Source organism: Bidens hawaiensis, unplaced genomic scaffold (assembly GCF_021521415.1).
Source record: "Bidens hawaiensis isolate Kalapana, Puna unplaced genomic scaffold, B.hawaiensis_p1.1 tig00419471_1, whole genome shotgun sequence".
Classification (NCBI taxonomy): Eukaryota; Viridiplantae; Streptophyta; class Magnoliopsida; order Asterales; family Asteraceae; genus Bidens; species Bidens hawaiensis.
In genome coordinates this window covers 2,280-146,458 of record NW_027504875.1, presented here as the reverse complement: position 1 = coordinate 146,458, position 144,179 = coordinate 2,280, and the positions used below count along the sequence as shown (strand labels likewise).

The following is a 144,179-nucleotide window of genomic DNA, read 5'->3' as shown; positions in this document are numbered from 1 at the left end:
TTATATGAATAATCAAGGTGCTACAATCAAAGGAAGGTCTCGATCTGAGCCGATGAAATGGGTCTCACCTAAAACATCAATGGAAGGGAATTCCCGAATTAAACCTTTTGATGGTGATTGAAACATAGCAAAGAAAAATCAGAGAATGAAGGTATGCTTCGCATGTGGGAATGGTGGGCATCTGGCGAAAGAGTGTCTATACCGTACAATGAAAAGGAAGACTTTTCAGGTGGAGAGCACTCAAGGTTTCAAGGTTAACACGACCAGTTTGCACTTAAATGATTTTAAACATGGTAAAAGGCAACTCAACTTTGCAAAATCAAACAGTGCTAAGAGTGTTAAGAGTTCTATTTCAACAAGTTCAACTCCAAAGTCTTTTCTTTCATGTATTACTAAACCAAAACAGATTTGGAAAGTTAAGACTCAACAAACCGAACCTGTAAAACCAGATATGTTCTTAGATGATGGTAAAGACATGAGTTGGCAAGAGGTCACATGTGTTGATGCTCAAGGGAATCCCTACACATTCATGACATGGGTCCATATGTCCAACTGATTAATATGCGTGCAAGAACAACCACAAAATCAATGTTTATTAAATGGGTTGTTCCAGACACGTGAAGTTGTTGATCATGTCTGAGTAAAGATTCTGAAGTTTTGAAAGCATCAGTCTAGGGGGAGATTGTTGGGTCACGATTTGGTTAGAGTGACGCATATCAAAAGGCCATGACATGATCAAGACTAAAGTGATATAAACGAGGACGAGTTGATGAATTGCGTTATGGTTATGATGGTGTAATACCGAAATCCCTATGGATTTCGGTTAGGCTTGTTTCGGCTTGGCCTTTGAGCCTTTTATGGTAACCCTATATATAGTTAATGTGTAACCATTTTAGGGTTAGCAGTTGTTAATCAGTGGTAGCCACCATCAAACTATCAGAGTGTCTAGAAGAGTATAGGTTTATGTATCTGACGATTTATTGATAATAAAATCGTATGCATTGAAACCATATTATATCGTGTTCATCTTTTATTATATTGCTCTATCTCGTTCTTGAATTACCACGGTGTTAGGATTCCACACCAACATCGTGTTTGGATTGATATCATATTGTAGTGATCCAGATTCGGGACTTACACCGTATCATACCGGTCATGCAAAAGCCTAATTTTACCTATAGAAAGGGTAAGTCAGGCATCGAATCCAGAGGAGCATGTGGTAAATATCATACATTTGTTTGTTTATTTAATTATATTTATAAAAAAATTATAAAGAAACACTTATGAAGTTTTGCCGAGCGCTGATCACACTAGCAGGTTTTGTTTGGAAGCTACAAACACATAAACGAGTTTAACAATTAACAAAAACTGAATCACACATAAGGTTCAAGCATGCAACTAAAACAAAAATCTCATGTTAACTTAATAGATTAATTGTCAAATATCAAATCAGATTGACTAACTAGGCAAACCTTAGGCATCAACAATCGCTAAACACACGAAACCGATTATCAAACAGTCCCTGCCAGTGTGACTCAACTAAGGGCAATTGTTTGCTTCATCATATTCAAACTAGTCAAAACAACCCAATAAGCAATTATCATGGCAACTGACAAACTAATCGTTCTGATCGAAATAAACCTAAATCGACTGAGTGCACAGTAATACCAAACATCAATACTCATAGATTAATCAAAATAATTACAATTAGGGGTTCTTTAACACATGAGAAAATACTGAAAAAATCATAATACTCTACATCCCGGAAATCACTCGTGACGAATCAGCCACTCATGATCTTCTATTAGCCTTCGGCTATTGATTCAGGATGATAAACTATGAACCCCGAAATGATTGGAGGTGATCCGGGGCTCCTGGAATCGCCCCTTGTTGTCCCGCTACGGTTGGAAGTCATGATAACTAATTAAGGTTCGTAAAATAGAAGATATAGGTCAAAACCCGATTTTTCCTGTTTTTTATGTCTATTGCAATACGCGATGGTCATAACCTCATGCCTTCGCGTATCGAGACCTAAAAAACCTCACATTTAGATTCCTCTCATAGAGAAACCCAAAATTCATATATTATGGGTCCCTTAACTCATTTTCTAGCCTAGGATATGTTCATTTTCCTTCTTGGTAGCGTTTTGTCAACCCATCTTGTTCAGTTTTAGCATCGGCTTATGATTTCTCATCCATACTCTTCCCAAATCCTTGTAACACTTCCCAAGACATCAAATCATGCTCTAGTCTTCCCAAGATATCATTCCATGCTTGTACAAGTCTCAAATTTAGCATCTTTAATGATCAATGACCTGAAATATAAAAGCACGTATGAAGTACCAAAATTCTAACAATATACTTAACAAAACTACATATTTAATACATTAATATATATAAAAAAAATACCCAACAATCATATAGAAGATCTAGAACTTGATGTCCACGGGATGATAAGCATGAAATAATGGCCTTCTTATTTTGTTGAGTTTGTTATGAAAAATATAAGTTCATCGCCACCATCTTGTTTCCCTTTTCTTTTCTTTTCTTTTTACACACGTGACATCTATTGATTTTTCAACACGTGACCATCTAACCAAATCTAAAAACTCTAATTCAGAATATTGATTTTCCATTTAAACTGCATCGTGTAACGCTTGTTTTCTTGAAACCAATCACAACGATTTGGCTCATCAAATCTTGAACTCTCTCAATTCTTTCTAAGACCCCTTGTTATCACTCCTAACCTCTCCACACCTACAAAAAACAATAAAGCGATCCAAAGTAGATTCTGCTTCACCAAACAAATGTTTCACATATTAACGTGACATATGTATGATAAATGCATTATATATAGCGAAAATTGAGTGTTTAAAGTGTTATAAAACATGATAATAAATGCAACTAACATGTCCCTTGTTTTTATTAACAATATGAAACCACGCCAACAATAGCTTAATGCAACTTTAATTATAAAACTATAAAGAATCCATTTCAGCTCTAAATCTTAAACCAATTAAGTAAAACCTTCAATATATGTATGTCATATATATGTCCATTTAAAATAGGGGTGAGAAATAAACAAACCGTTAACCAAGACCAAACCAAAACCGAAGAAACCCTATATGTCGGGAAATGACCACCCCGCATGAGCTCACAAGAATTTACCTTTCAGATCCACTCTATGCCACATGTGCGCGTAAGTAATTTTTTCCTTCTAGTAATATTACAAGTGTTTCTATGACCATTAATCATATAAGAAATAAGTCTAACCAATATTTGAAATCATGTGTATGTGTTGGAAAATGGCGAGTGAATCAAGAGTGTTTGTTGTTATCTTAAAGGAAGATCATGTATGGCCGCCATTATATGATCTTCCTTTAAACAACAACAAACACTCAGTGATCACCTGCTATCTATCAATACGCAAACAAGATTTTATGTCACACCCTCATCTTAGGTCTAGGCGTGTGACTCGATAGTTGGTACCATATTTGCAAATAAATCAGAGTTACGATTGTTAGCGGAAGACTTTATAAAATATAAGGATTAAAGTTGTAAAATATTTACATTACAAAAGTCGAGACAAAAAGTCTCGATTGGGTTTACTTGTTTATATGTTTTACAAAACCACCATATTTTAATATTTACACAAAATCATCCGAGCCATCGGATTCTTGAGCCTTCGTCCTTTAGTTCTAATCTTGGTTACCTGCAAAATGTTATAAAAATACGTCAGCAACGAATGCTGGTGAATATGCTGACGCGAAAACATTTTCCTTTACTTTGTTACCCCTCGAGGGTTACGCATGCCTCGGCCCATCTTGGCTTAGGAATAACAAAGTTAAAACATTATCATTATAAACTCGAGCCTCTACCTAGGTCACCCCAGCAAGACACCGCAGCGTCCCGACGTACTTTGGTACCATAAATATACACAAGGTCATTCTCACTCGAACATACTTTTGTTCGGCCCATCGTGGCTGGAGGTCGTGACCAGGCGTGGTGCGATGTGCCCACCATATTTTACCACATGTGTAAGGATCCAGACAAACGTATACTACAGCCTGAGGGCTAGGCTTTTACTCTTATTCATAACGTTTTTAGAGACACTTAGTCTCATGTAAAGTTTTACACATAACATGTTTATTTTATTTGAAAACAAGTTTGTAAAAGTGGGGCGTATTCACCTTTGATTGGGATCGGTTTCCAACACCGTCCTTGCGTACTCTTTCTTGCTGTCTCGCACCCATAGTACGAGTATAACTTTTATTAATCGGATATACAATCTGGCTTAAGACCTTTAGTCTTATTACCTCGATGAACCTTTAGTTCAATAATCTTTTACTTTAAAACCTTTAGTTCTAAAATCAATATTTATAAACCCTTAGTTTATTAAAAAAACCCGACGTTTCTTATTTTCTAAGAAACGTATTCTTTTTCTTTTATCATATAAGAATATCCTTATTACTTATATAATAATCATAACAATGAATTATATATAATTCACACATATATATACAATTTCATATTTCTTTATTTTCTTTTCTTTGTTATATAATTTCTTTCCATAAATATCGAGCATAATTCCGACTTAGGGCATTAAGCTTTTATAACATTTTATTATTATTTTAGTCGGGTAGTAAGCCTTACCTTTCCTCGGCTTAATATTTTCTAGGTACTCGAGCAGCACTTCTACGCCGCTTAGCCCTTTTCAACCCTCATCTTGATTACCACTTCACTTTGGCACGCAAATCGAGACACCCAATCTTCTCGGCACGCACTTCGAGACGATCGTCGGGTTGTAAAAACAACACCACCTTCTTGTTCGGAACGTCGTCGGGGAGTGGTATTAATATCGAGGTATGGCACGTTTATCGAGGAATAGGGCACGGTTTTCGAGGTGTATCGATGGTACGAACTTCGAGGTGTAGTGAGAGAGTAGAGAGATGGATATAAACTGAATTTTGGTGTGATGAAATGAAATCCCAGAGGCTGCTATTTATAGGCAAAAATTTGGGTCCCATCGCGGTACGCGCTCGGCTCCTTGGCACCCGTCACGTACCGTGACGTAGCCTTGATGAGTCGCAACATAGGTCTGCCACGTTTCACCACGTGGCAGACGGTGTGCCACGTGTTAACACGTGGCAGACGACATGCCATGTGTGGCCACGTGTCGGGACACGTGGTGACCGGTGTGCCACGTGTGGACACGTGGTGAAAAGGTGTCAGGCGTGTCAGGCCACGTCATCGCGGTACGCGATGACGTCGGCTCAACGGCGATCGCGTATCGTCGTTGACGTCTTCTAGAATCTTTGACCAAGCCCCATCACGGTACGCGATGGGATTGTCCTTTGTCCCGTCGCGTAGCGTGATAGGACAAGAAATCAGATTTTTCATTTTTAACTTTAGAGTTTGGATTTTTGGCAGAATTAGTCCCTTAACTTTGGAAAGTTGACATTTTTGGCCCAAAATTCCTGTGGTGTTACATCCTCCCCACCTTGAAATAAATCTCGTCCTCGAGATTGCTTTATGAAAACAAGTGGGGGTATTTCTTTCGCATTTCGGACTCGAAGTCCCAAGTATACTCGGGTCCTCGTCGAGAATCTCATTTCACTTTCACAATTTTCAATGTTCGTCTTTTGAGTTTCTTTAATTTTGAATTTTCGATTTGAATTGGGCGCTCAACAAATTTTAAGTTCTCATTAATTTCAACATCTTTTAACGGCATCGAAAGAGATTCATCGGCTAGACATTTACGCAGATTCGAGATATGGAATACATCGTGTATCCCTTGCATTTCCTCGGGCAGTCGCAATCGGTATGCGACGGTACCAATTCGTTCAAGTACCTCAAAGGGTCCAACGAATCGAGGACTTAACTTTCCTTTCTTGCCGAAGTGAACTACGCCTTTCCATGGCGAGACTTTCAAAAGAACTTTATCACCGACACTAAACTCTAATGGCTTACGACGGACATCGGCGTAACTCTTTTGGCGATCACGTACCATCTTAAGTCGTTCGCGGATTTGAATAACTTTGTCGGTGGTTTCTTGGACTATCTCGGGTCCGGATAATTGATTATCTATAGTTTCAGACCAACACACGGGCGTTCTAGATTTTCGACCATACAACGCCTCGAACGGTGCGGTTTGAATACTTTCATGATAACTATTGTTATATGAAAATTCCATTAGGGGTAAGTGGTCATCCCAACTTCCACCTAAGTCTATTACGCAAGCTCGGAGCATGTCTTCCAACGTTTGAATTGTCCTTTCACTTTGCCCATCAGTTTGTGGATGATAGGCGGTTCTAAGGTTTAACTTCGTACCTAGCGCTTGTTGGAAGCTTTTCCAGAAGTGAGACGTGAAACGACTGTCTCGATCAGAAATAATGGACAGTGGCACTCCATGCAACGCCACAATGTTGTTAACATAGATATGAGCTAATTTGTCTATTGAATTCGACTCATTGATGGGTATGAAGTGTGCGGACTTTGTTAATCGGTCCACAATTACCCAGATTGTAATATGTTGTCGAGTCGTCTTAGGGAGTTTGGTAATGAAATCCATAGTGATTAACTCCCACTTCCAAATGGGAAGTTCGGGTTGCTGAAGCAATCCCGAAGGCTTTTAGTGCTCATCCTTGACTTTCAAACATGTCAAACATTTCGTCACATGCGAAGAGACATCTCTCTTCATTCCATTCCACCAATAGTTAGTTTTGAGGTTGTGGTACATTTTGTCGCTTCCGGGGTGCATCGTATATTTAGACTTATGGGCTTCGTTTAAGATCTTCTCACGCAATCCTCCAACAATTGGTACCCAAATTCAGTTACCCATTCTAAGAATACCATCATCACCTTTAACTAACGAGTCAATAGTGCCATTACGTTTTTCATCAGAGATCTGGTTCTCGTTGATCGCTTGAGTTTGAGCGGATTTGATTTGGTCAACAAGATCGATTTGAAGTTCTAGCCTTAACGCTCAGACTCTTTTTGACTTTTCGTGCTCTTTACGACTTAAGGCTTCAGCCCCAACGTTGGCTTTACCTTCGTGATAAACAATTTCGCAGTCATAGTCGTTGAGAGTCTCCATCTAGCGTTGTTGGCGCATGTTGAGCTCTTTTTGATCAAAGATATGCTTTAAGCTCTTATGATCAGTGTACACTGTAAATCTTAATCCATAGAGATAGTGCCTCCATATTTTAAGTGCGAAGATTATGGCGCCTAACTCTAAATCGTGAGTCGTGTAGTTCTTTTCGTGTACTTTCAATTGACGAGAGGCGTAAGCTATTACTTTCTTTCGTTGCATCAATACACATCCCAAGCCGGAATGAGATGCATCGCAAAAGACAACGAAATCTTCAATACCTTCTGACAAGGCCAGTATAGGAGCTTGGGTAAGCTTTTGTTTAAGTATATCGAATGCCTCTTGTTGCTTTGTTCCCCATTCGTATTTGATGTTCTTTCGAGTCAAAGAGGTTAAGGGAACAGCGATTCGTGAAAAGTTCTCGATGAACCTTCGATAATAGCCGGCCAATCCCAAGAAGCTTCGAATCTCGGTTTGCGACTTTGGGATCTCCCACTTAGATATAGCTTCAATATTAGCGGGGTCTACTTGAATTCCGTTAACATTGATGATGTGACCAAGAAATTGCACCTCGTGCAACCAGAACTCGCATTTCGAGAACTTGGCGTACAATTTCTTGGTTATAAGAGTTTCAAGTAATGTTCGAAGGTGATTCTCATGATCGGCCTTAGACTTAGAGTAAATTAATATATCGTCGATGAGTACGATCACAAATTTATCTAAATAAGGCTTACAAATACGGTTCATCATATCCATGAATGCAGCCGGCGCATTAGTTAGTCCAAATGGCATAACGGTGAACTCATAATGGCCATACCTTGTTCGAAACGCGGTCTTTGGAATGTCTTCGGATTGAACCTTAAGTTGGTGATAGCCGGAGCGGAGATCGATCTTGGAAAAGAAGCTATCACCTTGGAGTTGGTCAAAGAGATTGTCAATTCGAGGAAGCGGATATCGGGGTTCGATGGTAACCTTGTTGAGAGCTCGGTAATCGATGCACATTCGCATGGATCCATCCTTTTTCTTAACAAAAAGTATCGGCGCTCCCTATGGCGATGAACTTGGTCGTATAAATCCTTTCTCGAGAAGCTCGTCAAGTTGTTTCTTCAGTTCTTTCATCTCGGTTGGTGTGAGGCGATATGGAGCCTTGGCGATCTGAGCGGTGCCGGGAATGAGATCGATTCTAAATTCTACCTCGCGGTCGGGAGGAATGCTGGGGAGTTCGTCAGGAAAGACATCGACAAAATCGGAAACTATAGGAACGTCTTTGATTTCTTTGGGTTTAGATTCTTCGGTGACGTAGGCCATGAATGCTAAGCATCCTTGATTCAAACATTTGTTAGCCTTTATCATTGAGATTAGACTAACTTGGTCAGCGTCTTTATCCCCTTCGATTCGTATGGTACGTTTGTCCGGGGATTGGAGTTCAATGGCCTTGCTTTTGCAAAGGATACGTGCATGGTTGTCGGATAACCAATCCATACCCAATACAACATCAAAACCAGCAAGAGTCATGGGCAACAATTGAATTGGTAAAACGTAACCGGCTAATAAGATTTTTTCGTTTTCTAAAGCTTCGGAGATTTTAACAATTTCACCACTAGCGGTCTCGACGTTTAGAGTTTTATTAAGTTTTATTAAGGGTTCGTTTAATAGACTACAAAACTTATAATCTATAAAACTTAAATTGGCTCCTGAATCAAACAAGACTCTAGTATAGACATTGTTAACAAGAAACGTACCGGTGATGGTTTCTGGTGTGTCGGTCGCTTTCTTCGTATCAAGGACGAACACTTTTGCATTGCCCTTCTTGGGCTCACTCTTCTGACCACTACCACCCGCACCACCAGCCGTGGGTTTATTCTTGGTGCATTCAAAGCTAAGATGTCCCATCTCCTTTCAATTGTAGGAAGTCATCTTCTTCTTCCAACAATCGGCCGTGGCGTGACCGAATTTGTGACATGACTCACAAGGACGGGGAGTTAGATGGCATCGACCCCTATGATATTTCTTGCAAGTTTTGCATTGTGGGATGCCGGAGTTGAAACCTTCGTTGGTCGACTCATTTACCCTTGAAACGGGTATTTCCCTCCTTCTTCGTATCTTGCGTCGACACGACCTTCTTATCTTCTTCTTTGTTGCGGATCATTCCGCTCATTAAGTATCCGGCCAACTCCATCGCGAAGTCGGCGGTCTGAGGCGTGTGCGACCTCACCATATCACGAATCTCTCGTGGCAATCCCCATATGTAGCGTGTGACTTTGCTGTTTTCCGGGGTAACCAGCTGGGGCACCAAGCGACAGTATTCGTGGAATTTGGTATTATACTCACGAAGGTTTGTTCCGACGACCTTGTGAGATAGGAACTTGGTTTGGATTTGGTCCGTTTCATGGATCGAACAAAATTTCGACATTAATAGTTCCTTAAACTCGCTCCATGACAACCCATACATTACTTCCCTTCCTTTACTCATGATTAGTGTGTTCCACCACTCTAGCACTTCGCCTTTGAACATCAGGGCGGAGTGATGAATCTTCTCCTCTTCCGAACACTTGCTCGTAATTACAATCGTCTCCATCTCTTCAAGCCACCTTACAGTCGCGATGGCTCTCTTATCCCCGTGAAATTCTTTCGGCCCATAGTACTTGAAGTATTTGAACGTACACCCACCAATCTTAAGCCTTTTAAATTCTTGACGAACACCTCCATCAGCGTTTGATTCATGTACACTCTCATCTACGTGCGAGGATCTAGAACGGGGTTTAGAAACAGATTTTCGGGAAGGATTTACAGAGTGGGAATGTTTTGTTTGTCGAGATTGGGACCTAGCCATTGATTCTTCCCTAACGGCATCTTTTATCATCTTTTGAATTCGATCCATAAACTTTTCGGGAATTGGATCTTCTTGTTATTTTTCGGGTCCCTTTCCTTTTTCTTTTTGTTTTTCGGATTCCTTTCGGGAAGCCTCAAAGTTATTACTTTGTTGAGACATATTATCTTTTATTTTATTTTTTTATATCTGAAATTTAACGAATGTTCTTTATTAAACACACATTTTATTTCATCATTCGTATATACCATACAAGGTATAAATAAGGATTATTACAACACCACACATATATATACATTCATACTCGATGTATATATATTCTTATCCATACATTACTTATCACATTACACATAAACTAGATTACACACAAACACTTCGTCTCTTGAAACACGTCATCACCACCATCATCTCAGTCCTTCAAAAACTTCTTAACAACCCTCGTCAGTTTGTTGCATTTGTGAAGAAGCTTCTCTCCTATCTTCTTCTTTTTTTTCCCTTCTTCAGCCACCTTCTTCCGCCAGTCATCAGTCTCGTGCAACGCGCGATCCAGGTGTTCTTCATATGACTGCGGAATAACGTCGGGGTATCCATATTGTGGCAGTGGGTCACGGTAACCCAGCGTCACCGTCTCGAAATGGTTTCTCGGTTCAGGATACGAGATGTAAGTTTGATCAGATGCAAGGTAGAGGTATGACTTGGTGGCTTGATTTTGCTCGCGAATCTCATCAGCTTGTTCTTGAATTGATGGAATCTTTCCTTGAATGGCAGGAAGCTTGGTTCCTTAGCTGCTCAAGATACCGAACATACGGATCGACAAAACCCTAGCTTGGGTTGTTGGAAGTGAGTGATCCATCAATGGATGTTAATATCTCGTTAGGGTTTTTGGGATGCTCTTCTTCCGGTTCGGTTTCTTCCATAGGATCCTCCTCTTCTTCCTCCATAGGCTCTTCCTCCTCTTCCATATACTGAGTGGCTTCGTTGATCATCGCGGGCATCTTGAAACTCTCTTAAGGCATTGTCACCCTCATTCTTGGTTTGCGGGATGATCCTTCGCCATTGTTGGGTTGTAAGTTGACTTCATGAGCGGTAGAGCTTCCAGTATGCCACCTTCGTTGGTCGGAGTGGCACTGCATCCAATCGGAGGATGGGGATCTTGGTTCTTCCTTTATGGGTCGGTTTGAAAGGAAGGTATAAGAAGGGTGTGCATTTGGAAAATATCCGGTTGGGTAGTACTGTGGTACTTGTGGTGGTTGGTAGGTGGGAATTTCCGAGGGGCGGTATGCTGGTATTTCCGTGGGTTGATACATAGTCATTGTCGGTGGATGATAGATAGCTCGAGTGTCTTGATGGTTCGATTCTTGGTGGTGGTGGACTATCGGGTAATTTAATTGGGCATTGCTCAGTCCCGAGGAAGTATATTGGTTTAGGACGTTCAATATATTGGTCTCGGCTAAAGAAGGCCTCAAAGTAATCTTCATCCATGACGTCTTTTGGGAACTTGTAGTATTTCCTTGCTCTTCTTGCTTCATTATCATAATACTCCATTAATTTCTCATAAGACATCTTTTTGTGGTTTAGAATGTAGAGAGGGAAAGAAAAGGTTACCAACCAATCTTATCCCTATTCAAATAAACAAGTAAGATAATTTTCCTATGCTTGGATCGAAGCTTGGGTATTGTTTTATGATACCCAATTCGCTAAGATCGATGGCTCTGATACCAACTTATCACACCCCCATATTAGGCCTAGGCGTGTGACTTGATAGTTGGTACCATATTTGCAAATAAATCAGAGTTACGATTGTTAGCGGAAGACTTTATAAAATATAAGGATTAAAGTTGTAAAATATTTACATTACAAAAGTCGAGACAAAAAGTCTCGATTGGGTTTACTTGTTTATATGTTTTACAAAACCACCATATTTTAATATTTACACAAAATCATCCAAGCCATCGGATTCTTGAGCCTTCGTCCTTTAGTTCTAATCTTGGTTACCTGCAAAATGTTATAAAAATACGTCAGCAACGAATGCTGGTGAATATGCTGACGCGAAAACATTTTCCTTTACTTTGTTACCCCTCGAGGGTTACGCATGCCTCGGCCCATCTTGGCTTAGGAATAACAAAGTTAAAACATTATCATTATAAACTCGAGCCTCTACCTAGGTCACCCCAGCAAGACACCGCAGCGTCCCGACGTACTTTGGTACCATAAATATACACAAGGTCATTCTCACTCGAACATACTTTTGTTCGGCCCATCGTGGCTGGAGGTCGTGACCAGGCGTGGTGCGATGTGCCCACCACATTTTACCACATGTGTAAGGATCCAGACAAACGTATACTACAGCCTGAGGGCTAGTCTTTTACTCTTATCCATAATGTTTTTAGAGACACTTAGTCTCATGTAAAGTTTTACACATAACATGTTTATTTTATTTGAAAACAAGTTTGTAAAAGTGGGGGGTATTCACCTTTGATCGGGATCGGTTTCCAACACCGTCCTTGCGTACTCTTTCTTGCTATCTCGCACTTATAGTACGAGTATAACTTTTATTAGTCGGATATACAATCCGGCTTAAGACCTTTAGTCTTATTACCTCGATGAACCTTTAGTTCAATAATCTTTTACTTTAAAATCTTTAGTTTTATAAGCAATATTTATAAACCTTTAGTTTATTCTAAAAACCCGACGTTTCTTCTTTTATAAGAAACGTATTATTTTTCTTTTATCATATAAGAATATCCTTATTATTTATATAATAATCATAACAATGAATTATATATAATTCACACATATATATACACTTCCATATTTCTTTATTTTCTTTTCTTTGTTATATAATTTCTTTCGATAAACATCGAGCATAATTCCGACTTAGGGCATTAAGCCTTTATAATATTTTTTTATTATTTTAGTCGGGTAGTATGCCTTACCTTTCCTCGGCTTAATATTTCCTAGGTACTCGAGCAGCACTTCTACGCCGCTTAGCCCTTTTCAACCCTCGTCTTGATTACCACTTCACTTTGGCACGCAAATCGAGACACCCAATCTTCTCGGCACGCACTTCGAGACTATCGTCGGGTTGTAAAAACAACACCACCTTCTTGTTCGGAACATCGTCGGGGAGTGGTACTAATATCGAGGTATGGCACGTTTATCGGGGAATAGGGCACGGTTTTCGAGGTGTATCGATGGTACGAACTTCGAGGTGTAGTGAGAGAGTAGAGAGATGGATATAAACTGAAGTTTGGTGTGATGAAATGAAATCCCGGAGACTGCTATTTATAGGCAAAAATTTGGGTCCTATCGCGGTACGCGCCCAGCTCCTTGGCACCCGTCGCGTACCGCGACGTAGCCTTGATGAGTCGCAACGTAGGTCTACCACGTGTCACCACGTGGCAAACGGTGTGCCACGTGTTAACACGTGGCGGACTACATGCCACGTTTGGCCACGTGTTGGGACACGTAGCGACCGGTGTGCCACGTGTGGACACGTGGTGAAAAGGTGTCAGGCGTGTCAGGCCACGTCATCGCGGTACGCAATGACGTAGGCTCAACGGCGATCGCGTATCGTCGTTGACGTCTTCTAGAATCTTTGACCAAGCCCCATCGCGGTACGCGATGGGCTTGTCCTTTGTCCCGTCGCGTAGCGCGAAAGGACAAGAAATCAAAATTTTCATTTTTAACTCTGGAGTTTGGATTTTTGACAGAATTAGTCCCTTAACTTTGGAAAGTTAACAATTTTTGCCCAAAATTCCCGTGTTGTTACATTTTACATATTGGTTTGATTACTTTCTCATATAATGAAAGGTCACCACAAATACACATTTAATATAACTAGAAAAGAAAAAATTACTTATACGCACATGTGACTGAGAGTGGATCTGGAAGGTAAATCCTTTCGAGTCTTTGATGGGTGATTAATTCCCGACATATAGGGAACTTGCCCTGAGCTGACATAACTCTTTTGATGCAACACATTTTTCAGTCATTTCTTCCACGTAAGGAACCAAGAAAATTGGGCAGGCGTAGGTAGGTTAAAGTTGTGGAGGCGGTGCTACTTGCTTTGAAGAGAAAGTTAAAATACAAAACAACCAAAAGTTTAAGCATACATATGTATCTATGTACATTAACATTTATTTTAAAAAACAATACCCTAACCATGTGTCCAAAAGATTTGGTGGAAAACTAGCCGTTAGGAATACTTTTTATTAGGGGTGTGCACAGTTCGTTTCAGTTCGGTCATTAGCATTAACCGAACCAAACCAATCGGTTATCGGTTCGGTTCGGTTAATAACCAGTATCAAACTTGGGTTAAAACTTTGCTTAAAAATACATAAAATGAATGCATAACTACATGAAATTAAGGTATAAATATATGAAATTGAGATATTAGTATATGAAATGGAGATATAAATACATGAAAATGATAGTATTAAACTATTAACACATATAATACATGAAATAGAGGAAACAAGGCTTGAAAATATTAATTTCGGTTGGGTTCTGTTAATTTCGGTTATATCGGTTCGGTTTCGTCGGTTTTCGGTTCGATTTCGGTTAACGATTCGGTTATTGTTCACCCCTAATTTTTATATAAATAAATATAAGATACAATAATAACCAAATTAAAGTAGCCACCAATTTAATATTTAGTTATTTTTGGTATTCTAAGATTGTTTATATTTTTACTTTTAATCAAATATTATTTTACACTTTTTTATGATTAATAATAATGTATTTTTATTATGTGTAACCCCCTTGAGAATGGACATGGCTTACTCATCTTCATACCGTTATAATCAATGGTCATATGACCGTTTGATTTAGAAAATTTAATTAATTAATATGCCATAATACGCATTTAACATGAAATGAAAATTACACCACCTGCTTATAAGGAAAATCAATATGTTATAATTCTTATTTATTTTTATTTTAATTTTTAGATTGTTTATGTCAATTTTTTTTAATTATTGCATGTTTTTTATATTTAATAATAATGTATTTTATTTATGTGTTGCCTTGTAAGGTTAAAAATAATTATTAAGGTTAAAAATAATTATTGCATGTATTTTATTTATGTATAACCCCCTTGAGGATGGACAGGGCATACTCATTTTCATACTGTTATAATCAATGGTCATATGACCGTTTGATTTAGAAAAGTTAATTAATTAATATGCCATGCCACCTAAGGAAAATCAATACGTTATAGTACTTGTTTATTTTTATTTTAATTTTTAGATTGTTTATGTCAATTTATTATAATTATTGCACGTTTTTTATATTTAATAATAATGTATTTTATTTATGTGTTGCCTTGTAAGGTTAAAAATAATTATTGCATGTATTTTATTACATTCAATAATTCATGTAATAAAATACATGCAATAATTACTTTTAATCTTACAAGGCAACACATAAATAAAATACATTAATAATAATTATTGCATGTATTTTATTACTACTCATTTTATACCTGTCAACGATCATATGTTCTTTTAATTTAAAAAAGAAAATTTAGTTAATTAATACTCGTTTAACTTGAAAGGAAAATTAAACCATCCACTATCTTCCCCTCTAATTTAAAAAACAAAGTCCTAATCGTAGCTAGGTTCAAATAACTCGGTGGAAAACTAGCCGCTAGGAAGATTTTTATATTAATAGATCAAACATATAATAATATAACCAATTAAAAGTAGCCACGTATTTAACTTTTATTATTTTTAATTTTTTAATCTAAACTGTTTATGTTTATTTTAATTATTGTACGTCATTTATAATTGATAATAACACGTTTTTATTTATGTGTGCTAGGGGTGGGGACATTCTAATCATTTTTTTTACTATTATCAGCCGTTCTTTTGATTTAAAAAGGAAAATTCAATTATTTAATTAATTAACTAATATTCTGTAATACTCATTTAACTTAAAAGGAAAATTACACCATCGACTATTTTTCTCTTTATTTTGAAAAACAATATTCCAACTATGAGTCCAAATAACCCGGTTGAAAACTAGTCGATAGAAATATTTTTTATATAAATAAACAAAAGTATAATAATATAACCAATCAAAATTAGCCGCTTATTTAATATTAGATATTTTTATTTTTTAATTCTAAGATTGTTTATGTTTTTATGTTTTTTATAAATAATTATAATGACGTGTTTTGTTTATTTTTAGCCTTGGGCGGGGCACTCTACTCATTTTTCGACTGTTTGATTTAAAAATGTAAATTTAATTAATAAATACCATATTAACTCAATTTACTAATAAGGTAAATTACACCACCTACCATCTTGCGTTTTTTTTAAAAAATAATCTCCAAACCATAGGATCAAATAACCCGAAGAAAATTTAGTCGTTAGAAATATTTTTTTATAAAAAAAACATATAATAATATGTAATTCTTCGTTTCCGGTGCCCTACATTGACGTTGGATTTACTCATAAACACAATTCTAAATATCAGAGTTAAATTAAGCTTTCGCGGAATAAATAAAACTTCAATCATTCGTTACAAAACATTCAAACTTGTCTTTAGATGTCAGCTTCCTTAGTTCCTGCTATGTGTATCTTAAGCCAGCTGCTTCAGTCTATTTACCTGCGTGCATACTAAAAGTCAGCTACGCTGAGTGAGTTCCAGTTAATCAAATAACATACTGACATACACATACACGTGCCCAAAGGTACATATTACATACTTAACCTGTTTATCATTCTTCCATATATATACACACTCATTTTTTCATGCTTTCTTTCTTTAACATAAAAAGTACGCCCCTAACTATTCTTTCATTATAAAGAATCTTGTGGTATGGAAGAGTGAGCCGTGAGTTAGAGGGTGAGAGAGTTTTGTTAGTATGAACAATAGATTTTGCAAAGGGATACTTGGTGTCTTTGATACACACACCTTATATATGTGTGTGTATACTCATACACATTTTCATAGATAAAAGCCCAATGGGCACCAATTACACAAGGCCTCGGGCCCAATACATATAAACGTAACAAACTAGAAACGTAAACTAACACAATACAAATACGAAAGACTAATCAACAAAACGGGCCTTACAAAGAGCATTTCGCCCTACATACCTCGGATATTATTAGGGTCTGGTACCCTCCATCCTCGAATATTATTAGGGTCCGGTACCCCCTTTTCCATGAAACCAGACTTTAATTTTATACATACCCTGCTTTATCATTCTTACATACTTTATACACAATTACATATTCTAACACTTACCTTTCTTCGCGATAGGTGCAATATCCGAAGATCGTTCACGTACCGACAAGCATTCATTCATAACCTCGATAACTATCACACATATCATATATGGCATACACTTAACATTTAAGGTAAGTGTATTAACTATTCACATAGAGTATGCACACAGCCCCGAAAACATAACAAGGAAATGAGGCTAGAAACTCACCTATAAGCGATTCCTTTCAGAGTTAATGGTAACTCCTTTCCTTAATTGGGCGCGGCTATCTGTATAACAATTACATGTATCAATTAACTAGCCTTATCCATATCATATTTCTAGGTTATAATAACCCCTAGCTACGGGGTCCGGGGGCAGAGCCCCTGGCAGCGGGGTTCTAGGGGCGGTAGCTCCTAGTGGGGTTCAAGGGGCAGAGCCCCTGGCTGGGGTTAAGCTGAAGTTCAATTATTTAATCAAATCAAATCTTCATTCTAAACGTCTTTCATTATTAATTATTTACTTATCTTTAGCTTATATATCGTATACGTCCATGTATATCGTTTATGTACGTATACGTTGTTTATCGTTCGTATATTTGAAAATCACTTCTAACATATAAGTTAGGTTAGGCGTATAAGTTCCTTGGGCGTATAAGTAGTTCTAGCGTGTATGTCTTACATATACGTTTATATACATATGTGGACGTACACACTTATACGTTTATTCATCTTATACGCTTCCCATACTTATATGTTGACCATTTATACACGCCGAACATACATACACGCTACATATACGTATACGTCGTATATACTTATACTGCGTATATGCTTATACACCACGCATACATATACGACGTATATACTTATACGCCGTATGTTCAGTTCAGCTTTCAATTTCCGCGTTTTTGAGGTTTTTCTTCGATTCTGGCGCTGTCAGCCGCCGTTAACCACCATGGTTGATCGAGGTTTGATTGTTTATGGCCTAGGGAGCTTTGGGGTGTCCATATCTGAGCTAAGTGGTCCTTAAGCTCGTTTTTGGTTGATTAAACACCCAAATAAAGCTAGATCTAGATCCAAGCGGCCCATACGGCATCACGGGGTTGCGGTGTCGGGTTCAAATATGTTGGGTCAGCTGAGATAAATCATTTCTTACCTCGGTTGGTCTCGGATCATTGAATATAGTAGAGTAGAGAGTGTTTGGATTAAGTGCGTGTTTTTGAAGGTGTGGGCCATGATGTAGAGATGGATGAAAATGGAAAGGATTAGACTAGAAGGGGTATATTCTTAAGCCCATGGACCTTATGCCCATATTTCCTTTTTAGTCCATATTTAATTTCATTTTTAAAGCCTACTAATCCTTCCATCTTTATTATTTCATTATTTCTCTACCAACTCAAATAAACTTTTCCATCATAAATAAAGAATATATTAAATATTATTTTTAGAAATTCCGGGATGTTACATAATATAACCATTTAAAAGAGCCTCTATTTAATTTAATATTAGTTATTTTCTTTTTTCTTATTCTTTGAGCATTTGTTTTTTTTTTCATTTTAGTTTATATATTATTGTACGCTTTTTACAATTAATAATAACGTGTTTTTATATATTAATTATTTAGTTTTTTTTTTAAATTTGGGAGCTCTCTCTCTCTCTTTCTCTGTAAGGCCCCGTTACCGGTGCCCTACTTTGGACGTTGGATTTACTCATTAACATAGTTCTAAATATCAGAGTTAATAAAAACGTTCGCGGAATATTAAAAACATTCAAACATTACATTACATAACCATTAATTCTTGTCTCAACGAGCATTCAAATCATTTAAACATAAAACTTTGTCTTTTAAGATAACATAACATTTCCTTGAGATGCCAGCTTCATCAAGTCCATGCCATGTGCTTCCCCTTATGCGAGCTGCCTCAGTCTACTCACCCGCGTACATACTAAAAGTCAGCTACGCTGAGTGAGTTCAAGTTAATCATTCAACATACAATCTGTTCACAAACTTGCACACATGCCCGAAGGTGTGTACATTATTCATACTTTACGTTACATGCATAACTATCCATACTATTTAAAGATCCTTCCGCCCTATAACCTCACAGATATTATTAGGGTCTGGTCCCTATTCTCACATATATTATTAGGGTCTGGTCCCTATCCTCACATATATTATTAGGGTCTGGTCCCTTTGTTTTGTTCAACTGTAACATACCTATCTTTACATACCTTCCTTAATAATACGTGCAATATTCGAAGATCGTTCATGTATTATCAACATAACATACATAAATCATTCATACATCATATATATATATATATATATATATATATATATATATATATATATCAATCATATCTTTAACTACCACCTGAGGTTTCATGCAATATCCGATGATCGTTCACGCACCGTCAAGCAATCATCATACATAAATCATACCAAGCATACACTTAACACTTAGGGTAAGTGTATTAACTATCACATCGAGTATGCACACAGCCCCGAAAACATAACAAGGAACTGAGGCTAGAAACTCACCTGAACTCTGTTACGTTCACCGTTTATGGTTATTCATTTCTTGAGCTGTGCACGACTAACTGTATAACAATTACATGAATCAATTAACTATTACTACCCATATCGCGTTTCTAGTCTAATTATAACCCTCAACGAACGGGGTCCGGGGGTAGCGTTGTAACACCCTTGGCAAACACAACATCGTCCCACTCTTAGGCAATCCCACATCGGCCGTGGACAAGAGAGATCCTTGGTTCATAAGTAAATGTCATGCCTCTTCAATCACCAACGCGTTTTGGGCTTAGTTGGCTGTGGAGCACATGAAAACTCCACAGTTAAACTCTTGTGCCGTTTGGGATGATGGGACATGCCTCATCGAGGACGATGAGTCCAAAGGGGGTTGTTTGTAACACCCTTGGCAAACACTGTGACATCTGCCCCGATCCGACCCGACCCAGGTACCCGTTTCTCTGATCCGATCTCTTTCTTTTATGATTTAATATTTATTTATACTTATATTTTACTTTTAATAATAATAACATATTTTCCTTCCCGCCTCTTTCTCTCTCTTTCTTTCCGCCGTCCCGTCCGTTTTCTTCTCTCTTTCCGCCTTCTTTTCCCTCTTGTCGCCGTCCCACCCTTAAGCCTTGAACCCCTAGCTGTCCTTTGTTCCTTCCCGCCTAAGGTTGTCTGCGCAGCTCCACGCGCCAGACTCCTTACAAGGAAGCCGGCGTGAAGACCACCTGTTACTGCGATACGTGAGACGAACTGTCCCCGCAGCGCGCTAAGGATTTTCCCGCGGCGCGCTATGGATACCGTTCTTCCCGCGACGCGCTAAGGAATATAGTTCTTCTCGCGACGCGCTTAGAATTGAAGTTCTTCCCGCGGCGCGCTTAGAAATGTAGTTCTTCCCGCGACGCGTTAAGGTTGGTTCTGCCTGCCTTCGCGCTCGCGCACTCTTGACCTTCTGTGTCTGCCTTCGCGCTCAAGCTTTCTCGCGCTATGTCTTGAGTCTTTTCTTCTGTTTAATCCAGCCGTTTACTTTTGTGTTGTCTTATCTTCTGTGCTGTTGACCTGACCTATCTTATGTCGAAAAGCCACTTTTGGCGCAGCATGCGCACCAACCCCATTGGTTGACAGAAAAAGTGACTGACTTTATCTTTTGAGATCTGCTTTTCCATGCTTGACCAGTACCTTTATCTGACCCTCCCATGCCTGTTTACTGTTCCCTGTCAGCTTTTCCTTTGTCCCCTGCAGCTGCCATATCTTTTGATATCTTTTGCTTTTGGAATCTTTTACTTTTTGGAGATCTTTTCCCCTTTTCTAGGGATTGTGTTCCCTAGGGTTTCCCTATAAATAATAATGTTAATTTCCTAACACTACACACACAAAGCACTTAAACTCTCCTGTTCTCTCTTGCTCCTTGCCGTTGTTCTTCCTCCGCCGTCTCCTCTCTCTTTGCCTTCGTCTTCTATCCTGTTCTGCCCTGCTTTTCCGGTAATATATATTATATATAATAATTTACTTATTAATTATGCTAACTTATAATCAAGACTTAAAACAAATCATTAAAACAATAATCTTATTTATAGGTTAACTTGTGCTTGTTTAAAGTTGGTTCTTGCTTTATCTTACACCACATCGTTTATCATGTGAGTAATCTCTTACCTAATCCCTTTTTATTTTAATGTTTTGGGATGTTCATGTGTTCATACAAACTTAGAGTCTTAAACTGTTTATGAACTTTAGTCGCGCAGTATCCCATGTGTTGAGGACGTAGACTTGGCTGTTTATTTGTATGTGTGGATCATTAACCGTCTTGTCGGTCTATTCCGCAGTTCTCATGGTACCATTAGATGAACACGGGAGAACTATCGTTTATGATTTTCTCTTTTGTTTACACTTGCACAGTCTTTCTTGTTTGTGAGCTCAATTGTGAGCACTGGCAGTCTATGAATCTTAGAGTTGGTCCCGACCGAATTACACCCTTGTTGAAAACCAGACATACACATGTTGCGCGCAGATTTATTGTTATCTATGTATTGTATTAAACTTGATTTCTCACCAACACGCAAGTGTTTGACGTTTATTTTAACACATGTTCAGGTTTGCAGTAGCTGTTTTGGAGCTCGAGGACACGTAGGAAGTTTTCTTTATTTTGGACCTAGATTAAAATGTATCAAGACAAGTTATTGCTGTTCGAATATTATGATTTATAATATATTGATTTATGATGATTTATGTTATCTTATGTTTACTTTGCGCGTGCGCGAATGAATGTATTTATTAAATATTGACACCCAATAGTGTCACGAGTAATGAAACAATATGTGGTGCCCCGATGTATAATCCGCCTTTGGTCGGGGTGTTACAGATTGGTATCAGAGCTCGTTGACTTTAGGATAGGTGGTTAGACGTAACGGCCTAGAATACCTAAGAGTCCCTTCTCGCGCATGAGAGAAATCTCATGTTTGCGCGCTTATTGTTAATTACTCGTTATTTATGAATATGCTCGCGCCTGCGCAGTATATGATTTTATGTTTTATTCCGCGATATTTCGATTTTTGTTGAATTTCGATTTTTATTGATTTTACTTACATATTCGTTTGTTGGATTTGAAAATCCGAAAAGTCATGGTGATACATGAATAGTTGATTTTCAATTTCCATTTACGATTATGTTCTGAGGTTAGAGACTTGAAAAGTCATGGTGATACATGAATTGTCAACCTCCAATACTCATTTTCTTGTACATTTTATATTGAAGATTGAAAAGTCATGGTGATACATGAATCGTCAATCTCCAATACTCGTTTACTCGTTATTTTAAATTGGGAATTCGGAAAGTCATGGTGATACATGAATTGTCGATTCTTGATTCGAATTTGTAACCTTTATTAAGTCTGCATTTAGGGTCATTTATTTTACTTTAACTTTTGACAGTAACTGACTCCGTGAAACCAAGCTTTTCGAGGTTATACTTTGCGCTAAAACCAAGATATTAACTAAAAAAAAATTAAAACTTTTATAGAATGCCTCCGCTATCTCGCCGCCATCAGAGGAGAGAAGCCTCGCGCAGACGATCGCAGCAACGTTCCCGGGAAATGGCCGCCGCAATAGCCCAAGCTTTGAGCCAAAACAATACCAACACCTCCGGTTACAATATTAAATCCTTCAATGCAGGTAACCCTTCAAAGTTCACAGGTCTTGAAGGAGCCACCGTGATGCTCCAGTGGCTTGAGAAAATAGAAAACACTTTCCTCCATACCCAATGCCCTCCTGACAGACGAACCCTATATGCTTCCAGTGTCCTGGAATCTAGAGCGCTTACATGGTGGAATGGAGTAGCTCATGCGCGTGGCGCAGAAGCTGCTTCTAGCATGACATGGGAGGAATTCAAGGAAATTCTGACGCGAGAATTCTGCCCTCCCAACGAAGTTAAGCGCCCGGAGGAGGAATTTTGGAATCTTAAGCAATACAGCGGTGAAGCGCGCGAGTACGCGACGCGCTTCCATGAACTAAGCCTGCTTGTCCCTCACCTTGTTACCCCTTCCCGCCGAGCCATAGAGAAATTCCTTGGGGGTCTCCCCATGGAAATTCAAGATTCTGTATGGGCCAGGAACCCACTAACCCTCTCTGACGCCATCGAATTGGCCGCTGTGCTCAGCGACAACCATGTCAGAGCAGGAACCCTGTTCCTGCGGGGAACTGAGAAGACCAAACCCACCAAAACTGTCCCTGAACCCGCAGAAACCAAACCAGAACCCTCAAACCATAACCAGAAACGTAGGCGCAGACAAGTTTACGCGCTTACCAGCCCGCCCATAGTCCAGCAACCCGCCTACCAACCTCCAGTATACGCCCCTAACCCACTGTCAACCTACCCAACCCCTCCTGTAGTCCACAGCTATGCCTTAACCAATCTAGCATTTCCTGCCCCGCCAACCAAGAAACCCTACACAGGAAACCACCCCTTTTGCCCAACCTGTAGACTCCACCACCCACCTCAAGTCCCATGTTGACTTTGTAACCGATGTGGCCGCGCTGGTCACCTTGCAAAAAACTGTAGAGTCCTTCCCGCCAATCCAATTGCGCCAACACCACCAGTCTACCCGCAGAACCCACAACCAACCTACCAAAACCCACGACCCAGATCGTGCTTCAACTGCGGTGATCCCAGTCATTTCCGGAACGCATGCCCGAGACTACAAGTTCAGATTACGCAAGCGAATCCGGTGAACCAGATTTCGAACCAAGTGACACGCGGACGAGCTTTTAACATAACCGCGCACCAAGCGCAAGCGAATAATGACGTAGTTAATGGTACATTTTTGCTTAACGGATTTTATGCTTCTGTACTTTTTGATACTGGCGCCGATCGAAGTTTTATTTCTCGCGCGTTTGAGCAGAAGCTTGCGCGACCGCGCAACGATTTAAAAGAAAATTTTTCAGTTGAATTGGCGAATGGCGAAACTGTTTTAATTAACTCAGTGATTAAAGATTGCACGCTTAACCTTAACGAAAATGATTTTCTGATCGACCTCATCCCCATGCCTCTTGGAAGCTTTGATGTTATTATTGGTATGGACTGGCTTACGCATAATCGCGCCGAAGTTATTTGCGCCAAGAAGATGATTCGCATACCTCTAGAAAATGGTGATCTTCATATCTACGGCGAGAAACCCTCCCGCGGTCTTAAGCTTATGTCTTGCGCCGAAGCCCGAAGGCTCATGCGGAAAAGGTGTATTGCATTCTTAGCCCATGTGGTTAAACCTGCTGAAGAGAAGAAGCTTCGCGATATCCCTGTTGCGCGTGATTTCTCTGAAGTTTTTCCTGATGATCTTCCTGGTATCCCTCCCGCTCGTGAAGTCGAGTTTCGTGTTGATCTTGTCCCTGGTGCTTCCCCCGTAGCTAAATCTCCTTACCGTCTTGCGCCCGCTGAGATGCAAGAATTGGCAAGCCAACTTCAAGAGTTGACTGCTAAAGGATTCATCCGCCCTAGCTCTTCGCCCTGGGGTGCTCCGGTGTTGTTCGTTAAAAAGAAAGATGGATCGTTTCGCATGTGTATTGATTACCGCGAGTTGAACAAACTCACCATTAAGAACCGGTATCCCTTACCGCGCATTGACGATCTCTTTGATCAACTCCAAGGTGCCTCTTATTTTTCCAAGATTGATCTCCGCTCTGGCTATCACCAGTTGCGCATCCGCGATGAAGATGTTCCGAAGACTGCTTTTTGAACTCGTTATGGCCATTTTGAATTCTTGGTCATGTCCTTCGGTCTAACCAACGCACCCGCCGTTTTCATGGATCTAATGAATCGGGTGTGTAGGCCTTTCTTGGATAAATTCGTGATTGTGTTTATCGATGATGTTCTGGTGTATTCTAAGACCAAGGCCGAGCATGAGCAACATCTTCGGTTGGTGTTGCAAAAGATTCGAACCGAGCAGCTCTATGCTAAGCTCTCCAAGTGTGAATTCTGGTCTGATGAAGTACAGTTTCTTGGCCATGTTGTGAACAAGATGGGTATTCATGTCGACCCATCCAAAATTGAAGCAATCAAGAACTGGATTACGCCATCTACTCCTACCGAGGTCCGTTCCTTTCTGGGCTTAGCTGGTTATTACCGGCGCTTCATTTCGAACTTCTCGAAGATCGCTTTGCCTTTAACAGCTCTAACGCACAAAGGTAAACCGTATATTTGGGGCTCGAAGCAAGAAGAAGCATTTCTAACGCTCAAGCGTTTGTTGTGTGAAGCTCCTGTTCTTGCGCTACCTGAGGGTAATGATGATTTTGTCGTGTACTGCGATGCCTCCAACCAAGGTCTCGGTTGTGTTCTTATGCAACGAGGCAAGGTTATCGCTTACGCATCGAGGCAACTCAAGGTTCACGAGAAGAATTATACAACTCACGACCTCGAACTAGGCGCAGTTGTTTTTGCCTTGAAGATCTGGAGACACTACCTTTATGGTACTAAGTGTATCCTCTACACTGACCATGAAAGCCTTCAGCATATCTTTGATCAGAAGGAACTTAACATGAGGCAACGCCGATGGAACGAACTCATCAGCGATTACGATTGTGAGATCCGGTATCATCCTGGTAAGGCTAATGTGGTAGCCGATGCGCTCAGCCGAAAACCCTGCCAGCTTAACTGTATCTTGCCGCGCACACAGCTTCACTTCGCGCCGATTCAAAGCAACCTTGAATCGCGCATTCGTGACGCGCAGCGCGCATCCATCAGTAATGGTAACCTTCGCGCCGAGTTAGCGTGTGGCGCGGAAGCACACTTTGTCCCCAATCTGAGTGGAATTCTCTGCTATCTCAATCGCATCTGGATTCCTTGTGATGAGAATCTTCGATCTGTCCTACTGAGTGAAGCGCACAAATCTCGGTATTCCGTTCATCCTGGCGCTGATAAGATGTACAAGGATTTGCGCATTACTTATTGGTGGCCCGGTATGAAAAAGGATATTGCTGTGTTCGTAGCTAAATGCCTGACTTGTTCTAAGGTAAAAGCTGAACACCTACGCCCATCTGGTTTGCTCGAACAACCAGAAATTCCTATGTGGAAATGGGAAGGAATAGCGATGGACTTCATTACCAAGTTACCTTTGACAGCAAGCAAACATGATAGCATTTGGGTAATAGTGGATCGATTGACTAAGTCTGCTCACTTTTTGCCCATTCGTGAAAACTACCGTGTTGAGCAACTCACGCAGCTTTATGTCAAAGAGATTGTCTGCCGTCATGGCACTCCTTTGAGCATCATATCCGATCGCGATGGCCGTTTTATATCTCGCTTTTGGAAATCTCTCCAATCTGCGTTAGGAACTCGCTTGGACAAGAGTACGGCATATCATCCTCAGACTGACGGTCAGTCTGAGCGAACTATTCAAACTCTTGAGGATATGCTCCGATCGAGTGTTCTTGATTTTGGAGGTAATTGGGATTCGCACCTGCCTTTGATCGAGTTCTCTTATAATAACAGCTATCATTCCAGTATCGGTATGGCCCCATTTGAAGCACTTTACGGTCGTAAGTGCCGCTCCCCGATTTGTTGGAGCGAAGTGGGAGAAGCTCAAATCACAGGACCCGAACTTGTTCAAGAGACAACCGATAAAATCGCCAAGATCCGTGATCATCTGCTGACTGCCAGAAGCCGACAGAAGAGTTACGTAGATCGCAGGCGAAAGCCTCTCGAATTTCAAGTTGGTGATCTTGTTCTCCTCAAAGTGTCGCCCTGGAAGGGTGTTGTCCGCTTTGGGAAGAAAGGTAAGCTTGCTCCTCGATATGTTGGACCATTTAAGATTCTCGCGCGTGTAGGAAAAGTTGCCTACAGACTTGACCTGCCGCCCGCGCTCAGTAATGTGCATCCAACGTTCCATGTATCCAATCTCAAGAAGTGTTTAGCTGACGAGAACTTTCACATTCCGCTTGATGAAGTTCAAGTTGATGAATCTATGCATTTCGTTGAGAAGCCTGTTGAGATTATGGATCGCGAGGTTAAGCAAACCAAGCGCAGTCGCATCCCTATCGTGAAAGTTCGCTGGGAGTCCAAGCGCGGAGCCGAGTTTACATGGGAAAGGGAAGATCAAATGAAGATCAAGTACCCGCACCTGTTCTCTGCGCAACCTACTTCGAGATAAATTTCGGGACAAAATTTCTTAAAGTAGGGGAGACTGTGACATCTGCCCCGATCCGACCCGACCCAGGTACCCGTTTCTCTGATCCGATCTCTTTCTTTTATGATTTAATATTTATTTATACTTATATTTTACTTTTAATAATAATAATATATTTTCCTTCCCGCCTATTTCTCTCTCTTTCTTTCCGCCGTCCCGTCCGTTTTCTTCTCTCTTTCCGCCTTCTTTTCCCTCTTGTCGCCGTCCCACCCTTAAGCCTTGAACCCCTAGCTGTCCTTTGTTCCTTCCCGCCTAAGGTTGTCTGCGCAGCTCCACGCGCCAGACTCCTTACAAGGAAGCCGGCGTGAAGACCACCTGTTACTGCGATACGCGAGACGAACTGTCCCCGCAGCGCGCTAAGGATTTTCCCGCGGCGCGCTATGGATACCGTTCTTCCCGCGACGCGCTAAGGAATATAGTTCTTCTCGCGACGCGCTTAGAATTGAAGTTCTTCCCGCGGCGCGCTTAGAAATGTAGTTCTTCCCGCGATGCGTTAAGGTTGGTTCTGTCTGCCTTCGCGCTCGCGCACTCTTGACCTTCTGTGTCTGCCTTCGCGCTCAAGCTTTCTCGCGCTATGTCTTGAGTCTTTTCTTCTGTTTAATCCAGCCGTTTACTTTTGTGTTGTCTTATCTTCTGTGCTGTTGACCTGACCTATCTTATGTCTGAAAAGCCACTTTTGGCGCAGCATGCGCACCAACCCCATTGGTTGACAGAAAAGGTGACTGACTTTATCTTTTGAGATCTGCTTTTCCATGCTTGACCAGTACCTTTATCTGACCCTCCCATGCCTGTTTACTGTTCCCTGTCAGCTTTTCCTTTGTCCCCTGCAGCTGCCATATCTTTTGATATCTTTTGCTTTTGGAATCTTTTACTTTTTGGAGATCTTTTCCCCTTTTCTAGGGATTGTGTTCCCTAGGGTTTCCCTATAAATAATAATGTTAATTTCCTAACACTACACACACAAAGCACTTAAACTCTCCTGTTCTCTCTTGCTCCTTGCCGTTGTTCTTCCTCTGCCGTCTCCTATCTCTTTGCCTTCGTCTTCTATCCTGTTCTGCCCTGCTTTTCCGGTAATATATATTATATATAATAATTTACTTATTAATTATGCTAACTTATAATCAAGACTTAAAACAAATCATTAAAACAATAATCTTATTTATAGGTTAACTTGTGCTTGTTTAAAGTTGGTTCTTGCTTTATCTTACACCGCATCGTTTATCATGTGAGTAATCTCGTACCTAATCCCTTTTTATTTTAATGTTTTGGGATGTTCATGTGTTCATACAAACTTAGAGTCTTAAACTGTTTATGAACTTTAGTCGCGCAGTATCCCATGTGTTGAGGACGTAGACTTGGCTGTTTATTTGTATGTGTGGATCATTAACCGTCTTGTCGGTCTATTCCGCAGTTCTCATGGTACCATTAGATGAACACGGGAGAACTATCGTTTATGATTTTCTCTTTTGTTTACACTTGCACAGTCTTTCTTGTTTGTGAGCTCAATTGTGAGCACTGGCAGTCTATGAATCTTAGAGTTGGTCCCGACCGAATTACACCCTTGTTGAAAACCAGACATACACATGTTGCGCGCAGATTTATTGTTATCTATGTATTGTATTAAACTTGATTTCTCACCAACACGCAAGTGTTTGACGTTTATTTTAACACATGTTCAGGTTTGCAGTAGCTGTTTTGGAGCTCGAGGACACGTAGGAAGTTTTCTTTATTTTGGACCTAGATTAAAATGTATCAAGACAAGTTATTGCTGTTCAAATATTATGATTTATAATATATTGATTTATGATGATTTATGTTATCTTATGTTTACTTTGCGCGTGCGCGAATGAATGTATTTATTAAATGTTGACACCCAATAGTGTCACGAGTAATGAAACAATATGTGGCGCCCCGATGTATAATCCGCCTTTGGTCGGGGTGTTACAAACACAACATCGTCCCACTCTTAGGCAAATCCCACATCGGCCGTGGACAAAAGAGACCCTTGGTTCATAAGTAAATGTCCTGCCTCTTCAATCACCAACGCATTTTGGGCTTAGTTGGTTGTGGAGCACATGAAAACTCCACGGTTAAGCATGCTTAGGTGGAAGTAGTACTAGGATGGGTGACCTCCTGGGAAGTCTCCATCTGGGCAACCAAAAACAAATCCGTGAGCTCTTCGTGGGCAGAGCGGACAATATTGGTGACGCGAGGGGCCGGATGTTACAGGTATCTGTCACACCCCGACCAAAGTCGGAACGTGCTGGGGCGTAACGTATTGATTGGACAGTAGCTCAAAAGACACTAATTAAAGTGACAATAATTATTTAATTCATTAATATCAAAACAAGTACACAATTATAATAATCAAAACAATTACATCATATTTATTGTTTGGATAAATATCCTAAGGTAAAAACTAATATGTTCAATCTTGATCAATGTAAATTACTTGTACCTGTAGCATGTATAAAAAGAGAGTTTGTCAACACGAATGTTAGTGAGAATACATAAGTTTTAGTTATATATATATAGAGAGAGATAAATCACAATTCGTGTGTAAATGATGAGTATTGCAATTCTTATGAAAATGTAAACTCTTAAATAGATGTGGACCCGTTCTTATTGATACGAAATCAACGTACTTGGGTAAATGTATGATCATACTAGATGAGGATAGATGAGGATGAGATACCAACAACAAAACATAAAATAAACAATTAAGCACATAGAGCATTATTATAGAGCATGCAATGATCACACATAAACATATATTGAATTGTGTTTTGAATAGATGTGAAATAAAAATGATAAAATAAAGTATACATGTTACCCCCAAAATATAAAAGATGGAAAAAGGGGGATATGTAAACTCACCTGATAGCTTAGGAAAAATGATGACGAGATAATAAAAGAAAAGCCTAGGATGGAAAACGGTCAAGCTCCTCGAGATTCACCGACAAATATTCCGGGTTAATATTAATATCATTAATTAAGATTAAAGAAATAATAACAAGGCGTATGACGGATATGGGATTTGATAGGGTGTTTTTAGTCTTAGTGTCATATTTATTATGGTTGTTGTGATTATTATGCGAGCTGCCTCAGTCTACTCACCTGCGTACATACTAAAAGTTAGCTACGATGAGTGAGTTCTAGTTAATTATTCAACATACAATCTGTTCACAAACTTGCACAGATGCACGAAGGTGTGTACATTATTCATAATTTACGTTACATGAATAACTATCCATACTATTTAAAGAGCCTTCCGCCCTATAACCTCACAGATATTATTAGGGTTTGGTCTCTATCCTCACAGATATTATTAGGGTCTGGTCCCTATCCTCACAGATATTATTAGGGTCTGGTCCCTATCCTCACATATATTATTTGGGTCTGGTCCCTATCCTCACATATATTATTTGGGTCTGGTCCCTTTGTTTCGTTCAACTGTAACATACCTATCTTTACATACCTTCCTTAATAATACGTGCAATATCTGAAGATCGAACACGTACTATCAACATAACATACATAAATCATTCATACATCATATATATATATATATATCAATCATATCTTTAACTATCACCTGACGGTACATGCAATATCCGAAGATCGTTCACGCACCGTCAAACAATCATCGTACATAAAATCATACCAAGCATACAGTCACCACTTAAGGTAAGTGTATTAACTATCACATCGAGTATTCACACAGCCCCGAAAACATAACAAGGAAGTGGGGCTAGAAACTCACCTGAACTCAGTTATGTTCACCGTTTATGGTTATTCCTTTCTTGAGCTGTGCACGACTAACTGTATAACAATTACACGAATCAATTAACTATTACTATCCATATCGCGTTTCTAGTTTATTTATAGCCCTCAACGAACGGGGGTCCGGGGGCAGCGCCCCTGGCAGCGGGGTCCAAAGGGCAGATCCCCTGGATGGGGTTAAGTTGCCAGGTTAGCTTGGAAAAATCTTATTTTTATTAACTGTCTTAACATATTTTCCACTAGGATTTTGAATCATTAATTAATTTGCTAACTTAAAAGTCCAAGGGCTTCTTTGTAATTAAATCATTCTTTTTCTAAGTCCAGGGACCATTCTGTAATTCCATTAAACTTCTAGTTCGTTACTTGGTTCTTTAACGAATTGGCTTATCATAACGAACTGGTCCTTTGTAACATCCTAAAATTTATAATGTTAAATAAAGAAAGTTACGTTTAGTGATTTCGCGTTATTAATTAATTAATGTCGAGTAAAGAACGGATCATGGACTTAGATTAATTAAGATGGGTTAAATGAGAATGGGCCTTAGGTCCATGGGCTTTAAGGGATATAAATATCCCCTAAACCAACCTAAAACCCTAAACCCTCATTTCATTTCCATCATAATCTCTACACACTCAAAAACACACACATACACTACACCATATTCGGCCGAGAGAGAGAGAGACATCCGAGACCAAGAATCAAGCCGACCATTATTAGATCTTCAATATACGAGATAACCAAGCAAACCGCGACCACACCGAACGTATAAAAGGTATGTTCTTGACCTTTAAAGTTTACGTAGTATTGAACGTTTTTACCTTAAAGAAGTTTTATAGTATATACGGGATATATATACGAACGAAAACGGTTAGGGAACGTAGGGGGGTGATGTCGAACCATAAAAAGGGTATTAAAATCGCCAAAATGCTTGATAAAAACCAAACCCGTAGCTGACCTGAACAACTTCGCCTGCAAAAGCTTAACTTCGCCTTCAAAGCATAACTTCGCCTTCAAAGCTTAACTTCGCCTATGGCCAAGTTCGCCTAACTGGTAACTTCGCCTAAGGCCAAGTTCGCCTAATTGATAACTTCGCCTACGGCCAAGTTCGCCTAACTGAGAACTTCGCCTAAGGCCAAGTTCGCCTAACTGATAACTTCGCCTAAAGCTAAGTTCGCTTAAGGTTTAACTTCGCCTAAAGTTAAGTTCGCTTAGAAAATAAAATTAAAAACCTAATGGAAAATGTGTTAAGGCAGTTAATGTAAATAAAATTTTTCCAAGCTGACCTGGCAGCTCGACCCCAGCCAGGGGCTCTGCCCCTTGGACCCTGCTAGGGGCTGCCGCCCATAGACCCCGCTGCCAGGGGCACTGCCCCCGGACCCCATTCGTTGTGGGTAGTAGTTAAGACTAGAAAGATGATATGAGTAGTGATAGTTAATTGATACGTATACTTGTTATACAGTCAGCCGTGCACAACTGAAGAAAGGGATTACGATTAACGGTGAACGTAACTGTGTTCTGGTGAGTTTCTAGCCCCACTTCTGTGTTATGTTTTCGGGGCTGTGTGCATACTCTATATGTATGTTAATACACTTATCCTAAGTGATAACTGTATACCTTATATGAATGATTGCTTGTTAGTACGTGAACGATCTTCGGATATTGTACGTACTGTCAGGTTGTAACGCTATGTATAAGGTAAGTATGATATGTATGCTTATATGTATGAACGTGATAAAGTTAATAAAAGAAGGAAATGATGGTTGTATGGTTGTATGGTTACGGAAAGGGTATCGAGCCCTAATAATACTCGAGGTATGATGTATGGTTGTATGGTAACGAAGAGGGAATCGAACCCTACTAATATTCGAGAACTCGGGAACCGAACCCTACTAATATTCGAGGAAAGAGGGTACCGATCCCTAATAATACTCGAGGAAAGAGGGTACCGAGCCCTAATAATACTCGAGGAAGGAGGGTACCGAGCCCTAATAATACTCGAGGAATGTAGGGCGTAATGCTCTTTATAACGTAAGATGTGAAAGTAAGAAAGTATGAAAGTTTGAATGAAAGAATATAAGTTATTGTGTATTGTATAATGTATGATTAACTAGAACTCACTCAGCGTAGCTGACTTTTAGTATGCACGCAGGTGAGTAGGATGAGATCGTCTCGCTTGAGTGGGGACACATGGCAGAAGAATAAGAGTCTGGCATCTGAAGACTTATGATGTTTTAATTTTAATGCTTTAATGTTGAAAGACAAAGGATGTTTTGAGACAAGTTATGAATTTTGTAATGTTTTATGAAAGTTTTATATTCCGCGTAAAGTTTTAATTAACTATGATATTTAGAACTGTGTTTATGAGTAAATCCAACACGAAAGTAGGGCTACCGGTAACGGGGCCTTACATCCTTGTAACGAATTGGACCCTCTAGCGAACTGGTCCTTTGACGAGTCAGTCCATATAACGAATCAGTCCATGTAACGAATTGAACCTTCTAATTCGTTATCTCTTTTAACAAATGGTCAGAGCGAATTGGGGTTTAGTTCGTTATCTTTTCCTTGACGAACTTGAACACTAGTTCGTTAAGCTTTCACTAACGATTCACATAACGAATTACCCTTAGTTCGTTAACTCTCCTTAATGAATTAGGGTTAGGTCAGAGAATTTCAGACATTCTCTGACATATTCATTATCCTCGTACGCCGTTTTCCGGCGCCGCCGTCGCCGGAAATCGCGACTTGCCGGGAAAACGAGATCTCACTCATTTTCCACCGTTTTTCGTCCCGTGTGATCCAGATCTGAGCTAGGGTGACCCCTAAGCTCATCTTAGGTTCGGTTTATACCCGATTCCACCCAGATCTCCTGACTTTAACGGTTTAGAGGTGCCGGCTCGTCGTTTCGTGACTAAATCTAACGGCTTTGAGTTCATACAATATCATATTATCATTACCTTGGATCGGGATCGATTTTCTATCTTGGTTCGGCTAGAGAAAGGAGAGAATTAGAGAGAGAGAGAGAGAGAGCTTAAGTATGTGTTTTGGTGGTGTATGGAATATGTGTAAAATGAATTAAATGGGTGATTTAAGGTTTATAAAATTATGGATCATGGGCTTATAAAATTTTGGTGGTGTATGGAATATGCCCATGGTCTTTCCCTCTTTCCTTCATAACCCATGTCCATTTAACCCAACACTAGCCCGACTTATAATAACTCCTATTTTCATTTATTAACCGAAACTAGAAAAACCGGATGTTATACACTCTCTCTCTCTCTCTCTCCATTTGAGTTGAAGTGAGATAGTACATGTTTATTGGTAGGTGGTGTACTTAAGAGTTCAAAAGGGTGTGTCCCTTCTTGAAAACTCTATCCCTTTGTGAAAACTCACATCAAATTGTGGTGGATCAATGTCAAGTCGTCTTAATTGGAGAATAAAAATACGAAAACTATAACACACACAAGTTTACATAAATAAAACAAAAAGCAAGCCCTAAGTGGCCCCGACTCACTCGTTATTTTGCTAAGTAGTTAAAATGTATGCATTTTCATCTGGAAATTTTTATTCGTTGTATAAATTAACCCGTTTTCATCTAAAATTTTTTGGGTATATAAAAGATATAGAACTTGATGTCCACGGGATGTAAGAATGAAATCTACATATTTTGTTGAGTTTGTTATGAAAAGATAAGTCCATTGCCACCATCTTGTTTCCCTTTTCTTTTCTTTTCTTTTATTTTTCCACACATGACATTTATTGATTTTTCAAAACATGACCATCTAACCATATTTAAAAACTCTAATTCAGAATATTGATTTTCCATTTAAACTGCATAGTGTAGAGCTCGTTTTCTTGAAAACGATCACAACATTTTGTCTCGTTAACTCTTGAACTCTTTAAATTATTTCTAAGACCCCTTATTGTCACTCCCAACCTCTACACCTACAAAAAACAATAAAGCGATACAAAGTATATTCCGCTCCAGAAACAAATGTTTCACATATTAATGTCACATATGTATATTAAATGCGTTATATATAGAGAAAGTTGAGTGTTTAAAGTGTTATAAAACATGACAATAAATGCAACTAACAAGTCCCTTGTTTCTATTAACAATATGCAACCACATCCAGAACAACTTAATGCAACTTTCATATATAAAATTATAAAGAAACCATTTCTGTTTTAAATTTGAAACCAATTATGTAAAACCTTCAATATATGTATGTCATATATATGCACATTTAAAATAGGGGTGAGAGGTAAACAAACCGTAAACCGAAACCGAACCAAAAACCGAAGAAACCCAACCTGTCGAGTGGCTGTCGGGAAATGATCACCTCGTGGGAGCTCACAAGAATTTACCTTTCAGAACCACACTAAGCCGCAAGTGTGCGTAAGTAATTTTTTTTCTTTCTAGTAATATTACAAGTGTATCTATGGCCATTCATCATATGAGAAATAAGTCTAGCCAATATTTGAAATTATGTTTATGTGTTAGCAAATGGAGGGTGAATCAAGAGTGTTTGTTTCTATCTTAAATGAAGATCATATATGACCAACAACAAATACTCATATAGCGGTCATATATGATCTTCCTTTAAAACAACAAACACTGAGTGATCACCTGCCATCCACGAATACGCAAACATGATTTTACATATTGATTGGATTACTTTCTAATATGTGAAAGGTCACAAAAAATACACATGTAATATTATTAGAAAAGAAAAAAATATGTATATGCACATGTGACTTAGAGTGGATCTGGAAGGTAAATCCTTTGGAGTCTCCGATGGGTTATTAATTCTTGACATATATGGAACTTGCCCTGAGCTGACATAGTTCTTTTGATGCAGCACATTTTTTGGTCATTTCTTCCACGTAAGGAACCAAGTAAATTGGGCAAACGTAGGTAGGTTATAGTGGTGGAGGTGGTGCCACATGCTTTGAAGAGAAAGCTAAAATACAAAACAACCAAAAGTTTAAGCATACATATGTATCTATGTACATTAACATTTATATATATATATATATATATATATATATATATATATACACACATATGTGTAGCCCCCTAAAAGTGGACAGGTGCACCTTTTTTAACCATTATAATCAACGGTCATATGGCCGTTTGATTTATATAAGAAAATTTAATTAATTAACTAATACGTTATAATACTCATTTAGTTTAAAAGGAAAATTACATCACCTACTCTCTTTCTCCCTATTTTTAAAAAACAAAACCCTAACCATGAGTCCAAAAGATTTAGTGAAAACTAGCCGTTAGGAATAAGTTTTATACAAATTAATATAAAGTACAATAATATAACCAATTAAAAGTAGCCATCAATTTAATATTTAATTATTTTTGGTATTCTAAGATTGTTTATGTTTTTTTCAAATATTATTTTACCCTTTTTAGGATTAATAATAATGTGTTTTTATTTATGTGTAATCCCTGAGGATGGACAGGGCATCCTACTCATTTTCTTACCTTTATAATCAATGATCATATGACCGTTTGATTTAGAAAATTAATTAATTAATTAATATGTTATAATACACATTTAACATAAAATGAAAATTACACCACCTAGTTAGAAGGGAAATCACTACATTAATTTTTAGATTGTTTATGTCTATTTTTTTAATTATTGCACGTTTTTTATAATTAATAATGTTTTTTATTTATGTGTAGCCTTGTAAGGTTGTATGGGGGGCATACTAATCATTTTATACCTGTCAACGATCATATGTAATTAGGATTTTCTTCTAGGATTTTACATCATTAATTAATTTGTTAACTTAAAAGTCCAAGGGCTTATTTGTAATTAAATCATTCTTTTTCTAAGTCCAGGCACCACTCTGTAATTCCATTAAACTTCTAGTTCGTTGCTTGGTTCTTTAACGAATTGGCTTATCATAACGAACTGGTCCTTGTAACGAATTAGACCCTCTAGCGAACTGGTCCTTTGACGAATCAGTCTATATAACGAACCAATCCATATAACAAATCAGTCCATGTAACGAATTGAACCTTCTAATTCGTTATCTCTTTTAACAAATGGTTAGAGCGAATTGGGGTTTAGTTCGTTATGTTTTCCTTGACGAACTTGAACACTAGTTCGTTAAGCTTTCACTAACGATTCACATAACGAATTACCCATAGTTCGTTAACTCTCCTTAACGAATTAGGGTTAGGTCAGAGAATGTCAAACATTCTCTAACATATTCATTATCCTCGTACGCCGTTTTTTCGGCACCGCCGTCCCCGGAAAACCGCGACTTCGCTGGAAAAGCGAGATCTTACTCGTTTTTCACCGTTTTTCGTCTCGTTCGTTCCAGATCTGAGCTAGGGTGACCCCTAAGCTCATCTTAGGTTCGGTTTATACTCTATTCCACCCGGATCTCGTAACTTTAACGGTTTAGAGGTGTCGGCTCGTCGTTTCGTGACTAAATCTAATGGATTTGAGTTCATAAAATATCATATTATCATTAACTTGGATCGAGATCGGTTTTCTATCTTGGTTCGGCTAGAGAAAGGAGAAAAAAATTAGAGAGAGAGAGCTTAAGTGTGTGTTTTGGTTGTATATGGAATATCTGTTAAATGAATTAAATGGGTGATTTAAGGTTTATAAAATTATGGATCATGGGCTTAAGCCCATGGCCTTTCCCTCTTTCCTTCATAACCCAAGTCCATAACCCATATCCATTTAACCCAACACTAGCCCGACTCATAATAACTCATATTTTCATTTATTAACCAAAACTAGAAAAATGAGATGTTACACATCTTCCCTCCTTAAAGAGGTTTCGTCCCCAAAACCTAACTATTTCTAAAACAACTCTAGATAAAACTTGTGCATCTCTTCCTCGGCTTCCCATGTATAAAATGAAACCTAACTATTTCTTAAACAACTCTGGATAAAACTTGTGCATTTCTAAAACAAGTCTCTCCCTCCTCAAGAGGTTTCGTCAGATTCTTTGCGATGTTTCTATATCACTTTTACTAAGGGTATAACATTGTGTCGGAGTTGCTTTTCCTTGCAATCAACTATCCCGATTGGTTGCTCAACGTAAGTCAACTGTTCATCAACCTCAATGTCCATTAATGGCACGTGTGACATGTCATCAGCCAGACATTTTCTCAGATGAGAAACATGGAAGGTCGAATGAATCCCTTCTAACTCTTCAGGCAAATCCAGCTTATAAGCCACCTCACCTACACGATCAATAATCTTAAACCGTCCAATGTACCTCGGACTCAACTTCCCTCTCTTCCTGAAACGGATGATTCCTTTCCAAGGCGAGACCTTGAGCATCACATTGTCACCAACGTTAAACTCAACCGGTCGTCGCCGCTTATCAGCATACGACTTTTGTCTATCTTGAGCAGCTTTCATTCTTGCTTTCATCTGATCGAATTTTGAAGAAGTTTCTTGCACAACTTCTAAACTTCCCATCTCCTTCTGACCAATCTCCCCCCCCCCCCCCCACAACATACCGGAGTTCTACATCGTTTACCGTAAAGCATCTCAAACGGTGGCATACCAATACTTGAATGGTAGCTGTTGTTATAAGAGAACTCTACTAGATGCAGATGATCATCCCAACTTCCTCCAAAGTCTAAAACACAGAACATAGCATATCCTCAAGGGTTTTGATCGTCCTTTCAGACTGTCCATCTGTTTGAGGATGATACGCCGTACCGATGTTCAATCTCGTTCCCATAGCTTCATGGAACTTTTTCCAAAACCTTGAAGTGAACCGAGTATCCCTATCTGATACGATTGATAACGGTACTCCATGCTTAGTCACAACTTCTTTAATGAACAAGCTTGCTAACGTTTATGACGAGATAGCCTCTCGTATAGGCAGAAAATGAGCACTCTTGGTTAAACGGTCCACAATCACCCAGATAGTATCATGATGCTTAGCTGTACGAGGTAGCTTAGTAATGAAATCCATGGTGATGTGTTCCCATTTCCATTCTGGTATCTCTAGCGGTTGCATCTTCCCATAATGTGACACTCGTCAATTTCAGGTTAACTCCGTTAATCCGAAATCCGTTAATTCAAACTTAAGATCACACGAACTGTAACGCATATCTCATTACATTTAAATTAGGGTTTTAAATGACGCATCACTACACAAGTAGTCTTTTGGAATTTCACCGAAACACACATGAGTCGACTCAAACCGTAGGTGAAAAAACGACAAGTATCAAAACATTAAGTATTTGATAATTATGTGTTAATCTATGTGTTACTTGATATTTATATATAGAACACAAAAAAATTAAGAAGCAAAAGTCTATTGTTTTATACTAGAAATTGATTTACTAGAAGTTAAGGGGGCTAGGTGTAACAAATTAATAATATAATCAACTTATTACACAAACCCTATCCCCCTACCCCCTGCATACGATCGCCCCCTCCCTCTCTTCCTCTTGGCAGCCGTGACCTACACACACACACATACAATCTCTTTCAAGCTTGTTTTGAAGAATTAAAGGTGCTAGCTAGGTAGTTTACACTCTCTCTAGCCTATTTATTGATTTAATTGCATGATAAAGCTTGATAAACATAAACCCTAGATGTTAAAATTATTGATTTTTGATAGATTATGAGTCTAGAGGGTTTCTTGCATGGTTAATTGTTCATAGATTGATAGTTTGTTGAGTTTTGATGAAAACTGATGCTGGACAGATTCTTGAATTCGTTTTCAAATGGCTGTAACTCGATGTTAATGTTATGTTTTGATGAGATTGTTGATTCTATAATATACTAGGTCGAGTCTAGTTTCTGAAAAGTCTGAGTTTGTAATTTTTGGACGTGTAAAAGTTAGTTTTTATTATTTTACAAAACTGTTGTGCAAGGCTGATTCGGGAAGCCTGCTGGTAAGCTGTTTTGCGACTAAGATATCTCATAAACGACAAGACCAAATGGGTTGGTTCCACTTCTGGAAGTTAATATTTTGAGTTAGGAATCTAACCCAATTAGTCTTGCACAAATTGGATTTGTAATTTAACGGAAATAACAAATAAAATTCTGTTGCGCATGATAATAGTTGTTGTGTGTTTACTGTGATGTTTTGATCATTGTGATAAAACCATATATGATAAAAATATAATAAAACTATTTTTAGAAACTCAACTCACGTGTGCTTCTGTGATGATTTTTGGTGATTTATTTGACATGTTAGGATTTATTAATTCGAGTAATCTTGTCGGGTGAAAATCTGCCTGGTTGTGCTGTTGATTTACTTGAATTATCATGAAAAGTGCATAAGTGATTGATGTTTGCTATGTTTTGACCAAATTGCCCTTGTGGGGGGATATTTGCTAGTAATGAACGATGTTAATACTTGACACTTAAGTAGTTGTTCACACATGTCACGTATCACCAACGTGTTTGTCGAGTCACACTTATTTCACAAACGAAACACGAAACGCATCTCATGCATAAGTTGTATGTGTCGAGTCTAGGGACTCACTCGTAGTTCAATACTTAGAAAATCTCATTTTTGTTTTTAGAAAACTAGTGAGGATTTTATGTGATGCACACCTTTCTCGGATCTTTTAGGTTATCTTCGCAAACAGTGAGTTTCACGTCCCCTTTTTACTCTTTTTAAACGCTTTTATTTGGGGGAGATAACATACTCCAACGCTGTAGATTTTGTTCGTTTTTATATATTACTTGTAAGGCTAAGTGGCAAAACAAACCAACTAAAGTCCTTTATAACATCGAACCGGTTAATATTTGGATAATAGCGAGTCACTGTTGAGTAGTAGTACTGGGTTTGACAAACCCCACCAAACTCTAAACTCGACTGTAGGTCGAGTGGGTGTAATCTTGGCTAACACATTACCATGGTCGTGGTTGACATGGTGGCAAGACAATTGATAAACAGTTAGCTTCGGTGTCGAACACTTAGTAATACATGCTTGATAGGTTAGCTACCTATTGATATATAATTGACTTAACACTATCTGATAACGCAAAACGCAAACGCAAACGCAAACGCAAACACTTTATTTATATAAACCTATGAACTCACCAACCTTGTGTTGACACTTTTAGTATGTTATTCTCAGGTAGCCTAGTCTTAACACCATGCGTGTTTTCCATCAACTCGTCTTGCTTCCCAAAAATTCTTTCTTTCTTCATTAGCCCTTCATTTACCAGCACTTCTGACTGCACTTTGATGATTTCTTCAAAAAGACTTGAGTTCATAATCAACTAGTATGACTTCACTATTGCAATGACTTCCTCATTCTTACGGCTTAGCGCATCGGCGACCACATTAGCTTTACCAGGGTAGTACTTAATGTCGCAGTCGTAATCCTTTATCAATTCTAACCACCTCCTCTGCCTCATGTTCAGTTCCTTCTGCTCAAAGAAATATTTCAAACTCTTATGATCTGTGTAAATGGTACACTTAGTACCATAGTGATAATGTCTCAATATCTTAAGAGGATGCACTACTGCTGCTAGCTCTAAATCATGCGTCGGATAAGTACTCTCATGGACTTTCAACTGTCTAGATGCGTATGCTATTATCACTTTCCCTCGTTGCATTAGCACGCAACCTAACCCACGATACGAAGCATCAGTACAAACAAATAAATCCTCTTCATCGTCGGGTAAAGCAAGGATTTGAGCTTGCGTGAGTCATACCGGTCAACGGTCAATGGTGAAACTTACTGCAACTGAATACTATCGACTTTCGGGTCATACCGGTCAACGGTGCGGCTATCCTGGAGAAACCTTCGATGAATCTCCTATAGTATCCAGCTAACCCTAAGAAGCTTCGTATCGAGTCTTCCAATTTTTTATTGCCTCAATCTTAGCTGGGTCCACGGTAATCCCTTCAGTATTAATCACGTGACCTATAAATTTCACTTCTCGCAACCAAAACGCGCATTTCGAAAACTTAGCGTACAACTTTTCTTTCTTCAGTGTCTCCAATACCTCTTTCAGATGCTCGGCATGATCGGACTCGCTTTTCGAATAAATCAATATATCATCGATGAAGACGATAAATGACTTATCCAACATCGGCCGACACACCCTATTCATCATGTCCATAAATGTTGCATGAGCATTTGTTAGTCCGAATGACATTACGAGGAACTCGTAGTCTCCATACCGCGTCCGAAACGCTGTCTTAGGGATGTCTGCCTCTTTCACTTTCAACTGATGATAGCCTGATTTGAGATCTATTCGTGAGAACCAACTTGAACCTTGCAGTTGGTCAAACAGATCATCAATCCTTGGCAAAGGATATCTATTCTTTACCGTAAGCTTATTCAACTTGTGATAGTCTATGCACATTCTCATACTTCCATCCTTCTTCTTAACAAACAACACTGGTGCGCCCCACGGGGAAACACTTGGCCTTATGAAACCTTTTTCGAGGAGTTCTTGCAGTTAGGACATCAATTCTTTCATCTCGGACGGCGCTAAACGGTAAGGTGCTTTCGCGACCGACTGTCTCCTGGTATTAAATCTATCTGGAATTCTATCTTTCGCTCCGGTGGCAACCCCGGAAGATCCTTATGGAATACTTCTGGGTAGTCGCGCACAATAGGAACATATTTCATCTCTTTCGTCTCGGTCGTAGCGTTGACAATATACGCCAGGTAAGCACCACACCCTTGTCTTAATAACCCTTCGACTTTTATCATCGAAATGACGTTAAGCCCTGAACGTTCCTTATCGCCGTAAACTGTCACCGCACTACCATCTGCGGACTTTAGCTTTATTATCCTACTCTTATACACTATCTGAGCTTCATATTCAGACAACCAATCCATTCTCAAACTACATCGAACCCTCCCAAGGTCATAACATACAAGGTAACGGGGAACTGATATCCTTCTAACTCTATCTTACATTCCTTAACCATTTTTGTTATTTTAACAGAAGTTTCACTAGCTGTTTCTACTATAAAGGTTTCGGACACTCGGAAACACTTCATTTTAGCTAGTTTACTAAATGGTGTAGCTACGAAACTTCTATTCGCACCTGAATCAAATAATACTGTAGCAGAAATACCGTTTACTAAGAACGTACCCGTCACAACATCAGAAATCTGCCTAGCTTGTTCCTGGGTCAGCATGTAGGCTCTAGTCCTCGGCCTTCCTTGATCGGCATCCTTCTTTCCGCTTCCTCCAGTCTCACCCTCGGTGCACTCCCTTGCCATATTGCCTGTCTTGCCACATTTGTAACATGCTGGCTTCGCACTGCACTCATTGGCATAATGCCCTACCTTCCCACACGTATAGCACACATTAGACCCTAGTCTACACTCTCCACCATGAGTCTTCCCGCATTTGTGACAAACATCAAAACTCCTACCCCACTTGCACTCACCACCGTGCATCTTTCTGCAGGTCTTACACGACCTCTTCTCCCAAACTCTCGGCTGTTTGTTCTTGGGGTTCCACAACTGAGTACCAGGTCGATTAGCAGGGGCGACCCACTTCTTATCTTTCTTCTCTTCCACCACCACATCATCTGTCGAAAAATCATCGTACACCATTTCTGCCAGTCCTACAGCAGAATCAAAAGTACCTGGTCTACCAGCCTTGACCAAGACGCGAACATTCTGCGGCAGTCCCCGAAGATAACACTTGATCTGCTTGGCCTCAATATTCACCAAGTCCGGCACCAACCTTGACATACGGTTGAATTCAGTGGTGTATTCGCGGTGCGTCATCTTACCCGCCTTCAGACTCAAGAATTTCATTTCAACCTTTTCAACCTCTGCATCCACACAAAACTTCTTCATCACTAATTCTTTCAGATCATCCCACCTCATAGATTTGATCTCCTCCTGAGTCTTCCTATGCTCAACAGATTCCTACCAGTACATGGCTTCATCACCAAAAGATTGGGTAGCATAACCTACCGCTTGGTCGGGACGCCATTCGCTAATTCGGATAACCTTGTCCATCGTGGTTATCCACTGGAGAGTAGCGATGGCGTCACCTAAGCTAGTTAGCTTCGGTGGGTCACAACCTTTGAATGACTTGTAGTTGCACCCACCCACCTCGGTCTCTCCTCCTATCATCCACCTTCGCCGACTTAACCACACTAGAGGCCTCCTTTTCTCCTTCATCATCCTTCTTACTCTTTTCCCCAGACTTCTCAGCAGTCTTTGCATGACTTCCAACGGACTTTTCAGGATTCTAATTCTTCGCAGCACCAGCTACACTTTTTTCTCCCTCAGCGTTAGTAGCTGATTCTACTGACGGTTCTCAGACAACGCGTGGCCTATCACGACGTCCCGTACGTCCTCCTCTTCCAGCACCTTTCTTAGCTCCAGCCATCGTATTCTATAAGGAAACACAAACGTCATCACTTAAAGAACCATTTAGTACAAGGATAGTAAGGCTAACAGGTAATAACAATGGCCAGCTGTGATTAGCTGATCACGTTACTTTCCGTGTCCTATACACTTCCCTTTATGAGTCTATTTGTGCTAAGTTCTACTTCTAACAGTTAGACAGTCAACAGTTCATAACATCATATACTCCTATCCCTAGAAATTAAGCTAGTATTCATACATTCTTTATCTAGCAATTAAGCTAACATCATTCCTCGTTCTCTAGCAATTAAGCTAGTATTAATTCATCATTCTACTTTCCATGTGAAATTAATCACATACTTTACCTTCACTTAGCTTGCTTGAGTGACACATGACATTCTTGAACTGGCATTTTATTTCTTTTCTTACTTAATTCCCATTCTCTGTTCGAGTTTAAGCATGTAGGATGCTTAAATCTCTCAAACTTTGCTTTGATACCAACTTGTAAGGCCCCGTTACCGGTGCCCTAATTTGGACGTTGGATTTACTCATTAACACAGTTCCAAATATCAGAGTTAATAAAAACGTTCGCGGAATATTAAAAACATTCAAACATTACATTACATAACCATTAATTCTTGTCTCAAAGAGCATTCAAATCATTTAAACATAAAACTTTGTCTTTTAAGATAACATAACATTTCCTTGAGATGCCAGCTTCATCAAGTCCATGCCATGTGCTTCCCCTTATGCGAGCTGCCTCAGTCTACTCACCTGCGTACATACTAAAAGTCAGCTACGCTGAGTGAGTTCAAGTTAATCATTCAAAATACAATCTGTTCACAAACTTGCACACATGCCCGAAGGTGTGTACATTATTCATACTTTATGTTACATGCATAACTATCCATACTATTTAAAGATCCTTCCGCCCTATAACCTCACAGATATTATTAGGGTCTGGTCCCTATCCTCACAGATATTATTAGGGTCTGGTCCCTATCCTCACATATATTATTAGGGTCTGGTCCCTTTGTTTCGTTCAACTGTAACATACCTATCTTTACATACCTTCCTTAATAATACGTGCAATATCCGAAGATCGTTCACGTATTATCAACATAACATACATAACATACATAAATCATTCATACATCATATATATATATATATATATATCAATCATATCTTTAACTACCACCTGAGGTTACATGCAATATCCGAAGATCGTTCACGCACCGTCAAGCAATCATCATACATAAATCATACCAAGCATACACTTACCACTTAAGATAAGTGTATTAACTATCACATTGAGTATGCACACAGCCCCGAAAACATGACAAGGAAGTGGGGCTAGAAACTCACCTGAACTCTGTTACGTTCACCGTTTATGGTTATTCCTTTCTTGAGCTGTGCACGACTAACTGTATAACAATTACATGAATCAATTAACTATTACTACCCATATCGCGTTTCTATTCTAATTATAACCCTCAACGAACGGGGGTCCGGGGGTAGCGCTGTAACACCCTTGGCAAACACAACATCGTCCCACTCTAGGAAAATCCCACATCGGCCGTGGACAAGAGAGATCCTTGGTTCATAAGTAAATGCCATGCCTCTTCAATCACCAACGCGTTTTGGGCTTAGTTGGCTGTGGAGCACATGAAAACTCCACAGTTAAACTCTTGTGCCGTTCGGGATGATGGGACATGCCTCATCGAGGACGATGAGTCCAAAGCGGGTTGTTTGTAACACCCTTGGCAAACATAACATCGTCCCACTTTTAGGCAAATCCCACATCGGCCGTGGACAAAAGAGACCCTTGGTTCATAAGTAAATGTCCTGCCTCTTCAATCACCAACGCATTTTGGGCTTAGCTGGTTGTGGAGCACATGAAAACTCCACGGTTAAGCATGCTTAGGTGGAAGTAGTACTAGGATGGGTGACCTCCTGGGAAGTCTCCATCTGGGCAACCAAAACAAATCCGTGAGCTCTTCGTGGGCAGAGCGGACAATATTGGTGACGCGAGGGGCCGGATGTTACAGGTATCTGTCACACCCCGACCAAAGGCGGAACGTGCCGGGGCGTAACGTATTGATTGGACAGTAGCTCAAAAGACACTAATTAAAGTGACAATAATTATTTAATTCATTAATATCAAAACAAGTACACAATTATAATAATCAAAACAATTACATCATATTTATTGTTTGGATAAATATCCTAAGGTAAAACTAATATCTGCAATCTTGATCAATGTAAATTACTTGTACCTGTAGCATGTATAAAAATAGAGTTTGTCAACACGAATGTTGGTGAGAATACATAAGTTTTAGTTATATATATAGAGAAAGAGATAAATCACAATTCGTATGTAAATGATGAGTATTGCAATTCTTATGAAAATGTAAACAACTAAATAGATGTGGACCCGTTCTTATTGATACGAAATCAACGTACTTGGGTAAATGTATGATCATACTAGATGAGGATAGATGAGGATGAGATACCAACAACAAAACAAAAAATAAACAATTAAGCACATAGAGTATTATTATAGAGCATGCAATGATCACACATAAACATATATTGAATTGGTGTTTTGAATATATGTGAAATAAAAATGAGTAAAATAAAGTATACATGCTACCCCCAAAATATAAAATATGGAAAAAATGGGATATGTAAACTCACCTTATAGCTCAGGAAAAACGATGACGAGATAATAAAAGAAAAGGCTATGATGGAAAACGGTCAAGCTCCTCGAGATTCACCGACAAATATTCCTGGTTAATATTAATATCATTAATTAAGATTAAAGAAATAATAACAAGGCGTATGACGGATATGGGATTTGATAGGGTTTTTAGTCTTAGTGTCATATTTATTATGGTTGTTGTGATTATTATCATTTACGTCATTATTATTATTAGTATTGTTGTTGTTGTTGTTGATTTTAATAGATAAAATAAATATTATACACAATAAGATATTGACGGAAAGATACTAGATAATTTAGTTTGGGCGTTAATAGAATAACAATACGTCTCATTTAAACGATTAGTAAAAAGAAAAGAAATTATTGTTATTGTCTTTGTTATATGTACGATATATATATACATATATATGTATATTACAAAACGAAACATTAAATCCGGAGTTCGTTTTATGAAGGAAATGCGTAGTTAAGTATATATGCATTTAATATCAAAATCTTTGATTAAAAGTAAATAAAAATAATAATAATAACAATTAAAAAAACATCAAAACCGGGCCTAGGGGATTCGAACCCGCGCCCCAGGCCGGTTTGGACTTTAGGGTAACATGCGTTGGCCATCAGGCCAGCGCCTAACTCATTTACAACTCTGAAACATTTAATATATATATCAGTTTTAAATCAGTTCATCTTCTTCCCAACCAAGCCCTTGAATCCCAATTCGATTAATGGGTTTATGTTTGTTAAAATTGAAACAAGGTTTATGTTATTCGAATGAAAGCGAACCAAAAGCATGTAATAGTTACCTAAAACAATAGCGGATTGAGGGTGATCGGCCAAGTGGGTTTTACGGCTCAAGCTTGATATTAAATCCGATATAGATGACTTCGTATGATATAATTGAGTTAGGGCTTTGGTTCGTGAGGCTGTAGAGATGGTGTGGTAAGGTTTAATTGCTTTATATGCGTGAATTTATAGTGTAAACGACCTAGGATAGCCGCGGTTCGTTATTATACAAATTAGCTGACAATTCGTTGTTATTTACCGTGTATAGCGTGTCTGTAGGAAGCGATTAAGGTGTGTTAGTGATATGGTAACATTAATTTCACCAATTAGTCAGTAAATTAAGGTCCAAGAAATGGTGGGGGGGGGGGTATGGCTGCCGACGGTGGGAGAGAATGAGGAGGGAAAAGTTTTGTTTTTTTTTTGTTAATTTTCAATTAGGTCCTTTATATTTAGTTGGGGGTACAAGAGTTAATCAAAGTTGGCTAAGGGTTGTTTTTGTACAATCATACAACTATAATCAAATAAATAAATTAAACGAGTCGGGTTTTCAGGGTCGAAAATTGACGAATGTTACAGTATTTACAACTTTTTGAAAATTTCGTCTCGAAATTATAGAAAAACCATAACATAAAGAAAGAAAGTAAGGGTCTAAGAAAGAAATGATTTTTTTTATATATAAAAAAATAACACAGATCTTCAGGTGACCCAAATAACGCTACAAAAGGAAGGCATGATAAGGACATTTATATATAGGATGTACCAGCGGCGTATCCACCATGCCCTTATTATATCGATATTTGTACCGTTAGCCAAAATCACCCTGGGTTCCGAGTTATGACACACAACCGTATTCACCATGAGTTCCGTGCGAGGATTTCGATAATTGTGCGTGCACTCATAATTATTTAGATCGTTGCATGATGCACATGGTTCGTCCCGTTGTGCGGGTTCGAAAAACAAGGTAAATGAAAAACTTTTTAAGATGATAAATAAATGGAACTATCTGAGCAAGATCAAAACCAATAATAATAATGATAATAATAAATAAATAAAGAAATAAAGAAATAAATTAGTGAATATTGATTAGCATAAATAGCTAGTAAAAATTTTACAAAATTAAACGAAATTACTAAGTTAATCGTCAAAAGTAATAGTAACTAAATTAAATAATTAGATAGAGGGAATTTTTTTTTTTGAAATAGAAATACATAGGATGACAACAAAGTTTACGAATAAGTATTCACATAGTCAGGTTCACATATCAAAAGAATCACATGATTAGAGAAATATAATAACATATGAGGCTTGAAATCAAGATTATAAAATCGGATGAGGAAAGTGTACCGTGAGTTTGGAGGGTTTGGGTAGCCATGTATTAAAATATCGAAATAAATTTGTACAATAAGATATTGACGGAAAGATACGAGATAATTTAGTTTGGGCGTTAATAGAATAACAATACGTCTCATTTAAGCGATTAGTAAAAAGAAAAGAAATTATTGTTATTATCTTTGTTATATGCATGACATATATATACATATATATGTATATACAAAACAAAACATTAAATCCGGAGTTCGTTTTATGAAGGAAATGCGTAGTTAAGTATATATGCATTAATTAATATCAAAATCTTTGATTAAAAGTAAATAAAAATAACAATAATAACAATTAAAAAAACATCAAAACCGGGCCTAGGGGATTCGAACCCGCGCCCCAGGCAGGTTTGGACTTTAGGGTAACATGCGTTGGCCATCAGGCCAACGCCTAACTCATTTACAACACTGAAACATTTAATATATATCAGTTTTAAATCAGTTCATCTTCTTCCCAACCAAGCCCTAGAATCCCAATTCGATTAATGGGTTTATGTTCATTAAAATTGAAACAGGGTTTATGTTATTTGACTGAAAGCGAACCAAAAGCATGTAATAGTTACCTAAAACAATAGCGGATTGAGGGTGATTGGCCAAGTGGGTTTTACGGCTCAAGCTTGATATTAAATCCGATATAGACGACTTCGTATGATATAATTGAGTTAGGGCCTTGGTTCGTGAGGCTGTAGAGATGGTGTGGTAAGGTTTAACTGCATTATATGCGTGTATTTATAGTGTAAACGACCTAGGATAGCCGCGGTTCGTTATTAACAAATTAGCTGACAATTCGTTGTTATTTACCATGTATAGCGTGTCTGTAGGAAGCGATTAAAGTATGTTAGTGATATGGTAACATTAATTTCGCTATTTAATTTAATATTAGTTATTTTCTTTTTTCTTATTCTATGAGCGTTTGTTTTTTTTTCATTTTAATTTATATATTATTGTACGCTTTTTACAATTAATAATAACGTGTTTTTATATATTAATTATTTAGTTTTTTTAAAAAAATTTGGGAGCTCTCTCTCTCTCTCTGTAAGGCCCCGTTATCGGTGCCCTACTTTGGACGTTGGATTTACTCATTAACATAGTTCTAAATATCAGAGTTAATAAAAACATTCGCGGAATATTAAAAACATTCAAACATTACATTACATAACCATTAATTCTTGTCACAACGAGCATTCAAATCATTTAAACATAAAACTTTGTCTTTTAAGATAACATAACATTTCCTTGAGATGCTAGCTTCATCAAGTCCATGCCATGTGCTTCCCCTCATGCGAGCTGCCTGAGTCTACTCCCCTGCGTACATACTAAAATTCAGCTACGCTGAGTGAGTTCTAGTTAATCATTCAACATACAATCTATTCACATACTTTCACACATGCCCGAAGGTGTGTACATTATTCATACTTTACGCTACATGCATAACTATCCATACTATTTAAAGAGCCTTCCGCCCTATAACCTCACAGATATTATTAGGATCCGGTCCCTATCCTCATAGATATTATTAGGGTCTGGTCCCTATCCTCACATATATTATTAGGGTCTGGTCCCTTTGTTTCGTTCAACTATAACATACCTATCTTTACATACCTTCTTTAATAATACGTGCAATATCTGAAGATCGTTCATGTACTATCAACATAACATACATAACATACATAAATCATTCATACATCATATATATATATATATATATATATATATATATATATATATATCAATCATATATTTAACTACCACCTGACGGTACATGCAATATCCGAAGATTGTTCACGCACCCTCAAGCAATCATCATACATAAATCATACCAAGCATACACTTACCACTTAAGATAAGTGTATTAACTATCACATTGAGTATGCACACAGCCCCAAAAACATAACAAGGAAGTGGGGCTAGAAACTCACATGAACTCTGTTACGTTCACCGTTTATGGTTATTTCTTTCTTGAGCTGTGCACGACTAACTGTATAACAATTACACGAATCAATTAACTATTACTACCCATATCGCGTTTCTAGTCTAATTATAGCCCTCAACGAACGGGGGTCTAGGGGAAGCGCACCTGGCAGCGGGGTTCTAGGGGCGGCAGCCCCTAGCGGGGTCCAAGGGGCAGATCCCCTGGCTGGGGTTAAGCTGCTAGGTCAGCTTGGAAAAATTTTATTTTCTTTAAATGTCTTAACACATTTTTCACTAGGATTTTGAATCATCAATTAATTTGCTAACTTAAAAGTCCAAGGGCTTTTTTGTAATTAAATCATTCTTTTTCTAAATCCAGTGACCATTCTGTAATTCCATTAAACTTCTAGTTCGTTACTTTGTTCTTTAACAAATTGGCTTATCATAACGAACTGGTCCTTGTAACGAATTGGACCCTCTAGCGAACTAGTCCTTTGAGGAATCAGTCCATATAACGAATCAGTCCATGTAACGAATTGAACCTTCTAATTCGTTATCTGTTTTAACGAATGGTCATAGCGAATTGGGGTTTAGTTCGTTATCTTTTCCTTGACGAACTTGAACACTAGTTCGTTAAGCTTTCACTAACGATTCACATAACGAATTACCCCTAGTTTGTTAACTCTCCGTTAACGAATTAGGGTTAGGTCAGAGAATGTCAGACATTCTCTGACATATTCATTATCCTCGTACGCCGTTTTCCGGCGACGAAAACCGCGACTTGCCGGAAAAAACATATCTCACTCATTTTCCCGTCTTTCGTCCCGTTCTATCCAGATCTGAGCTAGGGTGACCCCTAAGCTCATCTTAGGTTCGGTTTATACCCGATTCCACCCGGATCTCGTTACTTTAACGGTTTTGAGGTGTCGGCTCGTCGTTTTTTGACTAGATCTAACGGATTTGAGTTCATACAATATCATATTATCATTACCTTGGTTCGGGATCGGTTTTCTATCTTGGTTAGGCTAGAGAAAGGAGAGAAATTAGAGAGAGAGCTTAAGTGTGTGTTTTGGTGGTGTATGGAATATGTGTAAAATGAATTAAATTGGTGATTTAGAAAAAGGGTTGGAGTAGGGAACCCTTACCCCGGTACCCATTTGGATACCCATCACCCCACCCCGCAAGAGGTATGACGCCGGTAAAACACCTCCATTCAGTCCGCGACAGATCTGGGCCGACCCTCAGGATCGAACCCGCGCCACTACGGCTTCCCAGTCTTAGTAGAACTTCATTGGTGACGGTTACCTCAAGGCCGCCCGGAGTGGGATTCGAACTTGAGACCTCCCATAGGAAAACCCAAACCTAATCCAGCCCAGCTAGACACCAATTGGTAAAATGGGTGATTTAAGGTTTATATAATTATGGATCATGGGCTTAAGCCCATGGTCTTTCCCTCTTTCCTTCATAACCCAAGTCCATAACCCATATCCATTTAACCTAACACCAGCCCAACTTATAATACTCATATTTTCATTTATTAACCGAAACTAGAAAAACGGGATGTTACTCTCTCCCTCTCTCCATTTGAGTTGAAGTGAGATAGTACATGTTTATTGGTAGGTGGTGTACTTATGAGTTCAAAAGGGTGTGTCCCTTCTTGAAAACTTTGTCCCTTCGTGAAAACTCACATCAAATTGTTGTGGATCAATGTCAAGTCGTCTTCTCTAAAAATCGCATATAATTAATTGGAGCATAAAAATAAGAGAGCTATAACACACACAAGTTTACATAAATAAAACAAAAAGTAAAGCCCGAAGTGGCCCCGACTCACTCGTTATTTTGCTAAGTAGTTAAAATGTATGCATTTTCATCTGGAAATTTTTATTCGTTGTGTAAATTAACCCGTTTTTGTCTAAATTTTTTTGGGGTATATAGAAGATATAGAACTTGATGTCCACAGGATGTAAGCATGAAATCTACATATTTTGTTGAGTTTGTTATGAAATGATAAGTCCATCGCCACCATCTTGTTTCCCTTTTCTTTTCTTTTATTTTTCCACACATGACATCTATTGATTTTTCAACACATGACCATCTAACCATATTTAAAAACTCTAATTCAGAATATTTATTTTCTATTTAAACTGCATAGTGTAGAGCTCGTTTTCTTGAAAACGATCACAACATTTTGGCTCGTCAACTCTTGAACTCTTTAAATTATTTCTAAGACCCCTTGTTGTCACTCCCAGCCTCTCCACACCTACAAAAAACAATAAAGCGATACAAAGTAGATTCCGCTCCACAAAACAAATGTTTCACATATTAATGTCACATATGTATGTTAAATGCATTATATATAGAGAAAGTTGAGTGTTTAAAGTGTTATAAAACATGACAAATAAATGCAACTAACAAGTCCCTTGTTTCTATTAACAATATGCAACCACATCCAGAACAACTTAATGCAACTTTCATATATAAAATTATAAAGAAACCATTTCAGTTTTAAATTTGAAACCAAATAAGTAAAACCTTCAATATATGTATGTAATATATATGCACATTTAAAATAGGGGTGAGAAATAAACAATCCGTTAACCGAGACCGAACCAAAAACCGAAAAACCCTACCTGTCGAGTGGCTGTCGGGAAATGATCACCTCGTGGGAGCTCACAAGAATTTACTTTTCAGAACCATACTAAGCCGCAAGTGTGCGTAAGTAATTTTTTTCTTTCTAGTAATATTACAAGTGTATCTATGACCATTCATCATATGAGAAATAAGTCTAGCCAATATTTGAAATCATGTTTATGTGTTAGCAAATGGCGGGTGAATCAAGAGTATTTGTTTTTATCTTAAATGAAGATTATATATGACCAACAACAAATACTCAAATAGCGGTCATATATGATCTTCCTTTAAAACAACAACAAACACTGAGTGATCACCTGCCATCCGCGAATACGCAAACATGATTTTACATATTGATTGGATTACTTTTTCATATGTGAAAGGTCACCAAAAATACACATGTAATATTATTAGAAAAGAAAAAAAATACGTATATGCACATGTGACTTAGAGTGGATCTGGAAGGTAAATCCTTTGAAGTCTCCGATGGGTTATTAATTCTTGACATATATGGAACTTGCCCTGAGCTGAGATAGCTCTTTTGATGCAGCACATTTTTTGGTCATTTCTTCCACGTAAGGAACCAAGGAAATTAGGCAGACGTAGGTAGGTTAAAGTGGTGGAGGCGGTGCCACATGCTTTGAAAAGAAAGCTAAAATACAAAACAACCAAAAGTTTAAGCATATATATGTATCTATGTACATTAACATTTATATATATATATATATATATAATATGTATATATATATATACATATGTGTAGCCCCCTAAAAGTGGACAGGTGCACCTTTTTTAACCATTATGATCAATGGTCATCTGATCGTTTGATTTAAATAAGAAAGTTTAACTAATTAACAAATACGTTATAATACTCATTTAGTTTAAAAGGAAAATTACATCACCTACTCTCTTTCACCTTATTTTTAAAAAACAGAACCCTAACCATGAGTCCAAAAGATTTAGTGGAAAACTAGCCGTTATGAATACGTTTTATATAAATAAATATAAAGTACAATAATATAACCAATTAAAAGTAGCCACCAATTTAATATTTAGTTATTTTTGGTATTACAAGATTGTTTATGTTTTTTTCAAATATTATTCTACCCTTTTTATGATTAATAATAATGTGTTTTTATTTATGTGTAATCCCTGAGGATGAACAGGGCATCCTACTCATTTTCTTACCTTTATAATCAATGATCATATGACTGTTTGATTTAGAAAATTAATTAATTAATAGAGAAATATGCATTTTGTCTCCCTGGTTTATATCGTCGCGCGATGGGTTAACCCCTGAAAAAGATTTTGTGAACTTTGGGCCCCTATGTTTCTCCGGCGGGTTCTTCTGACTCCTACCTTCAGTTGACTGTTGGTATTTTAGTAATAATACCAACATATTAAGAGTATTTTAGTAATCTTCTTTCTAATAAATAATAATTATAATAATAGTATTAATAATAATAATAGTATTAATAATAATATAATAATAATAGCAACAGCAGCCGTAACATTTACTAATACTATTAATATTTTATATTATCATTATCATATAATTAATATCATTATCATTATCATTAATATAATTAATATGTTATACAGCAGCAGCATATTAACAACAATAATATCATCTTTCTCATCATCATCAGTTCATCTTCCTCATCATCATCAACAGTTCATTTTCATCATTTATTCGTCATCATCATCAACCTCAAATCCTCAAACCCACCACCAAGTAATCCCTCTTAATATCATCATCTTCATCATTAGTTTCATAACAATTAACCAAATCTCTCAAATCCTCAAACCCTAGATTTCATCACTCAAACTCTCGAATCTCTCAAATCCCACCACCAATCGCTTCAATAATTCAACCACCGCACCCATAATTCATTCCGATCAAAACCCCTAACCTCTGGAACCATGCCGCCGCCATGGATTTCGGCCATCTCGTTTTTCCGGTCATGTGTCTTTTGGTGCTTTTATAACAGAGCAAGTAGAATTGTGGAATGTTATGCAATGTATTGCAATAATCGATCACCTCCCGGTCAACACACCGGTTTTCCACATCCAAACTTGCAAAATCTTATAAATAAAACTGAAATCATGATAGACATATAAACCATAGAAATTAGAGAGATAATATTACCAGTGATGAATTGCAGGACAGTTTGATGAAGACAACAAAATGTTGTTTTAATATCAAGATTATTATTATAAGTTGTGTTAATTAATTTTCTCAAATTAAAACTTAGGAACCCTAATTATAATTGGGGAAGATGAAGCGATAAAAGTGATAATATATAGTTTAAGTTGTATAGCTATACCAAACACTAACTTAGTTCAACTGGTTGTTTTGGTGGATTGTTAAACCGGAGGTCTCGGGTTCGAATCCCGGCATTCACATGGTTTTGGGTGATTATTTTTAAAATGAATTAAAGGCTTAGGGGTAAAAACGTAATTTCAACATTTTTTAACAGGTCAACGCTTGATTAACTGACGGAATGACACAGACTGACCCGCCAAAATAACACAGACGTGCAAAGTTCACAAAATATTTTCAGGGATTAACCCATTGCGCGATGATATAAACTAGGGAGACAAAATGCAGATTTCTCTAATTAATATGTCATAATACACATTTAACATAAAATGAAAATTACACCACCTACTTAGAAGGGAAATCAATACATTAATTTTTAGATTGTTTATGTCTATTTTTTTTAATTATTGCACGTTTTTCATAATTAATAGTAAGGTTTTTTATTTATGTGTAGCCTTGTAAGGTTGGATGGGGCATACTAATCATTTTATACATGTCAACGGTCATATGTTCTTTTAATTTAAAAAAAATTATTTAATTAATACTCATTTAACTTGAAAGAAAAATTGCATCATCTACTATCTTCCCCTATTCTAAAAAAACAATCTCCTAATTATGTAAATAGATTAAACGTATTATAATATAGTCAATTAAAAGTAGCCACTTATCTAACTTTAATTATTTTTATTTTTAATTTAAAACTGCTTATGTTTATGTTAATTATTGTACGTCTTTTATAATTAATAATAACACGTTTTTATTTATGTGTGCTAGGGGTGGGGGCTTTATAATCATTTTTTTACCATTATCAACCGTCCGTTTGAATTAAAAAAGAAAATTTAGTTAGTTAATTAATTAACTAATGTTCTGTAATACTCATTTAAATTTAAAAGAAAAATTACACCATCGACTATTTTTCTGTCTATTTTGAAAAAACAACATCCTAACAATGAGTCCAAATAACCCGGTTGAAAACTAGTCGACAGAAATATTTTTTATATAAATAAACAAGAATATAATAATATAACTAATCAAAATTACCCGTTTATTTAATACTAAATATTTTTATTTTTTAATTCTTTGATTGTTTATGTTTTTTTTTTTTTAAATATTGAACGTTTTTTTATAATAAAGTTTTCTTATTTATGTGTCTTGGGCAGACACCCTGCTCGTTTTTTACCGTTATCATCGGTCATATCACCATTTAATTTAAAAATGGAAATTTAATTAGTTAATATCCTATAATACTCAATCTACTTAAAAGTTAAAAGGTAAATTACATCACATATTATCTTCCTTCCTATTTTTAATTATAATCTCCAAACAACAGGTTTAAATAACCCCGAGAAAAACTAACCATTAGAAATGTTTGTTTATATAAAGTAAACATATAGTAATATAACCATTTAAAAGAGCCGCTATTTTAATATTACTTTCTAAGGCCCCGATCCCGGTATCTTACTTATAAATACGATTCTAAATATCATTGTTAATTAAAAATTTTTCACAGAATAATAAAAGTCAGTCATTCAATACAAAACATCAAATTTTTAAACATAACATAAAAAATAGTATTAAAACATCATGTCAATTATTCTTCAAATTCCAGACGCTTCAGATCACGCCATGTGTCTTCCTCAAGCCAACTCCTTTAATCTATTTACCTGCGTGCATACTAAAAGTCAGCTACGTTGAGTGAATTCTCTAGTTAATCAGATAACATACATTACATTCACATACTTCATACATTCAGGCTTTACCTTCTTTTATACATACATTAGTATATAACTTCATTCTTACCTTCTTACTTTCCTTCTATCATACTTTCATATTTTGTCTTACTTTACATATAAATTATACGTTTTAAAGAGTCTTTTGCCCTAAAACCTCTCAAATATTTTAAGGGTCTGGTCCCTATCCTCTCAGATATTATAAGGGTCTGGTCCCTATTCTCTCATATATTATAAGGGTCTGGTCCCTCCTTTTCATTTACCCACACACACACACACACACACACACACACACACACACAGATATATATATATATATATATATATATATATATATATATTTCTTCATACTATCATTCATACAATTTCATACATACCCTTCTATATCATTCATACATACTTTATAACACATTCATTTACCACTTAAGGTAAGTGTATTAACTAATCACATCGAGTATGCACACAACCCTGAAAACATAACAAGGAAATGGGGCTAGGAACTCACCTGTAAACGAGTCCTTTCTGAATTTACGGTAATGCCCTTCTTGAGCTGTGCACGGCTAACTGTGTATCAATTAACAAGCATCACTTAACTACTCTTAATTGTATCATATTTCCCGTTTTAAACGTTACTTTTCCTTATTAATTGGTTCCTTGTTCTTAGCGTATATACTGTTACAAGTCTGCATTCCTTGCTCACATACGTATATGCCATACATACATACATACATACATACATACATATATATATATATATACGGCATACGTACATACATGGCATTCATACATACACGTCCTATATACATACACGGCACGTTGTACATATACGACACACATACATACAGGGCATGCATATATACACATTACACACATATATATACGTTATATGCGTACATATACATTATATATATGTACATAGTGCATATACGCACACGCCATACTTTCATACATATACGGCATGCGTATATACATATATGTGGTATACACATACACGTTACATACATACACGGTGCATACATATACGTCACGCATATACGACATACATATACGTTGCAAACATACTTATACGTCACATCCATATACGTTGCATATATATACGACACACATATACGTTGCATACATATACGTCACACACGTATACGTTGAATACATACTAATATGCTACTCATAATTATACGCCGTACATACTGGTGCACCCTATATATTCTGTTCAGCTTTTGACTTCATGTTTTTAAGGTTTTTCTTTGACTACGGCGTTGTCAGCCGCCGTTAACCACCATGGTTGGCTGGAGTTTGATCATTTATGACCTAGGTAGCTTCCGGGTGTCCAGATCTGAGCTAAGGTGACCCTTAAGCTCGTTTTTGGTTGATTAAACACCCGAATAAAGCTAGATCTAGATTCAAATGGCTCATTCGGCATCTCGGGGCTGCAATGTCGGGTTCTACATTATTGGGTCAGCTGAGATAAATGATTTCCTACCTTCGGTTGGTCTTGGATCGTTGAATAGAATATTGTAAAGAGTGTTTGGCTAAAGTTTGTGTGTTTTTTATGGTATAGGCTAAAGTGTAGAATGATGGGGATGGAAAGGATTTAAGGTTTAATGGGTATTTATACTCTCTAAGCCCATGGACCTTAGGCTCATCTTCATTTAATTCCATCTATTTTAACTCCCCATCCTTTTATCATTATTATTATATTATTAGTCTTCTAATTACTTCAATTAATTCTTCCAACATATATAATATTTTAATATTATTCTTAGAAATTCGGGATGTTACAAGTCTACCCTCCTTAAAAGAGGTTTCGTCCCCGAAACCTAGCTATTACTTAAACAGGTATGGGTAAAACAAGCACATATCCTCCTAAACTTACCAAGCAGCATCTGATCCTTTACGATGCTTTCATATCACTTTTACTAAAGGAATAACTTTATGACGAAGTTGCTTTTCCTTACGGTCAACTATCCCTACATGCTGCTCGATGTAGTTTAACTGTTTGTTAACCTCGATGTCTACTAATGGCACGTGAGAAGTGTCATCAGCTAGACATTTCCTCAAGTGAGAAACATGAAAAGTAGAGTGAATCCATTCCAACTCTTCAGGAAAATCCAGCTTGTAAGCTACTTCACCAACACGATCTATGATCTTAAACTGCCCAATGTACCTTGGACCTAACTTCCCTCTCTTTATGAAACAAATAATTCCTTTCCAAGGTGAGACTTTGAGCATCACATTGTCACCAACGTTAAACTCGATTGGTCGTAGCCGCTTATCATCATACGACTTCTGACGGTCTTGAGCAGCTTTCATTCTTGCCTTGATCTGATCAAACCTTGAAGAGGTTTCTTGCACAACTTCTAGACTTCCAATCTCTTTCTGACCAATATCTCCCAAACATACAGGAGTTTTACAACGTCTACCATACAACATCTCAAACAGTGGCATACCAATACTCGAATGGTAGCTGTTGTTATAAGAGAACTCTGCCAGATGTAGATGATCATCCAAACTTCCTCCAAAATCTAAAACACAAGCACGTAGCATATCCTCAAGGGTTTGGATAGTCCTTCCAGAATGCCCATATGTTTGAGGATGATATGTCGTACTGATGTTCAGTCTTGTTCTCATAGCTCCATGGAACTTCTTCCAAAATCTCAAATTAAAGCGAGTATCTCTATCATAAACGATTGATAACGACACTCCATGTTTAGCCACAAGCTCCTTTATGAACACATTTGCTAACGTTTCTGATGAGATGGCCTCTCGTATAGGCAGAAAGTGATCACTTTTGGTTACACGGTCCACAATCACCCAAATGGTATCATGATGTTTGGTTGGACGGGGTAGCTTAGTTATGAAATCCATAGTGATGTGTTCCCATTTTCATTCTGGTATCTCTTATGGTTGTATCTTCCCAAACGGTCTCTGATGTTCCGCTTTGACTTGTAAGCAAGTTAATCACTCACTGTCATAATCTACTACATCATTCTTCATACCTGGCCACCAATAGTATCTCTTCAGATCTTGGTACATCTTGGTGGATCCCGGATGAATCTAATATCTCTACTTGTGAGCTTAATCTAAGATTCGACCTCTAAGATTTTCATGGCGTGGAATCCACATACGGTCAAACCTAGTCTTCACACCATGAGTGTTATCTATCAGCTCGTCTTGCTGTCCGAAAATTCTTTCATTTTTCTTTAGCCCTACATCTATAAGCATCTCAGACAGCACCTTAATGATCTCTTTGAAGAGACCGGAGTTAATGATCAACTAATAAGACTTCACTATTGCAATGACTTCTTCATTCTTACGGCTTAGCGCGTCAGCAACCACATTAGCCTTTCCAGGATAGTATTTGATATCGCAGTCGTAGTCCTTTATCAACTCTAACCATCTCCTCTGTATCATGTTCAACTCTTTCTGCTAGAAGAAATACTTTTAAACTCTTATGATCTGTATAAATAGTACCATGCAGATAATGTCTTCATATCTTGAGAGCATGCACGACTGCTTCTAGCTCTAAATCATGCGTCGGGTAGGTACATTCATGAACCTTCAACTGTCTGGACGCATAAGCTATAACATTTCCTCATTGCATTAACACGCAACCTAACCCACGATGCGAGGCATCAGTACAAACAACCACATCCTCATCACCACCGGGTAAAGCAAGGATTGGAGCTTGTGTGAGTCTTTTCTTCAATTCCTCAAAAGCCTCCTCCTGAAACTTACCCCAATTGAATACTACAGACTTTCAGGTCATACCGGTCAATGGTGCGGCTATCTTGGAGAAGCCTTCAATGAATCTCCTATAATAGCCAGCCCTAAGAAGCTGTGTATATCAGTTGGATTCTGCGGAGTCTTCCAATTCATTATCGCCTCAATCTTAGCTGGGTCTATAGTAATCCCTTCAGGATTGATTACGTGACCTAAAAACTGTACTTCACGCAACCAGAACGCGCACTTCAAAAACTTAGCATACAGTTTCTCTTTCTTCAAAATCTCCAATACTTCCCTTAGATGCTCAATGTGATCGGATTTGCTCTTCGAATATATCAATATATCATCGATGAACACGATAACTGGTTTGTCTAACATCGGCCAACATACCCTATTCATCATATCCATGAATGTTGCGGGAGCATTTTTTACATTGAATGACATCATGAGAAACTCGTAGTACCCATACCGCGTCCGAAACGCTGTCTTAGGGATGTCCGCCTCTTTCGCCTTCAGTTGATGATAGCCTGATCTAAGGTCGATTCATGAGAACCAACTTGAACCTTTAGTTGATCAAAAAAATCATCAATCCGTGGTAACGAATATTTATTCTTCATCGTAAGCTTATACAACTCACGATAGTCTATACACATACTTCCATCCTTCTTCTTAACAAACAACACCGGTGCGCCCCACGGGGAAACACTCGGTCTTATAAAACCTTTATCGAAGAGTTCTTGTAGTTTGGACATCAATTCCTTCATCTCGGACGGCGCCAGGAGATAAGGTGCTTTCGCGACGGGCTGTGCTCCTGGTATCAAGTCTATCTGAAATTCTATCTCACGCTCCGGTGGCAACCCCAGAAGATCCTGAGGGAACACTTCTGGGTAGTCGCACACAACATGAACATCCTTCACTTATTTCGTCTCGGCCGTAGCTTTGACAACATACGCCAGGTAGGCACCGCACCCTCGCCTTAACAAACCTTCGGCTTTTATCATTGAAATTAAATTAAGCCCTAAACTTTCTTTATCACCATAAACTGTCACCATCCAAGGATTTTAACCTTATTAACCTGCTCCTACCCACTATCTGAGCTTCAAACTCAGATAGCCAATCCATTCACAGAACCACGTCAAACCCTCCTAAGGTCATAACATACAATGTAACATGTAACTCACGTCCATCTAACTCTATCTTACAATCCTTAACCATTCTCATTATCCTAACCGAGGTTTCACTAGCGTTTTCTAAGATAAAGTTTCAGGCACACAACAACATTTCATTTTTCCTAACTTACTACATGTCGTAGCTACAAAACTTCTATTCGCACCTGAATCAAACAATACAGAAGCAGAAATACCGTTTACTAGAAACGTACCTGTCATACCATATGGAATCTGCTTAGCCTGCTACTGAGTAAGCATGTAGGCCCTGGTCCTCAGCCTAGCCTGGTCACCATCCTTCTTTCCACTTTTTCCAACTTCACCCTCAGTACACTACCTTGCAATATGACTCGTCTTACCACATTTGTAGCATGCGGGCTTTGCACTGCGTTCATGAGCATAATGCCCTGTCTTTCCACACTTATAATAGGCATTTGACCCAACTCTACACTCTCCACCATGAGCACTTCCACATTTGTGATAAACATCAGTTCCAACACCCCACTTGCACTCGCTAGCGCGCATCTTCCCACAAGTCTTACACGACTTCTTCTCCCACACCTTCTGTTTCTTATCTCTAGGGTTCCACATCTGAGTACCGAGTCGTTTGACAGGAGCAACCCATTTATTATCGTTCTTCTCTTCTACCACCACATCATCCACAGCCAGGTCATCATAAACCATCTCACAAGTTCAACAGCAGAGTCGAAAGTATCATGTTTACTTGTCCTGACTAAAGTGCGGATGTTGTGTGGAAGTCCTTTGATGTAACACTTGACTCTTTTTTCTTCAGTGTTTACCATGTCGGGCACTAACCTAGACATGCGGTTGAGTTCGGTAGTGTACTCGTGGTGTGTCATCTTACCCGCCTTCATATTCAAAAACTTCATCTCAGCCCTCTCAACCTCAGCATCAGCACAAACCACTTCATAACCATTTCCTCCAAATCATCCCATCTCATAGCTTTAATCTCTGTTCCACAGTTTCCCACCAGAACATAGTCTCATCACCAAACGACTTAGTAGCATAACCTACTGCTTGGTCAGGACAACACTCACTGATTCGGATAACCTTGTACGTTGTATCTATCCACTGAAGAGTAGCGATTGCGTCTCCTAAACCAGTCAGTTTTGGCGGGCCGCAACCTTTGAACGAATTGTAGTTACACCCACCCCGGAATCTCTTTCTTTCATCAACTTTCACATATCGAACTTCACTTGAGTCACCTTCCTCATTATCATCAGCTTTCTTACCATTCTCCCATGTCCTCTCAGCAGTCCTTGCATGGCTTTTAGCAGACTTACCAAGATGTAGATTCTTCACTGCAGCAGTTACAACTTGAGCAATGGAGTCTTGAACAGTAGAATCAAGTTGATACCCTTCATTGTTACTCTGGCACTGCCCCGCTGCACTTTGTTCTCATCTTGTGTTAGTAACTGGTTCCTAAGAAGGTCTTGAACAATATGGGGCCTACCTCAACGTCCCGTACGACCTTCCTGACCAACAACCTTTCTTGCACCATCCATTCGTATTATATAAGGAAACAAAAACGTCATCACTCAAGGAACTATTTAGTACAATGATAGTAAGGCTAACAAGTAATAATAGCGGTTAACTGTGATTAGCTGATCACGTTACTCTTCGTGTCCTATACACTTCCCTTTGTGAGTCCACTTGTGCTAGTTCAACTTCTAAACAATTAGACAACCAAACAGTTCATATTATTGTTTTGGACAAAAATCTGCTAAGGATAATGTATCCAAATCCGTAGTTGTGAGGTATAGTGCTATGATGATATTAACGATTGTATGAACGAAATTGAGATGAACACAACGATTTGTTGCGAGAAAAAACCCCTTGATCTTGATTAGATCAAAGGAAAAAAACCCCGGGTGATGACAACTCGTCGATCACCACTTTATTAATATCAAAAAGGTTACAACGGGTGGAGCTATAGATCAATGAATACAACGATACTAAGTGTGTGTGGTTATAGAGAATAATCATCTAGAGTATGCGAGTGTGCTTATGTGTTTTCTTAGCATTGATCTTAACTCAATTTAAATAATAAAATAAAATAACAACTAGTTCCTACTAATCTGCCATCTTCTCCACTCTCTCCCTTCATGCATTTGACCACGTTCTTGAGGAGTCCAAGTAGCAAATTAGGCAGTGGACTGAGTCTTAGAGCAGTTACCTTCATCAGATAACAGCCTACACACATGAAACAATTGTTAATAATACCAACTGCTGAGGATCCTTGATCCTGTCACAGCTCCGGAGCCCTTCAGAAGGATAATAAATCCAGATCTGTCAGCAAGAATAACATATCCTCAGTGTCAGAATTATTTTCCCTAACAATTGTCACCAGAATGGCGGGCGTTTATGCTTTACAGCTGGCATTTTGATATTTGAATCCTGCAAAAAGTAGATGATTAGACATATGCCAGGGGTCATTATTATCAACCCCTCGAAACTAATTATCACCGCCTATATATGTGATCCCTATAACCCTTTTATAACCACATATCCAGGAGGCTCATAATGTATCCTTTCTTCTCTCTTCATTCTTTTAATTTTTCCGATAACAATGTCAGTCGCTTCTTCTTCTTCCCCTCCTTCTAAGCCGTCCGACCAATCCTCCGACGACTTCGGGTTGACGGAGATGCAGCCTCAAGACCTTATAGCCAATCCATCCATCGAAACTATAAGCTCACAGATCCCGAAATCGATGAGTTTCGCTCACTGTTTCCATCGGGAACCATATTCCGACCATATGATTCTGGAGACCGTTGTGATATCTATTCTTGAACCCGGGTGTGTTTTCCGGCTTGCCCTTTTCTCATTGGTTATTGATATCTGTTCCCTCCTTTCACACAAAGCTTCTTCGATTCCACTGGCATATCCTACATCCAGGCTATGCCTATGCTTTGGAGAGTCCTCGGCACCATTGAAAGAATTATCGAAGAGGAAAATTCGACTTCGGCCTTCAAGAGTTGTCTCACCTTTATACGCTTACTACCCACGGTCCTGCCCGAATCATATTGAAATCCAAACCTCGACGACCCCATCCGATTCTGAAAGTCACCTTGAATGATTCCTTTTGGAGGAATCAGTTTTTCTTGGTGAAGCGTGACTCCATACCCAGTGGGACCGATTTGCCTTTAAAATGGGTCAGAAAGGGTAGGATCCAAGATCCTTAACAAAGATATGATCCATGATGACTGTTCTAACTTTGAATCTTCTTTATTTGCAGTTGAAAACTTCGCTTCTTTGGCTAAGCTACCTGGAACAGAAGAGAAAACAAAACGGTTCCTTGCACTAGATTCTGATGTTAGAACTTTTCAAGCCCGATTTGTCGAAGCTTTCTGTGAGATCTCCTCAGACTCTGATATGTCAAGTTTATAATAATTTAAAATAAATAAAATTAGATAGAATACTTATCTGTTGACTTAATCTTGTAGGTGCCAAGAAGTCTCAAAAGTCCGCTAGAAAGTTCTCCTTGGAGGACATCGATAGTATGGTTACTCCTCAAGATATAAAGAAAGAAGCTTTGCAGGCAGCAACCAGTTCTGAGCCAAAAACCGCAACTACCAGAGCCAAGTCATCCGCTTCCAAGAGAAAGAGATTCTCTGAGCATGAAACCCACTTCGATGTGGTCCTCACTATAAGTACCCCGTATCCTGTTGTTTTGTATCTACCCTGTATCCTGCTGTTTTGTATTTAAGGATCCAATATCCTTCTAATCCTTATTTCTGATGGTTACAGGCCATGAACGCTTTCAAGGATCATTATGAAAAGATAGTGAACCAGATGGGTGAGAAGCTGTCCGGGCTGGGAAATGCTGTGGTTGCCAAGGACAAAGCTTTGATCCAACTTTCTAAGGAAAAAAAGCAATTGGAGGATCAACTATCCTTAGCAGAAGCCCAGCGCCAAGAAGAAGTGAAGCAGGCTACGGAAGAGGCTAAGATGTGGGCTGCTAGGTCGGTGATCCCGCTTTTGACAAAACGACCTGGGAAGTGAAGAAGTGGAAGACTGCTTTGGCGGCTCTTGGTGGCGAAGAGATGCGGACATGGCTGAGGAGAACGAGGTTGGAACTAGTGGAGTCAAGGATGCGGTGGAAGCCAGTGAAGGAGCGGGTGTTGTGGAAGGGGAGGAAGCAACGTGAATGGGCGATGAAGGATATTGAAGACAAGGCCCGAGCCCATTTTTTTGTTGATGTTTTTAATGGATGATTTGGTTGTAACAAACAATAGTAATTAGGATTTAAGGATCACTGATCCTCAAGACAATTTTCAGGGGTACCGAAGGTGGGTGGATCCTCTGTTTGTGGGGATGAAGCCTTTGGTGCCTCTGACTTTTATTTTCCTGCACTTTAAGAACAATTAGTAACACCTGCTTAACCCGGGTGTATGGTCCATTTTTCATATGGTGAAATCCGGGTTAAGGATTTTGGATAAGTCCAGGTGACTTATGTTAATAATATTATGAAACTTTTGAATATTTGCTTGTTATTTATTATTTTGAAAGTTTGTCTATTATAGTCTTAGCTTTATTAAATATTTTAAGAAACAATCTTGAGCAAACATTTTAGGATAGAAGATCCTTAAAAGAAAAACTTTAGGATTTAGGATAGAATATTCTTAGAAAAAATTCAAAGATCTGAAATTTTTAAACCAAAGTATTTATAAAAATCTCAGTTAAACAAATGTAAATGGGCAAATAGAAATCATACCATAAGGTCTATGTAGACCTAAGTTATCATAGTTATAGAACTTTTGGTGATCCTTGTAGAAATAAGCCAAGAATTTTGAATCCATGTCTCGATTCTTGTTATTGAACTTAGAACATCTGTTGCAAAGAGCTTATAAGATTAATTGGGGTTAAACCCGTTAAGCTGGGGACAAGCCCAAATAATAAAGTGGGGACATGCCCGTGCACTGGGGACAAGCCCGTGAACTGGGGACAAGCCCGTGAACTGAGGACAAGCCCAAACTGGGGACAAGCCCAAACTGGGGACTGGCCCATTATACGGATGTTAACTGGGGACTCACCCAAACCGGGATTTAGCCCAAACGTGAGATAACATGAAAATGTTATAAACCGGTGGTATGGTACGTCTACCATAAATCGTAGGATCCTCCGTATAGCCGAAGACAACGAAATTGTCAGCCACTAAGCATGTACTGGTCCTGTTGCCCCAGACTATACGTTGGATAGCGTGCGCTCCAGGCGAGAGTGTAGAAACTCTAGTTTATAAGAAAGGTGAAAACCTTTAAACCTTGGAGGATATGACCATCGGGGGTTATACCCATTCGTGGGCTAGGCCAAGGGAAATAGTTTAGTACCTTAAAAGTAAGGAGAGGTGGCCAACCTCTTGATCATTGAATATCTCATTAATATCCTGCATTGTTACTTAAAACTTGGAAAATACAAATGTTAAGAATGTGTTATCCTTAAATAAGCAAAAATTAAAAATGAGTAAATGATTAGATAGATATTACCGATTTTAGGATCCTTGACCCTTTAAGGATACTCGATCCTCAGAGGATACTTGATCCTAATCAGAAAAAGTATTTCTTGAGGTGGATAGCATTCCACGCTCTTGGTAACCTGTTTCCTTCCATAGTGAGCAAATGATATGCCCCCTTTCCTGCCTCTGATTCAATCAAATAAGGACCTTCCTACTTGGGTGCTAGCTTCCCATCTGCCGGATTGGTTGTATTCTGGTGTAAGGCCCCGTTACCGGTAGCCCTACTTTCGTGTTGGATTTACTCATACACACAGTTCTAAATATCAGAGTTAATTAAAACATTTACTCGGAATATAAAACTTTCATAAAACTTTACATAATTCATAACTTGTCTCAAAACATCCTTTGTCTTTCAACATTAAAGCATTAAAATTAAAACATCATAAGTCTTCAGATGCCAGACTCCTGTTCAGTGCCATGTGTCTCCTCAAGCGAGCTGCCTCATCCTACTCACCTGCGTGCATACTAAAAGTCAGCTACGCTGAGTGAGTTCTAGTTAATCACATAATCATACAATACCTTCTTACATTTCATACTTAATCTCTTAACTTTCTTTCATATACACCTAAGTGCTCTTACCTTCATTTTTACTTTCTTACTTTCTTTACATACATAATCATACGTTCATTTTTACCTTCATACTTTCCTTACATACATAATCATACTTTTTTAAAGAGCCTTTCGCCCTATAACCTCACAGATATTATAAGGGTCTGGTCCCTTGTTTTCGAATATTAGAAGGGTTCGATTCCCTAACATCACAGATATTATAAGGGTCTGGTCCCTATCATCACAGATATTATAAGGGTCTGGTCCCTAGTTTTTGAATATTAGAAGGGTTCGATTCCCTATCATCACAGATATTATAAGGGTCTGGTCCCTAGTTTTCGAATATTAGAAGGGTTCGATTCCCTAACATTACAGATATTATAAGGGTCTGGTCCCTTTCATCCAGATATTATAAGGGTCTGGTCCCTAGTTTTCGAATATTAGAAGGGTTCGATTCCCACTTCGTTACCATACAACCATACATCATACCTCAAGTATTATTAGGGCTCGGTACCCTTTTCGTAACCATACAACCATACATTATCATTTCTTTCTTCTATTATCACTACCATGCTCATATACATAACATACATAACATTCTTACCTATACCTAGCGTTACAACCTGACAGTACGTTCAATATCCGAAGATCGTTCACGTACCATCAAGCAATCATTCTTACATAACACATATATCACATAGGGCATACACTTATCACTTAGGATAAATGTATTAACAACACATCAAGTATGCACACAGCCCCGAAAACATAACAAGGATTGGGGCTAGAAACTCACCTGAACACGGTTACGTTCACCGTTAATCGTAATTCCTTTCTTCAGTTGTGCACGGCTGACTGTATAACAAGTATACGTATCAATTAACTATCAATTCTCATAATGTATTTCTATCTTTATATGACCCACAATGAACGGGGGTCCGGGGGCAGCGCCCCTGGCAGCGGGGTCTAGGGGCGGCAGCCCCTAGCAGGGTCCAAGGGGCAGAGCCCCTGGCTGGGGTCGAGCTGCCAGGTCAGCTTGGAAAAATTTTATTTCCATTAACTGTCTTAACACATTTTTCATTAGATTTTTAATTTATTTTCTAAACGAACTTGGCTTTAGGCGAAGTTAAACCTCAGGCGAACTTGTCATCAGGCGAAGTTAAACCTCAGGCGAACTTAGCTTTAGGCGAAGTTAAACCTCAGGCGAACTTAGCTTTAGGCGAAGTTAAACCTTAGGCGAACTTGTCATCAGGCGAACTTAAACCTCAGGCGAACTTGTCATCAGGCGAACTTAGCTTGCAGGCGAAGTTCATCAGGCGAACTTAGCTTGCAGGCGAAGTTCATCGCTTGAAGGCGAAGTTGCCCAGATGAAGGCGAAGTTGCCCAGACAGCCTGCTGTTTGGTTTCTGTCCAACATTTCGAGCGATTTTAACACCCCCGCTATGGTTCAATATCACCCACTACGCTACCCGACCATTTCCGGTCACTTAACACTAAAAAGCTTGGATCTTTAAACTTCAAAGTTCAAGAATCTTACCTTTTTGAGCTTGTTGGATCTTGTTTCCTTGCTTAATCACAACCAACCGCTCTCTCTTCTCTCTCGGATCTCGGCCTCTCTCTCTACGGCTCTCGGCCTCTCTCTCTCTCCTCGGATCTCGGCCGCCGGTCGGCTTGTGTATGGGGTGTGTGTGTGTTTTGGAAGTGTGAAGGAATAGATGTAAATGAAGATATTTTTGGGTTTAGGGGATATTTATATCCCTTAAATCCCATTCTCATCTAACCCATCTCAATTAATCCAAGTCCCTGATCCGCTCCTACCCGATATTAATAATTAAAAACGCGAAATCACTAACATAACTTTCTTTATTCAACATTATAAATTTTAGGATGTTACATCTGGAAGGCTTTTCTCAAGACTAGATATCCTTCTTGAAATCTTCTTATCCTGGTATTCTTGTTGTATGCCCCAGCTACCCTTTATTGATATGCTGTCATTCTGATCTTGGCTAGGTCTTTGAGTTCTTCAATAGTATCTAAGTCTTCAAGAAGAATTTCTTCATTAGCATTAGGATCACGGATGCTCGTTTTGGCTATAGGAACCACCATTTCTGTAGGGATAACTGCTTCTGATCCAAACACCAATGAGAAGGATGTTTGGCCTGTTGCATTCTTGGGTGTTGTCCTGTCAGCCCAAAGAACATAAGGTAGCTCTTCGGCCCACTTGCCTTTCTTGGATCTAAGCTTCTTTTTTAGGTTGTTGATGATGATCTTGTTACTTGATTCTGCTTGGCCATTAGCTTGAGGATGCACTGGTGTAGATGTAATCATCTTGATGCCCCAACTGTTACAAAAGTTAGTGGTTCTTTTCCCGATAAACTGGGAACCATTGTCACAAATAATTTCTGAAGGAATGCCGAATCTAGTAATAATATTTCTTTTAATAAAGGATATCACCTCTTTTTCGTGTACTTGAACAAAAGCTTTTGCTGCTATCCATTTTGAAAAGTAATCAGTCATTGCAAGCATGAATACTTTTCCTCCTGGTGCCTTAGGTAGTTTACCCACAATATCCATGCCCCACTTCATGAAAGGCCATGATGAGGATATAGGATAAATAGGTTCTGCTGGTTGATGTAGGATGTTTGCATGCCTTTGACAAGCATCACACTTCTTTGAATATTCCATGGCGTCTCTCTTCATGGTTGGCCAATAATATCATGTTCTCAGAATCCTTGAGAATAGGGCTCTACCTCTAGTGTGATTACCACAATCACCTTCGTGAAAGTTTTGAGCACCTCTTGAATTTCAGGATCCTCGATACACCTCAAGTATGGACCTGCAAGAGATTTCTTATATAGCATATCATATAATAAAATGTATTGTGATACCTTGAGTTTGAAAGATTTAGGATTCTTCGTGGCAGTAATTTCTCCACTTTGAATGTATTTTTTGATAGGTAGGATCCAGGATCCTTGGTTGTTTGAGGACGATGGATCCCAAAGTAAAATTTGCTTGTCAGTTGTTATCTCTCCAACTTCTTGTTCTCTTATTGCTGGCGAGAGTATATGAATGATTGGGATTTTCGTGTCTTCTGGAATCTTCAAAGATGAGGCTAAATTTTCCAAGGCATCTGCCCCAGCGTTCTCTTCCCTTGGTACCTGTACAATGCTAAACAATTCGAATGATTTTTCTAATTCCTTCACAACATCTAGATATTTAATTAGTTTTTCTTCTTTAACAGCATATGAGCCATTAAAGTGGTTAGAAATCAACAACGAATCTATATATTTGAAGATACCTAATCCTCATGCACTTAGCTAATTGCAAACCTGCGATCAGAGCTTCATACTCTACCTTGTTATTTGTTGCTTGGAATTCACAAGCTATAGACTGGGGTAATATGCCCCCTTGTGGCGATTTCAGTAGGATACCTAATCATGTCCCTCTTAAATTGGCTGCTCCATCTGTGAAGAGGATCCAAGTATCCTTGGTTTCTTCTAGTTACTGGACCTCTAGATCAGCTTCCTTTTGCATATCACTGCTGAAATCAACCACAAAGTCTGCTAATGCTTGCGATTTGATGGCTGTTCTAGGCTCATACCGAATATCATATGCACTCGGCTTCACAACCCACTTAGCCATTCTTCCTAACAATTCTGGTTTTCTAAGCAGATTCTTAACAGGATAATTAGTTCTCAAATTAATAGTATGGGTTTCGAAGTAATATCTCAATTTAGTAGAAGTCATAATAAGTGCAATAATTAATTTTTCTAAATGAGAATACCTGGCTTCAACATCTAAAATACTTTTACTTACATAATAAACAGGATGTTGTTCACCTTCATGATCCTTAACGAGGACGGCACTTACTACATTTCCTGAAACAGCTAGGCATAGATATAAGGATTCTCCATCCACAGGCTTCATCAGAGCTGGTGCTGAGGATAAGTAATCCTTTAAGGATTTAAGGGCAACTTCATGCTTTTCTGTCCATTCGAACTTCTTGTTTTTCCTAAGAATGTCATAGAAGTCTTTGCACTTCTCCGAGGAACTGGAAATGAATCTGTTGAGAGCAGCTATTCTCCCCGTCAATCTTTGGACATCCCTAGCATTCACCGGGGACTTCAAGTTGATGATGGGTTCTATTTGTTCGGGGCTTGCCTCTATTCCTCTTTTGGTCACCATGTATCCTAAGAACTTCCCAGATTTGACATCAAAATGGCACTTTGAAGGATTCAGCTTCATGTTGTACTGATCCAGGATGTTGATAGCTTCTTCAAGATCTTTGAGGTGATCCTCGGCTTTCTTTGACTTCACCAGCATGTCGTCTATGTAGACTTCCATGGTTTTTCCTAGTTGATCCTTAAACATCATGTTGACCAGTCTTTGATATGTTGCCCCTGCATTTCTTAGTCCGAACGGCATAGCAATATAACAGTATATGCCGGTAGGAGTCATGAATGATGTATCCTCTTAATCAGATGGTTCCATCTGAATTTGTTGAAATCCAGAGGAAGGATCCATAAAGGTGAGCATCTCATGTCCCGTCGTTGCATCCACCATGGAATCTATATGTGGTAACGGGAAAGGATCCTTGGGGCATGCCTTGTTTAAATCAGTAAAATCGACACACACCCTTCACTTTCCATTCTTTTTAAAAACAACAACCATATTAGCTAACCATAGAGGATATTTAACCTCTCTAATCATACCGGCCTTAAGAAGTTTTTTAACTTCTTCTTGTATGATTGTGTCCTCTCAGGAGCGAATTTCCTTCGCTTTTGATGAACGGGTTAACAGATAAATCAAGGCCTAGCTTGTGAGTAATTACCTCCTTATAAATACCTATCATGTCTGAATGTTTGAAAGTAAATGTGGATTTTCTTCGCTTTAGGAAGGATATCATATCCTCCTCAATCTCACTAGGGATACCGGATCCTAGGAACACTTTTACATCGGGATCCTCGGGGTCCAATGACACTTCTTTTAAGTCCTTCTCACGAGCTTCCAGCACGTCCCTAGGATGTTGTTGTGGTTGCTATGCTATCGTTTGTTTAGCTGCTGGCTTCATTGATGAAGAGTAGTAGTTTTTGGCTTCGACTTGGTCACCATCTATCCTTACTACTCCCCAAGGAGTTGGTAGTTTGATGCATTGATGGTAAGTAGAGGCCACTGCCTTCATCCCATGTAGTAAAGGTCTGCCTAAAATAACATTTCAACAAGAAAGGTTATCTATAACACAAAATTTTTGGTAAAGTTTAACCCTTTGATGTATATTGGCAGTTTGATGTCCCCCAATGTTTTCTTGGTTTCGCCACTGAAACCGACTAACACCGATGTCCTTGGGATGATCTCCGAGTTTGGTATATTCATCTTTTGGAGCACATCGTGTTGAATGATGTTGACCGAGCTTCCACCATCGACAAGGATCATGCGTACATAATGGTTAGCAATAAACAAAGTAACAATCAAACCGTCATGATGAGGATCCTGGATGCTTGATTTATCTTCTTCATCAAAGAAAATCCTTTTTTTGTTGTCAATCTGGTGGATATAACTGGTCGTTCCCCGTTATCCAACTTGGTCTCTTTGGCCATCCTCTTAGCTGCGGAGAAAGAAGTTCCACATATGTCTGAGCCACCGGAAATGAAGTTGATCACTTGAGCATCTGGTGGGGGCGGAGTTTCTTTTTGAGGAACATCTTCAGAATCCTGGATCCTTGAATATTTTCTTCCAAATAGCTCCTTGAAGTGGCCCTTGCTCAGGAGGTATCCAATTTCCCTCCTTAAACCGATACAATCGTCCGTCATGTGGCCAAAATCCTCATGTAAATCACACCATCTGGACTTGTCTCTGAAGGTGGTTGACTTTTCGTTCTTTCGGGGCCACCTCCCTTTCTCACCTAGATCCTTCATAGCACAAATTAAACCATGAGTATCTACTGAGAAGCAATATTCTGAGATGCTAGGGTAATCCTCATCATCATCCTCTTCTTCAACAGCTCGAACATTTTGATTGTTGAGTTTGGAGTAGGGCTTCGAGTTGTTGTTCTTGAACGAGAACCCTTGCTTCTTGTCGGGATATTCTTGCTTTGTTTTATTCCCCAGACGATCCTAGATCCTCTTGTCATCTTCCAATCGTATGAATCTGAGTGCCCTGTTTCTGATTTCATCTAAGGACCTGCAAGGAGTCATCACAAGATCATCATAAAAGGGGGAGCCCCTCTGAAGTCCCATCTTGAACGCTTCAATAGCAGTAGCCATGTCAAGATTAGGGATTTCTAGAGCTTCCCTGCCAAACCTTGTAACAAAATCCCTAAGGGATTCATCACTAGGTTGGATAACTCGGTATAAATCACTAGTTAACTTCTCAAATTTCCTACTACAGGAAAATTGACTGTTGAACAAGTTAACTAAGTGTGAGAAAGAAGTTCCTGAAAATGGATGAAGACTTAGCAGCCATTTTAATGCAAATCCTGTCAGTGTGGATCCGAAACCCTTGCATAAACAAGCTTCCTTGAGTCTCTCAGGAATAGGATTGATTTCCATCCTTTTTCTGTACTGAGCTACATGTTCCTCGGGATCAGTGGTCCTATCATAAGTCTTCATGTTGGGGGTCTGGAATCGCTTCGAGATTTCAGCATCACAGATAGGTGGAGCAAATCTGGATAACTAGTGGCTTCCTTCTGGTATCTCGGGAATTGGATGGATCACCCTGAGTACGTTGGATATCATATCCTTAAGCTTTTGTAGTTCCTTAGCCATAGCTTGGTTGATACCTGCGTCCTGTACGAAACCATGGTTAGCATCTAAGGACATAGGATCATATAAGTTACCTCTTTGCTGGGTGAAGGATGGCATCCCAGATGAGTAGCTGAGGTAAGGATCCCAGTGGTTAAGAGTTGAAGGATCCTTGAGGATATGATCCGTAGGATCTTGGTTGGAGGAACAATGATCCTTGCTGAAAGGTAGAGGATCCTTGAGCTAACTGACCCATGGACCCCGGTTGAAGGATGGATGATCCTCGCTGAAATGTTGAAGATCCTTGAGCTAACTGACCCATGGACCCCGGTTGAAAGATGGATGATCATAGTTGAAAGATCGAGGATCCTTGAGTTTGTTGACCCATGGATCCTTGTTGGAGGATAGATGATCCTTGCGTGAACTGAGCCAAGGATCCTGGAGTGGTGAAATCCAGAATCCTAGGCTCTAGAGGAGTTTTATCCTCTGTCGGCCTCTTAGTGTTCTTGAGATCTTCAATCTCTCGAAGGATCTTCTGGTTAGTCTTGTTTTGCTGCTCCATGTATGCTTTGACCTACGAAAACATATTAGAAACATCATTGTTAGTGTTAACTACCGAAGTGGCAACGGTAGTTTTCGAGCCCTGGAAGACTGGTGGTTGTGTCTTGTTCCCAGCAGCAGTAGCTCGTGGTGCTCCCGTGATTGGCGGAGGCATCGGCGGCAAGGTTCTTGATGAGAGAGAAACCAAAGACGGCATGGTTAATGAAGCAGAGGTTGATTGAGAGGCCATTGAAAGTGATATGGGTATGAAAAATTGAGAATTGATAGGAATAATATGGATTATAGCACCAATTGCCCCACGGTGGGCGCCAAATTGTTTTGGACAAAAATATGCTAAGGATAATGTATCCAAATCCGTAGTTGTGAGGTATAGTTCTATGATGATATTAACGATTGTATGAATGAAATTGAGATGAACACAACGATTTGTTGCGAGGTAAAACCCTTTGATCTTGATTAGATCAAAGGAAAAAAACCTCGGGTAATGACAACTCGTCGATCACCACTTTATCAATATCAAAAAGGTTACAACGAGTGGAGTTATAGATCAATGAATACAGCAATACTAAGTGTGTGTGGTTACAGAGATTAATCAGCTAGAGTATGCGAGTGTGCTTATGTGTTTTCTTAGCATTGATCTTAACTCAATTTAAATAATAAAAGAAAATACCGCCATCTTCTCCACTCTCTCCCTTCATGCATTTGACCACGTGCTTGAGGAGTCCAAGTAGCGAATTAGGCGGTGGAAAGAGTCTTAGAGCCGTTACCTTCATCAAATAACAACCTACACACATGAAAAAATTGTTAATAATACCAACTGCTGAGGATCCTTGATCCTGTCACAGCTCCGGAGCCCTTCAGAAGGATAATAAATCCAGATCTGTCAGCAAGAATAACATATCCTCAGTGTCAGGATTATTTGCCCTAACAATTATCATATACTCCTATCTCTAGCAATAAAGCTAACTTCCTTACACATTCTTACATTACACATGAAATTAATCATACATTTTACCTTTACTTAGCTCGCTTGAGTGACACATGGCCTTCTTGAACTGGCATCTTCATTCTTTTCTTACTTAAGTCTCATTCTCTGTTCAAGCTTAAGCATGTAGGATGTTTAATTCTCTCAAACTTATGCTTTGATACCAACTTGTAAGGTCTTGGTCCCGGTGCCTTACTTGGACGTTGGATTTACTCATAAACACAGTACTAAATATCAGAGTTAATTAAAAACTTTTCACAGAATTATAAAAGTCAATCATTCAATACATAACATCACATTTTTAAACTTAACATAAAATATAGTACTAAAAAATCAAGTTAATTCTACTTCAGATGCCAGCCAGATCACGCCATGTGTCTTCCTCAAGCCAACTCCTTTAATCTATTTACTTGCATGCATACTAAAAGCCAGCTACGTTGAGTGAGTTCTCTAGTTAATCAAATAACATGCATTACATTCACATACTTCATACATTTAGGCTTTACCTTCTGTCACAACCCGACTTAGGGCCTAGACGTGTGACTACAAGTTGATACATGTTTTGTAAATACATCATAGTTAAGGGTTAATTTTAGCGGAAGACTTTAGGTTTGAATATAATACTTTACATTGAAAATTTACTTGGGAATTAAATATCCAAGTATAAGTTTACAAAATATATGTTTTATATTACAAGGATTAGTTTATCAAAATGGAGCCATCTCGTAATACGCTTCTATCTTCATATAGATTCCAATCCTTTCTATTGCTACTTATGCTTAATTACATGCAATGTGTTGGAAATATACGTCAGCTATATGCTGGTGAACACGTATGACACTATAAAACATTTGAATGACATTACAATACAATTATAGTTTTCTGCACACTCAGCAAAAGTATTTCTATTCGGGGCTTTATACCACTACCCTGCACACACACAAGTGTTCCCCGAGCCATGGTATCCCCTAAAAGGATAACTAGTTATGACTGTTAGCCCGCGACCACGTAGCCTTAGATTGTTTAGGCTGAACAGTTATGTATGGATCCAGACACATGTGTACTCGGTCTGAGTTGCTTTTATTTGCTATATTGTATTATAACATTTTTAGATATCACATAATCTCATGTAAACATTGACTGACTCGTTAAGAAAAACACTCGTTCATCTTATCGAGTATAAATATGTTTTGACTGATTAAAAAAGTTAACGTATTCACCTGTACCGTCGGTGTTGGAAAACCTTGACTGGTTGATTGAGAATGATATTTAACCTATACATAATAGGTTCGTATAAATATCTGAATGGTGTTTTGATTAAGTTATATCTCTTATGCTTAACCTTGAAATCGTTTATCTTTGATTGTGAATGAAAACACTTAGTTTTTATGTGACGGTTGATGTAGCATGCTTTGGCTTAGTAGGTTATAACACGTTGGTAAGTTTCTCCAGGTAAGTAAGCGGGTCCCTCGGTTGATTGAGATTTGTACGAACTACTTTTCCTTAGGCAAGAAACTTACTACTAGTGATATCACCCTTACAGCTTACTACATGCCCGTAAAAATATATCTTTGGTTAACATTACTTTGCTATGAAGTAACGTTTATGAAAACTCGTTTATGAATGTGAATGTTTACAAAATACTTTCAAGGTTAAATGCTATAGCCTTGATTGATTGTCTAAGCTATAATTCAAATAACTTAAAAATAACTCCTACCTTAGATTGGATGCTTAGAATGATAATAAGAAAAAGGCAGGATCTTGATCTACTCGCTTATGTGATTGTTACTTGATTACGACTACGAAACTTGCACAAACTTCGAGACAATGGCAGGTCAGTTTGTCTTAATGATCTAGCACGCTTCCCTAGGCTATATGTGTGAAAATAGAAGTGATTTGGGATTAATTGGATCAAATCCCGCAACCCCTATTTATAGACGGATATTGGGGCCCATCGCAATACGAGATGGGTTCCTTGTTACCCCGTCGCGCATCGCGGCACCGCAAAATACGCCACCTTATCTGGTTATGACACGTGGCCTGTCATATTGTGCCACGTTTTGACACGTGGTTGGACACGTGTCTAATGACTCAGCATGGTCATCGCGATACGCGATGACCGTTGTGATTGATCCGTAGCGTATCGCTATGCCGCCCATTTCTGGGTTTATGTACAAGGCCATTGCGCTACGCGATGGGCTTCATGCCTGCCCCATCGTGTATCGCGATGGATGAAGATTTCAGATTTTTTCAAGTTTGGTCCCTATACTTTATAAGTTAACTAATTTAGCAAAAATTTTACAGGGTTAAAGATGCAGTGTTACATCTTCCCCACCTTTTGAATGATCTCGTCCTAGAGATTTATTGGAATAGATAGGGATACTTTTTCTTTATTTCTGACTTGAGCTCCCACGTATACTCAGGTCCCTCGTCTTGAATCCCATTTGACTTTCACGAGCTTGAGTCGTTTGTGCTTGAGAAACTTGATCATGCTATCTTCAATTTGAATCGGTTGTTCTACAAACTTAAGCTTCTCGTTGACTTTAACATCCTTTAACAGCATGGCAAGAGTTTCATCGGCTAAACACTTGCGTAGATTGGATACGTGAAACACGTCGTGAATGCCTTTCATTTCGTCAGGGTAACTCTAGCCGGTAAACAACTGGTCCAATCCTTTCAAGTATCTTGAATGGTCCAACAAATTGTGGACTCAGTTTTCCTTTCTTCCCAAATCTTAATACACCTTTCCAAGGTGATACTTTCAACAAAACTCTATCTCTCTCTTTGAACTCCAATGGTTTGCGACGAACGTCCACATAGCTCTTTTGTCTATCTCTTGCTGCTTTCAGTCGTTCATGGATTTGTATAACTTTATCTGTGGTTCTTTGCACAATTTCGGGTCCTGAGAACTTACTATCACCTGTTTCTGACCAACATACAGGTGTTCTACACTTACGCCCATATAACGCTTCAAACGATGTCATTTGAATACTCTTATGATAACTGTTATTGTACGAGAATTCTATTAGAGCAAGATGGGTATCCCAACTTCCTCCTAGATCGATAACACAGGCACGAAGCATGTCTTCTAACGTTTGAATTGTACGTTCACTTTGGCCATCAGTTTGGGGATGATAAGCAATGCTTAAGTTTAATCAAGTCCCCATGGCTTTTTGAAAACTTGACAAAAAATTTGAAGTGAAACGGCTATCTCTAACGGAAATGATGGATAGCGGCACACCATGTAAGGATACTATGTTTTCGACATATAGATGTGTTAACTTATCCATGCTAATTGTTTCTTGAATTGGAATGAAATGGGCGGACTTAGTAAGTCTATCTACAATAACCCAGATTGCATCGTTTTGGCGAGAAGTTTTAGGTAACTTCATGATGAAATCCATAGTTATCATATTCCATTTACATATCGGGATTTCTCATTGTTGTAACAATCCTAACGGCTTTTGGTGTTCAGCTTTTACCTTAGAACACGTCAGGAATTTGGCTACATATAACGCAATATCCTTCTTCATACCAATCCTCCAGTAATCATTCTTCAAATTGGGATACATCTTGTTGCTTCCCGGATGAATCATGTACTTTGACTTGTGTGCTTCTTCTAGAATTTTATCTCTTAGATTTCCGACCATTGGTACTCAAATCCTTGTACCAAGTCTTAGTATCTCGTCATTTCCTTTAACTAGTTGATCAATGGTACCGTTCTCCTTTTCGGCTTTAATGTTTCCTTCTTCCAGTGCCAACTTCTGAGCTTCTTTTATCTGACTAGCTAAATCTATTTTAAGTTCTAATATAAGAGCTCAGACTCTCTTTGGCTTTTCATGTTCTTCTCTACTTAAGGCGTCAGCCACAACATTCGCCTTTCCTTCATGGTATATGATCTCACAGTCATAGTCATTAAGCGTTTCCATCCAACGCCTTTGTCTCATATTCAATTCCTTTGGATCAAATATATGCTTTAAACTTTTGTAATCAGTGTATACGATGAACTTAACACCATACAAGTAATGTCGCCATAACTTCAACGCGAAAATTATAGCGCCTAATTCAAGGTTGTGTGTGGTGTAATTCTTTTCATGAACCTTTAATTTTCTCGAAGCATAAGCAATTACTTTCTTTCTTTGCGTCAAAACACATCCCATTCCCGTGTGCGAAGCATCACAGTAAATGGTAAAGTTTTCAAGTCCTTCTGGCAAAGCCAGGATAGGTGCATTGGTTAACTTTTGTTTTAGTGTTTCGAATACTTCTTCTTGCTTCGGTCCCCATTCAAACTTAATTGTCTTTCTTGTGAGTGAATTTAATGGAACGACTATTCGGGAGAAGTCTAGAATAAATCTTCGGTAATATCCGGCTAAGCCTAGAAAACTTCAAACTTGAGTCGGTGTCTTGGGTTTCTCCCATTTAGTTGTAGCTTTTATTTTTTCTAGGTCTACTTGAATACCTTTTTAATTTATGACATAACTAAGAAATTGAACTTCGGATAACCAAAATTCACATTTGGTAAATTTGGCGTACAGCTTCTCATTTCTTAGGGTTTCAAGTATGATCTTGAGTTGAACTTGATGATCGTCTTTGGATTTTGAGTAAACAAGAATGTCATCAATGAAGACGATAACAAACTTGTCGAGATATGGCTTGCAAATTCGATTATCATGTCCATGAAAGCTGTCGGAGCATTAGTAAGTCCAAAAGGCATAACGGTGAACTCATAATGTCCGTATCGGGTTCAAAATGTTGTTTTGGGTATATCTTCCTCTTGCACTTTCAATTGATGGTAACCCAATCTAAGATCAATCTTTGAAAAACAACTTGCTCCTTGGAGTTGATCAAACAAATCGTCAGTTCTTCGAAGTGGATACTTGTTCTTGATCGTAACCTTATTAAGTTCTCTGTAATCTATACAGATTCTCATCGATTCGGCCTTCTTCTTTACGAACAAAATTGGAGCTCCCCATGGTGACGAACTGTTTATAGGCGGATGACTATAAGTTGGTACCTTTTTCTAAATATATTAGAGTTAAGGGTTATATTTAGCGGAAGACTTTAGGTTTGAATATAATATTAATTTATATTGAAAATTTACTTGGGAATTAAATACCCAAGTATAAGTTTACAAAATATATGTTTTATATTACAAGGATTGGTTTATCAAAATGGAGCCATCTCGTAACGCGTTTCTATCTTCATATAGACTACAATCCATGCTATTGCTACTTATGCTTAATTACCTGCAATGTGTTGGAAAAATACGTCAGCTATATGCTGGTGAACACGTATGACTCTATTAAACATTTGACGGACGTTAAGATACAATTATAGTTTTCTGTACACTCAGCAGAAGTATTTCTATTTATGGGCTTTGTACCACTACCCTACACTAACACAAGTGTTCCCCGAGCCATGGTAACCCCTGAAAGAAGAACTAGTTATAACTGTTAGCCCGCAGCCACTTAGCCTTAGATTGTTTAGGCTGAACAGTTATGTATGGATCCAGACACAATTGTACTCGGTCTGAGTTGCTTTTATTTTCTATATTGTATTATAACATTTTTAGAGATAACATAATCTCATGTAAACGTTGACTGACTCTTTAAGACAAACACCCGTTCATCTTATCGAGTATAAATATGTTTTGACTGATTAAAAAGGTTAACGTATTCACCTGTACCGTCGGTGTTGGAACACCTTGACTAATTGATTGAGAATGATATTTAACCTATACATAATAGGTTCGCATAAATATATGAATGGTGTTTTGATTAAGTTATATCTCTTATGCTTAACCTTGAAATCGTTTATCTTTGGTTGTGAATGAAAACACTTAGTTATTATGTGACGTTTGATGTAGCATGCTTTGGCTTAATAGGTTATAACACGTTGGTAAGTTTCTCCAGGTAAGGAAACGGGTCCCTCGGTTGATTGGGATTTGTACGAATTACTTTTCCTTAGGCAAGAAACTTACTACTAGTGATATCACCCTTACAGCTTACTACATGCTCGTCAACATATATCTTTGGTTAATATTACTTTGCTAGGAAGTAACGTTTATGAAATCTCGTTTATGAATGTGAATGTTTACAAAATACTTTCAAGGTTAAATTCCATAGCCTTGATTGATTATCTAAGCTATAAATCGAATGACTTAAACATAACTCCTACCTTAGATTGGATGCTTAGAATGATAATAAGAAAAAGGCAGGATCTTGATCTACTCGCTTATGTGATTGTTACTTGATTACGACTTCAAAACTTGCACAAACTTTGAGAAAATGGCACGTCGGTTTGTCTTAATGATCTAGCACGCTTCCCTAGGCTATATGTGTGAAAATAGAAGTGATTTTGGGATGAATTGGATCAAATCCTGCAACCCCTATTTATAGGCGGATTTTGGGGCCCATCGCGATACGCGATGGGTTCCTTGTTACCCAGTCGCGTATCGCGTCCCAGAAAAATACGCCACCTTATCTGGTTATGACATGTGGCCTTTCATATTGTGCCACTTGTTGACACGTGGTTGGACACATGTCCAATGACTCAGCATGGTCATCGCGATACGCGATAATCGTTGTCATTAAGCCGTAGCGTATCGCTATGCCGCCCATTTCTGGGTTTATGTGCAAGGCCATTGCGCTACGCGATGGGCTTCATGCCTGCCCCATCGCGTATCGCAATGGATGAAGATTTCAGATTTTTTTCAAGTTTGGTCCCTATACTTTATAAGTTAACTAATTTAGCGAAAATTTTATTGGGTTAAAGATGCAGTGTTGCACCTTCTTTTATACATACATAAGTATACCTTCTTACTTTCCTTCTTTTATATTTTCATATTTTATCTTACTTTGCATGTACAATTATATGTTTTAAAGAGCCTTTCGCCCTAAAACCTCTCAGATATTATAAGGGTCTTGTCCCGATCCTCTCAAATATAATAAGGGTCTGGTCTCTATCCTCTCAGATATTATGAGGGTCTGGACCTATCCTCTCAGATATTATAAGGGTCTGGTCCCTCCTTTCCATTTACCCATACCTTCATACATGTATTTCTCCGTATAATTTCATACATACCATTATATATCATTCATACATACTTTATAAAACATTCACATGACATACACTTACCACTTAAGGTAAGTGTATTAACTAATCACATCGAGTATGCACACAACCCCATAAACATAACAAGGAAATGGGGCTAGGAACTCACCTGTAAACGAGTCCTTTTTGAATTTACGGTAATGCCCTTCTTGAGCTGTGCACAGTAGGGGAGTGCACATTTAGGTACGGCCCGAAAATAGCCGAAAATACCCGAAAAACCATCCCGAAAAAACCCGAACCCGGACTGGCTCTACACTTTCATATTTTATTTCGCTCCTTATATTTGGTAATGAATGGTCTCGGGTCGGGTTCGGGCCAGTCTCGGGTTTAACTATGGAGAACCGATTAGAACCGAATCTTGCATAAACCTAAACAAACCTGATAAAGCCTTCATAGTTCTAGTTCTATTATAGTGATATTCCATGGCTATTTGTGTAAGTGAAGAAGACCCTGTTAGTATACGATAGATCACAGATGTGTTATTATATATTGATGGGTTATAGTGTTTTCAAAGTTTGAGATTAGCAAGTTACAATTTTTGTTGTACAATGTACAAATTGTTAAATCCTATTGAATTAGTTTTGAATCTTTTGATCTGGAAAGTAAATTTATATTATTCTTTAACAAATAACTGATGAATATAAAAAAAGAAAATGTGAAATGTAAATAGATAAATCATGACAAGCTTTTACACTATTTCCTTTATTGTTTGGTTGGTGTGCAACTATGCACGTCTTGAAACCCAAACTCAGTAACCATCTTCTTCATTTTTTTATCCCACAACATATATGGCAAACATTGACGTTGATTACTAGAATGAGTTCCGGCATGCCAATTTTTACTCATTTCATTTCATCTTAATGTCTCTGCTACAACAATATAAGAGGATGAAACGTCTCTACGTCTCTATCATGATGTTTCTTTTGGCTGGATTGTTTTACCGATGAGTTAAACTCGGTGTCGATATAACCCGAAAACCAATTTATCCGAACTGGGACCGGCATAAACTGAATGGGGCATTGGAGGTCCGGTAGTCGGTCTCAGTTTTTCCAGATTTTCGGTTCTCGGGTCGGGGCGGGTTTATCTCCGGTCGGTCCGGTTATTACAAAATGAACAACCCTAGTGCACGACTAACTGTGTATCAATTAACAAGCATCACTTAACTACTCCTAAATGTATCATATTTCATGTTTTAAACGTTACATTTCCTTATTAATCGGTTCCTTGTTCTTAGTGTATATATCGTTACAAGTCCGCATTCCTTCCTCACATACGTATACGTCATACATACATATATGTCATCTATACACACACACACACGGCATTCATACATGCATGTCCTATATACAAGCATAGCATGTTATACATATATGGCATGCATACATACAGGGTATGCATATATACACATTATGCATACATATATATACGTTATATGAGTACATATACATTATATATACGTACATAGTGCATATACGTACACGACATACTTTCATACATATACGGCATGCATATATACATATACGTGGTATACACATACACGCTATATACATACATATACGATATATACATACATGTTACTTACATACATACATATACGTGGTATACACATACACGTTACATACATACGTAAACGGTATATACATACACGTTACATACATACATATACGGTATATACATAAACGTTACATACATACACATTGCATACATATACGCCACATATATACATCATACATATATGTCACATGCATATAAGTTGCATACATATACGACACACGTATACGTCACGTACATATACGTTGCATATATATACGTCACACACATATACGTTGCATACATACTTATACGCTACTCATAATTATATGGATATACTTATACACCCTATATATTCTATTCAGCTTTCCACTTCGCGTTTTTAAGGTTTTTCTTCGATTCTGGCGCCGTCTGCCACCGTTAACCACCATGGTTAGGTGGAGTTTGATCGTTTATGACCTAGGTAGCTTCGGGGTGTCCAGATCTGAGCTAAGGTGGCCCTTAAGCTCGTTTTTGGTTGATACAACACCTGAATAAAGCTAGGACAAGATTCAAACGGCGCATTCGGCATCCCGAGGCTGCGGTGTCGGGTTCTACGTTGTTGGGTCAGCTCAGATAAATGATTTCTTACCTTCGGTTGGTCTTGAATCATTGAATAGAATAGTGTAGAGAGTGTTTGGCTTAAGTGTATGTTTTTTATGGTTTAGGCTAAGGTGTAGAATGATGGAGATGGAAAATATTAAGGGCTTAAGGGGTATTTATACTTCCTAAGCCCATTGAACTTAGGCTCATCTTCATTTAATTCCATCTATTTTAACCCACCATCCTTTTATCATTATTATTATATTATTATTCTTCTTCTAATAACTCAAATTTATTCTTTCAATATAAATAATATTTTAATATTATTCCTATAAATTCAGCACGTAACATAGTTATTTTTATTTTTTTATTCTAAGATAGTTTAATCTTTTTCATTTTAATTGTCGTACACTTTCTATAATTAATATTAACATGTTTTTATATGTTAATTATTCAATTTTAATTATAAAATTTGAGAGCTAATTAAGGGTCTCTCTCTCTCTCTCTATTTGAGTTGCAATGAGGTAGTACGTAAGGCCTCGATCCCGGTGCCCTACATTGGACGTTGGATTTACTCATAAACACGGTTTTAAATATCAGAGTTTGTTAAAACTTTTCACGAAATATAAAATTTCAACCATATATTACATAATCATTCAAATCTTTCCATAATAAACAAACTTTTGTCTTTAAACATAATATAAAAAGTCATATTAAAACATCACAACATTCTTCTAAAGATGTAAGCCTCTTCAGTGCAATGTCATGTGTCTTCATTCAAGCTAGCTGCCTTAGCCTATTTACCTGCGTACATACTAAAAGTCAGCTACGCTGAGTGAGTTCTAGTTAATCAGGCAACATCCAATCATACACTTATTTACATATACGCATCTGAAGATACGTAATATATACTTTACCTGTTTACCTTCCTATACATTCTCTCATACTTTCACACTTTCATACTTTCATACTAAATTCATAGCTATTCTTACCATCCCAGATATTAGTAGGGCCTGGTCCCTTTTATCTCAAATATTATTAAGGTATGGTCCCTTTTATCTTAGATATTATTAGGATATGGTCTCTTTTATATCAGATATTATTAGGGTCTGGTCCCTTCTGTTTCAGATATTATTAGGGTCTGGTCCCTTATTTCCATACAATCATACATACCTTTCTTTACATATACATTTTACTATATACTTTCATACATACTCTTAACCTCATACATATTTCGTTCATACACTTTCACATATCATACACTTACTAGTTAAGGTAGGTGTATTAACTATTCACATTGAGTATGCACACAGCCTAAAAACAATACCAAGGAAATGGGGCTAGAAACTCACATGTGTCTTGTGCTTCTCAGAGTTAACTGTAATACCCATCCTTACTTGTGCACGGCTAACTTTGTAATAATTATATGTATCAATTAACTACCTCTAATATGTCATAATTCTATGTTATTGTAACCCCTAGCTACCGGGGGTCCGGGGGCAGAGACCCTGCAGCGAGGTCTAGAGGCAGCAGCCCCTAGCAGGGTCCAAGGGGCAGAGCCCCCTAGCTGGGTCGAGCTTGAACTAATTCAATGGAATTTTAATCGAATTTTATTTTCATTAACAGTCATTTACAAAAATTTTATCAGAAAACTTAAGTTTGAACTAATCAAATGGAATTTTAATCGAATGAAATTCAAATCGAATGAATGGAATTCTAATCGAATGATCATTCGATTCGATTACTTAGTCTATTTGATTCGATTAATTACCAACTCGATTCGATCACTTTTTCTATTCGGTTCTATTACGTTTTCAAATCGATTTGATTACTTTTTCAACTCGATTCGATTTCGATTACTTTTTCTGTTGAATCAGGTATCTTAAGGACTCTATTCATATGTTTTCCATTCTTAATACTTTCCAGCATTTCTCTTCGGTGTGTTTTGCCCGTCTCGCATAAGAAACGAGCCTAGGACCTTAATTATATGGTTTCCTTGCATTAACATGGTCCAAACATTACCCATTTGTCCAGTTTCATTCCAAACATTTGGTTTACGTTCAAGTTTGCATTTTTCTTACTTAATAAGGCCCGATTTACTTTAGTATCATATCTTAGAGCAAACCGACCTAAAAAACATAACCTTTACATCTAAAACACACCTTGTAGGTTTAGTTTTGCTTCGGTTTAGATCCAATACGTGGATCTGTACGTTTTTATCTTGTTGTATGATGAAGATCTACCACAAACCCTCTTAGCTCGGATCCAAATCTGATCTGAAATGTAGTGGAGTGTTTGTGTGTGTTTTGAGTGTGTAGGGGGCAAGGTTGGTGAAAATATGGGTTTTAGGGAGGTTTAAATGGGTTTATATACCATTTAGCCCATGGACCTAAGGCACATTACTACCCCTTATTCCATCTTTTATTGACCAAGCCCACACTCTATTATGTTTATCTAACTTAGCTAAATAATAACACCATATTAAATAGACGAAATTTCTTTTATTTATTATTATCATAAGTAGGACGTTACATAGTACACGTTTATTACTTGGTTGTGTACTTATGAGTTAAAAATGGAGTTTTCCTCCGTGAAAACTCACATCGAATGGTTGTGGATCAATGTCAAGCCGTCTTCTCTATAAATCGCATATAATGAATTGGAATATAAAAATAATGTGACAACCCCAAATGTAGGGCTATTTTTTTCTTTTTCACTTATCGTTAGATACCGAACACAGTGTTGGTCGGACTAAACCATATGTCAATAGGTTTGGTCCAAATAGAAACATAACGAACCAAACTAGTTTAACCCAAATCAACCCGAGCCCAATAACTCAAAAATTTTAAGAAACATTCCAACAATTATTTAATCTTACCGGGTATCTAAAATAAATAACTCGACCGCCTAACACTTCTCAAATCAACATTCGAACACCGAACCAAAAACCGAAACATGAGATTTGAGACACATTATATTTCTAAAATTACCATGACCTATGTTATTTTAATTATAAAAATTCTTTTACTTTAACTAATTATAAAAATAACAAAATATATTATATCAAAAATCAAAAACAAATCTTCTACAACCCAATTAAATCTGTTAACCACCCCTGCCCCCATTCACGTTCCAGCCATTCTCTTCCCCAATCAGAGCCTGTGCATGCCTTGGGGTGTTTGGCCTAGCTTCTATTGTTAAGCTTATGCTTATATATAAAATTAGCTTATAGCTTTTTTTCTATTATTTGATAAGCTCTTTTTAAGTGTTTGGATTAGCTTATATTCTATAAGTTAATTATGTGTCTTAATAAGTTGTTAAATCCAACATTCTTTAATTTGTTAGAGTAATAATTACTAATCCACCACCATTTGAGAACAAATGAGTAATTTACACCCTTAAACAAATAAGCTAAAAAAACATCTTCAAATAAGCTTCTTCAAATAGGCTTATATAAGCTAATAAGCATAAGCTTAAAAAGCTAAGCCAAACACCAAGTTAAGCTTATTTTGTAAAAAAAAGCTAAAAAAAACTATAAGCTTGGTTAGAAAAGCTAGGCCAAACACCCCCCTAAATCTTTCCCTCTCCTCAATTTAAATCAATGTTATCATCTCTCTTCCTGCAACATCTTCATTGTAAACTCTTCATTCTCTGCTGAAGAATCTGAACCAGCCAAGCCAAGGAGCATCCAAAATCTGGTAATCCAGTATTCTAATTTCATTCTATTATGATTATGAACCCTACTCGATTGCTTCTAATATCCTGGTCACTTACAACAGCCCTAATCTTCGTGTGTGTCTCTGTCCTGCTCGTGGAACCAGTCCAGAAGCAAGGAATCAGGTTGCTCGTGAAACCCTAACGTGCACCAGGTACCATCACAGCCCATATTCGTTTCTGTTTGCATATTATTCTAAGCTTTGGCTCCGTGTTAAACCCGCATGTTAAACCGTGAACGAATAAGTAAATAACTCTGCTTAAAATTATCTCAACATTGTTAATAAACATATTACAAATTTGATTCAGGGCAATAGTAAATTAACTTTCTGAATAAGCTAGAATTTATAAACAAAATCTTTGTTTTTAAACTAACAAACGGGCCAAGAAACCGAACCATATTGATTCCTTTAAATATCAGAATCTGCAGAACTTATAACTACTATGGAACCTTAAAAATAACATGTCATGCAGCCCCAAAACCGTGACCAAAGTAATGGCCATTCGGTAACTCGTTTAAGGACGAAATAAACCAAAAACCGAACAAATATGCGATTTTTAACTTCTGAACTGATAGCACAAGTTCCAGAAGTTTAAAATATTTTATTATGGTCCTTAAACATGAAAAGAACCAACCCCAAATTCTAAGATTAAACTATGCGTTAAAAACCTTTCAAACTAACATTCGGTAAGACAAACTAGTTTGAAAACCACACTGATAAATGACCATTTTAACGGCTGGATGTTAACATAATTTCTAGAAGTTAAAATAGTTAAAGTAGTCCCCATAAGCTGCACAAGACCAGCGCTGAAAATTAACAACCCTATATTAAAAACCCTTTTAAAACCCGAATTTTGTAACTCATTTAACTAAGAAATCAACTCGTGAACCTAAATAATATTATAACATTATGGTACAGCTTTAAAATTATATTTTGAAAATAATAAGTTGACCCAAAACTGTTTTCACAAAACCTCGTATTAAAAATCGAACTAGAAGCCAAACGGGCCGAAACCGAGTTCGTTAGCATTAATACACAGGGTATGTTTTTAAAACCTATGGAATGTAAACAGTAAAAATAACTTATTTTTATGTATCATAACTGGTCTTAAGTGGTTTGATGACCAAAAGCGGGCTTTCATTTAAAAAGGGTATTTTTGAAACAAAGAGTCAAGTCAAACATTAAATTCCGGAAAACATAAAAGCGAACCTTTAAAACTGAAGGTTATAATTTAAATAGGTAAATATAAGCTATGAAATGTTTAAGGGAAATTGGATTTACAAAACGGGCCCTTTTACAAACTTTAAGTGTTGCTTCGTTTAAAATCGAGCGGGCCGGTTTTTAAGACTAAAACGCTTCAAAAAAGGTAAGATTCACATTTTTCCAGAAAATTATGTTTAAAATATTTAATTAAAATGTATAAAACATTTATTGAAAAACAACACCTCTTCGGGCAAGATTTGACATTTAACCGCTAGTTGCGGCGAACCGACGTAAACCGAACGGGCAGTTTCAAAAATACAACAATATGAACATTCTGATTATTTTACAGTAAGTATATTTTAATAAAGTCATAATTTAAGTGTTTACTTATATTCCTAAAATTAACCAAATCTGTAACTCGGGTTTTTACCAAAACGAATGCTAAACGAAAGTACGGGAACTAACTTCTTACAGCACCAAACTCGCGGCAATCTCAGACCTGAAAATAATACGTTTTTGTACACCTTAATATTCTGGAAGTTTTTGAGTTTTAATTATAAGGGAATTTGTTTATGCAAACTATATTTTAAAGGCTTGTCATTAAAACCGACAACACCGATGACTACCAGTATGGTTAACTTTTGAAAACCCGAGGCCTGACTTTTCCAACCGGAAATGATCATGCTACTGATGTGAATAAATTATATTGTTTTTATGGTCGTACGGTAACCCGCAACCGAACATAAGGCCCAAACTTTCTAAATATAGAAACTTTATTAAAACCCATCAAGTAAAACGAGATAACTGACACAATTAAAAGTTAAACTAAATACCTGAACATACATCACCAACATTATAACGTGTATAAGTGTAAACTTTCCATAAAAAGAAACTTTATCCACCGGGAACTTAACACTTGGGTCAACGCTTAGAATTATATACTCGTTTCACCATTGAATCTTTATTGAGGTCGAAACTAGTTAAGTATTTATAATTCGTTATTTACCATAGGAACCACCACTTTTGGGAAGTCAGTCGTTGAATTACTTGGAGCATTCGGTGAGTCTCGCGTGTAATCGCTTTTTACTTAATTTTTTTTGGGAACTAGTACATACTCCTAAACTTTTTATATGGTATGAAACTATTGGGATGTTTTACTGCTAAATTTTGTCCCAACTTTTACACAATCATTAGCCCGATGGGATGGGCCGGAGGCTTGTATCGGTAGTACTATTTGGGAGACCGCCACGCACAGTGACCCTATGTTGGGTAAACCACACTGAGATCTGCGGATCGTTGCGGCATATAACCTACGTGGTTGATTATTGCTTTTAGCATGGCGATAGTCTGGGAAGGTAGAACTTCTAGTATGAGTTGGGGATACTTATGTGTAACAACCCCAAATTTAGAGCTAGATTTTTGTTTCTTTTTATAATTTATATGCTTCATGCTATGGGACATTAAAAACTGCCTCTAGATTGAAAACAATCTTGGAGACTAGAATTTCATTTTAGGATCTGACACGAATTATAAATACATAGTGGGTTCGACCCAACTCCACCAATCCATAAAAAATATATTTTATTTACGTGTATTGGTTCTAACTACTACGCTTAAGTAAACATATAACAATCTCATCCTGTATGTTAGAGCATCATTATAGTAATTGATAAATAAGCATAAAAATATAGGAAGTAATATAGTCTAATGATACTTATAATATATAATTAATTTTTAATTTTTGTAACTTAATATTTTACGATGACGGATGTGATAACTTTACATAGATGACAACTCGTCGGCGCATCCAACTTAGTTAAACTCATCCCACTAACATTAGTCGGACTCAACCAAGAGAACAACCAAACATGATCTTATATATTTTTATATGATAATTAGTTCCAAGAAAATATATAAACATAACTAATTATTGTTATAAACTCCAAACCATCTAAGAAAATATAAATTATCAATACAAATTACTAACTTAGAATATAGAAACTATGTCATAAATATTATTATTACTATTATGTAATAATAACATGGGTTTGTTGCATTCTAAATGAATTAATGAAACCATACATCCTTATAATCATGCATAACAAAAGCTTGCCAACTTTAGCATCTTAAAGCAGTCAGACCTACAACCCCTGAAAACACACACACACACACACACACACACACACACACACACACACACACACACACACACACATATATATATATATATATATATATATATATATATATATATCTTTATTCTACACCTTATGTAAATATGTATAAGATACTAGAGGCTATCTACATATATACAATTATAATTCTAATTATTCAAAATCTTGTAAGATCTCCAAAAAGTGCTTCTCTCTCTCTCTCTCTCTCTCTCAAATCCTATGCTAAGATTTAGTTTCTCCAAGTCAAACCCTAATGCCGTACAAAATCTGCTAGAGATTTAGTAAATGTCAACCTTATCTACGTATCTTCCAAAATCTATAATTAAGATGTGTGCAGCCCTAGGGTCAACCCCTACTTCATCATACGAATGACTCTCTATAAGATGGCCATAAGAAATCTCAGGTATTTCATCCCTCTCAATACTCTATTGATTTCTCTCTTGATTCCAGCCTTTAGAAAACTATCACTCTTGAAGCCCCTTAATTGACACTACAAAAATCCCAAATCCAATACGTTGTAACCATAAGAACAACATTTCCTTTCTGTGTATCATTCCAGTTAACTTTGATTTCAATTCTCAAATATATAATCATACATATTCTGCCTTCAAACCATCCTAGGAACCTTCTCTACATTCTGTTTATTTGTTGTGATCAAACCCAAGGAGGATACACGAAGCCATTCTTGATCAATTATCACCTACACCCTCGTAAACTTTGTAAATTTTCTACCTATTGTTGTACTCCCTGCTTGCGCCTATTCTCGGTTTACAACAGCCCTAAACAGACCCATCAAAATCATTCATCATCATACAAATCAATGCTAGCCTCCTGAAATCAAGAATTAAGGATTGACAATCATGTAAGCTGCAATAACCATCCTCTATTCAAGCTGTAATTTAATCCCTTTATATCCAGCCTTGAATTAGACCGTGAGCTCTCTGATCATCTCTGGTTTGCTGCTGCATTCAGTCAAGAGGAATAGCATAAGCATCCTTGAAAAGGTTACCACACACCTTTTATATATAATCTTATATCATATTATAACCAACCAGGTTCTAATCCCCAAAAACTCGCCTTCACAGAAAGTTAACGGTCTCACAGACTTGGGTTCGTCTCCATCAAAGTATATCCGAAAACCGTTATCAAAATTGTCGTTTTCTCGCTAAGTATCTTTGTTGCTTTCTTTTTTTCCAAGGTTTTGTTCTAAACTCCCTATCCTTTCTCTACCTCGTTTCTCACAGAAACTTTGGACCCTGTTGAAGCTTATTATCATCAGTATGGTGCAGCTCCAGAAATAGGTATCAATATCTAACTTGTTCTTACGATTACTCGTCATATATTCATGATTTTTCACACAATATAGGCACGCACGATATCACACGCACACAATACTTCAAAAAGGAATACTTTCTGAACATAGAGTACTTACAACCTGCGCATAAAAGTATATATGACAGAACATATAAGTATATATGACAGAAACATATATAAACAACATTAAAACCATATTACCGTCACTATGCACATGTATAGAGTAATAAATATGAAATCGTACAATTTTTACTAAAAATACTAAAACTAAATTTTTACAGTAAACATAAGGTAATATATGGGTTTTAACAAAAAGAACTACCTCAAATCCGACTTACGAATCAACCACACGATAGAAACCGATAAGATACGTTAAAACTCGTAACCATAGGAAACATTAATAACTTGAGACCCGAGTTTTCCTAAGCTTATATCTACTATAAATAAAAATAAAAATGTGTTTATAAGTCATTCAAGTATTTGTATAATAGTTATTATAATTTTTACCGATTAATATAACCGTAAAACTAGTTAAGGCCAAACCTAAAAGTTTAAAGATACTAAAGATAGTATTAGTACAAAGTTATAAACCTTATATAAAAGAAATTTAGGGGGAGGTTTAGATAAACATTTTCTAACTAATGCTCTTAAAACCGCATAATAAATAAGTTAGGGTCAAAAGACGTTTCTAACACTTTTTACACAAACACGGTATTTCAAGTAAATTACACTTAAAAGCAATATATAATGTTTTCCTACGTTTTAAAATGATAAACTATATTTTAATTGCATGATTATGCTTTAAACGCGGTATCTTCCTAAACCGACAACTATAAACGTATATTTCCGAGCTACGATTTTCTATAAAAATACTTAAACCCAAAATATATATTTTTACATTTTATAACCTTAGATAATTTAAAATTAGAATTACTAATTATGTTGATACCAAAATCTATATACAAAGGGACTATTTTTACCAATATCTTAAAGACATACTCTAGGTAATAACTTAAACTAGAAACCATACTCACATAGCCACTTAGTATAGATAAGTATAGCCTACAAATACGTTTGTAAAACCGACCATTGACCATTATTTGACCAAACATAATAACCGACACTAAGACGTAAAGTATTATGATGATTATTATTATTATTATAATTATTAACTAATATGTGTGAACTATACATTTAATTATATATCAATCTAGCATGAACCTTAATTATAGTCTCTTAAGACGAAACTCAAACGTTTTTAATTAAGGAAACTTTGTTCCTTCACATATTACTAAACGGAACCATAATCCACAATAACCTAAATAAAAACATAACCTTAAACTACTTAGGTCACATGCACATTTTCTATGACACATTACATGAATTTAGGAATATCCATGAGTTGGAGCCGTTTCCCAAATGGCATACAAGATTCTTTAGCGTTTTTATTTTCACGCATACGCATAGACCCAGGTGAGTTCATGCACTACCCTTTTTCTTAAACTTTTGGGTGGATACATGCTTCTATATGTTTTTAAACTTATTGGTGTATTATTAATCAAGAACGATTTAGCTGCCTTAGACAATCCCCCGACTTTGTAGCACAATCATTAACTCCGAAAGGAGCCACGGGATATATGGGTAGTACTATCTGGGAGACCCCCGCACACAGTGGGCCTACATCATGGGACGACCACCCGCTGAATGATAAAATGTATATCTTGTGACATATATCCGCGCCATTTGTAACTTATGTTGGGCGGACATAAGTGTAATTTGACTCATAACAATAAGGGGTATTTATTTTAGATGTTCACGGGTCATGGACACAAGTTTGATTGTGAACTTGCTTAATGTGCACCATAATATTTAGATCATTTTTATATATATGTTTTCATAACTTAAACTCATGAACTCACCAACTTTTTAGTTGACCCAATTGTTTTAAGCAAGTGTTCAGGTACTTTTATTCGGATATGGAGATTTAGAGTCTTAGACAAGAGTTCTCTTGGAGATAGAAGATTCTTTTAGAAGATTTATGTCGAACCGTAGAGCTTAACCTGAAGAAGCCATACTTTTTCACTTAATTAGATGGTAGTTGAATTTCTAGCTTTGTAGTTGTATTAAACATTTGATTGTAACATTGACCTAGTGTCTTAATATAAATTAGTTACCCTATTTCCGTTGTGTTTTGGTTGGTATTCAATCGTCACGTCCCCTTGGTCGGGGTGTGAGATTATGCTAGCTGCAGGTTTGATTGTGGACTTGATATGTGATATACCATGATGTGTCAACTTTATTATTACGTGTCTTAAACTCACGAGCTCACCAACATTATGTTGACGCATTTTAGTATGTACTTTTCTGGTAACTTAGCCATTGGGGAAAGGAATCCGGTTATGCCTTAGTCACCTTAGTGAACCGTAGAAGCCTTGGTTCTCAAAAATAAAGTAATGTAGTCATGGAAGAATACTTGATAAATAAAGATGTAATCGTTAGATTACATCCTAGACAAATTAATGGTGCTACGCGCCTAAGACAATTGAATGGTCATGGTTGACCCGTTTACTTTAGTTGTACCTTTGAATTTGCAAACTCTTGGCATGTTATGATTTTTCTTTAAGTTATTTATTTTCCGCTGCTCATGGTTGATACCAGTCGGTTACGACTAGCCCCCTGGGTCCGGTGTGACGGATAAGAATGCTATAACACACACAAGTTTACATAAAAAAATAAGTAAAGCCCCGAGTGACCTCGGCTCATTTGTGATTTTGCTAAGCAGTTAAAATGTACGCATTTTCGTCCAAATTTTTTTGAGCTATATAAAAGATCTAGACTGCCATTAACAACCGCTACAACTTTTTTCTTTTTTTTTCCAAAAAGGGAAAAAATAAGGGTTTAAAATTTAAAAGGTTTGTAGAAGACAAGCTCGGCTTCGAGAAAGCAAAAAAGTTTTGGGCCGAAGGCGAAATTTTTTTTGGGCTTTAATTAAAAAGAAGTATTTTGTTGGTTTAAAAAATTAAATGTTTATATAGGTTTACTTAGTTATAATTTGGGTTGTGTAAAATTTTTTGAGAAAAATAGGATTTAACATGTCTCAAATGAGACTTGAACCCATAACCTTTTGGTTGAAAGAAATACCCCTATACCACTAGACCAAGCTACTTGTCATGTAATTAAGTTTAAACATTAAATATACATATTGTTTTTAATAAAAACAAATATAATTTAAAAAAAAAGTTCGGGCCTAACGGGGTGTCGGGCCTGTGGCCGTCGATCACCCCACCACCCTTATGGGCCGGCCCTGGTAGAAGAAAGTATTTTTTTTGGGTAACTAATCCGCCATTTGAAATGATTAGTCTTAGAAGTTATACATCTGCTGTCAAATCTTGTCCGGTAACATGGGGGTTTTGTTGGAGTTCCGCCATGTCAGATGACAGAACTATTAAAAATAACATGTAATCCATCCTTTGAAATGACATATACACCAGGTCCTTCGCTTTGTCACATCCCGCAACTTTGACAACCAAATTTCAACAAAGCATATCATACCCCTATATTTATGTAAAGGTTACACGATTATAATCTGCAATTTGCCTCCCTGGTTTATATCGTCGCTGGATGGGCTAACCACTGAAAATGAAATTGCAAATGTTCTGCCACTGTAAAATTTTGGCGGGGCAGTCTGTGCCCTTCCGTTAAATATTTTCGTTAATGACCGTTGAGATGGAGGGTGTTTTGGTCTTTTTACAATAAAAAATTTGGCAGGTCACATCTGTGCCATTCTGTTTATTATTATTTCTAAAAGCTTGGAAAAATCAGCTTGACGGGAAAAATGGCAGTCCGACCACTGGGTATTATTTTCTTCCTTACTTCCCCCGTAAGAATTCCTCCTCCCTACTTCCTCACTCCTTCTTCTTTTCCTTACACCTCTTTTCCTTACCCCTCTTAACTTCCTCAACACTCCTTCTTCATCTTCATTTTCATATATATATATATATATATATATATATATATATATATATATATACACACATACCATTGTAGCCATCTTCCTCAACACAACACTTCATCTTCATCCTCCATCTTCATCTTCATCCAAGACCCGAACCAACCGTAGCCACCCGAAAACCATCCACCGTAGCCCCCTCAACCGTCGCACCGGCTCCCACCGTGTCCCCGTCGCACCCGGCTCTGCTCCCCGTCGCACCGGCTCCCACCGTCTCCGTCTCCCCGTCCCGTCGTACCCCGGCTTCAAGATGGTTCTAATAATCACCGTGAACTTCAATCGGGCTCTATTAGGAGTCTCGATCGATATCAATCTCCGGATAGAGCTCCGGATCCGAGCAATTACGGCTTGGTTTTCGGTCAACTTAGCTGGCCAAAACCAAATCAACTTCCACCGTACGTGGAATCTTGGGCCGCGTCTCCGGATGCTACCGTTATAAAATCCCGAAGTTTATAAATCGGTTGAATAATTATAAGTATATTATGTATGTGAAATCCCGAAGTTTATAATTCGGGTGTTTTGTTATATGTATTTTGTGTTCGTGTTATATATATATATATATATATATATAATGTTTGTGTTCATTGTGTTAGTGTTCGTTGTTTTCGGACGAAAAGTTAACTAAAAAACGGCACTTTTCGTTGTTTTTGGGCGGAAAGTTAACTAAAAAACGGCCCGTTTCGTTGTTTTCGGGCGAAAAGTTTACTAAAAAATGAGTCGTTTCGTTGTTTTCGAACGAAAAGTTTACTAAAAAACGACACTTTTCGTTGTTTTCGGACGAGAAGTTAACTAAAAAACGACACTTTTCGTTGTTTTCGAGCGAAAAGTTAACTAAAAAACGGTCCGTTTCGTTGTTTTCGGGCGAAAAGTTTACTAAAAAACGAGTCGTTTTGTTGTTTTCGGACGAAAAGTTTACTAAAAAACGTGCCCGTTTCGTTGTTATCGGACGAAAAGGTAACTAAAAAATGACACTTTTCGTTGTTTTCGGTCGAAAAGTTTACTAAAAATGACACTTTTCGTTGTTTTCGGACGAAAAGTTTACTAAAAAACGACATTTTTTATTGTTTTCGGGCGTAAAGTTTACTAAAAAACGAGTCGTTTCGTTGTTTTTGGGCGAAAATTTTACTAAAAAACGAGTTGTTTCATTGTTTTCGGGTGAAAAGTTTACTAAAAAAACGGGCCCGTTTTGTTGTTATCGGACGAAAAGTTTACTAAAAAACGACATTTTTCGTTGTTTTCGGGTGAAAAGTTTACTAAAAAACGAGTCGTTAAATTTTTACAAAAAAAATGGTTTTAAAAAATGATGAATATATAGAATATATTACATATTGTATAAAGTTTTTTACAAAAAAACTTCAATTCTTGGTTCAGTTCAAATGGTGAATATATATTACATATTGTGACATCTGCCCCGATCCGACCCGACCCAGGTACCCGTTTCCCTTATCCGATCTCTTTCTTTTGTGATTTAATATTTATTTATACTTATATTTTACTTTTAATAATAATATATAATTTTCCTTCCCGCCTCTTTCTCTCTCTTTCTTTCCGCCGTCCCGTCCCTCTTCTCTCTTTCCGCCTTCTTTTCCCTCTTGTCACCGTCCCGCCCTTAAGCCTTGTTTCCCTCTTTTTCTTCTAACTCTTTGCTTGTCCTTTGTTCCTTCCCGCCTAAGGTTGTCTGCGCAGCTCCACGCGCCAGACTCCTTTCAAGGAAGCCTGCGGGAAGACCATCTGTTCCAGCGATACGCGAGACGAACTCTTCTCGCAGCGCGCTAAGAATTATAATTCTTCTCGCAACGCGCGAAGAACGGTAGTTCTTCCCGCGACGCGCTAAGGATTTGTAGTTCTTCTCGCAGCGCGCTAAGGATCGTAGTTCATCCCTCGACGCGCGAAGAATTATAGTTCTTCCCGCGGCGCGCTAGGAATTTTAGTTCCTCCCGCGGCGCGCTAAGAAATGTGATTCTTCCCGCGGCGCGCTTAGAAATGTAGTTCTTCCCGCGACGCGTTAAGGTTGGTTTTGTCTGCCTTCGCGCTCGCGCTCTCTTGACCTTCTGTGTCTGCCTTCGCGCTCGAGCTTTCTCGCGCTAAACCCCTTTGAGTTTTCTTCTGTTGAATCTAGCCGTTTGCTTTTGTGATGTCTTATCTTTTGAGCTGTTGACCTAATCTGCTTTATGTCTGAAAAGTTACTTTCGGCGCAGCATGCGCACCAACCCCATTGGTTGGCAGAAAAAGTGACTGACATTATCTTTTGAGATCTGCTTTTGCCATGCTTGACCTGTACCTTTATCTGAACCGCCCATGCCTTTTTACTGTTCCCTGTCAGCCTTTTTCTCTTTTTCCCTGCTGCCATATCTTTTGATATCTTTTACTTGCTTTTGGATATCTTTTGTTATCTTTTGTTTTGTCTTGTTCTGTTTGTCTTGGAATCTTTTCCCCTTTTTCTGGATTCATGTCTCCTAGGGTTCCCTATAAATAATAATCTTATTTTTTTTTCTTAACACTACACACACAAACACTTATTATCTCTCTTCCTTTGCTCTCTGCCGATTGTCCTTCTGCCGCCTCCTCTCTTGCCTCCGTCTTCTCCTCTCCTCTGCCCTGATTTTCGGTAATATATATATATTATATATAATAATTTACTTATGCTAACTTATAATCAAGACTTAAAACAAATCATTAAACCAATAATCTCTATTTATAGGATAACTTGTGCTTGTTTAAAGTTGGTTCTTGCTTTATCTTACACCACATCGTTTATCAAGTGAGTAATCTCGTATCTAATCCCTTTTTGCTTTTAATGTTTTGGGATGTTCATGTGTTCATACAAACTTAGAGTCTTAAACTGTTTATGAACTTTAGTCGCGCAGTATCCCATGTGTTGAGGACGTAGACTTGGCTGTTTATTTGTATGTGTGGATCATTAACCGTCTTGTCGGTCTATTCCGCAGTTCTCATGGTACCATTAGATGAACACGGGAGAACTATCGTTTATGATTTTCTCTTTTGTTTGCACATGCACAGTTTGTCTTGTTTGTGAGCTCAATTGTGAGCACTGGCAGTCTATGAATCTTAGAGTTGGTCCCGATCAGATTACACCCTTGTTGAAAACCAGACATACACATGTTGCGCGCAGATTTATTGTTATCTATGTATTGTATTAAACTTGATTTCTCACCAACACGCAAGTGTTTGACGTTTTATTTTAACACATGTTCAGGTTTGCAGTAGCTGTTTTGGAGCTTGTGGACACGTAGGAAGTTTTCTTTATTTTGGACCTAGATTAAAATGTATCAAGACAAGTTATTTGTTGTTCTAATATTTTGCCTTATAATATGTTGATTTATGTTATCTTGTGTTTACTTTGCGCGTGCGCGAATGAATGTATTTATTAAATATTGACACCCAATAGTGTCACGAGTAATGAAACAATATGTGGCGCCCCGATGTATAATCCGCCTTTGGTCGGGGTGTTACAGATTGGTATCAGAGCTCGTTGACTTTAGGATAGGTGGTTAGACGTAACGGCCTAGAATACCTAAGAGTCCCTTCTCGCGCATGAGAGAAATCTCATGTTTGCGCGCTTATTGTTAATTACTCGTTATTTATGAATATGCTCGCGCTTGCGCAGTGTATGATTTTATGTTTTATTTCGCGATATTTCGATTTTTGTTGGATTTCGATTTTTATTGATTTTACTTACATATTCGTTTGTTGGATTTGGAAATCCGAAAAGTCATGGTGATACATGAATAGTTGATTTTCAATTTCCATTTACGATTATGTTCTGAGGTTGGAGACTTGAAAAGTCATGGTGATACATGAATTGTCAACCTCCAATACTCATTTTCTTGTATATTTTATATTGAAGATTGAAAAGTCATGGTGATACATGAATCGTCAATCTCCAATACTCGTTTGCTCGTATATTTTAAATTGGGAATTCGGAAAGTCATGGTGATACATGAATTGTCGGTTCTTGATTCGAATTTGTTACCTTTATTAAGTCTGCATTTAGGGTCATTTATTTTACTTTAACTTTTGACAGTAACTGACTTCGCGAAACCAAGCTTTTCGAGGTTATACTTTGCGATAAAACCAAGATATTAACTAAAATTAAAATTTTTATAGAATGCCTCCGCTATCTCGTCGCCATCTCAAGAAGAAAGAAGCCGCGCGCAGACGTTCGCAGCAACGTTCCCAGGAAATGGCCGCCGCAATAGCCCAAGCTTTGAGCCAAAACAATACCAACACCTCTGGTTACAACATTAAGTCCTTTAACGCGGGTAACCCTCCAAAGTTCACAGGCCTTGAAGGAGCCACCGCGATGCTCCAGTGGCTTGAGAAAATAGAAAACACTTTCCTCCACACCCAATGCCCCTCAGACAGACGAACCCTATATGCTTCCAGTGTCCTGGAATCTAGAGCGCTTACTTGGTGGAATGGGGTAGCTCATGCGCGTGGCGCAGAAACTGCTTCTAGCATACCCTGGGAGGAATTCAAAGAAATTCTGACACGAGAATTCTGCCCTCCCAACGAAGTTAAGCGCCTGGAGGAAGAATTCTGGAACTTGAAGCAATACAGCGGTGAAGCGCGCGAGTACGCGACGCGCTTCCATGAACTAAGCCTGCTTGTCCCTCACCTTGTTACCCCTTCCCGCAGAGCCATAGAGAAATTCCTTGGGGGTCTCCCCATGGAAATTCAAGATTCTGTATGGGCTAGAAACCCAGTTACCCTCTCTGACGCCATCGAGTTGGCCGCTGTGCTCAGCGACAACCATGTCAGAGCAGGAACCCTGTTCCTGCGGGGATCTGGGAAGACCAAACCCACCAAAACTGTCCATGAACCCGCAGAAACCAAACCTGAACCCTCAAACCATAACCAGAAACGTAGGCGCAGACAAGCTTACGCGCTTACCAGCCCGCCTATTGTCCAGCAACCCATCTACCAACCTCCAGTTTACACGCCTACCCCACTGACAGCCTACCCAACACCTCCTGTAGTCCACAACTATGCCTTAACCAATCCCGCACTCCCTGCCCCGCCAACTAAGAAACCTTACACAGGAAACCACCCCTTTTGCCCAACCTGTAGACTTCACCACCCACCTCAAGTCCCATGTCGACTTTGTAACCGATGTGGCCGCGCTGGTCACCTTACAGAAAACTGTAGAGTCCTTCCCGCCAATCCAATTGTGCCAACGCCACCAGTCTACCCGCAGAACCCACAACCAACCTACCAAAACCCACGACCCAGATCGTGCTTTAACTGCGGTGATCCCAGTCATTTCCGGAACGCGTGCCCAAGGCTACAAGTTCAGATTACACAAGCGAATCCGGTGAACCAGATTTCAAACCAAGTGACACGCGGACGAGCTTTTAACATAACCGCGCACCAAGCGCAAGCGAATAATGACGTAGTTAATGGTACATTTTTGCTTAACGGATTTTATGCTTCTGTACTTTTTGATACTGGCGCCGATCGAAGTTTTATTTCTCGCGCCTTCGAGCAGAAGCTTGCGCGACCGCGCGATAACTTAAAAGAAGATTTTTCAGTTGAATTGGCTAATGGTGAAACTGTTTTAATTAACTCGGTGATTAGAGATTGCACGCTTAATCTTAACGAAAACGATTTTCTGATCGATCTCATCCCCATGCCTCTTGGAAGCTTTGATGTTATCATTGGTATGGACTGGCTTTCGAAGAATCGCGCCGAAGTTATTTGCGCCAAGAAGATGATTCGCATACCTCGAGAAAATGGTGATCTTCATATCTACGGCGAGAAACCCTCCCGCGGTCTTAAACTTATGTCTTGCGCCGAAGCCCGAAGACTCATGCGGAAAAGGTGTATTGCATTCTTAGCCCATGTGGTTAAACCTGGTGAAGAAAAGAAGCTTCGCGATATCCCTGTTGTGCGTGATTTCCCTGAAGTTTTTCCTGATGATCTTCCTGGTATCCCTCCCGCTCGTGAAGTCGAGTTCCGTATTGATCTTGTCCCTGGTGCTTCCCCCGTAGCTAAATCTCCTTATCGTCTTGCACCCGCTGAGATGCAAGAATTGGCAAGCCAACTTCAAGAGTTGACTACTAAAGGATTCTTTCGCCCTAGCTCTTCGCCCTGGGGTGCTCCAGTGTTGTTCGTTAAAAAGAAAGATGGATCGTTTCGCATGTGTATTGATTACCGCGAGTTGAACAAACTCACCATTAAAAACCGGTATCCCTTACCGCGTATTGACGACCTCTTTGATCAACTCCAAGGTGCCTCTTGTTTCTCGAAGATTGATCTCCGCTCTGGCTATCACCAGTTGCGCATTCGCGATGAAGATGTTCCGAAGACTGCCTTTCGAACCCGCTATGGCCATTTTGAATTCTTGGTCATGTCCTTCGGTTTAACCAACGCACCCGCCGTTTTCATGGATCTAATGAATCGGGTGTGTAGGCCTTTCTTGGATAAATTCGTGATTGTGTTTATCGATGATGTTCTGGTGTATTCTAAGACCAAGGCCGAGCATGAGCAACATCTTCGGTTGGTGTTGCAAAAGCTTAGAACCGAGCAGCTCTTTGCCAAGCTTTCCAAGTGTGAATTTTGGTCGGATGAAGTACAGTTTCTTGGCCATGTTGTTAACAAGATGGGTATCCATGTCGACCCATCCAAGATTGAAGCAATCAAGAACTGGATTACGCCGACCACTCCTTCTGAGATCCGTTCCTTTCTGGGCTTAGCTGGTTATTACCGGCGCTTCATTTCGAACTTCTCAAAGATCGCATTGCCTTTAACAGCTCTAACGCACAAAGGTAAACCGTATATTTGGGGCTCGAAGCAAGAAGAAGCCTTTCTGACGCTCAAGCGTTTGTTGTGTGAAGCTCCTGTCCTTGCGCTACCTGAGGGTAATGATGATTTTGTCGTGTACTGCGATGCCTCCAACCAAGGTCTCGGTTGTGTTCTTATGCAACGAGGCAAGGTTATCGCTTACGCATCAAGGCAACTTAAGGTTCATGAAAAGAATTATACAACTCACGACCTCGAACTTGGTGCAGTTGTATTTGCCTTAAAGATCTGGAGACACTACCTTTATGGTACTAAGTGTATCCTTTACACTGACCATAAAAGCCTTCAGCATATCTTTGATCAGAAGGAACTTAACATGAGGCAACGCCGATGGAACGAACTCATCAGCGATTACGATTGTGAGATCCGGTATCATCCTGGTAAGGCTAATGTGGTAGCCGATGCGCTCAGCCGAAAACCCTGCCAGCTTAACTGTATCTTGCCGCGCACGCAGCTTCACTTCGCGCCGATCCAAAGCAACCTTGAATCGCGCATTCGTGACGCGCAGCGCGCATCCATCAGTAATGGTAACCTTCGCGCCGAGTTAGCGTGTGGCGCGGAAGCACATTTTGTGCCTAATCTGAGTGGAATTCTCTGCTATCTCAATCGCATCTGGATTCCCTTTGATGAGAATCTTCGCGCTGATATCCTGAGTGAAGCGCACAAATCTCGGTATTCCGTTCATCCTGGCGCTGATAAGATGTACAAGGATTTGCGCATTACTTATTGGTGGCCCGGTATGAAAAAGGATATTGCTGTGTTCGTAGCTAGATGCCTGACTTGTTCTAAGGTAAAAGCTGAACACCAACGCCCATCTGGTTTGCTCGAACAACCAGAAATTCCTACGTGGAAATGGGAAGGTATAGCGATGGACTTTATTACCAAGTTACCTTTGACAGCAAGCAAACATGATAGCATTTGGGTAATAGTGGATCGTTTGACTAAGTCTGCTCACTTTCTGCCCATTCGTGAAAACTACCGTGTTGAGCATCTCGCGCAGCTTTATGTCAAGGAAATTGTCTGCCGCCATGGTACTCCTTTGAGCATCATATTCGATCGCGATGGCCGTTTTATATCCCGCTTTTGGAAATCTCTCCAATCTGCGTTAGGAACTCGCTTGGACATGAGTACGGCATATCATCCTCAGACTGACGGTCAGTCTGAGCGAACTATTCAAACTCTTGAGGATATGCTCCGATCTTGTGTTCTTGATTTTGGAGGTAATTGGGATTCGCACCTGCCTTTGATCGAGTTCTCTTATAATAACAGCTATCATTCCAGTATCGGTATGGCCCCATTTGAAGCACTTTACGGTCGTAAGTGCCGCTCCCCGATTTGTTGGAGCGAAGTGGGAGAAGCTCAAATCACAGGACCCGAACTTGTTCAAGAGACAACAGATAAAATCGCCAAGATCCGTGATCATCTGCTGACTGCCAGAAGCCGACAGAAGAGTTACGCAGATCGCAGGCGAAAGCCTCTCGAATTTCAAGTTGGTGATCTTGTTCTCCTCAAAGTGTCGCCCTGGAAGGGTGTTGTCCGCTTTGGGAAGAAAGGTAAGCTTGCTCCTCGTTATGTTGGTCCATTCAAGATTCTCGCGCGTGTAGGAAAAGTTGCCTACAGACTAGACCTGCCGCCCGCGCTCAGTAATGTGCATCCAACGTTCCATGTATCCAATCTCAAGAAGTGTTTAGCTGACGAGAACCTTCACATTCCACTTGATGAAGTTCAAGTTGATGAAACTATGCATTTCGTTGAGAAGCCTGTTGAGATTATGGATCGCGAGGTTAAGCAAACCAAGCGCAGTCGTATACCTATCGTGAAAGTTCGCTGGGAGTCCAAGCGCGGAGCCGAGTTTACATGGGAAAGGGAAGATCAAATGAAGATCAAGTACCCGCACCTGTTCTCTGCGCAACCTACTTCGAGATAAATTTCGGGACGAAATTTCTTAAAGTAGGGGAGACTGTGACATCTGCCCCGATCCGACCCGACCCAGGTACCCGTTTCCCTTATCCGATCTCTTTCTTTTGTGATTTAATATTTATTTATACTTATATTTTACTTTTAATAATAATATATAATTTTCCTTCCCGCCTCTTTCTCTCTCTTTCTTTCCGCCGTCCCGTCCCTCTTCTCTCTTTCCGCCTTTTTTTCCCTCTTGTCGCCATCCCGCCCTTAAGCCTTGTTTCCCTCTTTTTCTTCTAACTCTTTGCTTGTCCTTTGTTCCTTCCCGCCTAAGGTTGTCTGCGCAGCTCCACGCGCCAGACTCCTTTCAAGGAAGCCTGCGGGAAGACCATCTGTTCCAACGATACGCGAGACGAACTCTTCTCGCAGCGCGCTAAGAATTATAATTCTTCTCGCAACGCGCGAAGAACGGTAGTTCTTCCCGCGACGCGCTAAGGATTTGTAGTTATTCTCGCAGCGCGCTAAGGATCGTAGTTCATCCCTCGACGCGCGAAGAATTATAGTTCTTCCCGCGGCGCGCTAGGAATTTTAGTTCCTCCCGCGGCGCGCTAAGAAATGTGATTCTTCCCGCGGCGCGCTTAGAAATGTAGTTCTTCCCGCGACGCGTTAAGGTTGGTTTTGTCTGCCTTCGCGCTCGCGCTCTCTTGACCTTCTGTGTCTGCCTTCGCGCTCGAGCTTTCTCGCGCTAAACCCCTTTGAGTTTTCTTCTGTTGAATCTAGCCGTTTGCTTTTGTGATGTCTTATCTTTTGAGCTGTTGACCTAATCTGCTTTATGTCTGAAAAGTTACTTTCGGCGCAGCATGCGCACCAACCCCATTGGTTGGCAGAAAAAGTGACTGACATTATCTTTTGAGATCTGCTTTTGCCATGCTTGACCTGTACCTTTATCTGAACCGCCCATGCCTTTTTACTGTTCCCTGTCAGCCTTTTTCTCTTTTTCCCTGCTGCCATATCTTTTGATATCTTTTACTTGCTTTTAGATATCTTTTGTTATCTTTTGTTTTGTCTTGTTCTGTTTGTCTTGGAATCTTTTCCCCTTTTTCTGGATTCATGTCTCCTAGGGTTCCCTATAAATAATAATCTTATTTTTTTTTCTTAACACTACACACACAAACACTTATTATCTCTCTTCCTTTGCTCTCTGCCGATTGTCCTTCTGCCGCCTCCTCTCTTGCCTCCGTCTTCTCCTCTCCTCTGCCCTGATTTTCGGTAATATATATATATTATATATAATAATTTACTTATGCTAACTTATAATCAAGACTTAAAACAAATCATTAAACCAATAATCTCTATTTATAGGATAACTTGTGCTTGTTTAAAGTTGGTTCTTGCTTTATCTTACACCACATCGTTTATCAAGTGAGTAATCTCGTATCTAATCCCTTTTTGCTTTTAATGTTTTGGGATGTTCATGTGTTCATACAAACTTAGAGTCTTAAACTGTTTATGAACTTTAGTCGCGCAGTATCCCATGTGTTGAGGACGTAGACTTGGCTGTTTATTTGTATGTGTGGATCATTAACCGTCTTGTCGGTCTATTCCGCAGTTCTCATGGTACCATTAGATGAACACGGGAGAACTATCGTTTATGATTTTCTCTTTTGTTTGCACATGCACAGTTTGTCTTGTTTGTGAGCTCAATTGTGAGCACTGGCAGTCTATGAATCTTAGAGTTGGTCCCGATCAGATTACACCCTTGTTGAAAACCAGACATACACATGTTGCGCGCAGATTTATTGTTATCTATGTATTGTATTAAACTTGATTTCTCACCAACACGCAAGTGTTTGACGTTTTATTTTAACACATGTTCAGGTTTGCAGTAGCTGTTTTGGAGCTTGTGGACACGTAGGAAGTTTTCTTTATTTTGGACCTAGATTAAAATGTATCAAGACAAGTTATTTGTTGTTCTAATATTTTGCCTTATAATATGTTGATTTATGTTATCTTGTGTTTACTTTGCGCGTGCGCGAATGAATGTATTTATTAAATATTGACACCCAATAGTGTCACGAGTAATGAAACAATATGTGGCGCCCCGATGTATAATCCGCCTTTGGTCGGGGTGTTACACATATTGTATAGACTTTTTAAATTTTAGTTCAGTTCAAATGGTTGGTGTTGTATGTTGTTAAACCAGGGGTCGGGGGTTCGAACCCCACCCTCTACACGAAATTTGAATATTTAGTTTTAGAATTAATTATAGGCTCAGGGGTAAAATGGTCATTTCAGCGTTTTTTGGTCAGTCAACTCACGGTCAACTGACGGCAATGGCACAGACTGCCCCGCCAAAATTTCACAGTGGCAGAACATTCGCAATTTTGTTTTCACTAGTTAACCCATCCAGCGACGATATAAACCAGGGAGGCAAATTGCATATTTCTCGATTATAAATAACAAATCTATCTATTCTAATAAATAACTACCCATTTTTGCCACTTGTCACGTTCATAGCCATCTTCACCCTTTTTTCAACATATGATCCTTATATTTTAAGTTATTTCAATATATGAATTCAAGTTTATTTTTATTAAATGTAAATCATATTCAATTCATTCATTAATATTAATAGTGAAAGATAAGAAAACAAGGAAATCTCAAAATTGAAGTTGCAGATCTATTAAAACAAATTTTAAAATCATAGGTAGTTAAAATCATAACAAACTATAACTTGTTTTTAAATTGAGATTGGAGCAGTAGTGCATAATTTTTTACATAAGATTAGTTTTAAATTTGGATTTAAACTTTTCTCATATGTATTTGAACTAAAAAAATATGTATTTTTTTAATTTCTCCAAACATTTTATATAAATAAACATGAAGAATACATATTATATATATCTTTGTGTTTAGCATTAAATTATTGAAGTTGAATATTAAAATTATAATCCATATGAATAACGATTTACTATATGAACTATTTATCATTTATTTATATAATTTTTTTGTGTAGTATAAATGGTTAGCAACAAGAAGATCAATATTTAGTTTTCAATATTTTTCTTTCATAACTCAGACAAAATGTTCCAGAAACATATATTTTATAATTTGATTTATACTTTATTTATACATTCAAATATATTTAATTTAATATGTCTTATAAGACAAATTACTTAATTAAAAACATTCAAATTTTTAAACCAAAAAATGTGTTTCAATCCTTTTCCACTATTCTCGTTTTTCAAAAATCATTTAGGATATGGAAACCTAGAATATCGTTTTCATCAGTTATTTACATCATTTCAATATTATATTAACTTAGTAATTTTTTTATACAAATACAACGATTTAAGGTTATGTTAGTATTACATGTTGGTTAATACATAATTAAAGTGTCTATTAAAGTTTATATTCAAAATAATAAAGCTATCACAATTTTTTTTTAAGTTACTGTTAGTTAAACATGACTTTAAGGTTATTATTTATTTATCATTTTTCACTCATATGAAATGAAACAAATCATTTTTTTATATTTAAGTTTTGGGTTTTATATGTTTCTTGATTGTACAATTATTAATTTTAATATATAAAATTAATTAAAATTTTTCATATGCAGTATATTAATTACAACAAATAATTTATCATGATTAATCAATTTCAGATTCTAAAGACTCTAAGGATAATTACATCATCAAAGTTCAGGTAATATGTTTTTTTGGAATAATCATGTTTTTTTTGGATAAACATGAGCGGATGATCTCAAATGACATCATATATATTAATTGATCAAAAGGTATGACATTTTATGTGTATGAATATTTTTTTTATTAGTATCATGGATATATATTATCATAACTAGGGTCGCGGTATGTATTTGAATAATCTTATTTGTCACACAGATAACTATACATAGCTATATCAAGAGTTATAAGCAGACATATATGTTACCTTAACAAGAGTTACAAACATACATGGTCTAAAGATTTTGATTTTTGATAATCAATGTATACCAACCAATACAATCACAAATGTAGTGCACAAGAACAATTTTGCTTATTTGTAACATATTTGTGTAATCTTATCTATGTAATTTCTGTAATTTTTATATAAATTGTATTAACAATAAATGATGATTTTGTTGACTGTAATTCACTTCATAATTAAAGTTTAAAATTTTCATCAATTACCCGTGTAATACACGGGCCTCAAACTAGTCTTTAATAATGTAGTCACATGCTTTGACTACTTCTCCACTTTTCCTTCCACTTCTCCACCACTAGTAGGGGTGTTCACGGTCCGGTTTGGCCTTTAGATCAAACCGTAACCAAACCGTTAGTAACGGTTTTTTATTATTGAAAACCGAACCGTTAAAATTTAAAACCAAATCAAACTAAACCGTTACTGACGGTTTGGTTCGGTTTGGTTTCACGGTTTAGACTTAAATATATAAAAGCAAACAATGTACTTATCCAAAAAAGAACACGAGCTAATAGAAAAACAGTTTCTAAGAAATCATGTAACTTAACAGTTTGACAGGAAGATAAAATGCTTAAGCTAAAAAAAACATAACCAACACATAAACCAATTTCAAGCACATTCAAAATCCATTTTAGTTATAGTAACTTCAAAATGGATTTCACCAATTAACCTTGGAGGGTTATTGGGTTTATATAATAAATTGGATAGCCACTTAACTTAACCAGTTTACTTAAAGATAATTAGTCTTAATCAATTTTATTTAAGTGTTATATACAATACTAGTAAAATCTATCTTAAAAACAAATAATTGAATCCAACGGTCTGGTCCAGTTTTATACGGTCGGTTTTTGGTGTAAACCGTAAACCAAACTGTTCACTACGGTTTGAAAATTTTTAAACCAACCGACCGGAAGCTAAGAAAAAAAACCGACCATGAAATCAAACAATGACCGGTTTGGACGGTTTCACGGTTTTAAACCAAACCGTGAACACCCCTAACCACTAGGGTGGTCTTAAAAACAAGTGCTTTTTTTAGTTCGTGAGACATTATTAACTTATAAATGGTGCAGCTTGTAAAAATATCAAATGGGGTGGTGGCGCAGTTGGCTAGCGCGTAGGTCTCATAGCAAAATGTTGAGTAATCCTGAGGTCGAGAGTTCGAGCCTCTCTCACCCCATACCTTTTTTATATAAAATGTTTGTTTTTTTATTGGTTTTTTTTTTCATCTGAGTTATTTGCCTTATTTTCTAGGGTTTATGTGGAAATGGGTTTAGTGAATCATGTGCATACATATTAACATTTCTCCAATTCTTTCTTTGCATTTATATTAGTTACCAACACCTTTGATTTCGATTTGGAGTTGAGCTATGTTGATACGAGCAGCAGGTCAGATATTAAGAAGAAACCATCAAACATCCAGACGGATTGCTATATATTCAAGTGTTGTAAGATATAAACAACATAATCATAATAATAATAATAATATTCATAGGTAACCCTGTTGTTTGTCTTCTTCCCATTCACTATTATTATTATTATTATTATTATTATTATTATTATTATTATTACTTTCCTAATTCACCAATCACAGTTTCGATCAGGTTTTCAACATCATCATGTAAGCCAGAGGTTCATTCTTTTTCGAAGTTATTTCGGTCCACTCTCAATGAGATTCAAGGTATAATAATGCTAACTGTAGATATGTACTAGTTGAGGATTTTTTTGTAGGGGTGTGCAAGGAACCGAAAAAACCGACTCGAAACCGAAAAACCAAACAAAATTAGAAACAGACGGTTCGGTTTTGGTACGGTTTTGTGTTTGGTGAAAAACCAAACCGAAAAAACTGATTTTGAATCGTTTATGTTTTATAAACTTGGATATTTGTTCTATATTTAACTTTAATCGGTTATGTTTTGTCATTTGGATGAGATTAGATCATTTTAAATGTAAGTATCAAATATTCTAGATCAAAATGTACAATATTATATTAATTGTTTTTTTTTTTAATATTAGACCCAATTTCAAAATATCATTAGTCAAGTTTCTTTGGCCCGAAAATTACTAACCCGATTAGCGAAACCGGAAAAAACCGAATCTAAAACCGTATTGAACCCAAAAATCGAAGGCGAACGGTTTTGAAAAAACGAAAGCCGAAACTTTGGTTTTTGGTTTGGTTTTAGCCCAAAACCACACTGAACCACTCCACGCACACCCCTAGTTTTTGTCGCATTAAACTTATAGTCTGACTTAATGTATAGGACCCTCCCATTTCTGGTTAAATAGAGGTGATATCAAGGATTTAAGTGGGAAAGATGGAGTCGTTTTAGTTGTTGTTGGCGCGTTTGTTGAAGACTCTGCCTTTATGATGGAAAAAGTAAAATTGCTTCAGCAAAGGTATAACATATGTAGTTGCCATTAGCTTCTTTGTTTCAGTTGATATGTTTTCGTGTAATTATGTGTGCGCGTATATCTATGGATTCAGGTACTCTTCACTCAATGTTATGGGATTTCAGCTCTGCAAAGAGTTTAGCAGTGATGTCGTTCGTTCTCGTTTAGCGAAGATAATCATAAATGAATACATCACGTTTCCTGTAATGGTGTCAAACAAGTCTCCTTCTGAGGTGAGTTTTAGGGTGTGTTTGGGATTCCTTATTCAAGTCCAAAAGGAATTCTTGTAAAAATGACGACTTTTTGAAAAGGAGTTTTCAAAAAAAGTGTTTGGATTAACTTTTAAGCAATAAGTCAATAAGTTGTTGTAGGTCCTGAAATCGGACAAACGAACGGATTTTGTTCTTGATAAATGATCGAGACGGGTGCGGTATAAACAAACGATCGAACAAAAGTATAAAAATAATATAAAGGATAGTGAACGACTCCGTAATCGGTAATAAAATATTGATAATACGAAGGGTGCGGTGTATAAACAAATGATCGAACAAAAGTATAAAAATAACATAAATATATAATACGAGTTTTGCCATATTGATATCGTAAGTCACAAATTATTGGCCTTACGGTTTTTAAAAAAATGTTGACTTACCTTATTAATGTAAAATTACAAAAAAAATGACATTTTTTAAGTTGTTTTAAAAAAAATGTTTAGGATTCTAGTTGAGAAGGGTGTAATGGGTAATACTCATCCTCACCAAACTTAAAAGTTCATAAAGTTGGAATTCCTTAACTTTTCAAAAACCTCATTTTTACACCATCTAAGAAGTTAAAATCTAAAAGAACTTATGAGTTACCAAACACCTTTTAAACTATTAACTTCTACCAAAAGTTAAAATTGCCAAAAGGAGGTTTCAATAAAGAATCCCAAACACCACCTTATATCGTCTGGTGGGTCTTTAACGTTTGTGAATAGTAGTTTGGTGCCCTTTCTGTTTTAGTATAGTAAATATATGAGTTTAAGCCCCCTATAGCGTGTTATGCCCGTTGTACAGTTTATTTTATTTTGAAGATATTAAAACAAACTAATTGATTCTTGGTGCTTCTTCGTTTGAAACACCACTTGACAGGTCTTGAAGTAGGTGCTTGTGTAGGTTGTAAAAATTTTGTTTGAGTTTGACCTGCCAACACGTTTTTGTTCATATTTTTACTCTTGTAAATACTCAATGTATTAAAAGGATTACAAAGCTATTAGTGAAATAATGATTAAATGCTTCTAAAAAGTTAGCTTAGGAGGTTGCAAACACATGAGTATACTTTTGGTGGCTTTTAAACCATTCAATCTGCTTTCTTTTTAGCTAATATTAAAGATTCTACTATTTAATCAGTTATCAATCAAATGTGACCCGGACTAACCCATTTTGACGTAAATGAGTTAAACTACCACCCGTTAATGACTTCATTAGCAGTTGCTTAAAACTATATGTAGAATAATATTATGCTTCGAGATTTGATTTGTTTACATCGATGCTTGTGTATTTTTGTAGATATCAGATAAAGTGGGATATATCTTATTCAAAGGCACGGATGGTTCTTTACTCTTGCATGAAAAGGATGTAGAAGTGGAAATTCTTGAGACATGTAAGCCTACTCCTCTGCTCTTCCATGTTTGTTATTACTATTTTCCGTTATCATTATTTTTATTCATATCATATTATAAAATCTGTTGTATTACTCTGTGTACACCAATCCAAATGCACGTAATCTAGTAAGTAATGATGCCCATCAGTCCATCTCCCATAAATGCTACTTTTTTTGGATATTTAATACAAAGATCAGTGAATTAATCTTATGAATCATGTTTGTCATTTTTCTTAATTATTTTTCTGTGAAACAACACCTGCAGCCCTCAAGGATTTAATTGTACAACCGAAAGAAAAGCCAGGATTGTTGCATAGTCTCAGAGGCACATGGGTAAAGCCACTTGATGCTTTCAAGGAACCGCATCTATGCTCTCCATTACAGAATTTATTGCTTTATTTCCCAGGTATGGTAGTTGAAGCATAATATTCTTCTACAAATAGTTTTATATTTTATCACAGTTTTGTTTGGTGAATACTATTTCAGATTTGAATTCATATTAAATCTATTTAAAGAATTGTTGGCTTATGCTGTAATACAATTTGCAGGGTGCATCGAGGTTGATGAAATTGATGAACAATTGTTTCTTTCTGACATTAATCACCATCGGATAATTGTGTTTGATGGCAATGGAAATATCTTAGATTCTGTATGTAAGGAACTCCATGTGCAACTCGCATGCTGATTTGTCGTTATCTGCTAAAAGCTTTTATTAACAATGCTTCTTCTTTTCAGATTGGATCGTCTCCCGGATTTGAGGATGGAGAATTTGAATCTTGTAAGATAATGCGCCCTGCTGCTTTGTTTTATCATGAGTCTGAGAACTGCCTGTATTTTGTTGACTCAGAGGTATATGTTCCAATAGGATGTTCAAGAGTTATATTTTAAGTTTTAACTAATATACTGATTTTTTTGTATGTTCTAACCCGTTTGATATCATTAAAGAACCATGCTATAAGGCGGGCTGATATGGACAGTAGGACCGTTGAGACATTCTATCCCAAACCCAATGGTTACAAGACAAAAGGTGGCATGCTGAGCCGGATCTTCGATAAACTCTGGAGTACAAAAGCTGTTTCTTCAAATTCTGAGGAAGTTGATCCGAATTTACTTTTTTACCCCTGGCATCTGCTTAAGTCGTTGGAAAATGATCTCTTTATCCTCAACCGCAGGTGTCGGTTTCATGAACTTTATCATCTATTCATCTCTGAATATTTATCTTCAACTTTTATTGCAGTTTGGATACTTTATGGATCATGGATCTGTCATCTGGTCTTATTAAAGAAGTTGTCAAAGGTTCTCCTTCTTCATCTTTGTAATGCTCTTTTTATATTTCAAATTTTACAAATTAATAATTAGCTTTTGGTAATGACTATTTTTTTGCACCATGAAGGTTCTGCAAATATTTTAGAGATTTGTGGACCATTGATCTCGGAGAAGTCTTCACTTCTGAAGGAAATACCATCAAACAACCTTCCACCAAATATTGCCAATGATTTCAATTCAGTGGCAGCTTTTCAGGATAATATAGTAATTTGCGACTCAGGTAAAATATATGGTAGATAACTTCATTATATATACTAGAGGTGGCACATTTTACCTGTTTTTCAATAAACAATTGTTTTTCAATAAACAGCTTATGTTGACACACTTTTGACCATGTTGACTGTTCTTTAACGTCGACACGGCACCTTATATCAAAATGTTTACTTGTTAAGTTTTTTTTAAAATAAGTTTTTACCTTAAAACAGTAGTTAGATCCGTGTATATACTCAACACATCCATTATGCCACATCTAGAATATACTTTAAAGTTTAAGCAATGCCTTTTCTTTTATTGATGAACTACACCTTAATAATTTTCTAAACAACGGGAATACTTAGATGGTCAGGTGGTACTGAAATACAACAAAAAATCCAAGTCAATGAGTAGCTTTGACTTTTCAAACTTTGGAGTACTTGGATTACCATACTGGTTGGTTTCCCCTATGGAATCAACTTATGCTGCGTGAGTATTATTCTTCTCTGCTGTTTCATTCCCATTTCTGTAAATACGAGGTTTTCACAAGGGCGCTCATGTAAATTTGCGTATAATGTCACAGTGGTTTTGGTGTCCCGGGAGTTCACGTTGACCATATTCAGCATTTCACTTTGTTACCAGGTAATTTTAGTACGATAATATAACTAATAAATGGGTAATGAGTTATGATACTAATAACACTGTGATTTGACTATATAAAACAGGTAGAATAGACATAAAGATTAATGTAGAGATTCCAGAAGATACCGAGCTTGTGGAACCACTACATGATGACTGTATATGGCGGCAGACAAGAGGCACGGCTACTGAAACTTTAGTAGCGAGTAATAAAGCTGAATCTACAGAAAAGGTTGGTGTTGCTCAACAGTGGTACGATGAGTTGGATGACCTGGCATCACTGACTCAAAAAGAAGTCAACACCGAAGAAGATAAGGCTTCTAACACAAAAGTGCAAGATGGAAAAATAATCATAGATTGTGCTGTCAATACTAGCCCGGGAACAAGCGAGGTATGCTTATCAACATGCTTGTCCGTCCTAACGGTTTCTGGTTTACCTAAATATGTATTTTATTAGTTAAAATGTTTTGTGTTTTCACAGGTTATTATCAATGCTGCTTTGTACTTAAGATTACAAAAGGCAACCAATGCTTCTAAGGAGCAACAGTTGACTAGATTGGTCAACATCTTAAACCCGAGCGGGAAAGATAATTTGCAAACAGACGTGTGTGCAAAGATTCTATCAACATCAAAGAAACTGCCTGAAGAGTTTGTGTTTTTGAGGTCTTTACATGTGAGGTTGAAGATTAATTCTCGTGATCACCCGAAAGCGGAGAATTCTAAAGACATAATTTTGACAGAATCCTTTGTAGAAGTTAATGTTTCTCTCAAGTAAGTACTCTTGATTGAGCTGTATAATTGAGTTGGCTGCAGAATCTCTGGTTTTGGGAAAAATGTTTGTTTAGTCGCTAGAATAAGCTTTTGAGAGCCCGTTAGTGGTTACTCTGTTTTTGTTGAAAATGTATTGAATCTGACACATTGTGATTATGTCAGAAAACCGGCATCATATAAACAGCTTATTTGTTTGTTAAGGCACATTAGATGGTTTTTAGAGTTTGATAATATCAAAAGGACAGAACAAAAGGTACATATTCAACATTAAAATGTTCTTATTTTCATGTACATGAAGAAAAATATTAAAATGGTATGGTGCATGCAGTCACAATGATTCCAATTCAACAAATCAACAAGACCAATAATTTTTTTCAGAAGACAGCAGCAGGTTAACAACTTTTAGGCGGATTCAACGGGTCGTATCTTTGCATCACGTTCTTGATTGCAAGAGTTGCAGCCTCACTCGGGCCCAAGGTTCCCTCCGCCCTGATTGCAGCATACTCTTTGGCGATCTCTTCTTGCACCACGCTTCTAGGGTTTCCCTGAGGATCAACAGCCGGTTGCAGTGCCTTTGACTCGGAGGGTTGACTTTTGGTGCTTGATGGTAGGAACTGAAGACCTTGTGGGACTCCACCTTCCCTCAATGTATCCTCCATATTATGTATTAGTGGCACTGCAATGCAAAACAAGATTGCGGTTTGGTTTCTTATTCTATCAGTTTGAATCATAACCAAATATATAAGAAAGAAAGATAATAATATATATAACTTACTCATAAGTGGTGCTAGAGGGCTGTCTTGGACTTCATTAGGGAGGTTGAGAATGTATTCCGGGATGGTGGTTCCAACAAGATACTTGACAACTTCATTGCTAAAGTTATTGCAGTTGCGCTTCCATATATCATATGTTTCTTGAGTGTAGTGAGGACTTATCTCTTTTAAATATGATTCGAACGCGTCCTTTTGAACCTTGGTGACACCAAGATCAATCACTCGGAGTGGAGGCCCATACGGCGCCGTCCCAACAGGAGTTATTTGTATGCCACCAGCGAGATAATATTCGTTACCATATACAACTACTCCCGTGTGCCTGTGTTTTCAAAAATATATATGTTAGATTCATCACCGTGTTTGGCCTTTACAAAACTAACGCGGGTTCAATTGTTCAAATCCTTGCAAGAGTATACCATATTCCTTCAATTGGCTTCCCCCAAAAGGAGCTTGAGACCTGCTTAGCCAGACCTTGGCTTAAATCATACACATGCAAGCTCACCTTTTGGCCTTCCTATGAATGGATTTCAAAAGTGGCTATGTTAATAATATTCCAAATAGACAGACAAAACATGGTACACATACTTCTTAAGGCATAGTATCTCGCCTATGAACATAACAAAACAAATAGATTTGCATAAGGTGTCACAAACACCCCTAAGACTTATCTTCCTCGATTTTGTTTGCCCGATCATCGTAAATCAAATATCAGTTGTAGCATTTAGCTCGCGTACTAACATTGTCTATTTTGCCCACAATAAGTTTTTAGGGCTTTGTCTTCGGTTGCCAAAGTGAAAACTTTCCAAAAGTTTATATGTTTATGGATTGCTCTGACTAAAACACGTTTAATTGTGAAATTCTGCTTTCATCTAGCCAATGCGCCAGCAACCTGTTGGTGTTATTTAAGATGAGGTATTCCTTGTACTTAGTATTTATCATGTTGACATTATAGAACGATGTACAATTCGCCTGTGTCACAAACACCCCATAAAACTCATCGTCGTGAATGAGGTTTGTCCCTTCATCACTGTCGTAAACACAACAATGGCTCGAATACCATTTGGTCCCTCATACCAACCAAGCTTGCAACTTTATTTTTTTAATCGTGTGAATGGAAACTTCATACGAGGTCACCTATAAGGGGTTGCTCCATCTTAAGCAAGTTTTAAACTACATAGTTTACATCTCAACCACAAACAATACGGGGGTATTTATATCTCTCAAGCCCACGGACCCAAGGCCCATTCTCATTTAACCCATCTTACGTAATCTAAGCCCAAGATATCATTTTATTTCCATCTTTCTCTTTTACACACTCAAAAACACACACATAACCGACCGAGATCCGAAGTCGAGACCAGAGATTTTGCTGGTAGATCTGAGTTGGAAAGGTAGGAACTAATCCCGCAAAGCTAATATTACTGAAAATGGTTAGGATTTGACGGGTTAATCGGACCCGAAACCCAACTGCCCAAATCGGACCCCTAAAACGTCGATTTTAGGCCGATTTGATGGTTGGGATTTGTAGGCGCCGATCATACGATTCCGTGGGTACCAAAATCGAGTTATTTGGCTAAGAAACGAAGGAGTTATGGGCAAACAGATCTGCAGCGCGACAACTTCGCCTTCATCTGGGCAACTTCGCCTTCAAGCGATGAACTTCGCCTGCAAGCTAAGTTCGCCTGATGAACTTCGCCTGCAAGCCAAGTTCGCCTGATGATAAGTTCGCCTGAAGCCAAGTTCGCCTGATGGCAACTTCGCTGAAAAGCTAAGTTCGCCTAAATGGTAACTTCGCCTAAATGCCAAGTTCGCCTGAGGTTTAACTTCGCCTAAAAGCCAAGTTCGCCTAAGGTTTAACTTCGCCTAAAAGCCAAGTTCGCCTGAGGTTTAACTTCGCCTAAAAGCCAAGTTCGCCTGAGGTTTAACTTCGCCTAAAAGCCAAGTTCGCCTGAGGTTTAACTTCGCCTGAAGCCAAGTTCGCCTAAGGTTTAACTTCGCCTAAAGTGAAGTTCGCTTAGAAAATAAATTAAAAACCTAATGGAAAATGTGTTAAGGCAGTTATCGAAAATAAAATTTTTCCAAGCTGACCTGGCAGCTTAACCCCAGCCAGGGGCTCTGCCCCTTGGACCCCGCTAGGGACTGCCGCCCCTAGAACCCCGCTACCAGGGGCGCTGCCCCCGGACCCCCGTTCGTTGTGGGTCATATAAAGATAGAAACGCAACATAAGTAGTAGTAGCTAATTGATATGTGTAAATATTATACAGTTAGCCGAGCCCAGTTAAAGAAAGGAATTACGATCAACGGCGAGCGTAACAGTATTCAGGTGAGTTTCTAGCCCCATTCCTTGTTATGTTTTCGGGGCTGTGTGCATACTTGATGTGTTGTTAATACATTTATCCTAAGTGATAAGTGTATGTCATATGTGATATATGTGATATGTATGAATGATTGCTTGATGGTACGTGAACGATCTTCGGATATTGCACGTACTGTCAGGTTGTAACGTTATAAATATGGTAAGTATGATATGTATGAACGATTGCGTGATGGTACGTGAACGATCTTCGGATATTGCACGTACTGTCAGGTTGTAACGTTATAAATATGGCAAGTATGATATGTAAGTTTATGTGTATGAACGTAATAAAGTTAATAAAGGAAGGAAATGACGGTCGTATGGTTGTATGGTTACAAAAAGGGTACCGAGCCCTAATAATACTCGAGGTATTATGTATGGTTGTATGGTAACGAAGAGGGAACTGAACCCTACTAATATTCGAAAGCAAGGGACCAGACCCTTATAATATCTGTGAGGATAGGGACCAGACCCTTATAATATCTGTGATGTTAGGGACCAGACCCTAATAATATCTGTGATGTTAGGGACCAGACCCTTATAATATCTGTGATGTTAGGGACCAGACCCTTATAATATCTGTGATGTTAGGGACCAGACCCTTATAATATCTGTGAGGTTATAGGGCGAAAGGCTCTTTAAAACATATGATTACGAATGTAAAGAAAGTATGTAAGTAAGAAAGAAAGTATATAAGTAAGAATGAAGGTATGAGTACTTATGTGTGTATGAAAGAAAGTTATGAGGTTAAGTACGTATGTATGTAATAAGGTATTGTATGGTATTGTATGATTAACTAGAACTCACTCAGCGTAGCTGACTTTTAGTATGCACGCAGGTGAGTAGGTTGAGACAGCTGGCTTGAGTGGAGGACACATGGCAGAAGACTAAAGCCTGGCATCTGAAGATCTGATATGTTTTATAAGTTATGTTTTGATTTTGAAAGACAAGAGGAATGTTTTAAGACATGATTATGAATTGATATGTAATGTTTTATGAAAGTTTTATATTCCGCGTAAAGTTTTTAATTAACTCTGATATTTAGAACTGTGTTTATGAGTAAATCCAACACGAAAGTAGGGTTACCGGTAACGTCAAATTTGAGGACTGAGGTGGACGTTCCTTATGAAAGCGGAAAAACAAAAAGTTAGAAGAATAATTAAAACCTCGTACCTTGGCCATCTCTCAACAACCAAATATAAATAAAGGTTTGAGGTGCTAAGATGCCTTGTCTTTAATATCTTCTCTGATTCTGTTGAAACAAAACCAAATTACACAAAAAGAACAACAATTAGTATAAAAATAATCCATCTTATTCATATGTAAATCATAACTTGATTTGTCTGGCAACATCTCCATTACATTGAACATCAAATCACATGTCATACAAATACAAACACCATGAATCTTTGACATAGATATTATGAAAACAAACAACCAAAACATACATACATAAATGCTTACATGTAATATAACACATTTGAAAGAACAAATCGATGATCGGGTTCTTTCTTTCGGAAGAAATTTTGAACCAACTGAAATATGGAAATGATCTAAAGACATAAGAACCGAAGTTTTGGGGGATTTAATATCATTAATATATTTTAAAATAAATGGACGTAAGGAAAGCATGCATGGGTTAAGTGCGACCTCTTGTTCTTTTTAGGTAATTGCGTACAATCATCCTTTCTTGTATTTATGCTACCGTATTCTCTGAATTTGAAAAGCCCTGACGTCTCACTCTGGGTAGACTATGTTGTATTAACCGGGCCCACGTTGGCACTCTCTGAATTTGGAGAGCCTGATTTCCCACTCTGGCCAGACTAACTATGTTGTTTTAACCAGTCTCATGATGGCTTCAGAGTTTGGCTTTGGCGTGCCCGAGAAACCATACCGTCGACTGTTACTTGACAGTTATTGTGCCACCACAAGAGTAGCACTCTCTGGTGTAACACGCGGTGGGACGAAAACACAAATGGGCTCCGGGTTCAAACTTACAACATTTGCACAATGCATAGCTCAAATCTTTCATTATCAATATCCACCCAAAAGTGACACGAGTGAGATTCGAACTTGGGTCTCCACTGGAGAACCCAAGCCTCCTACCACTAAACGTTGGTTATTGATAAATTTTAGTTTCATAATTAATATGTTCATTGAGGTTATGTTTGTTTTTACTTAATTGATTTGCAATGGTCTTATGTTTACGGACACGAGACAGTTTGTTTTTTAGAAAAAGAAAAGACATGAAAACTGTTTTTATGATTTTAAAAAATAAGCTAATATTCAACTTTTTCACGCTTCTTCACATCGTACCAACACCTACGATCCAACATCACCATCACCCACTGTGCGTCACAACCACCACCACCCACCGCCGCCACCACCGCCATCCACTACCACCACCCTTCGTCGGCCACCACCATCGTCACCCATTGTTGGCCACCATCACCGTCCACTACCACCACCCACCATCCGTCACCACCATTGTCCACCACCCACCGTCCTCCACACCACCACCACCACCGTTCACCGCGTACCACCATCATCCACCACCAATCGTCCACCATCGTTCACCACCACCGTCCACTACCACTATCACCATCCACCACCACCAATTATTTTAGCAGTTTACAGACGTTAAAAAACAATCTTCTTCTTGCAGAGGTGGGTCCACCTCTTCTTCTACAAATGTCTGCCGATGTTTACAAACATATTACATCTGAAAAAACAAACATCACCTTAGTAATTTACGTCTGTATTCATGTTTTACGTCTGTATTCAAGATCTATGAATTATTCACGTTTTTTTTCAATAATTTTTTTTGTGTGTGGGAAGCGTTTAACAAATGAAGTACGATACGTTACAACTATATATAGTCCAAACAAATTACTTTGTGCCTAATAGTCCACTTGCCACCATATTTTCAGTAATCGTTAATGATTTTTTTAACATCAACTTTTGACCACTACAATGAAAATAGCTAACAATCTATTTATCAAGACGAACCATGTGGTTCATCTGATCACTTGTCAAGTATGTCATGAAGCCTCAAGTACTACCATCTTTTTATTTACATTTAACATGAAAAGACTCATAGATCTGCCATTATCAGCTATAAAGAGAATCAATGGTGATAGGGCAATGGGTGGGAGGGTGGTGGGAGTGGCGAGCGGCGATGGGTGGTGGTGATAGGGCAATGGGTGGGAGGGTGGTGGGAGGGTGATGGAGGTGCTATAGTGTGAAAGAGGGATATAATTAATGAAAAAAACAAGAGGTGTGTATGTGGATGCAATGAATTTGGGGTGTTTTAGGGAAATAGAATTAATGGACAGGGTAATTGGTGATTCCATTCCATTGACCAACCAAACATATTTTTTTTATTCCATCATAAATTCATAATGGTTCATTCCATTCCAACTCTCATTCATGCATACCAAACTTTACCTACGTTATTTCCAGACATGCCATCAGGCCTCAATTTGGCACCTCCTAAAATCTTCATTTAACTCTGCAGACAGGCCCGGCCCAAGGGGAGGGTAGGGAGGGCTCAATCCCTAGGCCCACTCCTCTTTAAGGGCCCATGAACTCTATTTTTTTTGTATATATATATATTACTAGGCCCAATGAAGTTAAAACAATCCCACATGATTTTGTTCCAACACAGCGACAAATCAGACCATCGGCATTCCAAAATATACGACCAACGCCATCAGTCTTCCGAGTTCCGATGTCCGACGACATTCCGGCAGGTGGCACCCATCTTGATTTGGCTATTACAGGTTACTAGATCTAATACTTTATAACTTATTAGTCTTATTTTAATTTTGTTTTGTATATCAATTTTCAAATAGGCTATTTGTTAAATGTCAAATATTATATGTTCACATTAATTGTTAACAGTTATTCGGTTAACACAGTTAAGAGTTATTCAGTTAACTCTTAATCTCTAATTTATGTTTTAATCATTTAATGTTAAATAATTTTATATTTGTTACTTTGTTAATGTTAGCTTTATTATTTGTTAATTAGCTATGTTAACATTTGCTTTTTTTATAGTATGATCCTAAGGCTATCGGGTGTGAATACCATTTTGCTTCTCACCTTACAGTGCCAGGCACATCATACTTTACTCTACGCCACTCTTTTTCACAATATCAAGAAAATGATCACCATTTTACCAATTCACCACTTCTCTATCTTTTCAAATAAAAAATAATATTTATATAACTAAAAATATTTTAATATAACTCAAATTAATATTATTTTATTTTTTAAAAGTTATTATTATACTAAAATAAAAAAAAAACGAAATATATTAAACATTAATAAAATTGCATTTAAAGTATTAAATAAAAAACATAAATTTATTAATATAATTAAAATTCAACAAAATATATGTATTTAAATAATATTACCCACCCATCTTCTCAACCTCTCATTTCTCTTCTCTGCAAGTTTTATCTTCATTCTTATTTCTTCACCCACCATCTAGCCCTATTATTATAAAAATAACTTGTATTCTTTTGGAAATATCATACACACAGCAGCGGCATCTTCATCGGTGTTTTCTCCACCAAAATTCCACCGCCAGCGGCGTCGATGTGAGCGGGCGGTGTTCACCGCCGGCACCGCCAGCCACGTAGATTCTTTCAGCGGCAAATCGTCATCCATACCATATAGCCTAAGTCTAAACACTCTTCCCATAGTCAAAAACGTAAAACAAGAAAAATAGAAGACGAGTTAAGAAAGACACGAATAGAGAAGAATGCTAAGATACATACGTTTTAGATAGATCATTTTGCTAAAAAAAATTGTTTTGTTTTATTATTATCACCTTTATCTAAATTATATAAGAATTTTTAAGTTTGTATTAAAGGGCCTTTTGTTTTTTATGTTCCAGGAGCTCCCGTTTCCATCAAGATTAGTATAACCAAACTCTGAAAAACAGACAACCATCACTAATATAAACAAAGATTTTTCGATAAATGTTTCGTTAAGTCCATTTTAACATAGAATTAACAACAACAACAATAATAATAATGATAGAAGAAACGGAACATTGCCTAGTAACCATAGGTCCATACCCCCTGCCGCCTCGGTAGTTACCATTCCCATATCCTCTGCCGCCACCTTGGTAGTGAAACACCTCACCTTCATTGTATGACTGCTGTGTCTGTCTAGGTTGTTGCCTCTGATAACTGTTAAACGGTGGTTTTGATCTCTCCACATTAAATGGAGCTTGGTACCTGAGCCATGAAAAATTAATGCATATTTGTAACAGAAAATATTAATTAAAGAAAAGGAAGAAAACCAAGAAGACTAATAATCTTTGTAATATTTGTTTAACTGTTTTAAAAGTAATCAATTACAAGTTAAGCTGTAAACTGACACTGGTGAATTCGTGTTTAGCTCCTTTGTTGACAAGGTAATGGAAATCATTCTGAGTTAGATTCTTCACATAAACAATATGACAATGACGTAAATAACCCGGTACATAAGCAAGGATGTACCTACTGCTTATAACACATTAATATCAACTGGCTAGGTCAATATATAGAGATTACTGCATAGCTTAACAGTAATATATAATTGCCTACTTAAATTTCATCTTTATCAAGACAACTTATCTTTTCAAAACCAAATTTTGCTAATCATGGCAAACAAAAATTATCAACACCACCAACGACATGCAGTTGGATACAACACACTAAAAGGCCAAGATTATTTACTCGCACATGATTGTCAATGAAGCAAACTTAAGACTTAAAACAAAAAGATTCAACAAGATGACAGACGGAGCTCAAAACTGACACAACTACTGCAGTAATGCTTGTTATAAATAATTTCATATGTTAAAAAAGGACAGCGATTAGAAAAACAATGCTGTTATAAATTGGACGTGGATCAATGAGCACTCACTTTACTAGTGAGAGGTAGGGGGTTCAAACCTCACTATCACCAATTTATATGGGAGATATGAGGGATGACCCTGTCTTGCCAGGGTTCGAGTCCTGATCTCACCCGGTTTTACCGGCTCCTCGCAGTCGTGCCGTTTGGCGGGCGTGGGGTCGGGTTTTATCCGGTGAATCCCTCAATATGTGGACCGCTAGGGGCTCCGTCCGTCCGGACTAGTGGCCGGTTCGGGCACCTTTAGCCAATGGGGACGGGGACCGCGTACGGAATACCCGGCGTTACTTAGTTGATCGTTCAAAAAAAAAAAAAAGAAAAACACTGCTGTCACGTACTTCAACAAAGTAAGTTTCCAATACAACTGGTATTTATAGCTATATTGGCTACAAAAGATAACAATCTACAAAATAGTGAGAGACTAATAAACTAATACGCAAAATAGTACACACAAAAACAAACCCAAATTACAGACTTAAGGCCCACAAACCATCTTGCAGGGCTCAGTGCCAAAATTAGATGCAAACTACATCACTCCACCCATTGTTTTATAAACCCACAGATCTTTTTATAATATCAACATGATTTCTTAAGTCAACATATTGAGATACAGCCTAGAGAAACACAAATGGCAAACAAGAAGATGAAGATATGAGGAAATATATACTTATATGGCCACAAATGAGGTTAAAGAAGCACAATTAACATGGAGATAGGTTGGGCCTTCTTAAACACACATGCAACGTTTACCTACCCCAACTATATTAAGGAAAAAAATGTTTATCGTTGTATAGACCCTAGAAAGCTTAATTAAATGAAAAATAAAACAAAAACCAAATCAAACAACTCTGCATTCTTCACGTTACACTCTTAACCAAACAAAACTTACAAACAGAATCAAACAATGTTCATAAGTCATAACCACGAAAAACGAGTAAAATCAATCTTCATTAGACATGCACTATGAGATTGGAATCATAAGATCCAAATTCTCAATATAATAACAAATCAACTCAATCAAAACATAACAATTGATGTAATACACTTAATATACATAGACTAAAACCCTACATTAACTTGTACACCACAAAAACACACAAAATCAAATGTTTGGCATCGTAATATTGTGTCATCACTTAACCTAATAACCTGATCGAACCAAAACGCAATGAGAAATACACAATAAGCGTAACTTGAACTGCGAATCTCATTGCAGTAACAAAAACACTTAATAATAATGATTCGTGAAGTAAACAGAGGAATAACTCGTACACCACAATAACAATTCTTCATTCTTCACATTACACTCGTAACTAAACAAAAACAACCGATGCAAATCACACCCATCGCACCTATACTATCCCTTAAACAGGGGCTCTACTTGAAAACATTTTTGGTTTTTGAAGATCTTTCAACTTCCCTCCAACATATATTAGGAAAACTAACAGCATGATTAAATATAACGTCCGAGCAACGGCCACATTATAAACTTGAAATGCAAGGGTACCAAGATATGTCATGACTGCTAACCCAAAGCATGCAAAGAACATTATCTGGAAAGATTTATCATCACTAAACTGATCCACAACTTCCTTCAGAAGCATGCATAATCTTATGATCCGAAGTAAATAGCTCACAATCAACATTGTACCAAATAACGCCAACATATGATTGGCCCTTGAGATATTTTGGGTCTGGAGCCAATGATACGATCAAGGAGTTACGTTTCCATAATTAATGTTTTTCTTATTTTTGTGTGGTTTGCATGTTCCAAGGACCATTATGGCCTTTACAATATTTGTTGGGTTAGTTTGAACATTGTGATGTTTGGTTATTTAACCTAATGGCCGATCGGTTCTGGGGATCATCCAGAAATCGATTTTCTCTTTACCTCTATAGTTTCTCATTCATAACCCTATCAAGGGTATCAGAGCCGTTACGATCTCCGATCGGGATTACTCTTGTTATCATGACGAACACGCGCAACCAAGATGTTGACAACACCCTCAAGAATCATGGCAAGGCAATTATTGAGATCCAGGTCACGCTATCAGCACTAGCGAAACAACATGAAGAAATCTTGAAGGCGGTGACTGAAAAATCGGGTCAGAACAGCGGCGGTGGGGCTAGCTCGGGTTCATCGTTTTCTCCTGGAAGTGCAGACTCGAGGGGAAATCGGCTCTTAAGGATCGGGAAGGTCGACTTCCCCAAGTTTTCGGGCGAGGACGTGGAAGGATGGGTCTACTGTTGCGAACACTTTTTTGCGATGGATTAGACTCCGGACGAGATGAAACTTAGATGTGCGGTTGTCCACCTGGAAGGGGCCGCGTTCCAGTGGCACAGGGCGTACCTGCGCATACGCAATGCAACTGTATCCGAAATCTCTTGGGAAGAATACGTGAGGTCTATTTCAACCCGTTTCGCTAAAGATATGTTCGAAGATCCCTTAGAAGAGTTGGCCTCTCTCAACCAAACCGGTACTCTTCTCGAGCTTAACACTGCATTCGATTGCTTGTTGAACAAGGTAAACCTTACTGAGTCTCAAGCTATTAGTCTCTATCTCAAGGCCCTTAGGCCGGATATTCGGGGACGGGTAAGATGTTTAAACCGCGCACCTTAAATGAGGCATACGGGTTGGCTAAGACTCAAGCAATGAACAATGAGAATTTGGAAGAAAAGTTTAATAAGGGAAAAGGGGCTGTGGGAAACACGAAGAGCGGCCCAAACACAAATACACCACCCACCAATGTTACCAAGCTGCCAATTCTACCCTTACCCAATCAAACACCCACAGCCTCCACTAAACTCACGGGGGGTGCACGGCGCCTCACGAGTAGGGAGTTGGAACAGAAACGAGCAAAAGGGGAGTGCATTTGGTGCATGGAAAAATATGTACGTGGTCATAATTGTGGACGGAATAAGAATCAAGTGTACATTATTGAGGTGGGGGGTGAGGACGAACCGGTTTCTGAAGACGAAGAGAAGGAACATCAAATTTTGATACATGCGCTAACAGGTATTCCTTCCTATTCCACCATGCGGGTTCAAGGCACGAGTGATACACGCCAACTCCACATCCTTATTGACTCGGGGTCGACCCATAACTTCCTTGACAGTAGAGTAGCAAAAAAGTTGCAATGTGAGGTTAAGGATATTACACCGATTAAGGTGGGTGTGGCAGACGGAGAGCAACTGACTTGTACCCAATTATGTACCAACTTCCATTGGGCCATGCAAGGCAACTGGTACTCTACAGAGGTTCTTCTATTGACACTAGAAAACTATGACATGATCTTAGGGGTACAGTGGCTTCTTCCCTTGCAAGATATTCTGTGGAATTTTCAAAGGATGACTATGAAGTTTGAGGTTGACGGAAAACAATACGAGTTAAAAGGGTTGCAAAATAATAAGATGTCGGTTTTTTTGGTAGAGAAGATGGGAGAGTTGCTGCAAAAACAAACAAGAGGAGGGGGTTTACAATTATTTAGCTTACAATTGGCTAATAGTGAGGATGAGAAGACCTACCACTCTAAGGTTATATGTGACCCAAAACAAACGCATGAAAACCCCGCATGGTAGGCACTAACCCGAGCATTTTCCGAGGTGTTTCAAATGCCAAGAGGGTTACCCCCTACTCGACCGTTTGACCACCGTATCACCCTTAAGGAAGGAACGGAGGCCATTAGCCAACGTCCTTACCAGTACCCGGCGGTTCAAAAGGATGTTATCGAGAAAACAACACGAGAACTGTTGGATTCGGGGGTCATCAGAAATAGTAGGAGCTCGTTTGCAGCCCCGGTGGTGTTAGTAAAAAAAGGGACGGGAAATGGCGGATGTACATGGATTACCGCCGTTTGAACGATTCCACCATAAAAGATAAGTTTCCAATTCCCTTAATTGAAGAATTATTAGATGAGTTGGGTGGCGCCTCTTTTTTTTCAAAACTGGACTTACGCTCCGGTTATCATCAGGTTCGCATGGCACCCGAAGACGTTCATAAGACCGCATTCCGGACCCATGAGGGTCATTACGAGTTTCTTGTCATGCCGTTCGGCCTTACGAACGCACCGGCTACGTTTCAAGCCCTTATGAACCATGTGTTTCGGCCTATGTTACGGAAAGGAGTTTTGGTATTTTTTGACGACATACTCATGTATAGTAAGAATGAAGATGAGCACATCCAACACTTAAGGCAGGTTCTATCCATAATGAAAGATAATAAGTTGTTCGTAAATGATGTGGTCCAAATTATATATAAATAATATAAATATTTCCTTCACTTTTAATTGTTTTTGAGCTCATTTTTATTAAATATTGCCCCTAGTGATTCGTATTTGAGTTTTAAAGGTTTCTTGAGATAACGAACTAAAATGAAATATTTATACCAAACTTGTGACAGATGAGTGTGGTTTCAAATGTCTTTAACAAAATATTCTTTCAACCTCAAGTTAATAAGTAATGAAGTTGTCGGGTCATTTAAATGCAACAATTAACGTTTATTATAAGAAGAAATAAATGCCACGAACAACTATTAATAAATGAGACAGTTATATTTGTTGAGTACTTATTTGTGCTAAATGATTTTTTTTAAATCCCACGAGAACTCACTTTGTTTACAAATGTTGTAGGTTTTAATTGGAAGGGCCACAAGAAAGTCTCCAAGCCCATGTGAACTATTGATTTTTTTAACCAGTTGCCACAAGAAATAAGGCCTGATGTCGGTGTTTAGGAATTACATGTAAATAACCCAAGGCAATTATAAAAGGAAGCTTGGAGAAAAATAACAAAAAAACCTATAACCATCGAGTAAAAGAATATTAAAATCTTTGGCGGCGGAATTTTGTTTTACACATAATATTTGTGGTTTGGTGGGGGAATTAATTGGTGCTACCTACGCAAGCAAGGTATAATATTACACATAATATTATTATTATCTGGATACAGTGGTGTTAGTAGCTACGGAGAAAAGACGAACGAAGGTTATTATTATTAAACAACTGTGGCTGCTACTCAGAAGGTTAGAGTAAGGAAATAATTATAAAGCTTTCAGAATCTTTTGGTTTGGTATCTTTTCTTTATGATTTTGGTTTGTTTTGAGTTTGGATCAGATATGAACATGTTTAATAATTTTGTGTCTTTGTTTATTATTATTGATATGAGTAGCTAAACTTATTAGAACTACCTAGGTTTGGTTAATTGACGATGTGTTGACATTTGTTTTGGGTTGATTAACGAACATATAATTGATTTTCTAGTGTCAAGTTCATATTATTATGATTTTACTCTATGATTGCTATTGAGTTGTTCAATATTATATTAACTAAACCCCATGTGATTTTATCTTTACATGAATTAGTTTCGTGTTTGGTTTAGGATTGCATGTTAGACTAATTACTTGGTGTTTTTGGTTATTTGTGGTAGACGTCACCATAGGGTTTGATTGGTTAAAGTTGTTTGTCTCAATAGTTCATCTCCTTTTAGTTGGACCAAGACATTAGGAGTTGGTTTATCTCTTTGGTCTAGTCGATTTAGTTAGCCTTTGCGAGACCACGTGCGGATTTCTAGCCGTTGATTAGGTTATTTTGTAAGCCAAGTTATTTAATCTTTAATATTGAATTACCCCCTTTTTCCCTATGTTTGTTAGGATTACGAGCTTTAGAGAAATTTGTGATTTTGATACGGACCAAGTAATAAATCAATTGGGTATTTAGAAAATCAACCGTGCATTATCTTCATTTTCTAAACGTTCTAGGGGTCTTTAGTAAAACTGACCATGGGGACCCATTTTTCCTTATTATTGTCTAGTTAGATTATCTTTTGAACCCGGTTTTATGTGTTCGTTGTCACCCGAGCGTCGTTGATAGTCGTCAAGATACCTTACCTAGGTGGTTCACCTTCATCATATTTGAGAGCTCCGTTAGTGCCGTTAAGTCTTGTTAAATTTTCTCGTTAGTTCCGTTAAGTTAAGTAAGTTAGTTAAATTAATTAAAATAAAATAATAAATTATAAAATCAATTAAATATTTTAAGGTAGAACTTGAATTAAGGTTTATAATCTGAGCCGTTCTCACATGTATTCGAGTTCGATATCCGGACTTTCCTCATCTTTGCTATACGCGACGGTACACTTGCCGTTTGTGTGTGAACTAGGATAGACTTTTTGGTTTTTTAAAGCTTAGTTGCGACTCGTGTTTTATTTATATATATTTTTTCGCACATCAGCAAAGGAATCTAAATGTGTGTTTGGAGGTCGAGCGGTTGAATACTTGGGGCATATTATATCAGGAGAAGGGTAAGAACGAACCCGGAAAAGGTCGAAGCAGTGCAACAATGGCCGGTCCCAAAGACCCTTAAACAATTGTGGGGATTCCTGGGTTTGGCGGGGTATTACCGGCGTTCTATTCGCTCATTCGGAAAGACGCTTTCCGTTGGAGTGAGGAAGCTCAGGTTGCGTTCGAGCGACTCAAGGATGCCCTAACATCAGCTCCAGTTTTATCATTACCCGACCCTATGAAACAATTTGTAGTCGAGACGGATGCTTCAGCGGGTGGGTTAGGAGCGGTTTTGATGCAAGAACGCCACCCAATTTCGTTCTTAAGTAGAGCTTTATCACCAAGGCCAAACGCGTTATCGGTGTACGAGAAAGAATTACTTGCTATCATGATGGCGGTGAAACAGTGGCATTACTGCCTTATTACCAGGCCGTTTATTATTCGCACTGATCAGAGAAGCCTTAAACACCTTTTAACCCAAAAGGTGACGACACCGTTGCAACACAAATGGCTCACAAAACTTATGGGTTACGACTATTGTATCGAGTATAAAAAAGGTCGGGAAAACGTGGCGGCCGATGCCTTATCTCGTGTTGAAGGGGCCACGTTATTTACTACTGCCATTTCACAAGTAGAGCCTTTACTTTTGCAAAGAATTATTGAAAGTCAAGACAAGGATATTGAGGTTCAGAATGTGATACAGAAACTTAAAAATGGAGAGGTCTTGCCAAGGTTTAAGTGGAATGTGAGGTGGTTAACCAAGGGAGCTCGTATGGTAGTGGGGGGGGTGTCGCAAGTTTACGGGAAGAGATTGTCAGAATTTGTCATGAGTCGCCGATGGGAGGTCATTCGGGATTCAAGGCAACGGTGGAACGGGTGAAAGGGTTGTTCTTTTGGAGGGGTATATGAAGGTGGTGCGCCGGGTGGTTCGGGGTTGTGACGTGTGCATGCGGGCTAAACATGAAAATATAGCCTCGCCGGGGCTATTACAACCTTTACCGATACCCGACACAATTTTTTCGGATATTTAGATGGACTTTATAGGTGGGCTACCGAAGGTGAAGGGTAAGGATACAATTTTTGTGGTGGTTGACCGTCTCACAAAGTACGGACATTTCATGGTTTTGGGTCACCCTTTTTCGGCTAAGGAAGTAGCTCAAGTATTCCTTGATAACATCTATAAGCTTCATGGGTGTCCTAATTCGATTATCTCTAATCGAGATCCTATATTTTTTAGCTCTTTCTGGACCGAATTCCTAAAGCTTCAGGGTGTGTCTTCTAAGTTGTCTACAGCTTACCACCCGCAGACAGATGGTTAAACAAAGGTGGTTAACATGTGTCTAGAGGGCTATTTGAGATGTATGGTGATGGAGAGACCTGACACTTGGGTGAAGTGGGTGGCCTTAGCGGAGTGGTGGTATAACACGACATTCCACTTGTCCTTGGGAAAGACACCGTTCGAAGCCCTTTACGGGTATCGTCCCCCGTTACACATTCCCTACATTCCTAAGGACGCGAGTGATAAAGAAGTGGACGAGATGATGCAAGATCGGGAGGAAGCTTTGAAAGTCTTAAAGAAATCGTTAGTCAAGGCTCAGAATCTTATGAAGCAACAGGCCGACAAACACCGAACTGAAAGAGTTTTTGAAACGGGCACCTGGGTTTACCTCAAGCTGCAACCGTACATGCAGAAGTCTCTAAGGGTTCACAAGCACTCTAAGCTCACCCCTAAGTATTTCGGTCCCTTTTTTATTGTGGAAAAGGTGGGTAACGTCGCGTACAGGTTGGACTTACCGGGAGAGGCCAAAATTCACCCTGTCTTCCAAGTTTCGTTGCTTAAGGAAGCGGGTGGGCCACCATCTAAAGTCATCCCTCTTCCAACAAAAGCTCAGTTCACTCTTATGCCACATGCCGTGTTAGATCGTAAACTTGTTAAACGTGGTAACCGGGCTGCTATGAGGGTATTGGTACAATGGGAGGGGCAGTCGACACAAGATGCAACGTTGGAATATTTGGACGAGTTGAAGCTGCGTTTTCCAGACTTTTCGGAGCTCACTTCTTGAGGACAAAAAGTGGTTAAGGAGGGAGTATTGATACGATCAAGGAGTTACGTTTCCATATTTAATGTTTTTCTTATTTTTGTGTGGTTTGCATGTTCCAAGGACCATTATGCCCTTTACAATATTTGTTGGGTTTCTTCTGTAAGTTTGAACATTGTGATGTTTGGTTATTTAACCTAATGGCCGATCGGTTATGGGGATCATCCAAAAATCGATTTTCTCTTTACCTCTATAGTTTCTTATTCATAACCCTATCACCCAAGCAATTGAAATCAGAATTGCCGCGTACCCTTGTTTCAAGGAAGTCGTCAGTTTTCAGTTGGTTTTTATATTGGGAAAATCCCAAAAGTATCATTTTTTTCACCTCATATCAACAAAATGTCCATATGTCTATTTTATCAGTTTGATTCAGATTTTTTTATTATTTCATTAGTTTTCCAAATAAAATTGAGTGGTTGTGGTTAGTTAAGCTTTCAAAGCAGTTTTTAAATAAATTAATTAAGCACTCTCCTTCTTCTTAATTATCCTGTTTTAACCGTAGGACCATCGTAGCGCTGCCACTGATCGTCGACTGGTTTCTTTGAAACTACTTTCTTTTAAGTTTAATACTAAAAGAGAGAATATCTGACTAATACATGGGGTAGGTTATGAATAAGTCGAGACGGTGGAATACGGCACCGTCACCGGCCTTTTTTTTGGGAAATATGATCGCCGAAATACATACCAGAGTACATGAAAGGCCACCGGAATACATGGTCGTTTTCTTTATTACTGGAATTAGAAAACATGAAGGTAGATACCAAGAACCAACCCGGCCGAAAAACATGGCATAGCAAGGTTTATTGCCGGAAAAAGGATACCGTCGATTCCAACGGAGACACATTCTCTGACCGTCGGTTCCGACGGGGACATATGGATCTCAAAAGGGTCTCCGTCTCACTTTTGTCAAAACTTACCGTCGGATTCGCCCCTAACACGGATACGTGTTGCTTGATTGTTGGCTTAAAAAAACCCTCGGATGTAAGGAAATTAAGGATGAGAACACATGTTTTTTCATGGACAGTTTGGGGTTTTTACACTTTGACATGAGGAAAGACAATGGACAAAATGGGGATTTTTCCTTTTACATTTTGATTGAAATCGGATGAACGTTGTGTAAAAAGCAATGATTTTATACGAGATTTGGGGTTGATGAGAGGCGTTGATTAAAAATTAATCTAACGGTTCTCAGCGCTTCCCTTTCAATCCGAGTGCTTTATTACTAACCAATCATAATTCACATTTATTAAAAACATATCTAAAGGTTCTCAACGCTTCCCTTTCAATCTGAGTGCTTTATTACTAACCAATCATAATTCCAATAAAATAATGAGTGAATTGTCATTTTCGTACTTGTGGTTTGACAAATAATGTGAATATAGTTATTTGTATATGGACCCTCCATGTTTCCTAATTCTTGTCAATTACATACAAATCACTAACCCCGTCAATTTAATCGTTAAGTCATGGGTAGATATGTCTTTTCACTTTTTCTTTATTATTATACTTATTTCAGTGAATTGCGGTTTCGTCACTGTGGTTTGTCCAAATCTGCGATTTTAGTCCAGTAGTTTCAAATTTGCAATTTTCGTCTCTATGGTTTCATTTCACTTGCATTTAGACCCGAATTCACTAATATCGTTAAGTCTGGTCGTTAAACTCATCGGTGTGCATTTGGACATGATCTAAATAAATAACATTTAATGTTATTATTAGGGCTTGCAATATTTGACACAACACATATATTAACAAGTTTGGGTTATTGAGCTTAGCATGTTTTGTATCTTAAACATGTTGACTTGTTTTGATACCTGTTTAAATCTGTGTCTTAATATGTTTAACACTTGTTAACCTGTTAGTAAGCTACTAACAACTTGTTTATATTTTAAATTTAAAAATTCTTGTATTTTATTAATGTATGTTATGTATTAATGAAGAATTTTTGGATTTTTGTTTCAAATGTGTTAAGAATTACTATATTGAGGTTATCTATTTATTATGACCTGTATGAATTTTTAGCAATTCTTGTTTCAATATATATGTATTGTATATCGTGCTTTAAACAAGTTCATAAGCATGTCATTTCATGCTAACCAGTTTCTAATTAGGTTCATGTTTAGAAAAAATGAGACGATTAGTAATCGTGTCATGTTCGTATATAGCACCATAGGTGATGTGTCTTACCATGTCTTGTCTATCATGTTAAACTATCCCTAGTTATTTTGTTTTAACATCGATTTTTTTCGATTCAATAGTCGCCTTTTTCCTCGATCAACCCTTTTCATTTTCAGTCATGACTGTCCACCGCCTCCTCCAATCTCTGATTGCTATATTTATTAGTCACTACTCACTAGGATTTGTGAAATACGCTTGTCTCTGAGTTAATACCGTTTTCAAAACTCAGTCAAGAATTGAAGTATTCATCTCAAACATCATGCCAATTTAAAAGGCTTCAATAACATTAACTTTGATGCCCGATACAATGCATAAAATTTATCTAATTCTTTGTTTAGATAATGAAAAAGATTATATAACTTGTACCATCACTTATTTATTAAAGACAGATATACAAAAACATAAAACGAACCATCAGCATTACAAACTAATATGAATCAGATGCATACTATACAGTATACATGCACATGAAACTATACAATATCCCAATTTAAATCCTAGATTCCACAATTCACAATGGCACAATTAAACACTGAATAATAAAAAAAAGATTATCTAATTTGGTTATTCAATTTCAACCAAACAAATTATGATTATGTGATCAAATGATTTTAAATTCGTCCGCAAAGACGGATTTCGTTCAGAAGTTGTCTCCATCGACGAATTTAGAATGGTTATTAGGGGAATGTACAAAAAAAAATGGTTTTTTTAAGAATATTTCTTCTAAAATAGACTACTTTAAAAATTTTCTCACTTAAATGTTTAAATGCATATTTCACTTTATCCAAAACTATACTACAAAAATTAATGGCCACAATTTATAAATGTTCATTTTCTACCAACCAATTTTAACATTATGTAATTCTATAATTTCAGAGCAACCCATCTTACTTTACAACTATATGACATGATAACCAGTCAGCCGTGTAAAAAAAGAGTCATTTATTTATATCCCATTTCTAATTTTTATTATTACATATTTACCAATATCTAAAAATCAATTGCATTTTACATCCTTCTAAACCGCGTATATTACGTATTTATCCATTTAATTAAAATTAACTATTTAAAAGTCAGTTTTACCCTTAATGAACCAGTCAAAGAACTATTTATATATATATATCTCTTCCTAAATCACATCAGTTACATATCTCCCTAAATTCAACCCAAAATGAGTCGGTGTTAAGATGAACATATCAAACGCTAATTGTAACATCCCCAAATTTTCGATCCAAATTTGACAACTTAGAAAAATTGAGAGATCAAAAATAATCTCAAGATAAGTAATGGAAAATATTAAATAAGGAATTATAAGAAAATTAAGGAAATAAAAATATTTCCTAAATTAAGTATTCTTATATATGAAGGAAAATAATAAAACTCCATCCCACATTGGAAGATGTAAGAAAGTGGAAGCATTCCACCAAGGTATAAATAAGGGAAATGGAATCCATCCCATATTGGAAGTGGTAAAGAAATGGAAGCTCTTTATAAGAGATAGAATTTCCATAGTTATATTCTTTTATGAATATCATGCACCAAGTGGTCCTAGCGGAGGGTGCGTGGCACCCGACACGCACGCGCACGCGCACGGGCGAGGGCGAGGGGCGCAATGTGGCGCTTTGATGGCGTGAAAAATATTACGTGGCGGGCATGCAGAAAGGTACCTGTCGCGGTACGCGACTGTGTTGAAAAAGGAACCCATCGCGTACCGCGATGGGATCCAAAATTGGCTATAAAAGGGGAGGGGTCCGGCTCATTTCCCACACATCACAGCCACTCTCTCTCTATCTCGGTTTGCGTGCCGAACACCGTTTTGCATGCCATCGACTCGAAAATCATTACCTCGTAATTCGTGCCAAATACCCGACGTTTTCCTCGAAGTGCGTGCCACCCAAAAGTAACCCGACATCCGCCTCGAAATACGTGCACGACCCGGCGACACGTAAACAACGCCTCGATTTGCGTGCCAAGGAAGGTGGATCAAGAACGCATCAATAAACGTGCGTATAGAGTAGAAGTGCTGCCCGTATAAACTTAGGAATATCTAACTCCGAATACCCGTGCGAGGTAAGGGGTTCTGCCTAAGTTATTATTTTATTATTATAAATGGCTTAGACCATAGTCGAGGGTATAGCCCGAACCTTGATTACAATTAAGAATAATATAAAGCAAAGGTTATAGTATTTCTTTAATATTAAGAAATATAATATTCAAAGAGTATAGTTAAATAATGTTTCTTCTTGAAGAAGAAACTTAGTATAGACGTTTCTTCATTAAAGAAGAGGACTAAAGGTCCAAATGTTTTATAAACAAATGATTTTATCAAGGTTGAAGTTATATCAAAATAGACTAAAGGTCTAAAGCTAGATCGCTGATCTAGTTATTTATACAAATGTTATTCTCGTACTATAGGTCCGAGGTAACAAAACAAGAAGAAGAGAACAGAAAACAGGAATCAGTATCAGAAACTGATTATAAACAGACAAGGTGAATACGCCCCAAACCTTTTATATTGAGTCAGAATGTTTACATAGGATTTACGAATCCTTAAAACTTTGTGTACAATAATAAGAAACAGACGCTCTGATTAAGAGTATACATGTGTCTGGATCCAAACATACATGGTGACTCGGCATTTCCCCGAGGCCATGCATATCATCAACATGCCTCTGAAGGTCTGCGAGACTGTTCAGATAAATGATATTTTGTATATAATTAATTATACATGGTACTTAGGGTAATTTGATCCCAATATAGTTGGGTGCCTAATGAGTAGTCACAAAGGTATTATTGCTGGTTTCACAAAGGTATTGAAAAGATATTTTAGAGTCAGCGTTATTCACCAGTTTTGTGCTGACGTATTTTCCCACCCATGTTACAGGGAAACAAGAAATGTTAGAACATACAAGTAAGAAGGAATAGAAGATTGGAGTTATAGTCATTAGATGCTATCTGATGGTTCAGATATTTTATTTGAAAATATTATAAAAAGAGTTATGTTTTATAAAGAAATGTATTTGAAATATCAAGCGGCTATTTAAACCCGAGATTTGAATAAGTTTTCAATATAAATATTTTAAAGACTTCCGCTACAAACCGCAACTCTGATGTATTTACAAAACAGGTACTAACTATTGGTCACACGCCTAGGCCCTAAATCGGGGTGTGACACTAATAAATTCATTGGAGTCAAAATTTTAATTATACATATTCACATAAATCAGTGGCAATTTGTGGTTGGTGATTGTTAAAACTTCTTGATGAAATCATGAATGAGTGATTGATTCTTGAGGCTGTGATAGACGCCTTCCATAACCACAATATCCTGAAACAATGGAACGCCTTTTTTGAATCCACCACCATGCACATATTCTTTTAATCCTTGTGTTGTACACACCATGCCTTCATCCCCAATATCCGCGAGAACCAAACCGGAACAAAAAGGTGTTTGATAAATACAACCGAAACTGAAACCTATTATAGTAAACCGGTTCGCTTCTAGAACTGGTAAAGTCAGTTCTCACTAATTGGTTCTATGTCAAAACCAGTTTGGTCGTTTATTTATCAAATGCGTTAGTGCAAACTTCGCAAATTGCAAAACAAATTTATATAATTGTATGATTATAAAATTTATTTGGATTACAAAACATTCATTATATTTTTCTATCAAAAACTATTTGTTGAAGTTAAAAAAATCACTAATGGCGACATATTAAAGAAAAATCATATATATATTATTATATATTATATTACCATGAAACTTGAATCAAAATTGATCCTGGTTGCTTAGTATTGAACGTAAAAAATGAAGATTTTGAAATAAAAAACACTTGAGTTGATGCCGACTAAAAGTTACCATATAAAAAATGGGGATTGGTAATTTCATTTAAAAAAGTTGGTAATATTCCGGTTCTTCGGTTCCACATCTAGAACCTTCAATTTTACCCGGAACCGAACCGGGAACCGTGTAATGCAAATACTGAGAAGCGTAAGGTAACACACGTTAGCACTTCTGAAGCTCCGGTCGTTTTGGTTCCTCGGTTCTAGCGGTTGCGATAATTTTTTCACCCCTTAACCAAGTTAATATGGATTGTGCGTCCACAGTGGCTTGAACGGATCGTGAAAGCGACCATTGTACTGCAACCCAGTTGACTTTGTTTTTGTGTTTGGGTCTCCGAAATTTTGCTCTACATAACTAAACACTCTCTAGTTTCCTTCATATTTGAACATTAAATTACATAAAAAAGATCTAAGAATAAGAGCAAGATAGAATAATCAAGCTATAACTAAACATCTTATTAATTTATGTGTTGTTGTGAGGTTATCACTACCATTGTATAAGTGACTAGTTTGTGAGAGGTTCACTATACATGTTCGGTGATTTTTGAGAGAGTTGTTCACTACCTCTTTAAGATTAGTAAAGCCAAAATGTTGATCACTACATTGAATTAATGAAAATATATGCGTGTACACAGTGGCGAATCTAGACCATAATTTCAAGGGTAACGTTTAAAATGTTTTTTTCTACCGTATTTCATATAACGTAACAAAAAAAAATTATCGTTTTTCATACAATAACCAGATTTTTAAAAGATATGTCAATAGTTTTTTTTTAGTTTTTTTTTAACTTGCCTTTGCCTTTGGACCGATATCATCATATTCTTGTAATTTTCGTTTAAAAATATTGTTAATAAGACATTGTTGTTTTATCTTTCGAGTTCCCTAATTTTTAAAAGGATAAAATTTAAACAATAAATCCATAATCAATTTCAATTTACACATAAACCCTAAATGCCTAATCAATTACAATTTCCAATTTATGTTATCCTTATATCCAACAAACAATAATCAATCATTCAATTGCTACCAATGAGGTGATGCTCCATTGTCAAATGCAAAACCTTTAAAAGCTAGGTTTGAAGGGGTAGGTCTTGGGTTCAAATTCAATAGACAACAAAAACTAAAGAAGTTAACTGTTAAAAAAATCATTTAATTGCCAATAAACAATTTATATAAACAAATAAACAATTACAATTTTAAGTAAAATTAGAAGAATACATAAATTGAAAAAGTAGAATTCAAACTGTGGACGAGGGAGTGAGGGACTGAAGGAGCATTAACCGTTGGCTACTTGGTTGCAGCATGCAGGGGGGTCGAGGCAGTGTGGGGTGTAAGCCACGGCTGAATGAAACTTTGTTTTGTTGAATGATGATGTCCGACCTAAACCAAGCGTTTAAGCATAAGGGTAAAACAAACAAATGGATTTATCTAGTTTGTGCTTAAATTTGGTTGGACTTTAATTGGTTTTGGCTTTTAATTTAGTTGAGCTTTAAACAAATAGGGGTAACATTATATTTTTTCAATGGTAACGAAATACGAAACCGACCAAATCATATAACAATTTGTACTACCGTCGAAAAGTTGAAAGGTAGCGGAGGCTACCTCTAGTTATATACTATGTCCGCCCCTACTTGTACAAGGTGATCATTATGTCAATTAGAGAAATGCTTGGTGTATTGAAGATTTAATCAAGGGAAACATTCATGGAGCAACTCTTGATTAAATAATCGGGAAGAGGACGCATAATGGATTAGATAACATCTATGTATACTTAATCAAAGAAATTAAATAAAAAAAAAAGATAAAAACTATTCACAATAACCCCCACCCCACCAAGATTTGCAAGTATTATACCGTAATAATACTGTAATCACTTCTATGAACTACAATAAATTACCACAAAGTTTTAATTTCTTACGCCTTATACTAACTTTCACATTGTCGCATATATGTCTTTCTGCGTCCCTGAAGTCTAGCTCAAAGGATGCTTGCGACCCGGTTTAGCTGGTTTTGACAAAACTTTTTGGCCGAACTGGTAACTACGCTTTTGAAAAATGACAAATTAAAACGACCTAGTTGGTTGGTGTTGGTTGAACCGATCGGTTTTCACAATTTTACAGGTTGATGATCTTACACAAATTAATTATCTTCTTTTTTTTTAAACATAATTTTGTAACAAACTAAAGGATTATTGGTTTTAAATGATCTTAACTATGCTCTATTGATAAATAACAGCCCTAACTTCATACTTGGCTGGTGGTAGCCCCAAC

At 37.8% G+C, this 144,179-nt stretch overlaps 3 protein-coding genes and 1 non-coding gene across 4 annotated transcripts; 3 read left to right on the top strand and 1 right to left on the bottom strand.

Moving 5' to 3' along the window:
* The first annotated feature begins 66,883 nt into the window (after window positions 1-66,883).
* On the top strand, window positions 66,884-107,569 carry LOC143609027 (uncharacterized). Its single transcript, XM_077083900.1, has 5 exons — window positions 66,884-66,950; window positions 104,703-104,816; window positions 105,018-105,318; window positions 105,583-105,838; window positions 106,487-107,569. The coding sequence occupies exons 1-5, from the start codon at window positions 66,884-66,886 to the stop codon at window positions 107,567-107,569; spliced, it is 1,821 nt and encodes a 606-aa protein (XP_076940015.1).
* Window positions 107,570-112,613: 5,044 nt separating this feature from the next.
* TRNAM-CAU (transfer RNA methionine (anticodon CAU)) lies at window positions 112,614-112,702 on the top strand. Its single transcript is given in 2 exon segments — window positions 112,614-112,651; window positions 112,667-112,702. It is a non-coding gene; the product is annotated as a tRNA-Met (tRNA).
* Window positions 112,703-113,116: 414 nt separating this feature from the next.
* On the top strand, window positions 113,117-118,706 carry LOC143609031 (uncharacterized). Its single transcript, XM_077083904.1, has 14 exons — window positions 113,117-113,203; window positions 113,784-113,919; window positions 114,008-114,146; window positions 115,461-115,554; window positions 115,820-115,960; window positions 116,103-116,203; window positions 116,290-116,403; window positions 116,500-116,726; window positions 116,792-116,850; window positions 116,948-117,100; window positions 117,438-117,561; window positions 117,656-117,714; window positions 117,798-118,102; window positions 118,193-118,706. The coding sequence occupies exons 2-14, from the start codon at window positions 113,888-113,890 to the stop codon at window positions 118,484-118,486; spliced, it is 1,842 nt and encodes a 613-aa protein (XP_076940019.1). The 5' UTR covers window positions 113,117-113,203; window positions 113,784-113,887; the 3' UTR covers window positions 118,487-118,706.
* A 152-nt stretch (window positions 118,707-118,858) lies between these two features.
* Window positions 118,859-129,167, bottom strand: LOC143609026 (uncharacterized). Its single transcript, XM_077083899.1, has 5 exons — window positions 128,968-129,167; window positions 126,686-126,860; window positions 119,672-119,769; window positions 119,258-119,574; window positions 118,859-119,158 (listed from the first exon to the last, which is right to left on the bottom strand). The coding sequence occupies exons 1-5, from the start codon at window positions 129,165-129,167 to the stop codon at window positions 118,875-118,877; spliced, it is 1,074 nt and encodes a 357-aa protein (XP_076940014.1). The 3' UTR covers window positions 118,859-118,874.
* Between the last annotated feature and the right edge of the window lie 15,012 nt (window positions 129,168-144,179).

What these genes read in the sequence shown, in the direction of transcription:
- LOC143609027 (XM_077083900.1), top strand. Translation starts at nt 66,884, where the DNA reads ATGGCTGAGGAGAACGAGGTTGGAACTAGTGGAGTCAAGGATGCGGTG. An exon ending in GGAAGCCAGTGAAGGAGCGG is followed by an intron (nt 66,951 to 104,702) that starts GTGTTGTGGAAG and finishes AACCTGGTGAAG; the next exon opens with AAAAGAAGCTTCGCGATATC. An exon ending in CCGTATTGATCTTGTCCCTG is followed by an intron (nt 104,817 to 105,017) that starts GTGCTTCCCCCG and finishes ACAAACTCACCA; the next exon opens with TTAAAAACCGGTATCCCTTA.
- LOC143609031 (XM_077083904.1), top strand. Translation starts at nt 113,888, where the DNA reads ATGATGGAAAAAGTAAAATTGCTTCAGCAAAG. An exon ending in GTAAAATTGCTTCAGCAAAG is followed by an intron (nt 113,920 to 114,007) that starts GTATAACATATG and finishes CTATGGATTCAG; the next exon opens with GTACTCTTCACTCAATGTTA. An exon ending in ATGGAATCAACTTATGCTGC is followed by an intron (nt 117,562 to 117,655) that starts GTGAGTATTATT and finishes ATAATGTCACAG; the next exon opens with TGGTTTTGGTGTCCCGGGAG.
- LOC143609026 (XM_077083899.1), bottom strand. Translation starts at nt 129,167, where the DNA reads ATGTTGATTGTGAGCTATTTACTTCGGATCATAAGATTATGCATGCTT. An exon ending in ACGTTATATTTAATCATGCT is followed by an intron (nt 126,861 to 128,967) that starts GTTAGTTTTCCT and finishes TTCATGGCTCAG; the next exon opens with GTACCAAGCTCCATTTAATG. An exon ending in CCCTCTAGCACCACTTATGA is followed by an intron (nt 119,159 to 119,257) that starts GTAAGTTATATA and finishes TTTGCATTGCAG; the next exon opens with TGCCACTAATACATAATATG.